Source organism: Coregonus clupeaformis, chromosome 25 (assembly GCF_020615455.1).
Source record: "Coregonus clupeaformis isolate EN_2021a chromosome 25, ASM2061545v1, whole genome shotgun sequence".
NCBI lineage: Eukaryota > Metazoa > Chordata > Actinopteri > Salmoniformes > Salmonidae > Coregonus > Coregonus clupeaformis.
The window spans coordinates 26,354,025-26,498,203 of NC_059216.1; the positions used below are offsets into that span (position 1 = coordinate 26,354,025).

The 144,179-nt window shown below is 43.6% G+C and overlaps 3 protein-coding genes across 3 annotated transcripts in view; 1 reads left to right on the forward strand and 2 right to left on the reverse strand.

Annotated features, from left to right (window-relative positions):
- The first annotated feature begins 2,516 nt into the window (after positions 1-2,516).
- On the forward strand, positions 2,517-9,068 carry LOC121539469 (ovarian cancer G-protein coupled receptor 1). The gene is made up of 2 exons (XM_041847989.1): positions 2,517-2,916; positions 6,790-9,068. The coding sequence occupies exon 2, from the start codon at positions 7,250-7,252 to the stop codon at positions 8,342-8,344; it is 1,095 nt and encodes a 364-aa protein (XP_041703923.1). The 5' UTR covers positions 2,517-2,916; positions 6,790-7,249; the 3' UTR covers positions 8,345-9,068.
- Positions 9,069-36,443: 27,375 nt separating this feature from the next.
- On the reverse strand, positions 36,444-111,231 carry LOC121539470 (sodium/potassium/calcium exchanger 4). The gene is made up of 17 exons (XM_041847990.2): positions 110,459-111,231; positions 101,549-101,662; positions 58,111-58,187; positions 57,234-57,308; positions 56,991-57,075; positions 56,384-56,487; positions 49,186-49,260; positions 48,300-48,325; positions 48,134-48,187; positions 47,855-47,946; positions 45,707-45,876; positions 40,750-40,906; positions 40,400-40,566; positions 39,992-40,106; positions 39,737-39,849; positions 39,507-39,572; positions 36,444-39,381 (listed from the first exon to the last, which is right to left on the reverse strand). Exons 1-17 carry the CDS (start codon positions 110,619-110,621, stop codon positions 39,229-39,231), a joined length of 1,806 nt encoding a protein of 601 aa, XP_041703924.1. The 5' UTR covers positions 110,622-111,231; the 3' UTR covers positions 36,444-39,228.
- Positions 111,232-141,544: 30,313 nt separating this feature from the next.
- Positions 141,545-144,179, reverse strand: part of LOC121539472 (cysteine-rich motor neuron 1 protein) — a 118,224-nt gene continuing 115,589 nt past the window's right edge. Inside the window, exon 17 of the mRNA XM_041847991.2 lies at positions 141,545-143,311. Coding sequence (XP_041703925.2) covers positions 143,126-143,311 — 186 coding nt within the window. The 3' untranslated portion in view covers positions 141,545-143,125. The remainder of the gene's footprint in view (positions 143,312-144,179) is intronic.

Here is a 144,179-nt window from a genome sequence, read left to right on the forward strand (position 1 = left end):
GGGGGGGGGGTTTCTCACCTGAATGTGTTTGTTGTGAAGTTAACAGTGTGTGTTTCACTTTAAGGGTGGTGTCGTTTGAATTGTGCACAACCCCTCATTCATTCAAAAAGTATTGATGTGTTTTCTGTATTAGTAAAAAGTCAGTGGATACAATTCTAATTAGACTCCTGTATTAGGTGGATGACTAGTCTGTCTATTACAGTGTAATATAGTGCATCAGATCTGTATATAGAGCATGAATATTGACCATCCATATTTGGCACTTTTCTCTTTTAACTCAAATCTCCCTTCCACCTGTTCTCTTCAGATTGATCAAAGGTTGGCATTCCCAAGAGAAATATCAGCTGTTTGCGTTGGATCCCACACGTGCGCACACACACACTTATGCACAATACGTGTGCCATCACCAATCACCATGTGTACAGGTGTCTAAGGTCTTGTCAAACTGGTGCACAGTTCCTGTGTGTTATGTACAGTAGGTTAGAGATTTGATTTTGATAATCATGACCAAACACTACAAAAAAATGACGAGTTCTAAAAGACAGAACTACCAACGTGCAAAGATACTGAAATGAAAATATTGCAAATGTTTTCATAGCTTAATGTAGATACATAGACCTTTTTCTGTCCGAAAACGTTTAAAATAAAGATTTGTAAAATGAAGTTTCTCCTGCCTGTCTTTGTAGGTCTACACTACTTATACAAAAGTATGTGGACACCCCTTCAAATTAGTGGATTTGGCTATTTCAGCCACACCCGTTGCTGACAGGTGTATAAAATAGAGCAAACAGCCATGCAATCTCCATAGACAAACATTGACAGTAGAATGGCCTTACTGAAGAGCTCAGTGACTTTCAACGTGGCACCGTCATAGGATGCCACCTTTCCAACAAGTCAGTTCGTCAAATTTCTGCCCTGCTAGAGCTGTCCCGGTCAACTGTAAGTGCTGTTACTGTGAAGTGGAAACGTCTAGGAGCAACAGCGGCTCAGCCACGAAGTGATAGGCCACACAAGCTCACAGAACGGGACCGCCATGTGCTGAAGCACGTAGCGCGTAAAAATCGTTGGTCCTCGGTTGCAACACTCACTACAGAGTTCCAAACTGCCTATGGAAGCAACATCAGCACAATAACTGTTAGTCAGGAGCTTCATTAAATGGGTTTCCATGGCCTAGCAGCTGTACACAAGCCTAAGATCATCATGCGCAATGCCAATCGTCGGCTGGAGTGGTGTAAAGCTCGCCGCCATTGGACTCTGGAGCAGTGGAAACGCGTTCTCTGGAGTGATGAATCACGCTTCACCATCTGGCTGTCCGGACGATTCTGGGTTTGGCGGATGCCAGGAGAACGCTACCTGCCTGAATGCATAGTGCCAACTGTAAAGTTTGGTGGAGGAGGAATAATGGTCTGGGGCTGTTTTTCATGGTTCGGCCTAGGACCCTTAGTTCTAGTGAAGGGAAATCTTAACACTACAGCATACAGTGACATTCTAGACTATTCTGTGCTTCCACCTTTGTGGCAACAGTTTGGGGAAGGACCTTTCCTGTTTCAGCATGACAATGCCCCCGTACACAAAGCGAGGTCCATACAGAAATGGTTTGTCGAGATCAGTGTGGAGAACTTGACTGGCCTGCACAGAGCCCTGACCTCAACCCCATCTAACACCTTTGGGATGAATTGGAATGCCGATGGCGAGCCAGGCCTAATCACCCAACATCAGTGCACGACCTCACTAATGCTCTTGTGGCTAAATGGAAGCAAGTCCCCGCAGCAATGTTCCAACATCTAGTGCAAAGCCTTGCCAGAAGAGTGGAGGCTGTTATAGCTGCAAAGGTGGGGGGGCCAACTCTATATTAATGCCCATGATTTTGGAATGAGATGTTCTTCGAGCAGGTGTCCACATGCTTTTGGTCATGTAGTGTATTTCTGTTACTGTGTGACTATGGTTTGACCATTGTCAAGGTAATATGTCACCATCAGGTTGTTAAGAGATGTCCGTGTCATGTCATTGTATTATGGGCAATTACACTTTTTCACTTTAAAATGTATGCCAAGCAAAAACCATTGATTTGCAAAGTTTATCAAACCACACACTATATGCAGACTGTTCTGTACTGTACTGTACTACGCTCTACTGCAAAACCTAAATATAAATGTTGATATTAGTTCAACATTGTGTTTTGATGCATTTCTAATACCTTTAAATACTTTTTCTAATAGATGTTTTTTAAGACCCCTTTTCCATCTGTGTGCCCAGAAACCAAAGCCTTTGCTTATTCCTAATATTTAGGATGGAAAATGGTTGAAAAACGTATCTGTGCCTTCATTTCCCCAAAATATACTCTTCGCTTTCATTTGACACCAAATGTGATATACTCCTATAAACTTGGTGCTCATGGGACCTTTTACATGAAAATGACCTTATCCTTTAACCACTGCTGAATAAGAGCTAGACCCACCCACACCATGCAACTGACACAAGTTTAAATATTACCAGAGGGTCGGTTCCAACATGAATCGCATGAATAGACACATAGAAGGCTATGAGTGTAGCTTACTGGAAGGAGGGCAGGAAATTATTTGCATGATGATAGATAGATTATATAGTTCAAGAAGATATCCTGACCAAATAAGACACTAGCAAAACCAGCATTCTTATCGTGAAAGTGGGGTTTTGGCTCATGTTTCTCAGAATCTGTTGTTCTGTGGCACTGAGCCTTATAAAAAGCCCTTATCACCGTGTCCGCCCGCCTCTAACGCCAGATGTGAAAAGTGTCTCTCGTTATACAGCACCCTTATTTTCGGATTGGTCAATAACAAAGCGCTTGGTTCTTCAAGGCATAGAGTTACTGCAGAGAAACCTATCGACTCTCACCATCAAAGAGCGCGCGCCACTTTTTCAAGGGGAGTGGATAAGGTAAAATCATATATTTTAGTATATCGTTAATTATTGGCGTTTGTGGCTTAATTAGTCTACTGTATAGTGTAATATAGTCTGTTTTAATTGCGGCACTGCCAATGTATTTCGAGTTTTTTAATAATGTATAGGCGAAGCCTTGGTGGATCTAATTGGTCTTTTAAAGTTTTTTTTAAAATGCGCTATTATATTTTTTCAATGCTCTTATTTATCTTTGGAAATAATTCCTAAATGCTGTGCTATTTGCAATTGTACAATAGGCTTTCCTGTGTTTGGTGTCTGAGGGAAGTAGTCTAGATTGTGTTTTTATATAGCCTGAATTTGTATGTATCCTATTTTAGCACCTTCTAATACAATTATCCTATTAAACATCTTTACAGTAGCTTACCGAAGGGAAGCCAGGATGCTGTGGTGTGGACCGTAGGTTAGCCAGTGGACAAAGTTCTCCTTGGAGACCAATGCGATTAACAAAATAAACCTAGGCTACTATCCTCGTTGGGGACATTATTCTGAAGTATGACAATTTTATTCTGGGTGGTATAAGGCTACACTTTATTCTGCATCATTGTCCAATTTTGGAGTATGCATCAAATTCTGCTCAACTGGTGGTGGAATAAGTATTCTATGAGAGTTTAGGACAAGAGTACTAAGTAGGTTAGGAAGTCAAACTAAGAGGAAAATAAAATGTGCCAATGCATTCTTCTTGTTGTGCCCCAGTCACTTGGAGCAATGCCCTCCGGTGACCACAGTTGGGTGCCACAGAGCTGCCAGTCTTCATCTCCGGTGGCATTGGTCTATGAATGATTGGTCTATGAATGAATAGCTTAGCTGGCATTGAGCTATGAACTGATTCAGACTTTGTCTCCTACACACACAATCACCAAATGACTCTTTAGAAAGGAAAGTAGAGAGTGCTGAAATTAACCAGACATGAAGAGGATCTCAATACTCATGGGCAACTCACAGTAGTGCTTTTGTAACAGACTTAAGAATGTACCGTAAACTCACTCCACAGCTAGCTTGAAATGTCACTGATCGAGCTATCCTATTAGTACATTTTGGATAACTCAAACGGTTGGTACGTTGTCAAGGAGGGTGGTCACGTGTGCTAGCTAAGCAGAGGTCCTGGGTTCAAGCGTCTGTATGCGCCAAATCAGGAGGAAGCGGTACTCTCTAAGCAAGCAACGTGCCCGCATTTACAGTGGTGCCATGACCCAGATCTACAGTTGCACTCAGCTCAACACTGGGGTCGCTGTTATGTAAGTTTGAGGGATGAATGTAGTACATGGGGATGTGTGAAACTTACTCCTCAGCCTGAATTGTCCTCACTTGCTCCAGCGAATAGCTAGCTTTTCGCGAGGCGCAGACTGGTAAGAAGCTTTAGGAGAGTGGTCACTTGTGCTAGCAAGGCAGAGGACCTGGGTTCGAGCTTCGGTGTGAGAAGAATAAGGAGGAAATCAAATCAAATTGTATTTGCCACATGCGCTGAATACAACAGGTGTAGACCTTACAGTGAAATGCTTACTTACAAGCCCTTAAGCAACTATGCAGTTTTTAAGAAAAAAAAAAAAAAAGTGGTACTTGCTAAGCAAGCAGCATGACATCCTTTAAACTTTCAGTAAGACATTAGCTCAAGGGCGGATTGCTGCTGATTGTGCTGTAATGTTTGTATTCTGCTGATTATTGTTCAGTCTTTATTGGTCCGGCACTGGTGGAGAAAGTTAGGATATGCACCTACAGACTCCTCTTTATGATCATAATGTCAGCCACATCCTGCAGAAAGGACAGGGAATTTGATCTAATATATTAATACTAGAAATCATCTTAATACAATATCGATCAGTAGCTAATGTCCTCGTAAACCAATTTATGATTTGGTACTGTACTTTTGCCCAATGGATCACACAACAAAGGACTAATGTGAGTGTACATTTATAATGAGGATGTGGTTGTTATAATGACCAACTTGCTGCCTGGTACACCTGTTGCTCTCTCTGCTTCTCCTCCATGGCTCTGTAATTGCCCCTGATGGGATACATAAAGCTGTATTTAATTGAACTGAATAGAACCAGAGAAGGATATAAGCCTGTGGAACACGCATGGGCCATGTTCCAATATCCACACTAGCATACCACTTAAAATTAGAATGCATTCCCAATACAGTACATTGTTTCTTTCAAGTGGTATGCTGGTGTGGGTATTGGAACATAGCTAAATATAAGCTCTCTACACTGTTTTTGGTTCCGGGTAGAACCCTTTTGGGTTCCATGTAGAACCATTTCCACAGATTGCTCTACATGGAACCCAAAAGGGTTCTACCTGGAACCAAAAAGGATTATCCTATAGGGACAGCAAAATCACCCTTTTGGAACACTTTTTTCGAAGAGTGTATAGTCTTGCGTGTGATAATACAGAATGACCACATGTTGATGCTTTACCCGATTTCTCATGGTTTGTGTATGAAATTACCCATACTCAAAAATGTATGCACGCATGACTGTAAGTCGCTTTGGATAAAAGCGTCTGCTAAATGGCATATTATTATTATTATTATTATTATTATTATTATTATAAATTGGACCCCATAGGACTTTGGTCAAAAGGATTGCACTATAGAAGGAATAATGGACTATATAGGAAATATGGTACCTTACATTGGGAATAAGGTGCTATTTCAGACACTCACATAATTACGTGTCAGACCTCTTGATTAGACTGAATTAGCCCAGATGGAGAGAAGCTAGCAGATTCGTTATTACAGGCTTGTCTTTATTGGAAAGGGGTGTTCATTACATGCTAAGGGTCCACTGGGAATTACAGGCCTTGTTGTGAGATGCATGGGCCTGCCTGTAAACAACATCATCAGCCTCAGCCTGAGCACCTCTAGGAGTTGGCTGTTCCTCGACTACAGAGATCTGCTGTATGAAATAGGGTACACAGGTTAAACAAATATTTGTTGTGTTCAGCACAGCGTAGTTAAGCATTTTGCAACCAAATGTGTGTTCTAAATGGTTTCACTCTGCTTCCAAACGTTTCCTGCTTACTGAACACGCCCGTGGCTACACATCAGTTTCAGTGGTGATGGTTTATGGCTTTGTGTTGATCCAAATCTCCATCTGCACATGGGCGTATTTTCACAGGTTATATGAGGACGAAAGTTAGCGCAGAGTAACTCTGATGGACATTTTCATTTTGGAATAATATCACAGCGTAGGAAGGACCTGACGCTAATGATGCATTTTAATATTTCATCACTTCATTCTTGGCTAATAATGTTGATTTGAGACGAGAGCTCCTTGTTCCTCAGCAGCACATGTTACTACTCCAGGCATGAGTACAGTACATCTTGGCCATCGGGAGGGAACTTTATCAAATGTTGGTAATGTGACATACAGTGTCCTGTTTCCATAGTCACCATGCTGTCCTCCCTCTGTGTTGACTATCTTGTATTTCTGATATACAGCCACAGTAGTTCCAATTTAGTTTGCCAAGGTTAAATGCATAGGGCTGTTGGCAGGCTCACTAATCACCTAGTAGCAAGGCCTTGCCAATCAATACATGTAGTCCAGGCCAGCTAGTAGAGGATCATTTCACATAGAACAGCAAAAGCTCTAGGGAAATCACACCAGCTAGTGTGTGTAATTCATCATACCTGAACAGAGCCCTGTATTTTAATCATGCTCACACACTGAATATTTTTAGTGTTGTTACTAGTGTAATTATACCATTACTACACAGGCATAATATAAGTTGTTTTCATTAAGTTTGTCATTCATGTGTTAATGTTTTACAAAAAAGCAGATTGCTTCCATGAGAAGCGCTAGAGTCGTGACTAGGTCTAAGTTATGTTGAGATCTTCTCTCTGTCCTGCAGGCCTGTTGTGGGAGGGCTAGTCTGAGATAAAGTGTGGCAAACTGTTCCCTGTACTCTCCTCGGTCCTCCTGAGGTCACTCACAGCAGCACAGGAGAATCACTCTAATTGGAGGTCTGGAGTTAAGTAAAGCTTGCCAATAGTTGCAACTGTAACAGGATACTGGTATGCTATTTTAGAATGTGAGTAGCTATCTCTATTTCCAGTTGAGTTAAGATTGTCACAGTCTGCTGCTAATGCCTTGTTCTTAGTCCAAGCATTATTATATTACTCTATCAAAGGACTCTTATTTTATGACAAAACATAAATGTATTTCCTTACCTCATGTGACATTTTGTTGTTTCTTCTTCTTCCAGAGCTGAATGAGTGGAATGACCAGGACTGTCGTTGTTTTGAGTCAACCTCGCTGTGCTGGGCCCCACAGCCTGGTAGTGTGTGGGTGCTAACAGAGAGGAACATGGCATGTGGACCATGTCTACCATGACAGTCAACATGTCTGAGGCTGAGCCAGACTACATTAACTGCACCATCAGCCATGAGATCCACCAGTACCTGTTCTCTGTGGCCTACATCCTGGTTCTTTTGATCGGCGTGCCCACCAACGCCTACTCCCTCTACCACGCCTGGCTGCAGCTGAGAGCCAAGAACGAGCTGGGGGTCTACCTGCTCAACCTGACCGTGTCAGACCTCCTCTACCTGGCCTCACTGCCTCTCTGGCTGCAGTACATCTTCCAGGGAGATGACTGGAGTCAAACGGAGTGGCTGTGCCAGCTGTGTGGCTTCCTGCTCTATGAAAACATCTATGTTAGTATCGGATTCTTATGTTGTATATCTATAGACCGTTACCTGGCTGTAGTGTACCCGTTCCGCTTCACAGCGTTCCGAAGCATGCGGGCAGCCACGTTGGCCAGCGCCTTCATATGGCTGAAAGAGATTGCTGTGGGTGTTGTCTTCTTCAGACACAAGGAGGTAAGCAGGGACGGCACCAACCAATCGGTGTGCTTTGAGCACTACCCCATGCAGCCGTGGGAGTACCCCATCAACTACTACCGTTTCGCCGTTGGCTTCCTGTTCCCACTAGGTATCCTGTCCGTGTCGTATCTCCGCGTCCTGCGGGCGGTCAGAAAAAGCGTAGGCACGCAAAGCACCCAGAAAACCCGCATCAAGAACCTGGTGACCAGCACCATCGTCATCTTCCTGGTGTGTTTCTCTCCATACCACGTGTTCCTGCTGGTGCGTACCATCTTAGAAAGAGACTGCCCATTCATAATCAATATCTTCAACTACTACCACATCTCCCTGCTGCTCACCAGCTTCAACTGCGTGGCCGACCCAGCACTGTACTGCTTCATCAGTGAGAGGGCCCAGCAGGGGATCCAACAAGCCCAGGAGGCCTGTACCCAGGCCCTCTGCTGCTGCTGCCACAGGGGACAGCACAGCCCCATCACAGCCACGGGCACAGACTCCAAGGAGGTGGACACCTCCAACAAGAACAGAAAAGTATCTGTCACACTGCTGTCATCTAGTAGTAATATTAATAATACATGGGTTTTATAAAGCTTTTTTGAAGGACCTGAAGACACTTGAATAGTAGACTAGGAGCTAGGGGTCAGTTTGGATGAGAGGGAAAATACAAATACAGTGACAGGTCATTGGACATGAGACATTGGGCAATGATATGATTAGGGGCATTTCCATGTAAAAAGTCCCCATGAGCAGTAACATGTGAAGTTCATATGAGCACATAACCTTTGCTGTCAAGTGAAAGCTAAGAGTCTATATTTTTGAGAAATTAACGCATATAAACATTTTTCAACCATTTCCCATGCAGAAAATTAAGAATAAGCAAAGGCTTTGATTTCTGTTCAAACAGATGGAAAATGGGTCTTATAAAACATCTAGCAGAAAAATAAATGCATCAAAAGACAATGTTGAAATAAAGACCCCTGCCAAGTAATACCAAGATTTATATTTAGTTTTGCAGAACTTATTTGGCTTCTGTAAGTTTAAGAAATATTGCCTAGTGTCTTTTCATTCTCTTACCAGAAACATATCTTTAAGATATTTTCTAATTTCTCTCTCTCATGAGGAGGGAGGATAATGAAAGTTCACATAAGGAACAATTAAAGGTAGACCTACCAAATAGTTAGTGTTTTTACTGATAACTATTTGGTTTATGATTTAAAACGCGTCAAATCGGTAACAGAATGACTGCAACTGAATTGGCTGCAATGGGAGTTCATAGTAGTCACAAACCAGGTGGGTCACCTGCTACGGTCCTCCCTTCCACTGGCATACTGTTATGTTCAGCTCATAACTGTTTTCTTTCTCTTTCTGTTGTGTGGTCAAAGCAAGAGTGTGAAAACAGTCTGGACAACCCCTCCCTCTCTGTCTCTCTTCTCTCTCTCCAGTTGATGTTACTTATCCTGGTACTTATTGACACCTACCCATGAGCCCTCTCTATTTCCATTTACTGTAACCAGCCCTCTCACCCACTGAGCACCGACTGAGACCGGGTGGACGTGGAAAAGTAGTTTAAATTTGGTCAGTCCAAATCTAAACCAATCATAGATGTCTGTTTCACAAGTTTGGACAGCACAGAACAGTAGAGGACACTAGAGTAGAGTACAGTATAATTTGCTTGATGTACTGTACTTTACTGAATTCTACTGTACTGACCTTTACTGTACTGAACTATACTCTACTGTACTGTACTTTGGTGTCCAAACTTGTGAAACAAAGACGGCTATGATTGGTACAGATTTGCTCCGCACCGGACCAACCAAATTTGGTCTTGTTTGGGTCCGGAGCTCATTAGAATAATAGCCAGTGTGTAGAATAATACCCAAACATGCAAAGAAGGATATTACATGTTTCTACCTTTGTGTACCTATTCAGGATACATCACCATGAACATAATGACATTCATAATTATGCATTACTGTATAGTACAGATCAGGTGACCCATGATGTCATTCTGATATCATCATTCTGTTACAGGGTGTTAATCCACTTCACTTACTGTAGTTCAATAACCAAAATATATTTTTTTCAAACTCAAGGTGTCATATCATAGCTGACACCAATTCTTTCTGCAGACATCTTTGAATCTTAATTCGGAGTAGACGTCTACCAGTGTTTTTGGAAAACGTGGTAACAAAAAACTGAGGGAGATTTTGTCATTCTGTTACCAAACTTTACATCTGCACTGTTCTTTGAGTAAATGTGTTTTTGTAAAATATTCAGTGGAAATTGTTTAAAGTAGTCCTTGTGCATAGAGCTGTATGGTTTGTTGAACTTTGCAATCAATGGTTTTTGTTTGGCAATCTGAGTCTCATCGTCATTCTGTTAGTGGCCTTGCCCTTATGACATAGTAAAAGTGTTATAACAGTGTTATAATTAAGCTATAACATATGAATATGATGCTTTTGTTTTTAAATTAATGTTTTATACTTGCTTTAACACGTGCAGGAGACATGCACACGTGATGCTGCCTTGTGTATAAGCCTGAGTTGAAAACAATCTTGCATACCAAGTTCTTTCTGCAACATTGTCATGTTTTTATCTTTCATCACATTATGTAATATTCATTCTGTGTTTTTGTTTTTGGGAGTGACTCTGAATTCAAACGACCTATCAGCACAGGTCCGACATATCAACATAGCCTCTTGACCTAACTTATCTCTATTTCCTGTAGCCTCTTGACCTAACTTATCTCTATTTCCTGTGTTTGTTTGTTTTTAAGTATACTGAACAGAAATATACAGTAAACGCAACATGTAAAGTGTTGGTTCCATGTTTCATGACCTGAAATAAAAGATCCCAGAAATTTTCCATATGCACAAAAAGCTTATTTCTCTTAAATTGTATGCACAAATTTGTTTACATCCCTGTAAGTGAGCATTTCTCCTTTGCCAAGATAATCATCCACCTGACAGGTGTGGCATATCAAGAAGCTGATTAAACAGCATGATCATTACACAGGTGCACCTTGTGCTGGAGACAATAGAAGGCCACTCTAAAATGTGCAGTTTTGTCACACAACACAATGCCACAGATGTCTCAAGTTTTGAGGGGCCGTGCAATTGGCATGCTGACTGCAGGAATGTCAACCAGAGCTGTTGCCAGAGAATGTAATGTTAATTTCTCTACCAACATCGTTTTAGAGAATTTGACTGTACTTCCAACCGGCCTCACAACTGCAGAACAGGTGTAACCACGCCAGCCAGTGCTCGGCGTCCTCACCAGGGTCTTGACCTGACTGCAGTTTGGCATCGTAACCGACTTCACACTGGAGAAGTGTGCTCTTCACGGATGAATCCCAGTTTTAACTGTACCGGGCAGATGGCAGACAGCGTGTATGGCGTTGTGTGGGTGAGTGGTTTGCTGATGTCAACGTTGTGAACAGAGTGCCCCATGGTGGCGGTGGGGTTATGGTATGGGCAGGCATAAGCTACGGACAACGAACATAATTGCATTTTATGAGATCCTGAATCCCGTTGTCGTGCCATTCATCTGCCGCCATCACCTCATGTTTCAGCATGACAATGCACGGCCCCATGTCGCAAGGATCTGTACACAATTCCTGGAAACTGAAAATGTCCCAGTTCTTCCATGGACTGCATACTCACCACACGTCACCGATTTGAGCATGTTTGGGATGCTCTGGGTCAACGTGTACGACAGCGTGTTCCACATACTGACTGGTTTTCTGATCCACACCCCAACCTTTTTTTAAATGTATCTGTGACCAACAGATGAATATGTGTATTCCCAGTCATTTAAAATGAGAGATTAGGGCCTATTGAATTTATTTAAATTGACTGATTTCCATATATATAATGTAACTCAGTAAAATCTTTGAAATTGTTGCATGTTGCGTTTATATTTATGTTCAGTGTACAAGTAGTAATTATCTTAGGTCCTCTGGGATTCTTGCTGCTCAATATCAGTGAATTGCTCCCAGTTTCAGGGGTACATAAAGGATTCCTCAACTCAGATTCATAACTGACGGTGTGTGGACAGCATAGACATACTGTACATACATACAGCATTGGATGAGAGCCTTAAGGGAAGGAGAAGCACAGAGTCAAGCTTATAGCACCACAGAGGTCTTGACTTACTTGACTTCTGTGTAGAGCGTAGGTTGTTCACAATGTTCTCTACCGCACTCTCTTTCCCAGGGGTCTGCCCTGCCTCTCTTAAGGATGTCTTAGTTGGAACTGCCCCATGATGCCCCCATCCCTTTTCCCGTTCCCATGTCTTCCCAGGCTTTGTCCTGGCCACACAGCCTGAGTATTTCCAGGTTAAACGACCCACATGGGGACTAACGTAGCTGACCTTTCACACTCTGCACAGATTATTTTCTGCTGCATTAAGGATGGACTGGTTGTTCTAAGGGGTCAAACAGTTAGACATTCAGAGCTCATAAATCATAGAACATATTTCAAAGCAGAACAAGAAGCCAGGGGTGAATAACTTCACACAGAAGGAGCCTGTGTAACAATATTGTTGAGTCTTATATAGCATTTCACAGGGGCTCAAAAGTAATATTTGTTTACATATTGTATATGTATGCATGACAGTTTAACCACATTATGAAAATATGAACATATATCTGTAGAGCAGATTTATGTGTAAAATATGTTTTCAAGTACTGTAACCAATTCATGGGTTTAATGTTCTCTTCTCTTGGTGAATTCTTGCTGTTTGAGAGATTTGCTTTGTGACCATGCAGTCATGCCTGACGTTAGCAGTGACACACTTCAGTGATACAGGAAATGCCTTATCGCTGCGTAGGAGTGTTGCTGTTACATGACTTTTGTTCTTCTTCTGCTGAAGTTATGACCCCTTGCTGTTTCCTTTCGTATCAGTTTGGTCTAATTGGAAATGTTGTCTTCACATCTGTCTCATATATCCGGCAATACCTCTGTCAACCTGGCAGCTAGTGGTTGACTCAACAAGTACTATTAGTTATATTGTGAATTCCACAAATATGGAGACCCCCTTGGTTTTCAAATCACGTTGAGGGCTTGGGCTTGATATCAAAGATGGACCTTCTTGATGTCTGGGTGCATGATACGAGCCCTGATATTCTGGTTCTAATGGAGACCTGGATCAAGGGTTCGATCATGCATAAGGACATTATGTGTGATAGACTGAAAGGGGGGGGGAGTGGTGGCTATATATGTGCGTCACGCCCTGACTCTGGGGACTCGTATTTGTTGAGTCAGGGTGTGTATTTTCTGTGTAGTATGTTCTATGTTGCATTTTCTATGTTTAGATCTAGATCGTGTAGATCTATGTTGGCCGGTGTGGTTCCCAATCAGAGGCAGCTGTAGCTCGTTGTCTCTGATTGGGGACCATACTTAGGTAGCCTATTGGCACTAGTGGGTTGTGGGATCTTGTTCCGTGTGAGGTGTGTTGTTTGTCTACCTTGGACTTCACGTTTCGTTTCATTTGTTGTTTTGTCGTGGTGTTTATTCAGTATAAATAAACATGTATGCATATCACGCTGCGCCTTGGTCCATCCCGTCTGTAAACGATCGTGACAATGTGAAATCGACTCGTGGCATCATGTTCTATAAGTGTCACTATCCCCCAAAAGTTTGTTTGGTTATAGATGTGGCTTTATGCCAAAATACACATTTGTTTTTAGCGGATGCTGTTGATACAATTTCTGAATATGTAAAACCTGTTCTGTCATTTGAGTTAGTTATTTTATGAGCTTTTAACCTGGATTGGTTTAACCCGGCCTCTGATCATTTGATGAATATTTGTCTTCACTTTAACCTGACTCAACTAATCTCCAAACCTACACAGATTGTTAGAAACCCATCAAACTCTTCACTGATTGACCTAATTTTGACACACAGCCCCCACAAGTACTTATTGGGTGGTGTCTTTGCTAATGACATCAGTGATCACTGTCCTATTGCATGTATTAGAGATACCAAACAGAAAAACATTGATCCTCGTATAATTATGAAGATAATTCTTCATTTTTTATCCCCAGGCATTTATCCATGATATGTATTGGTCTGAGATTTCCTCTATCAGCTGCATGCCGGACCCTGAATTGGCTTTAGAACTTTTCACATATTTTTATATCTCTGAAAGCCCCCTTTAAACGCATTTGAGTTAAAAACAGAACAAATCCTTGGTTCTCTGTAGAACTTTCAGATGAGAAATCAGGCCTGGTCCAAGGCTATAAAAACTGACTCTGTAACCGATTGACAGCGTTTCAGGCAATTGGGAAATGGATAATAAAGAAAGCTAAATCAAGCTACTTTCTTTCTCAGACTCTGCTGGTGATCCTTCTAAATTTGGGTAAACAGTTAATGGACTGAAGTGTGGAAATTCCTCTCCTTCCCTGCCTAAGCAAGTTGTGTCAGAATCTAGCATCATTACTGAGAAAAATTAGATAAGTGATGCTATTAATTAGTTTTTTTTTAATTAGCTCTTCCCCCTCCCAGGCTCCAGTGGGCTCATTGGAAGATCAGTCAATTTCTAAAGAATCTTTGTTTTCATTTCAACAACTTTCTACATGTGATGTGCTTGATGCCTTGCTTAAGATTGATGTAAAAAAAAAAATCCACCACGGCTGATTTGCTTGATCTTTTCTTGCTGCAGCTTTCTGCTCCCCTGATTGAGGAGTCATTGACACATATTTTTAATCTGACGATTATCTTGGGTGCTATCTCCAGGGTTTGGAAGGTGGCCCATGTGCTCCCTCAACCTTGGTGTTAAATGATGCGGTAAAGGTTATGGATAGGAGGAAGTGCTGACCTGTTTATTGACTTATCAAAGGCTTTCTATACTGTTGAGCACTCTTTATTGATTCAAAGATTGTCTGAAATCGGTATGGGCTAGATGTCATGTAATTGGTTAGAAAATGACTTGACACAATGGTTTTTTCTGATGGTGTTAAGTCAGGTTACCTTGATATTTACGAAAGGTGACCCACAGGGATCGATTTGGGCCCTGTACTTTTACTGTCTATATAATTTTTTGGTCAATCTGTAAATAAAATGTAACAAACACCTGTATGCAGATTACTCTGTGTATGCTATTGCCCCCATGGCTCTTCCGGAGCTACAATCTTCGTTCATTGCTTTGCAGAAAGCCTTTGTTGAACTGAAATTGGTACTTAATGCAGGTAAAACCAAGTATATGTTATTCTCCAAATCACGTAAAAATGTATCTGATGATTTATGCATATGTACATTGGATGATGCCCTCATTGATCGTGTCCCCTCTTATAAATATCTACGCATCTGGATTGACGAAAAGCTATCTTTCAAAAAGCATGTTGATGAGTTAGTTAAGAAATGTAGAATGAAAATTGGCTTCTTTAATAGGAATAGGTCATGCCTTTCATTAAATAACAGAAAACAAATCATTGAGTCGACATTCATACCGGTTATAGAATATGGAGATATTGTCTAAATGAATGCAGCTGCCAAGTCAACAATCAACTCCTTTGTTTTCTGACGTTGAGGGAGAGGTTGTTGTCATGACACCACAATGCCAGTTCACTAACCTCCTCCCTATAGGCTGACTTGTCGTTGTTGGTTATCAGGCCTACAATCGTGGTGTCGTCAGCAAACTTGATGGAGTTGATGTCTTGCAATGTCACACAGTCGTGGGTGAACAGGGAGTACTGAGGACACACCCCTGTGTTGAGTCAGTGTGGAGGCGGTGTTGTTGCCAATCCTCAGCCTGTGGTCTGCCTGTCACAAAGTCCAGGATCCAGTTGCAGAGAGTGGTGTCTAGACTCAGGGCTCTGAGCTTGGTGTCGAGCTTGGAGGGAACAATAGTGTTGATTGCTGAACTGTAGTCAATGAACAGCATTCTCACACAGGTGTTCCTCTTGTCCAGATGTGGTACTGCCGTGTGAATAGCGATGAAAATGGTATCTTCCATGGATCTGTTGGAGCGGTAGGCAAATTGGAGTGGGTCCAGTGTACCTGGCATGCTGGCCTTGATGTGGGCAATGACCAGAATCTCGAAGCACTTCATGATGACGGAGGTGAGCACAACGGGGCGATAGTAATTTGGTCATGACACGTTGTTTTTCTTGGGCACTGGGACGATGGTGGTCTCTTTAAAGCAGGTGGGGAGTACAGCCTGGGACAGGTAAAAGATTTCAGAGAAGATGCCCGCTAGCTGGTCAGCACACACTCTAAGGACACGGCCAGGGAGGCCATCTGGGCCGGCGGCTTTGTGAGTATTTATTATTTTGAGAGTTTTCCTTACGTCAGGCTTGGAGAGCGAAAGCACCTGGTGGCCGATAAGTTCAGGACACATCACTGCATTCTGTATCAGAAAGTAGGCTTGCACTCTTTGAAGTCTTGTAGATTGATGCATTGCACTCTTTGTTTATAAAGCCCTCCTGCATAAACTTCCACCGTACCTTACTTCATTGTTAATTTATAGACGTACGAGATACCAGACCCTGTCTCAGAGATGGCTAACTCTGGAGATCCCTTCGATCTCCACTGAGTTGGGTTGATCTGCTTTTAGTTTTTATGGAAGTACTTAAGTAGTACTTTAAAGTATATTTACTTAAGTAGTTTTTGGGGATATCTGTACATTACTATTTTTATTTTTGACAACTTTTACTTTTACTCCATTACATTCCTAAAGAAAATGTACAATAGGTGTCTTTACTCATGCTGAACAAATTTGCCTCAAGGACCCATAAGGTCCGTCAGGATAGATTGTCCTCTATCTTGGACATTTTGGAAAACCACCAATAACACTACATTCAGTATGTAGGCCCATGGTACATCTCTTAACCAAGTTTGAGAAAAGCTAAGGGATTGGTTAAGAGATGGCTGATAGTGATAAAGCAGGAAATTAGATTTTACGTGTCCATTTAAATCCTTTGTAAATCCACTTCACAATGGCCTAACAGCTTGAAACTTTTTAGGGTCATTGAAGACATTACCATGATGAACCATGTTTGGCATTGACGTCTTAAAAAATAAGGAAACTATTAACAATTAACTTTTGACTATGTAACGCTAATGCTTAAAATAATCATAACATCTTGTCATGGACTGAAAGTCTGATTCACTCCAAATTTGGTCTTTGTCAATAGTCCCTAAAGAGTTTGAGAAAATAGCGTTGATGCAGTCAAAGATGCATAATAGCACAAACGTTAATATGCTAAAAATAACTTCAGAAATCTTCTTCTCATGAACCATAGGACCAAATGACACCAAATTTGGAATGTAGGCCCATCGTTTGTATTAACTTAGCTAAGGGATTGATCAAAAGATGACAAATAAAAAATCTGATTTTACATGTCTATTTAAACCACTGTAAATCCACTCTGATCTTGTGTCCTTTGTCATCCTGTGAACCCTGTTCATTGCTGCTTGCAGCTGTATTTTATGATTGTGTTTTGCTTTTCATGTATTATGTATTATAACATGTATTTTAATGTGTGTATGGATGTGGCGTTAATGTGTATTTTGATGTGTATTGTTGTGCTAAACTGGACTCATCTGGAAAAGGGACCTTGGTCTCAGCATTGACTCCCTGTCAAAATAAAGGGGAAAGAAATGTGTCATGATGGTTGATGTATGGAGTTGCGTGGATTCCTCTGTAGAGCTTGTTCTCTGGAAGAGAGGGCTTTCCTGTAATTGTCAAGATTTTATGCTTTTATTTTTTTATCTTATTCAGATCTAGGGTTGCAAAAGGAGGGTATATTACTGGAAACTTTATAAGTTTACCAGTAAACTACCCAACTTTTATTTTGCAAGGATTTAAGACATCTAGTGGACCTCAGATTTTTACAGGTGTCTGTAATTATCTCTGGTCCTCTGTGTGGCCTTATTACATGTAAATATATTAAATAATAAAAAACATATCAAATGACTAAGCTTTAAACACAAACCATCAACTTAGTGAATACCAGTTGTGAAAAACATAAATAGTTGGAGTTAATTGAAAATAATGCCATTTTGGGGCTGGAGAATACAGTGCCTTGCAAAAGTGTCCATTCCCCTTGGCGTTTTTCCTATTTTGTCGCATTACAACCTGTAATTTAAATTGATTTTTATTTGGATTTAATGTAATGGACATACACAAAATAGTCCAAATTGGTGAAGTGAAATGAAAAAAATAACTTGTTTCAAAAAATTCTAGAAAATAAGTAACGGAAAAGTGGTGCATGCATATGTATTCACCCCCTTTGCTATGAAGCCCCTAAATAAGATCTGGTGCAACCAATTACCTTCAGTAGTCACATTATTTGTTAAATAAAGTCCACCTGTGTGCAATCTAAGTGTCACATGATCTCAGTATATATACACCTGTTCTGAAAGGCCCCAGAGTCTGCAACACCACTAAGCAAGGGGCACCACCAAGCAAGTGGCACCATGAAGACCAAGGAGCTCTCCAAACAGGTCAGGGACAAAGTTGTGGAGAAGTACAGATCAGGGTTGGGTTATAAACAAATATCAGAAACTTTGAACATCCCACGGAGCACCATTAAATCCATTATTAAAAAATGGAAAGAATATGGCACCGCAACAAACCTGTCAAGAGAGGACCGCCAACCAACACTCAAGGACCAGGCAAGGAGGGCATTAATCAGAGAGGCAACAAAGAGACCAAATATAACCCTGAAGGAGCTGCAAAGCTCCACAGCAGAGATTGGAGTATCTGTCCATAGGACCACTTTAAGCCGTACACTCCACAGAGCTGGGCTTTACGGAAGAGTGGCCAGAAAAAAGCCATTGCTTAAAGAAAAAAATAAGCAAACACATTTGGTGTTCACCAAAAGGCATGTGGGAGACTCCCCAAACATATGGGAGAAGGTACTCTGTTCAGATGAGACTAAAATTGATATTTTTGGCCATCAAGGAAAACGCTATGTCTGGCGCAAACCCAACACCTCTCATAACCCTGAGAACACCATCCCCACAGTGAAGCATGGTGGTGGCAGCATCATGCTGTGGGGATGTTTTTCATCGGCAGGGACTGGGAAACTGGTCAGAATTGAAGGAATGATGGATGGCGCTAAATACAGGGAAATTCTTGAGGGAAACCTGTTTGTCTTCCAGAGATTTGAGACTGGGACAGAGGTTCACCTTCCAGCAGGACAATGACCCTAAGCATACTGCTAAAGCAACACAAGTAGTTTAAGGGGAAACATTTAAATGTCTTGAAATCGCCTAGTCAAAGCCCAGACCTCAATCCAATTGAGAATCTGTGGTATGACTTAAAGATTGCTGTACACCAGCGGAACCCATCCAACTTGAAGGAGCTGGAGCAGTTTTGCCTTGAAGAATGGGCAAAAATCCCAGTGGCTAGATGTGCCAAGCTTATAGAGACATACCCCAAGAGACTTGCAGCTGTAATTGCTGCAAAAGGTGGCTCTACAAAGTATTGACTTTGGGGGGGTGAATAGTTATGCATGCTCAAGTTTTCTGTTTTTTTGTCTTATTTCTGTTTGTTTCACAATAAAAAAATATTTTGGATCTTCAAAGTGGTAGGCATGTTGTGTAAATCAAATGATACAAACCCCCAAAAACTCCATTTTAATTCCAGGTTGTAAGGCATCAAAATTGGAAAAATGCCAAGGGGGGTGAATACTTTCGCAAGCCACTGTAGCTAAGGAAGACTGATAAAAGGTTACCAAGGCAGCGTTTCTGGTGTGAAACACATATACACATTAACACACACACACATACCCCTTTCTGTTTCTTAGCTGGAAGTAGAGTGGAAGTGGCAGTAGCAGAGCTCAGTTTGCAGCGTGCCACAAAGGCAGTTAACTGTCTTCTGATCTATGTGTCTGCTCTGTGTGTGTGTGTGTGTCCCTGTGTGTTTGTCTGCCAATTGTGCGTGACTGATTCTTTATTTGGTCCTACTAACTGAAGATGAGACATAAAAAATGTCATTTGGGAGTTGTTAAGATTGGGAGAATTTGATTCGCTTTTCAAATGTAAGAAAACATATTGAGTCTGGTTTTTGCTCTAACCCTCCCCCTCACTTCGCACCACACTTCAGTCTGTGGTTAGTTAGTAACTGAATCTACCAGAAGACTGATGCACTCTGACCTTAAGTCTCAATATTTCCATAATACACATAAACACGAAACAATTTTACCTAAGAAGAACATCAAAACTTTTCATATCGAGCAATTAGTGATTGGGATATTAAATGTCTATCACAAACTAAAACCAGTTTTTATCTTGTTCTATTCCAGTGCCTTGTTTATTCTAGACGAGATCACAGAGCTACATAACTTGATTTATGGCATTTTTGATATCAGGCTTTAGCTTGTAATCAATCATGGGATAGTGATGGTTTATAATCTATTACATTTATAATAAACACACATGCGGGACGAAAGTTGAGAGCAATCAAATGCACAGCTGCAGCCAACTCCACCTACTCACAGCATGTAAATCAACCACATACCTCACTTCTTGGTTTGATCCAAACATGACAGTATACAGTGCATTCGGAAAGTATTCAGACCCCATCACCTTTTCCACATTTTGTTACGTTCCAGCCTTATTCTAAAATGGATTACATTTGTTTTTTCCCTCATCAATCTACACACAATACCCCATTATGACAAAGCAAAAATTTTTTTTTACAAAAACATCCTCTCAAGCTCTGTCAGGTTGGATAGGGAGCGTCGCTGCACAGCTGTTTTCAGGTGTCTCCAGAGACGTTCGATCGTGTTCAAGTCCTGACTATTCTCCCAGTCCCTGCCACTGGAAAAACATCCCCACACATGATGCTGCCACCACCATGCTTCACCGTAGGGATGGTGCCAGGTTTCCTCCAGATGTGACGCTTGGCATTCAGGCCAAAGAGTTCAATCTTGGTTTCATCAGACCAGAGAATCTTGTTTCTCATGGTCTGAGAGTCTTTAGGTGCCTTCTGGCAAACTCCAAGCGGACTGTCATGTGCCTTTTACTGAGATGTGGCTTACGTTTGGTCACTACCATAAAGGCCTGATTGGTGGAGTGCTGCAGAGTTGGTAGTCCTTCTGGAAGGTTCTCCCATCTCAACAGAGGAACTCTGGAGCTCTGTCAGAGTGACCATCGGGTTCTTGGTCACCTCCCTGACCAAGGCCCTTCTCCCCCGATTGCTCAGTTTGGCCGGGCGGCCAGCTCTAGGAATAGTCTTGGTGATTCCAAACTTCTTCCATTTAAGAATGTGTTCTTGGGGACCTTCAATGCTGCAGAAACGTTTTGGTGCCCTTCCCCATATCTGTGCCTCGACACAATCCTGTCTCGAAGCTCTACGGACAATTCCTTCGACCTCATGGCTTGGTTTTTGCTTTGACATGCACTGTCAACTGTGGGACCTAATTTAGACAGGTGTGTGCCTTTCCAATCAATTGGATTTACCACAGGTGGACTCCAATCAAGTTGTAGAAACATCTCAAGGATGATCAATGGAAACAGGATACACCTGAGCTCAATTTTTTCGAGTCTCATAGCAAAGGGTCTGAATACTTATGTAAATAAGGTATTTCTGTTTTATTTTGTCATTTTATTTTGTCAAAAATGTTTTCGCTTTGTCATTATGGGGTAGGGTAGTGTGTGTAAATTTATGAACACATAAAAAAAAATCAATTTTAGAATAAGGCTGTAATGTAACAAAATGTTGAAAAAGTGATGCAGTCTGAATACTTTCTAATTGCACTGTAAATAGAGCTCACAGAGATGTTTACAAGTCTTTGAGGTAGAGTCCAAGTCAAGTCTCAAGTCCCTTTTGCCAATAGCCTTCTGCCTGCTGTGACTTAGGTCTATAAACCTTGTAGATTATTTGAAGAGACTCCCTTGTTCATTAGTCCATACTTGTATGAAAGAAAGCACATCAGGCACTATTTAAATCAAAATACATTTCCTTTTCAAATGTAGACTGTTTACATTAATAAAAGTAATTGTACCGGATATGAAAAAAAGCAAACATAACATTTTAAAGTGCATGGTATTTTGTGGCAGACATTGTCTATATTTCACTTCATTCTGTCACACAAACAGAACATCTGTAGGTGACTGACACCTGTTCAATAACTGCACTACTAAAGTGTTTTATATATCAAACGTAATGAACTTTATCCCTAAAATATACTTACTGACCTGGACACTTAACAACAGAAATACAATTTCCTGTAACAAGTAGCAAATTACGTCCTGTGCCCTAAGACAGAGAACATTTCTGTTGCAGACAGGTTACTTTTTAGAAAGATCAAACAGATCAACGACCATTTCGAATCAAACTGTACCTTCTCCACTATGCAATCCGGTTTCCGAGCTGGTCATGAGTGCACCTCAGACACGCTCAAGGTCCTAAACGATGTTATAACCGCGATCGATAAAAGACAGTACTGTGCAGCCGTCTTCATCGACCTGGCCAAGGCTTTCGACTCTGTCAACCACCGCATTCTTATTGGCAGACTAAATAGCCTTGGTTTCTCTAATGACTGCCTCGCCTGGTTCACCAACTACTAATCAGATAGAGTTCAATGTGTCAAATCGGAGGGCCTGTTGTCTGGACCTATGGCAGTCTCTATGGGGGTGCCACAGGGTTCAATTCTCGGGCCGACTCTTTTCTCTGTGTATATCAATGATGTCGCTCTTGCTGCTGGTGATGCTCGGATCCACCTCTATGCGGACGACACCATTTTGTAAACATCTGGCCCTTCATTGGACACTGTGTTAACAAACCTCCAAACGAGCTTCAACGCCATACAACACTCCTTCCGTAGCCTCCAACTGCTCTTAAACACTAGTAAAACTAAATGCATGCTCTTCAACCGAACGCTGCTTGCACCCGCCCACCCGACTAGAATCACTACTCTCGGCGGGTCTGACCTAGAGTATGTGGACAACTACAAATACCTAGGTGTCTGGTTAGACTGTAAACTCTCCTTCCAGACTCACATTAAGCATCTCCAATCAAAAGTTAGATCTAGAATATGCTTCCTATTTCGCAACAAAGCCTCCTTCACTCATGCTGCCACACATGCCCTCGTAAAACTGACTATCCTACCGATCCTTGACTTCGGTGATGTCATTTACAAAATAGCCTCCAACACTCTACTCAGCAAATTGGATGTAGTCTATCACAGTGCCATCCGTTTTGTCACCAAAGCGCCATATACTACTCACCATTGTGACATGTACGCTCTTGTTGGCTGGCCCTCACTACATATTCGTTGCCAAACCCACTGGCTCCAGGTCATCTATAAATCACTGCTAGGCAAATCATCGCCTTATCTTAGCTCAATGGTCACCATAGCAACACCCACTCGTAGTCTGCGCTCCAGCAGGTATATCTCACTGGTCATCCCCAAAGCCAACACCTCCTTTGGCCGCCATTCCTTCCAGTTCTCTGCTGCCAATGACTGGAACGAACTGCAAAAATCTCTGAAGCTGGAAAACTCTTATCTCCCTCACTAAATTTAAGCATCAGTTGTCAGAGCAGCTTACTGATCACTGCACCAGCTTACTGATCACTGCCATTCTGAAATTAGTCCACCCAACTACCTCATCGCCATATTGTTATTTATTTAGCTAATTTGCACCCCAGTATCTCTATTTGCACATCATCTATCATTCCAGTGTTAATACGAAATTGTAACTATTTTGCACTATGGCCTATTTATTGCCTTACCTCCATAATTGACTACATTCGCACACACTGTATATATACTTTCTGTTGTATTTTTGACTTTATGTTTTGTTTTACCCCATATGTAACTCTGTGTTGTTTTTATCGCACTGCTTTGCTTTATCTTGGCCAGGTCGCAGTTGTAAATGAGAACTTGTTCTCAACTGGCTTACCTGGTTAAATAAAGGTGAAATAAAAAATAAAATCAAGTTTGTCAGCGTTCTTGCACTGAGCCTGGCATGATGAGGCCTCCATGACTAAACACTCTCTCCACTGGGGCACTGGTGGCAGGCACAGCCAACACTGTCATTGCTACCTGCTTGAGCCTTGGAAAGTATTTTGCATGGATTCTGCAAAAATCCAAGCAATCAACTTCATTTTCATCAGAAGATACTTCAATGTAGCGAATAATCTTTGCTCTGACAGATGACTTTATGTCTCCTTTCTTCTTGTTGCGGTAGCCAGAGAACAGTCTGGAGGTTTTGGCAGGTGGTTGTTCTTCTTCTTCTCCACTACTGCTCTCCGTAACAGTGACTTTCCGTGCCTCAGCCAAAACAAGGTCAGAAAAAAAAACATTATTATTTGAATGCAAATGACATAGAAAACGTTGCATGTTGCAATGCATTGTACCTACCAATCAGACTCTCCTTCAATTTAGCTTTATCGTCATGTGGTATGAGGACATCATGATCAAGCCAGAACAGGCAGAAAGATTGGTCCAGCAGTGCAGCCATTATGTATCCTTTGTCACCAAATTGAAGTTTTGTTGCCTGTTCATCCGAGTGCTCAATTCTGACATTCACAAAGACCCCCTGGAATCTGCGTTTGAGTGACTGCTGCAGTGCTTTTACAAGACTGACTAGGTGACGACTTGTGCTCAGTATACTTTGCAGATGATAGTTGAGTGACAGTACACAAGGAAGGGCTGCACTGAGAGTCACCACTTTCTCCCCCTGAGTAAGGTAGGTGGACTGGACAAAAGGGTCCAAAATGTCCACTAGCTCCAATAGCTGGCTCCATTCCCTTGGTGATAAGCAGAGCTCATTGGGCCTCAAAGAGAGTACTGATGCTTTGTTGATTCAGATTGGTGACTGCTTTAACAAGCCGGAGGATGGAATTCCATCTGGAAGACACAGCAGCAGGGATACTACGATTGGCTCCGAACTCAGCTTCAAATGCTTCTTTCAGACCACAGGTAGTATGTAGTAAGCTGCAAAGTTTAGTTACCTTAGCCATCACACTGTTTATGATTTTAGTTTCCTTTAGTCCATCTCTAATCACCAGTTGTAATGAATGAGCAAAGCACTGTAAGCGCTGTTGCCTGCAGTTGGTTTGGATAGCTTCAACATCAGCATTGTACTCTTCACCAAATTCTTCCCATAGGCTGGGGTTATCCACATCATCATCATTATCATCATCATGATCATTGCTTGCTTTGGGGAAACAAACTGTGAAGGCCTTTTTCATATTTTCAGCGTTATCACATATGATATCATCTAATTCATGTTTTATGCCAAAATTATCACATATTACTTCAAATGTATCACTGATTCTTTCCCCAGTGAGTGACCCTGTGAATCTATCACAGCTCAACAGAACTGACTCCAGTCTGGACGTTTTTTTCTCTTCCATGGCCATGTAATGGGCCGTTAATCCCATGAAGCCCCTCATGGTCCTGTCAGTCCATATATCTACAGTGACAGACACTATTCTGTCTTCTCTAGGGCACTTTTGATTGTAGCCTCTTTGTTCAGTGTTAAGTCATGCAGGCGCCTGGTCAACATGGGCCTACTTACTGGTCTATATTTGTCATCTACCACTGACATGAAATGCCTAAAGTGAGGGTTGTCCACTAAGGACATAGGAAGGTTGCAGGAAATGATTAGGTCTTGCAGGATAGCCTCTGTTATGGCCTTCTGCCTGGGGTGGCCCTGGCTGTACACATGGACACCTGTGGTGGTCAAGAATGAGTCAATGCTGCTCTGTCCTTCTGTCCCAGGGCTGGCCACCTTTGCTTTGCAGAATTCAGTGAACCTGCAGATGAACAACATGATGGATAGTTGTTGCTGACTTGAGATGGAAGTACAAGGACACAAACAAATATATATGGTCGATGGGATTTTTCAGCAGAAATGTTCAAGAAGTTGCATGCTTAGAACTCTCGTTTTATACTAAGTTACTTCCTAGGACCAGGCTACAACAGAAAGTATATTACATCTCAGAGTGATATGCATATCGCCGAGATGTAATTTAATAATCTCAGCTAGGCCTACTTGTTAGCAATCTGACAACCCACCTCTTCATCTTTCAAGAAATATTAGACAGTAATACATTCCAGTTAGCTAAAAGATGACACACAAGAAAGCTAGCTATATCAAGCTGGCATCTGCTAAACAGGCTATTATTAGTCTAACCACATTGTAATGTTTTTAGCTAGCTAGCCTAACTGACCTTCTGCGGTGAGTTTTCAAATGTCGGATGAAGTTAGATGTAGTTGCGCCAACATCTTTAATGTTAATTCCACAAGTTTTGCAAACAGCATTTCTTTTTTTGCCACTGGCATTATACTGCAGGTTCTTGTAACCAAATTTAATAACGAAAGCCTCACCACCTGATGACATTGTGGCTGATCACGATTGTTTAGCTGTAGTACTACAGTGACGTACAAATGACGCAGACGTTGTACAACGCTTTTCAGCCCTCTGTATTAAACTATTTTCTCTGTGTTACAATGCCGCCTGTTCCATGTTATCTGACAGAATGCACAACAAAAACTTAACCCAGTACTGGACTTGCATTGTTCACGAGTCTCTCATCTAGAGTCCAAGTCAAGTCTCAAGTCAATTGCTCACGAGTCTAAGTCAAGTCGCAAGTCATTTTCTTTGCGACTTAAGTGCGACTCGAGTCCGAGTCTCAGACTCAAGTTTCCATCTCTGAGAGCTCAAGCCTTAAAGAGCGACTGCCCCTAAAAAGCAACTTCTGGTTTTGAAAATGGCCTATGTGGCATCGATATGAGTCAGAAACATTTATTCTAATATCAAAATTGACTACAAAGTGTAAAAAGGATCATTTTGTTCAAAGTCAGTCTCGTCCAAAACTGTGATTTACGAGATGATAGGACAATATGGTATGTCACTGAATGAAGGGCACCGTAACAGTTTTCCATGAGTTGGGTTTATTTTAGTCCTGCTCACATGCCCACAGCTGGTTAGCACCCAAGTAATCATCAATTCGGAGCGAAGATGCACATGACCTGATCATAATGGCAATGTTCAATTTGGTTTGACATTCAATATCCCTATGGGGCTGGTTAGGGACCATCAGTAAATTACACAATGTACATGGGACAATTTTTTTAAAGGTCAATAGCTCAATTTCAATGACTTAACCTCAAACCAACTATAAATTGTAGAAATTCATATACAAATATTGAAAGCATTTAATGAGACAACTAAAAGATGTGCAACATAAAAACATTGTCCCATTTACATTGTAATTTGACGGTCCCTAACTATCCCCAGAGATAGGCTATCCAAAGTCAAACCAACTTTGCCACGATGGCACACCAGCCCGCTGAAGCTAGTTGGCTAAATAATTTGGCTAACTCTTCCCACCTGTGAACACACACACAAGAGACACCCGAAACCAACTCGCGTTTGAATTCAGTCATTCTTAATGAACCAAATCGAAAACAAGGCCAAATCAGGAAGTGCAGTCACCCTTTAAGGAAGACTGTCATTGTACTGTAATAGCATGACTTCAAGTTCCATGCAATCAGATTATTAATGATGAGTTGAACGTGAGGTTTTGTAGTGTAGTCGTTTTTTTGCTCCGGTGTGGTTCCCACCTGGTCACAGACCAAGAATAATTCCTGGTAGTAGGAGGGGGTAGTGAGGGGAAATGGGGGAGGAGGATGGGGTGGTGGTACGGAGGAAGTAAAGAGTATGGCAGCAGCATGGTGTTTTCACTAGTCTGCGTGGGTAGTGGTCTGGTGGGTGGGTGGTTGGTTGTAGGTATATTTGTAAGGTGTATTTTCTATTTCTCTGTAAGGTGTGTTCCCTGAGCCTTCTAATGAGGTCAGAGTGTGTGGGGTGCAAGGTCAGACCGTTCACCTCCATGCCCAGGGTTCCTGTCTTGAAGCTGCGGATGCCTTGTTGCACCAGGATGGACAGCATCTCCTCCTCCTGCGGCAAGGCAAGCAGAGGGGGACACAGGTTTATCTACGGCAGTTTGTTTTCCAAATCTGTCCTCTGGACCCCCAACTATTCCACATATTTGTTGAATTCCAACACTACCACACCTGATTTAACTAGTCAAATATTCAACAAGCACTTGATGAATTGAATCGGATTTATTGGGGTTGGAATTTAACAAATATGTGTAATGACTGGGGATCCGGACGAAACACTTCTTGTCTTACTGCAACCTGCTTATGTTTAACCATCACATAGAAACTTTCTAAGTACCGTATTACAGAATCTGTACTGTAAAGAAATTGTAGAGCGGTGTTGTGGTCCGGGAATTTCAAAAATAGGAACAGCCTGAATGCTAGTTGTGAGTTATGGATCTGTGTGTCAAGTGCTGTATACATTAACACTGAACTGTTTCTTAACCTATCGAAAACAATCTGTTTTTTATTTAAAATGTTGACTTGCAAAGTATATGCTCTTTAGCTACATGTCACAAGCTATGCTGGCCCCAATCCAGGCCTCCTCCCTCTATAGCTAGCCATGGGGCGGCAAGTAGCTTAGTGGTTAAGAGCGTTGTGCCGGTAACCGAAAGGTGAGCCGACTAGGTGAAAAATCTGTCTGTGCCCTTGAGCAAGGCACTTAACCCTAATTGCTCCTGTAAGTCGCTCTGGATAAGAGCGTCTGCTAAAAATGACACAAAAAAATGTTAATGACACACTGGCTTAGTTGGGGTTCTGAAGTGGTCTGGGAGTTCACCACGCATACAAAAATGCCCAGAATGCAGCGGCCGGCCTTTTCTCTAGGGACTCTGTCTGCACCTCCCTATAGTGTCCTGTCTTACTGTAACAGTGGAGGGCTTCAGCTCTGGCCCCATGCCTAAGATCTCCATGTGGTGAAGCATAGACATACACATAGAACTAGTGTAGTCTAGGGCTGGGGCCTGGACATTCTTACCTTGGCTACATTCCTGGCCCAGTTCAACTGATGGTCACAACGTTTGTGTCAAATATATTGTACATCAGTTGTACAAGTTGTGTGTGAACTAGGCCTTATCTTGGCTACAGATGGCAGACTGGCAGCCTAGGTCTGGTGCTGGTCCTGGGTAGGTTGGTGAGGCTGGCCCAGGCCTTTGTGGAGGTACCTACTGCTAGTGGATGGGACTGAGACTGAGGATGTACAGAGCACAGGCCACACTGTAGCCTCCCCAATTAGACACTTCTACAACACAGAGAGAGATGTCTTTCTGTTATGAAAAGCGCTATTCAGGTTAAATTATTAAGTGTCATGCGTAATAAATTAATTGGAACTCTCACTCGAGCTGTGTGTATGGAGGACAGGGTGTCAGGACAGCGGCTATGTGGGGTCACAGATAGGGTCAGGGGTCACATAGAGGGTGAAACAGAGGAGAGGACACAACGCATGCATGGAAACTACTTCTGCTCTGGCCTCATTTAATCATGGTGAGAGGATGTTGAGGTGAAAGAGAGCGTGTCTGACTCTCTGCTTCAGTGAGCAACACACTTCCTGGCTATATGGAATGCAGTTAATACACAACCCTTGTGTCAAACCTGAGACAACCATCCTTCTGCCTGCAGTTATATGCCTTGGCCTGTAGAGGGCACTGGAGAATGTGAGAACTCTAATCTGCTCATAAGAAATCTAAACGCAGTATCTAATAATATAATATAGTAATCATGTAAGAATGGATCGCTAAGGGCGACTTAACATGTAAATAAATTATTAAGTGAATACATTAATTCCCAACCTGCAGTGAAGGCGAAGTCCGCAGCCATGTCACAGGCTCAGGCTCCCATTGGGCATGTGTTCCCTCACTGCCTCCTTCAACTTGCCCATGCCCACCTCGTTCCCTCCATCTCCTATCCCTGTTTACACACACACTAATTGAAGTCTGTAATGAGACATGCATATTATTGTAAAGATCTGTGTGCATAGTTGGTGGACCTGTCAGTACCTGAATACCGAACTCCATAGTATTTGTACCAACCTGTGGTGCTGATGCCTGGGATGGTGCAGGCTGTTGTAAACAGGTCATATAGGGTCCACCAGGTGCTTGATGTTCACTCCTCTCATGAAGTAGTTCCCATTAGACACTTGCCACTGCGTTCTATTGCCACCAAGTGGTCAAACCTGAGCATAAATGACAAAAGACTAAATTGACCCACATGAATAGGATAGCTGAGAGGTTGGTTGATATGGGTTTGGGTGTTAAGAATGCGTGCATGTGTTGAAAGCAGAGGTCACCACCTGAGCTTTTTAGGGTCTCCGTCATCACACAGGAAGTGCAGTGCTGAGTCTGGGCTATTGCCTTGGTAACTGAGCAGTGGTACGGCTGTCTTTATCATTCCTTGATTTTAGAGGTCAACCAGACATACAGGGATCAATAGACAGTCTTATTTATTTATATAATATATATATATATACTACCAGTCAACACTTTGGACACACCTACTCATTCAAGGGTTTGTCTTTATTTTTACTATTTTCTACATTGTAGAATAATAGTGAAGACATCAAAACTATGAAATAACACACATGGAATCATGATGGAACCAAAAAAGTGTTAAATAAATCAAAATATATTTTATATTTGAGATTCTTCAAATAGCCACCCTTTCATTGCTTCCAGAGTCAGTTTCGAACTCAGTAGTGAGTGTTGCAAGCAAGGACAGACAATTTATACGTGCTACAGTACTCGCCGGTCCCGTTCTGTGAGCTTGTGTGGCCTACCATTTCACGGCTGAGCCGTTGTTGCTCCTAGTCATTTCCACTTCACAATAACAGCACTTGCAGTTGACCGGGGCAGCTCTAGCAGGGCAGAAATTTGACGAACTGACTTGTTGGAAAGGTGGCATCTTATGACGGTGCCACGTTGAAAGTCTCTGATCTCTTCAGTAAGGCCATTCTACTGCCAATGTTTGTCTATGGAGATTGCATGGCTGTTTGCTCGATGATTTTATACACCTGTTAGCAACGGATGTGGCTGAAATAGCCAAATCCACTAAGAAGGGGTGTCCACATACTTTTGTGTGTGTGTGTATATATATATATATATATAGTACCAGTCAAAAGTTTGGACTCAACTGATTGGCTCAAACACATTAAGAAGGCACAGCTGTTAATTGAAATGCATTCCAGGTGACTACCTCATGAAGCTGGTTGAGAGAATGCCCAAGAGTGTGCAAAGCTGTCATCAAGGCAAAGGGTGGCTACTTTGAAGAATCTCAAATATAAAATATATATTTTGATTTAACACTTTTTTGGTTACTACGTGATTCCATATGTGTTATTTCATAGTTTTGATGTCTTCACTATTATTCTACAATGTAGAAAATAGTAAAAAATAAAGAAAAACCCTTGAATGAGTAGGTGTGTCAACTTTTGTCTGGTACTGTATGTAAATTAAATATTTCTGTATTTCATTTTCAACAAATTTGCAAAGATTTCTGAAAACATGTTTTCACTTTGTTATTATGGGGTATTGTGTGTAGATGGGTGAGGAAAAAAACATATATATTTAATCAATTTTGAATTCAGGCAGGAACACAACAAAATGTGGAATTAGTCAAGGGGTATAAATACTTTCTGAAGGCACTGTACGTGCAAAGAGGGAGGAATATGCATCCTCTTTAACATCATGAATGTAACCTATGCATATTCATGATTTCATAGGCTACAGAGGAGCAATGAACTGCCATTCACATTACAGCCTCAAAAACAACTTCTGTTTACTATAACGAAGAATGTTAGCACATGACAACAAAACATATTATGATAGGCTTCTCGTCTAAATATGATATATTCACAAGCTACCGTGCCAGTGTTTACCTTTTTACATGTGTGATTACATTCCACTGTGCGTGGTGAAAGGAATGGGAAAGTGCAAAGCAAACTGATTCCGATAGAAACCTCTCTGAATGCATAATGCCTGAGGAGGAATGTTTTTAATAGTAGATGATGGATATTCCCATAAGGGAATTTAAAGAAAATAACCCTTTTGTTCTTGCAAACAGCAATACTTCTACACGGTTAGTGCACTGACCAATGATGTACAGTGGGGAAAAAAAGTATTTAGTCAGCCACCAATTGTGCAAGTTCTCCCACTTAAAAAGATGAGAGAGGCCTGTAATTTTCATCATAGGTACACGTCAACTATGACAGACAAAATGAGAAAAAAAAATCCAGAAAATCACATTGTAGGATTTTTAATGAATTTATTTGCAAATTATGGTGGAAAATAAGTATTTGGTCAATAACAAAAGTTTCTCAATACTTTGTTATATACCCTTTGTTGGCAATGACACAGGTCAAACGTTTTCTGTAAGTCTTCACAAGGTTTTCACACACTGTTGCTGGTATTTTGGCCCATTCCTCCATGCAGATCTCCTCTAGAGCAGTGATGTTTTGGGGCTGTCGCTGGGCAACACAGACTTTCAACTCCCTCCAAAGATTTTCTATGGGGTTGAGATCAGGAGACTGGCTAGGCCACTCCAGGACCTTGAAATGCTTCTTACGAAGCCACTCCTTCATTGCCCGGGTGGTGTGTTTGGGATCATTGTCATGCTGAAAGACCCAGCCACGTTTCATCTTCAATGCCCTTGCTGATGGAAGGAGGTTTTCACTCAAAATCTCACGATACATGGCCCCATTCATTCGTTCCTTTACGGATCAGTCGTCCTGGTCCCTTTGCAGAAAAACAGCCCCAAAGCATGATGTTTCCACCCCCATGCTTCACAGTAGGTATGGTGTTCTTTGGATGCAACTCAGCATTCTTTGTCCTCCAAACACGACGAGTTGAGTTTTTACCAAAAAGTTATATTTTGGTTTCATCTGACCATATGACATTCTCCCAATCCTCTTCTGGATCATCCAAATGCACTCTAGCAAACTTCAGACAGGCCTGGACATTTACTGGCTTAAGCAGGCGGACACGTCTTGCACTGCAGGATTTGAGTCCCTGGCGCGTAGTGTGTTACTGATGGTAGGCTTTGTTACTTTGGTCCCAGCTCTCTGCAGGTCATTCACTAGGTCCCCCCATGTGGTTCTGGGATTTTTGCTCACCGTTCTTGTGATCATTTTGACCCCTACGGGGTGAGATCTTGCGTGGAGCCCCAGATCGAGGGAGATTATCAGTGGTCTTGTATGTCTTCCATTTCCTAATAATTGCTCCCACAGTTGATTTCTTCAAACCAAGCTGCTTACCTATTGCAGATTCAGTCTTCCCAGCCTGGTGCAGGTCTACAATTTTGTTTCTGGTGTCCTTTGTCAGCTCTTTGGTCTTGGCCATAGTGGAGTTTGGAGTGTGACTGTTTGAGGTTGTGCACAGGTGTCTTTTATACTGATAACAAGTTCAAACAGATGCCATTAATACAGGTAACGAGTGGAGGACAGAGGAGCCTCTTAAAGAAGAAGTTACAGGTCTGTGAGAGCCAGAAATCTTGCTTGTTTGTAGGTGACCAAATACTTATTTTCCACCATAATTTGCAAATAAATTCATAAAAAATCCTACAATGTGATTTTCTGGATTTTTTTTTCTCAATTTGTCTTTCATAGTTGACGTGTACCTATGATGAAAATTACAGGCCTCTCTCATCTTTTTAAGTGGGAGAACTTGCACAAATAGTGGCTGACTAAATACTTTTTTGCCCCACTGTATACAGTTGCAGTCGGAAGTTTACATACACCTTAGCCAAACACATTTAAACTCAGTTTTTCACAATTCCTGACATTTAATCCTAGTAAAAATTCCCTGTCTTACGTCAGTTAGGATCACCACTTTATTTTTAGAATGTGAAATGTCAGAATAATAGTAGAGAGAATGATTTATTTCAGCTTTTATTTATTTCATCACATTCCCAGTGGGTCAGAAGTTTACATACACTCAATTAGTATTTGGTAGCATTGCCTTTAAATTGTTTAACTTGGGTCAAACGTTTCTTATAGCCTTCTACAAGCCACAATAAGTTGGGTGAATTTTGGCCCATTCCTCCTGACAGAGCTGGTGTAACTGAGTCAGGTTTGTAGGCCTCCTTGCTCGCACACGCTTTTTCAGTTCTGCCCACAAATGTTCTATAGGATTGAGGTCATGGATTGGTGATGGCCACTCCAATACCTTGACTTTGTTGTCCTTAAGCCATTTTGCCACAACTTTGGAAGTATGCTTGGGGTCATTGTCCATTTGGAAAACCCATTTGCGACCAAGCTTTAACTTCCTGACTGATGTCTTGAGATGTTGCTTCAATATATCCATATAATTTTCCTTCCTCATGATGCCATCTATTTTGTGAAGTGCACCAGTCCCTGCTGCAGCAAAGCACCCCCACAGCATGATGCTGCCACCCCGTGCTTCACGGTTGGGATGGTGTTCTTCGGCTTGCAAGGTACCCCCTTTTTCCTCCAAACATAACGATGGTCATTATGGCCAAACAGTTATATTTTTGTTTCATCAGACCAGAGGACATTTCTCCAAAAAGTACGATCTTTGTCCCCATGTGCAGTTGCAAACCGTAGTTCTTCCCTGCTGAGCGGCCTTTCAGGTTATGTCGATATAGGATTTGTTTTACTGTGGATATCGATACTTTTGTACCTTTTTCCTCCAGCATCTTCACAAGGTCCTTTGCTGTTGTTCTGTGATTGATTTGCACTTTTCGCACCAAAGTACGTTCATCTCTAGGAGACAGAACGTGTCTCCTTCCTGAGCAGTATGACAGCTGCGTGGTCCCATGGTGTTTATACTTGCGTACTATTGTTTGTACAGATGAACGTGGTACCTTCAGGTGTTTGGAAATATCTCCCAAGGATGAACCAGACTTGTGGAGGTCTACAATTTTTTTCTGAGGTCTTGCTGATTTCTTTTGATTTTCCTATGATGTCAAACAAAGAGGCACTGAGTTTGAAGGTAGGCCTTGAAATACATCCACAGTACACTTCCAATTGACTCAAATTCTGTCAATTAGCTTATCAGAAGCTTCTAAAGCCATGACAACATTTTCTGGAATTTTCCAAGCTGTTTAAAGGCACAGTCAACTTAGTGTATGTAAACTTCTGACCCACTGGAATTGTGATACAGTGAATTATAAGTGAAAGAATCTGTCTGTAAACAATTGTTGGAAAGATTACTTGTGTCATGCACAAAATAGATGTCCTATCCGACTTGCCAAAACTATAGTTCGTTAACAAGACATTTGTGGAGTGGTTGAAAAACGAGTTTTAATGACTCCAGCCTAAGTGTATGTAAACTTCCGACTTCAACTGTATATACCCTGGATTGTTGATGCTATGTATTGGCTAATGAGAGGCTTTGAAGCCACCGGTCGGCCATATTGGCACTCCTCAGAAGACGCAGTCCACCATAGGAATGAACGGAATTCTACAGTATTTCAAAAGGACATGTATTTAGGTATGTGTTTGTTGTATTGGGGATAGTAACATTAGTACTTTAAGAAAAAAATATATATATATTATTTGTATGTTTGGCTCACATTATTTAATTGAAAGTAATGCATAAAGTAGACATTCATTTATTTTTTACAATGGTTTGGGAGTGCAAAGATGGAGGCATGGTGGCTTCAAAACAGTGCCCCATAAGTCATCTAGTGTACATATAAATCATTGTCACTTACCATGGGTGTGTTTCTATTTGGGTTTTCTTCTTGAGAGAATATAGACAATACTGGATCAGAAATCTCACCACAGATTTTCTAAACCATCTTTGATCTCACTGTGGAGCCAATTCCATAACAATACAACTCATTCCAGCCATCAACCATAAAATAAGTATGCATTACGGGATCAAAGAAAGCAAATTAGAGAGAACCGTAGGCATTTATGAACAGTATTATTTAATGTGTCCTCCATATGATTCTTTATATAATCATGATTCATATAACAATATACAGAATTATTTTAAAATCTTTTGATGATTATTGCTTTACAGTAAAATGCATTGGTTGGATACATCTATTTATAGCAAGACAAATACATTCAAGTTACACACCAATGTCTTAAATTGAAGTTGTTTTCTTAATAACTCTATACCAAAAGGTCTTTATCAATTTGGATGAATGACCTTACGACCCTTCGCTCACAGTGAACCAGGTCACATTTACTCAAAAGAGGTTGTACGTAATTGTGTATGTAACAACAGAAACAAACTAGTGTGTGTGTGTGTGAGTGCAATGAACAAGTGAATGTGTGTGTGTGTTGTGTTCATGTATGCCATACAGTGCAGTCAAGTTTATGGTGACTTCCACTCAAGATCTCTTTGACAAAGGTAAACAACAACAGTGGGTATCTAGTGAGATATGACACTGTATGTATACAGAGCTATAATACACATCAGTATAGTGGAGTACAGTGTTTACTGACAACATGGATATGACCCTATAGGAGAGCCTCATCCCCACCTAGTGACAATACATTTTTAAACTGAAAGATATCTACTATTCCATTAATTTCAAAATGTATTGTTAAAATTACAAAATACACATCCCTTAGTTAATATGTAATAACAACTCAAACCCATGGCAAAAAAATGATATTTCCATGACATGAGCAGAATAACGTTTTAGGAATGGAATAAATCAAGTGAGATTTTAAAAGTGAAAGATATGGCCACTTTCTCCAAGAACACTTTTCAAAATGTCCTTGGAGTTCAGAAGAGTTGCACAATACAAATACAGGTGTAGCGCTCCCAGCATGACGCTTGCAACGCCAGGATAGTGGGTCCGATTCCCGGGACCACCCATATGTAAAATGTATGCATGCATGACAGTAAGTCGCTTTGGATAAAAGCATCTGCTAAATAGGATATATTATTATATATTACATAACACACCAAGGTCGAGTTCATTAGGCACCAAACAGAAGAAATTGACTGAAACAGGGAGCGGATTACCTGTTGTTGTTGTCGTCGAATAAGAAATGATCATTTTAGTTTCTATTGCAAAATGTTTTCCGTTGTGTGCTCTAATGAACATGACCCAGACCAGTACCAGAGAGCCTGCCCTTTGTTCATTTACCATGCAACTAAGATATAGGTGACATCATAAATCAGACCTTAATAAACAGAAGTGAACAGACCTCTGGATTTCAACAACATTCATCTGGCTTTAGTTCAATACTGACTTTACCCTCCCGTCAGATCAGATCATCACTTATCATTTGTCTTTGCACTAGCTACTACCACTGTGTGTGTGTGTGTGTGTGTGTGTATGCATGTGTGTAAGCGGGTGTGAGCATGGGAGTAAACATTTGACAAGTGCATGTGTGTGTGTGCATAAGTGTTTGCTTGTACTTGTATACTATCAATGCTTTCAGCAGCTTCAATAAAACTATTTTTAATGCATAATATATTGTACCATCCTTACCTGGTCCTCTTTTTATTGAGATTGCATACATGTGTTTACATTATATATACCCCACACTGCATCCAATGTCTGCTTTTCAACACAGAAAACAGTAACAACACTTTTCAACACCACCAATACCCAACACACTCACGACTGACACCGATACAGACTCCACCCTCTGTTCCCACAGCGACCCCTGAACTGGGTCATGTTCATTAGGCACCAAACAGGAGAAAACTGACTGAAACAGAGAGCAACTACTTAGACTTGTCCAATAAGAAATGTTCCTTTTCGTTGAAATTTTTTTCTCCATTGTGTGCCCTGATGAACACGACCCATAACGAGGTCAAGAAGTCAGTCAAATGGGCAGCGGGCGGCTCGACTCGTAGTTGCCAGTATTTGGAGGTCGACAGATGGACGAACAGGGTGATGATCTTACCTCATCCTGCTAAGCTTCTGCTCTGGGGGAGAAATAAATAAACACTGCCTCGTGTCCCATCATGCATTTAGAGAAGACATAATCACAGAGAGAGAGTGCCAGGAGGAGGCGAAGGAGGAGGAGAAGGATGATTTGGGGCAGGGTAGGAGGGAGAGAAGGAAGCAGTTTAAAATATCTACGCAGGAACTGCATCTCACCTTGCCCGACTGGCAGAAGAAAAGAAGCACTGGAATCACAACGAGAGGACCTCAGCTTGTGCATGACGGCTCACATTTACATAAACGCACACAACATAAATAAGTGCCATTATGCAGCACAGATCCACATCCCCATCCATGGTCCCGGTCGTGGTCGTATCTTTCTTGGTTTGTGATGCGTGTCACAATAATACTCACTCCCATAGCAACCACAGCCAGTGGCATAGGGATCCACTCTGTTTAGACCACTGGGGGGCAGCAGCAGCAGCTCTTCAGCCCTCTGAGAGACAGACTGGAGCACAGGGGTGAGAGGGAACTGAACAGAGTACAAGCATTGGCCTTGTTAGGAGCTGAAGATATCAAACACACAATTAAAAAATCTCAACATGACTCAGGCGGACGAGCCTGGCTCTGGCACCTCCAACTTACAGTTTGCCAAAAAAAATCCATGCTTTTCCTCAGCCAAAGGGCCCAAGTCCTGTTCACTGTACACTTGAGCTATCTGTAAAATCATCATCCACCAAGCACCAAGGGGGACACAGTCTCCCAAGACGTGTTCTCCTCTCCACAGTGGTGCTGAATACTAATAGACACTCCCCTCCCTTCCTAGCAATCTCTCACCTACTTTCACTCACACTCAAATACGGGACACGGCATATCATAGTCTTGTCTTGGTCAGCAGTGTCTTGCAGTTGGAGTGTGTCCAGAAACAGAAAAAGCACAGGTTCTCCCCTGGACTCTCCTCCACTTGCCAGAGAGAGAGAGAGGACTTGGCACATGCTGCCTCCCTCCCTTTCTCTTCTTATTGCACCACACAAAGGAAGAACTAGAATGTTGAACCGTAAAAATATAATATATTATATGTCATATATATACTCTACTTCTTTTCACACGCAACATCTAAAGTGCAATATGTTCATGAAATGTATGTTTGTTTTCCTTCCAAAGAAAGACGATCATAGAATAAATCAAAATAACAATAAATGAAGAATTCATAAATGTACAGAGAGGGCAGCTTGGGTCCTTTTCTTTAGTAGGGATGGATGCCAGTGAGCTGCCTGACCAAAAAAACCTCTCCCAGACCGGATGAGATACAAACAGAGGAGGAAGGTAGTGTCATGGGTTATGTTGTGGAGACTAGGAGGGTTTCAGCCAGGTGGGTTCTGTTTAGCGGTGAGCTGTGTTTCTCTCCATCTAACGGTGAGTTGGGCTCTGGAGGGAAAGACAGAGTAGCCATCCGTTCCTCTGGGTTAGTAAGGAGAATCCATTTGGTTCTGTTGGTATCGCCTCCTCTAATTGACAGCACAAAGGCATGTGTAGGTAGTGTTGTTTGGGGGACTGAGGATATTGTGGATGAATGTAAGGATCTAGGGAACTTTACATTATGGCTAGATAGTGAAGGAATGTAAAAGGGGTATAGTAAGGACAGACAGTTACGTCTGGAATGGAAAAAGGGTGTGTAAAAGAATTGTATGTGGGACTGTAAAATTATATAAATTATTGAGTTAGTTAGTGATTTTGTTTAGATCCAGATGGCTATGTGAGTCTATAATTCAGCAGGGACTTCTGTTCCGGTCCGGTGGTGTAGGCCGTCCTACAGCTGCTCCAGACACATGGGCAGATTGACGAAGGTGAAGACGTTGTACTCGATCATGATGGAGAAACACAGGAATATGACGTACATCACCAGCACGTACACACCCAGCTTCAGGTCCAACTTCCAATGATTCACATGGATCCCCAGAACCTGCAGTGCACAGAGGGAGAGAGGAAATAGTGTAAGAGACAGAGATCATGGGAGAGAGAGACACAGAGAGAGAGAGCGAGAGAGAAAGTGCAAAGTTCAAAATGGAGAAACGTCATTTAACTCACTGTCAGAAACACAGAACCCAAAAGCAGCACCACAGAGTAGACCAGCCCTCTGCTGTTGATCATCACCTAGAGAGAGAGAGAGAGAGAGAGAGAGAGAGAGAGAGAGAGAGAGAGAGAGAGAGAGAGAGAGAGAGAGAGAGAGAGAGAGAGGGAGGGAGATAAATAATCTGAGATCTAGATCGAGATCAAGAGGCATGAGGGAAAACAGTTCCTGGATGCACTTCCTTTACCTCAGAGCCATAGTCCACAGCCATGGTCTGTATCGCCCATGGTAGCCCCAGTCCCACCAAGATATCAAAGACATTACTACCAATGGTGTTGGAGACCGCCATATCCCCAAGACCTAGAGAGAGATCGATATGGAAAATCCTGTACAGACCATACAGTATACTGTACACTGGTACTGTTCTCAGAAATGTGAGAGAGAGAGAAAGAAATAAAGAAAGAAAGAAAGAAAGAAAGAAAGGGGGAAAATAGTGCTGAACCTTGACGAGCAACAATGAGGCTGGCGATACAGTCGGGGACACTGGTGCCAGCTGCCAGAAAGGTGATGCCCATAATCACATCAGGGATGCCCAGAGTGTAGCCAATTATGGTGACCTGCACACACAGACACACATTTAACAGATTAGACAGAAATCTTCCAAATAGCATGCAAAACGAACAGCACCGTGGTTCGTGGCCTATCCAGCACAGTGTCAAAGCTTGCTAACGACTAGAGGAGAGAGCTTCCCTACCCGATTGGTTATCGTGGAGTCTCGTCACTGATCATTTCTATAAAGTTGGGACTTTTCAACTCTGGTTGCAAAAACAATCAAATTGCTCAATGTTTCTTTGCTTCTCCCAGAAAACGAGAGTGACATGTAAGCTCGAAAGAATCTCCAACATCTCACCATCCAGACCATGAAGTAGGAGAAGACAGCGATCCACACGGTGGAGAGGAAGAAGGAGAGCATGAAGAAGCGTTCCCAGCGAGGCTTGGCACAGTTTGGCACAGTGAAGTAGAGTAGCAGCAGGATGGGCCAGGAGATCAGCCACTTCACTTTCTCCATGCAGCCCCCTGGTGGAGGGAACAAGAAACAGCAGCTCATGTTCATTACAACCAATGAAGTACACTAAGGGGGTGAGCGTTCAGTTTGAGTAGTGGGTGAAAGTGTGTGAAAGCAGCTTATTGGTGTACCAGCCAATGTAATTGAAGTTATTACACACATACATGCATGCAGGCACGCACACACACACCCACCAGGGATGGTGAAGGGTGAATTCAGGGCTTCTCCCTCCTCTTCCTCAGCAGTCTTGTCCTCTGGTACGGTGCCGTTCTCCAAGGTCTCAGGTTTACCATCAGTGATCACCATGGTTTCGTTGTCCACACCATTTGACGCCTGCACCAGCCTCTGTTGCTGCTCACACACACACACACACACACACACACACACACACACACACACACACACACACACACACACACACACACACACACACACACACACACACACACACACACACACTCAGTGGTAGTAGCAACATCACACACCTGATTTAGTGGCCCACATGCTATTTCATGGGCTATTTATAGTATGTTTCTCTTCTCCGAGCAATGACTTTATGAACTAGTAAAGTTTTATGAATATCCCCCAGGATATTTTGACCAATAGAGACACATACAGTGATCATATAATGTGCCAAGTATGATTGAAGCATGCAGGCCGCCTATCAAAACTTAAGTGGGCTAATTATCACTCTAAACTGTACACCAACATCGGACACCCCCTAACTTCGGACACTCTCTAGCGGTTGGAGGACAAAATCACCTCGAGTTCAACATTTAAATGGACTGGAAAATAACGGTAAGTTTTGCGACTAAAGACACCCTTCTAGCTAGCTGACCACCGATTTTCAGTGCAATTTATGTAAGTTAAGTTAGGTTTTGAGAGTTTTCAGAAAAGTTATATACATACACATTTTGTGGGACACGCTGCATATTGTAAAATTCGACTGCGCGACAGACCACACCTCATTTAATGTCCAACTTTTTACCTCTGAAATATAGCAAACAGATTTTCTAATGTTGCTAGCTTAGTTGCTAAATGTTGATAGAACTGCTAAGTAAGCAAAAAGGAAATAAATTGTAAGCATTAGATAATACATATCACAAAAACAGCTGAATGTTGTCAAGCTTTACCTTTGACCTTTGACGGGGGTGTTTTACACAATCTGCAAAAACTAATTTTGAACTTTGAACCATTAACTTTTTGACACCTATCACTGTTGGCTATGTTTAATCTTACAACAGCTACATATAGGCAGTATTTAGTCAAATGTTACAATGTATGCATCAATATTAAACTAATTGGGACACTAATTTTAATTACAGATAACATCAAACAAAAAACGTGGGTACACTTTCAGTTATTGTGAAAACTTTCATCATCACCTTTCAATGCCTTAGCTTTGAAATGTACATGTTTATACATATTCAGATTGAGTTAGCTTTCTAAAATGTGTATAGTATGCCAAGTTATTTAGCTACAGTGGGGAGAACAAGTATTTGATACACTGCCGATTTTGCAGGTTTTCCTACTTACAAAGCATTTAGAGGTCCTCTGTAGCTCAGCTGGTAGAGCATGGCGCTTGTAACGCCAAGGTAGTGGGTTCGATCCCCGGGACCACCCATACACAAAAAATAAATGTATGCACGCATGACTGTAAGTCGCTTTGGATAAAAGCGTCTGCTAAATGGCATATTATTATTATTTATCATAGGTACACTTCAACTGTGAGAGACGGAATCTAAAACAAAAATCCAGAAAATCACATTGTATGATTTTTAAGTAATTAATTTGCATTTTATTGCATGACATAAGTATTTGAAACATCAGAAAAGCAGAACTTAATATTTGGTACAGAAACCTTTGTTTGCAATTACAGAGATCATAAGTTTCCTGTAGGTCTTGACCAGGTTTGCACACACTGCAGCAGGGACTTTGGCCCACTCCTCCATACAGCCCTTCTCCAGATCCTTCAGGTTTCGGGGCTGTCGCTGGGCAATACGGACTTTCAGCTCCCTCCAAAGATTTTCTATTGGGTTCAGGTCTGGAGACTGGCTGGGCCACTCCAGGATCTTGAGATGCTTCTTACGGAGCCACTCCTTAGTTGCCCTGGCTGTGTGTTTCGAGTCGTTGTCATGCTGGAAGACCCAGCCACGACCCATCTTCAATGCTCTTACTGAGGGAAGGAGGTTGTTGGCCAAGATCTCGCGATACATGGCCCCATCCATCCTCCCCTCAATACGGTGCAGTCGTCCTGTCCCCTTTGCGTCACCCCATTTATCATCTACCCCAAGTGTTTCCCCGGTGGCCACTACACACTGGGAGGCCCCCCCGAAGCCTTGTATGGACGGTCAACAGTGGCTACATTGACGGGGACCTGTTCAGGAAGTGGTTTCAACACTTCATTAAGCATGCAGTGAAGGAGCGCCCTCTCCTTCTCCTCTTCGATGGGCACAAGAGCCGCATGGACCCGGAGGTGCTCGCGGCGGCACTAAGGGAAGGGGTTATACTTCTTTGTCGTCCACCACACTGCACCCGTGTCCTGCAGCCGCTAGACGTGGCATACTTTGGCCCTTTAAAGGCTGAGTTCTCCAATGTAGCTGACCACTCCTACATGGCAAACAAATCAGAATTTGCCAGAGTATTCCGCTACCCGTACCAGTGCTGCAAGGACATGCGCTATGTGGTGGAAGGGTTTAAGAAGTGTGGCCTCTTCCCTTTTGACCCTTCAGCCATTGAAGGGTTCCCGTTTAATGCCGTCTCGGTCCCTACCGGGTCCCACCACCGCCTCTACTGGAACCAGCAGCACTGTGCCATCCATCAGCACCTCCTCCCCAGTGATCACAGGAGGACCCTCAGCCCCTGCTCCAGTCCCAGCCCTAGCTCTAGAAGAGCACCCCCTAATAGAGTGGGGGCTGATAGCAAAGGACCTGGGGCACATCCTTACTGTCCTGAAGTATCAGCCAGACCGATACAGAAGACGCCCTGTGGTTGCCACATGCCTCACCGGGGAGGAATACACGCGCCAGTGACAGGAGATGGGTGAGAAGGAGAGGGCCGAGGCAGAGGAGAAAGAGCGTTGGGCAGCCCTAAGAACACAGAGGGCACAGGAGAGGGCTGCCATGGATGAGACCATCGACGCCATCGCCTCTGCTGGACCTCCTGCTGGAACCACTCCTGACAGCTGCATCACCACTGCCAGTGCCTCCCAGTGTGCAACACCTGTAGGAGCCGCTGGAGTCCCCAGCTGCAGAAGAAGGCCACATGCCTACTCTCCCAGCCACACCATCGTTGGCCCCTCAACCCCACCATTACAAACACCAGCTCCTCCACGCCATCGTCAGCGGTTTTGTCCACCACCACCACGATGCACACCACCCCCCCTGTCTGTCACCACCAACACGGCCTCCTCTGGACCAACTGCCTCCTCCGTCTCCCCTGGTCACACCACCATAGCAGCCTCTTCTGGTGTCCCTGCCCCCTGCAATTTGAATACAGCCACCTCCACCGGTAAACACATGTTAAATTACGAAAAAATGACTTATCTGTTTTATAAAACAGCAATGTAAAAAAATAATCTCTCTTTACATATCTACAGTCCATAGCACCAGCCCTCAAGTCATCTCCACCTCCTCCAAAACTTCTGCAGCTTCCTCCAGAGGTATTGATGTAAAAAAGTTGAAAAGGGTTTTCATGAAACATGCTCTGTCTAACACTACTTTTTCTCAAACTGCAGCACAGAAAAGGAAGAGAAAAGCTCCACCGGTCACGTCTGTCACGCCACCCATGGCACCACTCTCAGGTACTTCATAATCTGTTTTTCTCTCTCTCAGTTGTATCAATTACTATTGTTGTTGAAGAACTTCTACATTTTGCAAAACCATGTTAATCAATTTGATTATTATTTAATTTTTTATGAAAGAAGACACCACCTCGCTGCGGGGAGCATGATCCGCCTGCAAGCTCCCCTCAGGAGTGTAGATCCAAGGTGCCATGGGTGTGCTGTGACCTCTGCCAGCACTGGTTTCACTGCAGGTGTGTGCAGTGGGATCCAGAGGTAGCGGTGGAGCTGGATTTTTATTGTGATTTTTGTGACAATATAGGGATGGAGGTCGAGATTTAATTGTTTGTTTTGTTTGTGTTCATATTAAATTATTTATTTGTACAGAAAAATACATGTCTAAAATATAATTAATATTTATTCAACCCATCTTGTGTATTTCTTCCTTTACTTTCCAAGTGCATCTCTGCAACACAAACTCCAACAGTGTTTTCATTGTTTATGTCAACGCACATTACTGAAATTAAAGTTTTATTTGATGTAAATTATACTCATTTATATTTTAGTATTCAACTGTTATCTACTTTCTCAAAACATAAGATTAATCTGTAAAACAAATTATGAGACATTATTTGGTTACAACACTGAATATGTTGGTGAATAACCATTTTTTAAGAGTCCACAGGAGGGGGCACCGGGCTACGCAATAAAAAGTTGACAGGCAAGTCATAATTTTTTACCGGAAGGCTAGCCAACTAGTCAACTATTTAGTAAACACTTTGAATACGAGGTTGGTGTCTCTTTTTTTAGCTAAATTAAATGGATATATCTTGTAATTGATACAAATAGTAAGGTGGCCAATAACTGGGGACCGTATGCCGATAATACGGGACGTATTTTTTTGCTATCCCAAAAAGCTGATAATAGTAGTATTTCCACTGAAATGTCAAACATGCTAATTGCTAACCCATTAGCTAACATTTTTACGACACCAATAATCACAAAACTTTGATGGCTTGATCACAAGATAACACTGTTGAAGGTAATATATTTCTTAAACGCTGTTGAATATGCCGATAATACGGGGTTCCACGCTAGCTTTCTACAATAGCAAATCGTCTTACACTGTAGTTTCTCTCTAATCTCTGATTGGCCAAACTTTCTACACTTCTAAGTAAATCACTTTAACTGAGCTCCTCTCCAATCGGCCTGGCTTCTATACAATGTAAGAAGTCAACCCCATGGGAAACTTTAACCCCTTCTTTAACAACTACATGTTTGGGTCCTGTGTCAAACCTCCTCAGCCTGACCCGCCTGACTGACCCTGTACCCTCTGACCCCTAACCCTTGACCCCAGTGACCTCTCCCACCTCATTGATGATGAGGCGGCTGGCCATGCGGAGGCGTGTCTTGGGGCCAAAATGGTTGGTGATCATGATGCGCAGGCCGGCGTCGGGGAAACTGTAGTTAGGAGGGCTGGAGTTGATAATCTCATCCACCATCACCACAGATCCACGACTGTACATCTTAGTGGGCTTCACTGGAGACACAGAGATGGTGAGACAGCATAGACAGATGCATAAAGTAACTTTAGACTAACTGTACACACCAACCACCAGAAGAAGAAGAAGAAGAAGAAGAAGAAGAAGAAGAAGAAGAAGGAGAAGCAGCAGCAGAAGAAAAATAAGCATTACAGAACCACAAAGGTAGGTACCCACATTGACATGGATGGCCAGACACACCTGCCTAATACACCCACATGCCAGACCAGCAAACTCTATCTCTCTCTCTCATGCACACCCACACACGAAAACACACGAACGCACGCATGCGCATACACACACACACTCACATACCAGCCGAAGGATACAGTATGTCAGGAGGTGCAATTAAAGTGGTTGTGTGACAGCAGCAGAGTGAGCCCCACTGGGCCCAATTCAAGGCCCATTTTTACATTTACATTTACATAATTTAGCAGATGCTCTTATCCAGAGCGACTTACAAATTGGTGCATTCAACTTATGATAGCCAGTGGGACAACCAGCTTTATTTTTTAAAAATGTTATGGGGGGTGGGTGAAGAAGGATTACTTTATTCTATTCCAGGTATTCCTTAAAGAGGTAGGGTTTCAAGTGTCTCCGGAAGGTGGTCAGTGACTCCGCTGTCCTGGCGTCGTGCGGGAGCTTGTTCCACCATTGGGGTGCCCCATGAAGGCCCCATGAAGACGCTGTCAGATGGGATCATCAGCCACCGGAGTGACACACACTAAAACCTTCAGTGTGTGCGTGTGTGTGACAAACAATAAAACCTCACAAATCACCACCCCCAAGGTGCAGGGGAGTGAGCCAACTGCCAGGACAGATTTTATTTCGATATATACACACACACTCATACAGACACAAGCACACACAGGTACACACACACATCATACATACAGGTACACACACATCATACATACAGGTACACAGACATCATACACACAGGTACATACACAGGTACACACACATCATACACACAGGTACACACACAGGTACACACACACATCATACACACAGGTACACACACAGGTACACACACAGGTACACACACATCATACACACAGGCACGCAGACATACACATTCCTGCACAGCCACACACCAACACCAACACACACACCATTACACATGCATGTACATCAGTGGAGGCTGGTGGGAGGAGCTATAGGAGGACGAGCTCATTGTAATGGCTGGAATGGAATAAATGGAATGGTATCAAACACATCACAGATATGGAAACCACATGTTTGACTCTGTTCCATTGATTCCATTCCAGCCATTACAATGAGCTCCTATAGCTCCTCCCACCATCCTCCACTGATGTACATGTTGTGACTCTGAAATAATGGACTGTACTTGACACAGCAGAAGAGGGTGAGACATGGAACTGTATAGCACACCACATCACTACACAGCATGGCAATACATGTCACAGCTCACAGACCAGGTCACAGCAGGCAGGTAGGTTTAGTAAGGCTAAACAGACAGGCTTCGTTACAGTAGCGACAGGGCTGCCACACGGCAGCACAAGTTTAGTTTGCGTCTACTAGACCATACAGGAGAGGAGAACTCTGAAAGATAGCACAGCCTCTATCACTGAGAGAAGATCAGAGTCACTCGGAGAAAGACACAAAGTCTAAAATAGAGTAATAGAGAAGATATGTATGTAACTCTGTTTGAAGGATCAGAGCTAAGGGTTTACAAAGAGGAACGAACAACATCAAGCCAAAGCGAGGAGATGGTGGAAAGGACTTTTGACAATGTTAAACCAGATTGGAAGAGCCGAGAGTAGAAGCTAAGATTAGCTTCTAGGTTTGCCAGGACAGCCAGATACAGTAGAGTAGTTGTTGTGCTAGAAGGCCAGTCAGAGTGCCAGAGGGTTGGCTGAGAGGTGACCATAAAGCCTGTCTGGTTACCCTTACCTGGAGAAAGTAACGGCTTGGACGGATCATCCCATATGTAACTGTCATAACAAGCATTACCATCCTCCAGCTCGCTGCTGATCACTGTGTTACCATTGGCCAAGCTCTTGTCCTCCTTCCCTGTGAAATAGTTCTGGATGCTGGTGTTAAATCTGATGCGAGAAAAGAGAAAAGGTTTTACATCTTCAGTTGAGAGTTTATACACAGTACAGTATACTCAACTTATATTATATACTATATGTGGATTTTACTATTTGTAGCGTGTGCTCGTGTGTGTGTGTGTGTATGTGTGTGTTTGTGTCTTTGAGGCGGGAAGGAACAGGTCCCAGTGGAACTCACTTCATGATCAGAATGTACCCAAAGTACATCACTACTAGCACTAAGCTCTCCCACCTGCAGAGACAGACAGAGTAGAGTCAGAATGTCTGCAGGCGCATACACATACACAAGCACACGCACAAACCTCCTGCTGAGACACAAGGGAAACACACATCAGGGTACTCACCACACTATCTTCTCATCGTAAATGACCTTGGAAAATGAAAGAGGGAAAAGATACTTACATTAAAGTTCATACTTTCAAGGGGAAGGAGCATCAACTTTACTTTTCTTATAAAGAAACTAAACTCTAACTTAGAAACACTTGAATGTTGCGATGCATAAAGGGTGCAGTTACTGTCACAGACTGATGGCTATGAAAAAGTAGCACAGTCAAAGAACGGTTCCTATACTGTTTACATTAAAAGTGCTGTCTAGAGTTTCTAAAGTCTCTGTCTCTGTGAGATCTCCAGTCTCTCTCAACATCTCTCTCTCTCTCTCTCTCTCTCAACATCTCTCTCTCTCTCTCTCTCTCTCTCTCTCTCTCTCTCTCTCTCTCTCTCTCTCTCTCTCTCTCTCTACTCCCTTCTTTCGCAGAGCAGAGGAATGGTCTGTCTATCGGCCCGCTGGGTCTCTGTCTCTCTATGAGCCCAGTGGGCTAGACAGTAAATGAAGGTTAAAAAGCCACTAGGGGCTCTCAGTCTGAATGGCCTCATTATGTAAAGTATGATAGTGTGAAAAGGTATGCAGTTTATTCTACAGTACAATACAGGGGTCGTATTTATCAAGTGTCTCAGAATAGGAGTTCTGATGTAGGATGTTTTGCCTTTTAGATCACAATGAATAGGATTACATGGACATATGGGACCTGATTCTTGATCAGCACTCCTAAACTGAGATGCTTGATACATATATCCCCAGTTCTTTCTATATTACAGAGAACCCCAGACACACACACAAGCAGCTGCCAGAACAATCTCCTCCCCACAACCCTCTATGAGCCCAGTGGCCTAGACAGTCTGAATGGCCTCATTATGTAAAGTAGACTAGAGATTAGATGATCAGCTACTCACTGCAATCAATGCCAACACAGACAGGGTGTAGTAGAGCGAGTCGCGGAACACTGCAAACTTAGTCAGATACACCACCTGGAGGAGAGAGAATAAGACAAAGGGAACAGAGAAGGAAAGAGAGTGAGAGAGAGCGAAAGAGAGGAGAGGAAAGACAGAATGAGACAAAAAGAAGAGAGATGGAGAAGAGAGGAGACAGAGAAAGAAAGAGCGAGAGAGAGGGAGAGATGGTGGTGACTGAGGAAGTGTGAAACTGAATCTGCATTCCTTTTGTGCATGTCCTTAGATTAAATACTAGGTCAACAAGTCATATTCACTGTATTCAACGGGCACATTCACTATGTCAAGTTGCTCCATGAACCATAGAGATAGACTTTTTTATTTCACCTTTATTTAACCAGGTAAGCCAGTTGAGAACAGGTTCTCATTTACAACTGCGACCTGGCCAAGATAAAGCAAAGTAGTGCAATAAAAACAACACAGAGTTACATATGGGGTAAAAAAAACATAAAGTCAGAAATACAACAGAAAATATATATACAGTGTGTGCAAATGTAGCAAGTTATGGAGGTAAGGCAATAAATAGGCTATAGTGCATAATAATTACAATAGTATTAACACTGGAATGCTAGATGTGCAAGAGATTATGTGCAAATAGAGATACTGGGGTGCAAAAGAGCAAAATAAATAACAATATAGGGATGAGGTAGTTGGGTGGGCTAATTTCAGATGGGCTGTGTACAGGTGCAGTGATCGGTAAGGTGCTCTGACAACTGATGCTTAAAGTTATTGAGGGAGATAAGAGTCTCCAGCTTCAGAGATTTTTGCAATTCGTTCCAGTCATTGGCAGCAGAGAACTGGAAGGAATGGCGGCCAAAGGAGGTGTTGGCTTTGGGAATGACCAGTGAGATATACCTGCTGGAGCGCAGACTACGGGTGGGTGCTGCTATGGTGACCAATGAGCTAAGATAAGGTGGGGATTTGCCTAGCAGTGATTTATAGATGGCCTGGAGCCAGTGGGTTTGACTTGACGAACATGTAGTGAGGACCAGCCAACAAGAGCGTACAGGTCACAGTGGTGGGTAGTGTATGGGGCTTTGGAGACAAAACGGATGGCACTGTGATAGACTACATCCAATTTGCTGAGTAGAGTGTTGGAGGCTATTTTGTAAATGACATCGCCGAAGTCAAGGATCGGTAGGATAGTCAGTTTTACGAGGGCATGTTTGGCAGCATGAGTGAAGGAGGCTTTGTTGCGAAATAGGAAGCCGATTCTAGATTTAACTTTGGATTGGAGATTCTTTATGTGAGTCTGGAAGTTGAGTTTACAGTCTAACCAGACACCTAGATATTTGTAGTTGTCCACATACTCTAGGTCAGACCCGTCGAGAGTGGTGATTCTAGTCGGGTGGGCGGGTGCTAGCAGCGTTCGATTGAAAAGCATGCATTTAGTTTTACTAGTGTTTAAGAGCAGTTGAAGGCTACTGAAGGATTGTTGTATGGCATTGAAGCTCGTTTGGAGGTTTGTTAACACAGTGTCCAATGAAGGGCCAGATGTATACAAAATGGTGTCGTCTGCGTAGAGGTGGATCTGAGAGTCACCAGCAGCAAGAGCGACATCATTGATATACACGGAGAAAAGTGTCGGCCCAAGAATTGAACCCTGTGGCACCCCCATAGAGACTGCCATAGGTCCAGACAACAGGCCCTCCGATTTGACACACTGAACTCTATCTGAGAAGTAGTTGGTGAACCAGGCGAGGCAGTCATTTGAGAAACCAAGGCTATTTAGTCTGCCAATAAGAATGCGGTGGTTGACAGAGTCGAAAGCCTTGGCCAGGTCGATGAAGACGGCTGCACAGTACTGTCTATTATCAATCGCGGTTATAATATCGTTTAGGACCTTGAGCGTGGCTGAAGTGCACCCGTGACCAGCTCGGAAACCGGATTGCATAGCGGAGAAGGTACGGTGGTATTCGAAATGGTCGATGATCTGTTTGTTAACTTGGCTTTCGAATACTTTCGAAAGGCAGGGCAGGATGGATATAGGTCTGTAGCAGTTTGGATCTAGAGTGTCACCCCCTTTGAAGAGGGGGATGACCGCGGCAGCTTTCCAATCTCTGGGGATCTCAGACGTTATGAAAGAGAGGTTGAACAGACTAGTAATAGGGGTTGCGACAATTTCGGCGGCTAGTTTTAGAAAGAAAGGGTCCTCTTGGCCATTGACTATCCTCTTGGCCATTGTGGTCAGATCACATGAGTCATGTGCTATGTTATTGTAACCTTGTAACCTTGATGTTGACATAATATCAACCTTGCTGTGATATGTGACTCGTTTCAGGAAACTAGGCTTATGTCGCGCGTCACTACTTCACAGGAGAGGCATTTGAACTTCGTTTTTTTGGTAGAAATGCCTTCTGGAACATGTGAACATTCATGTGCCTTAATAACAAACGTATATGCCATCTGTAAATACGAATGACATTGTTAAATTACGAGCTGTTTTAGCCACGGAAAAAGACAGGAACCTTCCCGCTGGCTGAGATAATGGATGGGCTGGACATGCCGAGAGATGAGATCGGATTGGTCTGCCATGTAGCAGGCTTCTGTCTATTATATGAGCTGCTCAGTATGTGTAGTTAATCCTTTCTAACGCGTCTTTTTTTAAAGATATCACAAAGAATTGCAAAAGTGTTGATAATGCTCTCCACTTTCTGGAGGACTGAGTTTTGAAATCAGTGGAATGCCCAATGGAAGCAGAGTATAAAAGCTAAGGAGATGGAGAACATTCAGGCGTTTGATTGCAAATATGCGGAGGGAGTCGAAAAGAGAACTCACAGAAGGCTGTTGTATAAAACACCTATCTCCAGATTACATCTTAAAACTAAGGGCAACCATGGCATCCGTGACTGAGAGGGAGAAGCATTCATCAATGTATATGGGTAAGAGAGTCTAGCTAGCTACATTTTTAGATATTATATGTTTCTAATTTTGTCAGAAAGTCATTTTCATTGCAAGTTAAAGCGTACTGTTAGCTAGCTAACGTTAGCTGGCTGGCTGGCTGGCTAGCTAACATTACATGTATGATCTGTGTAGTAATATTATTCGTATCTCAAAGCCATTTACATTGCTAGTTAAAGCCTAATGTTAGCTAGCTAGCTAAAATTGAACCTAGTTGGTTAGCTTTAGCTGCCTGTAGATTAATGCAGGGTAGTAACGTTATGAATTGGGATTATGGTTCATTGTTTAGCTAGCTAGCTAGCTACATGTCTAAACAAAAGACTCCACTGCAAGTAACCATTTCACTGTACCGTTTACACCTTCTGTATCCTGTGCATGTGACAAATAAACGTAGATATTATTTGATACAGTGTGTGTTTATCAGCGACGGTAATGTGAAGAATAATATGACCTGCACCAAAGTCAAATTAGGATATAATGTTAGGCCGACGAGACAGTGTCCAAGTTCTAAAATTCTCCGGTAGAATGCCCTGCTTTTATTTCGTCACACTCACAACCGTAGGCTATTTTCTGTAATTAGCTTGCCATTAACTTGTAAATAATGATCTTGTTGTGAGTTTATTTTAATGAATACAAATTATCCAAAGTGAAGACGTTGTCAGCTATATGATATGGTCATTATTTGAACTGGCTAGCCAGCTAATTTAACGTTAGCTAGCTAGCTAAAAAGCTAGAAACGAACAGAAACATTGTTTAGAAAGTTGCTTTTAGTTGCCTGGTTTGCTAGATTGACATATACCAAATTAATTTTTAAACGGATGGGTTTATAGGTGTTCAAATACACCTGTTATGCTATTTTGGACCACCAGGCTGCTGATGTCATGCAGCCTGTCATTTTTGTGTTTAATACTTTTTTATAACGACAACGACAAGTTTAATGTCGGACAACAATAGAATGTTCATGATGTCACTGCGACAACTGTATACATACATGTCAATAGACGTAGTATAAACCTGCCTTTAGTCTTGAAATCTTTGGTTGTTTAGTACACTACCGTATTCACTCTGTTTAGCACATGGCCTCACATGTGAATCCTTAAAGAGTTGGGTGGGGCTAAGGCTTAAGAGGGTGTGAACGATGCTGAATGGGTGTAGACAAAAAACATGTGATTTAATAAAGGGTTATTAGCACTATAGAGGCTGAAAGGTTAAGAAAAACATAGGTACTGTCCAAGTCAAGGACACCTTGTTACAATAGCTACTGTAATATCTATGCACGTATGGGTGGTCCCTGGAATCAAAGCCACTTCTTTCTAATTGATTGTGTGTTTTACACATGAATTTTGTGTTTTACACATGCTCTATCAACTGCTCTTACCAACTGCTCTACCAAATGAGCTACAGAGGACCACAATAGTACGGTAGTGAGATGACTAAGGGTGGCGCAAGGTCACAGAACTTATGTCAACCCAGCTGGTTCCATTAAAGTTAACAAGTAATACAAACTACTGAAGCAAAACCCATTAGTATTCTCCTTTAGAAAAAAAATGCACAAGTTAAAAACCTTCAGCAGCTACAAAACAAAGCAATGTTCAATAACGGAACTCAGTGCTCTCATTGTTTCTGGGTTGTCACTATTTATCACAGCCACAAAGCCATAATTATGGTAAAACCCTGCCTATTTCTACAAACTACACTGCTAACCTTATGTCTAACCCTAACCTTAAACGCAGTGTAGCACTTACCTCTCAATGCCAGAAACCCATATAATAGTAACTTAGAGCACCCCAAGAAAACATTCACAAATGACAAACTCTTAAATAAATTGTTATAATATTATAATGTTGTTCTGAAAGTTGGGTTTGTGGTTTTCTCCAAATCAGCTTTAACTTCAGAAAAAATCCCACAACGCCCCGCGGTCAGCGTCACACGATGAATGCAAAACTTTGTAAAAATTGGAATACATTTGTGAGAATTAGGCAGGTGAATGGGGTGTCTACTTGTCAATCTTCGAGGCACATTTCATTCCTGAGAACTTCCACGGCTATCAACAATGGAAGGAATGCTGGGGGCTGCGCATTGGCTAATTCGGCCATTCTGTGGCTCTGGGGGATTTTTTTATACAGCCTGCCGACTGCGGGCAAACTAAAATGAGACGCTTCGGCCATGGATTTGATCGCTGATCTGGTGGCATTTTGGAGAAGCCCCAGAGCCATGCTTTCTTTGGAGGGATGGATTGTGAATTTTGCTAAAGTTTATTTGATGATTTTAGGATAATGTTGCCACAGTTGTTTCTTGTAAAAGACGCAGATGTTAACGTTAGCTTGCTAGAGCTAGCTATACTCTTCCTCCGTTTCTGAATGAATTTGTGGCTATTTCTTTCTAGCTAGCAAAATAGGTGAGCTAGATTTGGCATATGTCGATAACATAGCTAAGTTTGTCACTGGTATGGGCTAATAAATATCCTAAACCTAGCCAGCTAGACGACAAGCTAAAACCGTGGAGAGGGAGGAGAGAATTCACATTATGATTCATCTGCTGCTGGCTTGCTAATGTTCACTCAAATACGTATTTCCACATGTAATTGATGAAATATGTTCTGAATATTGTAGAAAAATCCCCACAGCCGTTTTCCATACTAAAAAGTGAACTGCCACTTACAGCTTACCATGTACAGTAGGCTACACACAATATGTTCCTCCACAGTGTGAGTCATAGAAATTACAATCTTGCTCTCCGGCAGTCTCCGTGGTTTTTATATGCAGGGAGCATAAATGATACAATTGTAAACTAACAAAACCCATGTATATTAGTTAATATACAGCGCCAAACTACATAAATACATGTTAGAGTCCATTATCTGCTACCTGGAGTTTGAATTAAGACCAAAAGGCTCTTTTTTAAAATGAATTTTGGCAATATAGCCAATTTCGACTTTGTGATTGTGGTAACTAGTGACAACTAGTGACAACTAGTGACAACTAGTGACAGGACTGTGCTCGCTTGTCCTGTCAAAAGCAGTTGAGAGTCTTTAAGGCTGCAGGCAGCACTTTAAACACAACCAGACCAGTATGGCTTTTTGCTCTGTAGCAGTTATCAGACAAAACACAGTTTAAAAACATGATGACATAATCCTGTCAGTTTAAGTTGTTTTTGGCAACCAATAAAAGATAATGGGGGCATCTGCCTGGTACACAAAAGGAAGCAAAACTAAATGTGTGTAATACAGTAGGCAGGTCGTTCCACGAAAAGAGTGCCTTTTGCGTCCCTTTGATATTTTAAGTAGAAATTGTGCACCAATATTGAATTTTAAAAGCCTGTTATAATAAATGAAGTGCCCTTTAATATAGACCACATGGATAATTCAATAAATCTTTAATCTTAAAAATATAAATATATATATGAATAAAGGCTTGCTAAAAAGGATTTTAACCCACTTAATCCCCAAATTTCTTCAAGTTTCACCATTATTGCAAAGCCCTAGTTATGTTGTTGCTTTGACAAAGTCATTTCTGAAGATTATAATTGACTTTTTGTGATTAGTGATTCATTTACGTCTGAACTGAACTCTCGTTTCAATATTCCTTTAAAAAAATTTTTTTTCAAAAGAAACATTGAACATCTAATAGTCAAATCATAGTGTAAAAGCAGGTGAGCTGGTTCTACTCTTTTTGGCCACTGTTTTGTGGAAGAAAACTGAGTGGGTCGAGCATAACACGTCAACACTGTTACCCATAAATACAAAGGGTAGAAATGTTTTAACACAAAACATAAATTGTGAAGCTTGCGTTCAATTGCCCCTCCCTTCTGCACACAACAAGCTTCCATTCCACCTATCACAAGGGGGATTTATGGCTGATTTAAGAAGAAATCATCAAACCTGTTACTGTCAACCTTGTTACCTTATTTGGCACTTAACAGGCACTAACTATAGTAATTTTTTTATTTAACCTCTTGAGATGGGAAAACATGTTTTTTTTAATGAAGTTGAACATGTGCTCTTTATGACAGAGTGTTACAATTAGGTGAAATGGTGGAACGACCCAGGCCTGTATACATCTAATACTGAATGTGTTATTTGGGGCATAAAATAGCATGTGTTGTAGCATGTGAGTGTAATTTGTGATTGACACAATGGTCCCCTTCTGGCAGTGTGCAACAATACAGACTGAGGCACATGGGGGTCACGCTCACGCACACGCACACACACACACACACACACACACACACACACACACACCTGTCCAGCGAAGATTCCGCACACACCGATGATGCATAGAATGTTGAACACTGCTGAGCCCACTATGGTTCCAACACCCACGTCTCCATGAGTGATGAACACACCTTCAGGAGAGAAGGAGAAAGAGAGTGAGGGGGAGGACAGAGCGAGAGCAAGAGAGAGAAAGGGGGGAGGGGAGCGAGAGCGAGAGCGAGAGAGAGAAAGGGGGGAGGTGAGAGAGTGAGAGAGAGAGAGACAGACAGAGAGACAGAAAGAAAGAAAGAAAGAAAGAAAGAAAGAAAGAAAGAAAGAAAGAAAGAAAGAAAGAAAGAAAGAAAGAAAGAAAGAAAGAAAGAAAGAAAGAAAGAAAGAAAGAAAGAAAGAAAGAAAGAAAAAGGGAAAGAGAGAGGGAAGGAGAGATTAAGAGAGAGTGGGAAAGAGAGAGGCAGTTATCATCCCAATATGATCGCCTCAACATTGATCTGAAACCTATATACCAATGTAGTGCATTGAACATACAGTCTACATACTACTGACTGTATTTCACCTGCTTGTATGTGAGAATGTTTGCACTTGTACAGTATATACTGTAAGTGTGTTAGTGTGAGAGAGTATAAGCCAATCTCACCTATAATTGAGGCGAACAGCTCTGGTGCTGAGCTGCCAGCAGCCATGAAAGTAGCTCCTGCCACGTCTTCACTCAGGTCCAGTTTCTGACAGACACACAGAGGGAGGAAGCACAATCTCACACTGAAGCCTCATGCATCAAACATCAAAACACAAACACATCACATCAACACGTCAATAACGTGGGGAGAGGAAGGAGTTTTATGACCTAGAGGAGGTTGTTATTGGACCCCAATTCACCCACCTCACAGATCTTCTCCAACGACATCACAAAGTAGTCATCGCAGACGATGGCCAAGGCCAGAAACATGTAGAGGGCCTGAGAAAGACAGAGAGAGAGTGATAGAGAGCGAGCGAGGAGAGAGAGCGAGCGAGAGAGAGATAGGGTGTCGAAAAAAAGAGAGACAGAGAGAGAGAGACAGGGGGGTAGAAAAGTGAGAGAGAGAGAGAGTGAGAGAAAGCGAGAGAGAGGTAGAAGAAGAAAAGAGAGAGAGAGAGATGAGAGAGAGAGTAGAGAGAGGGTTAAAGAGGATATAGTGCTGTGCAAAATGAACACTCTACTATACAACAACACTGAGTTAGAATAGACGCAATTATATCAGCCTCACTGTACACACATCCTGCTATCCTCTATCCTGCCCTCACAAAGTAGTCTTTCACCCCAAAGAAAGAGGAGAGTCAACTGAGGCTGCATGTTTGATGTGCCTTTTGTTGTGTAAGGCTGTGATGACCTGCCCAGGGGGCGCTGAGGCTGGGTACAAACCAAACCTTGTTGTTCACAGCACAGCCCAGGACATCACATAACAGGAAGATAACATATCACAAACAATGACACAGAGTATTTATAATTGTCATAAAACTGTCAATCACAGAGCCACACCACTTATCCCAGATGAAGACGTCAGGACTGAAGATAACATACTGCCTAGTAGTGCCTACGGACCAGTACATCACAGCAGGGTCATCGTTTGTCCAAAAATGTCTGCACGGACGAACACACATGTAAGCTAGAAACATGCACGCATATATGCAAGCATGCACATACACACACAGTCAACAACACAGGCCTGATTTACTGAACCACATGGTGTTTAGCACACACACACACATCCATCTCCTACCGCAAATATATGCAGCAGGACAGCTCCTCTGGTGCGCTGGTAGGTGGTGAAGACATCCTCAGGGAACTCATTGATGGCTGAAAGAAAGCATAGACATCTCCAAAGTCATGGGTTGGTCTTACAACAACACAAACAGCAAAACACTAACTATAGAGTTCTAATAAATAACTTGGGCCTAAAATGGCTCTGAAAAAACAACAACAAGCATTCAACATAATGTAAAAACAAATGTAGGGCTATTTTGTCAGCAACAGTTCTGTACCAGGCATTTTGCCACTTTAGAGTTATCCAAATATATTTGTGCCTTGATCACACTCAATGTCCTGCCTCAAAGAGCGAGATGAGTCTGAAAGTCCTGCCTCTTCGAATCACACATTAGGAATGTGACCAAAATAGCTTTTTACCACCTGAGGAACATTGCCAAGGTGCGGCCATTTCTCTCTCAGGCTGATACAGAGAGACTCATCCATGCTTTTATTACAAGCAGGCTTGACTACTGTAATGCTCTCTTGTCTGGTCTACCCAAGAAATCCATTGGTCAACTGCAAAACATACAGAATTTTGCAGCAAGGGTACTGACCAAGACCAGACAGAGAGAACACATTACACCGGTTTTAAGTGTCTGCACTGGCTGCCTATGCGTTTTAGAATTAATTTAAAGATTATTCTATTGGTTTTTAAATCAATCCACGTTTATGCACCCCAAAACATGTCAGACATGCTTTTTAGTTATGTACTGTGGCTTGCGAAAGTATTCACCCCATTGGCATTTTTCCTATTTTGTTGCCTTACAACCTGGAATTAAAATGGATTTTTGGGGGGTTTGTATCATTTGATTTACACAACATGCCTACCACTTTGAAGATGCAAAATATTTTTGTGTGTGTAACAAACAAGAAATAAGAAAAAAATAACAGAAAACTTGAGCATGCATAACTATTCACCCCCCCCAAAGTCAATACTTTGTAGAGCCACCTTGTGCAGCAATTACAGCTGCAAGTCTCTTGGGGTATGTCTCTATAAGCTTGGCACATCTAGCCACTGGGATTCTTTCCCATTCTTCAAGGCAAAACTGCTCCAGCTCCTTCAAGTTGGATGGGTTCCGCTGGTGTACAGCAATCTTTAATTAACCCTCCCGTTGTCCTAGGGTCAAAATGACCCGCCACTGTGTTGAACCAACTTTATTTAATTTTTATATTTTGGGGATCATTTGTGAGAAGGAGGCAGTGAGACTTTAAAGAAAGTATCACTGCCTCCTTCTCACAAATGATCAAAAAAATATAAAAATTAAATAAAGTTGGTTCAACACAGTGGCGGGTCATTTTGACCCTAGGACAACGGGAGGGTTAAGTCATACCACAGATTCTCAATTGGATTGAGGTCTGGGCTTTGACTAGGCCATTCCAAGACATTTAAATGTTTCTCCTTAAACCACTCAAGTGTTGCTTTAGCAGTATGCTTAGGGTCATTGTCCTGCTGGAAGGTGAACCTCCGTCACAGTCTCAAATCTCTGGAAGACTGAAACACGTTTCCCTCAAGAATTTCCCTGTATTTAGAGCCATCCATCATTCCTTTAATTCTGACCAGTTTCCCAGTCCCAGCCGATGAGGGTGTTCTCGGGGTGATGAGAGGTGTTGGGTTTGCGCCAGACATAGCGTTTTCCTTAATGGCCAAAAAGCTCAATTTTAGTCTCATCTGACCAGAGTACCTTCTTCCATATGTTTGCGGAGTCTCCCACATGCCTTTTGCCGAACACCAAACGTGTTAGCTTATTTTATTCTTTAAGCAATGGCTTTTTTCTGGCCACTCTTCCGAAAAGCCCAGCTCTGTGGAGTGTACGGCTTAAAGTGGTCCTATGGACAGATACTCCAATCTCCGCTGTGGAGCTTTGCAGCTCCTTCAGGGTTATCTTTGGTCTCTTTGTTGCCTCTCTGATTAATGCCCTCCTTGCCTGGTCCGTGAGTTTTGGTTGGCGGCCCTCTCTTGGCAGGTTTGTTGTGGTGCCATATTCTTTAAATTTTTTAATAATGGATTTAATGGTGCTCCGTGGGATGTTCAAAGTTTCAGATATTTTTTTATAACCCAACCCTGATCTGTACTTCTCCACAACTTTGTCCCTGACCTGTTTGGAGAGCTCCTTGGTCTTCATGGTGCCACTTGCTTGGTGGTGCCCCTTGCTTAGTGGTGTTGCAGACTCTGGGGCCTTTCAGAACAGGTGTATATATACTGAGATCATGTGATAGATCATGTGACACTTAGATTGCACACAGGTGGACTTTATTTAACTAATTATGTGACTTCTGAAGGTAATTGGTTGCACCAGATCTTATTTAGGGGCTTCATAGCAAAGGGGGTGAATACATATGCACGCACCCCTTTTCCGTTATTTATTTTATAGCATTTTTTTAAACAAGTTATTTTTTAAATTTTACTTCACCAATTTTGACTATTTTGTGTATGTCCATTACATGAAATCAAAATAAGAATCCATTTAAATTACAGGTTGTAATGCAACAAAATAGGAAAAACGCCAAGGGGGCTGAATACTTTTGCAAGGCACTGTAACCAGTAGGTCCCGAAGGTCCTCTGGCACTAGCCTTTTAACTATCCCAAAGCCTAGGACCAAGAGGCATGGAGAGGCAGCCTTTAGTTATATGCCCCCAGCCTCTGGAATAGCCTGCCAGAGAACCTGAGGGGCGGCCGAAACTGTGGACATATTTAAAAGGGATCTTAAAACACACCTTTTTAGCTCTGCTTTTCCTTAGGGTGATTTTTATTCTTTAAGTTTTTATTGTTATTCTTTAGTTTTCTATCCTCTGATGTTTGTTGTGTAGTAAATATTTTACGTATGTTTATTTTCCTGTGAAGTGCTTTGCATTGCATCCATGTCTGAAATGTGTTATATAAATAAAGCTTGATTGGATTTGATTTGACAGGTTGAATTTGAGTCTTAACCTGCATCAAAGAGTTTCGGTGAGTCTCAGTGCTTTGCCCCCAGAGAAGACTGGAATAGCATGTGAGTCCTGCCTCTAGAAGCCTTGGTGATTATTAACCATGCCTCTAAAGCTAGCTGGGTGAGTCTGACTCCTGTCTCTAATGATAGCTTGGTAAGTCTGACTCCTGCCTCTAGAGCTGTATGAGTGAGTCTGACTCCTGCCTCTAGAGCTGTGTGAGTGAGTCTGACTCCTGCCTCTAGAGCTGTGTGGGTGAATCTCTGTCCTGCCTCTAGAGCTATGTGTGTGAGTCTCAGTCCTGCCTCTAGAGCTGTGTGAGTGTCTGACTCCTGCCTCTAGAGCTGTGGGGGTGAGTCTGACTTCTTCCTGTAGCCATGCTACACCACAGGGTGATCTCCCTCAGGAGCGGTGCTGGGTTAGGCTCTGTTACCCAAACGGCCCATCTGTTCCTGGATCAGATCAGTGGCCTCCTCGGCCCCCAGTCTCTAGAGACACAGAGACACAGCGAGGTTCATGTGTCATTACATTCTGTCACCTCTCTCTCTCTCTCTCTCTCTCTCTCTCTCTCTCTCTCTCTCTCTCTCTCTCTCTCTCTCTCTCTCTCTCTCATAGTAAGTACATTTTTCCTTAATGAAGAAGTTATCAGCAAAGTCAGTGCTAGTAGGATAAGACAAGTGTGAGTATTAGTGCTAACAAGGCAAGGGTGTTTGTATTTTTCCTTCTCTTTCTCTCTCTCTCTCCCTCTCCACATCATCCATAACAGGCATCTCTCTCTGGAGGTTGGACAGAAGCCCACTAGACTCAAGATGCCCACAAGGGATACAGAAGGGAGACATACAGTATGTGTGTACTCCAACTCCAATCAAACCACACACTCAAAGTACAAATACACAGATAATGGACAGACCTCTTCCTCAAATCAATCTAGGCTGATCAAAATAGTAGCAAATTAGTATATCTGTAATTATCAAGTCATAGATAACACTTCAAATCGAATGCTGAAATTCAAAATATTATACTGTACTGACTGAAAATACAGTATAAAAGAATTAAAGAGCAAACTGGTTCACTCAATAAGGGCATGAATTACAATATATTAATTGTTCGTTCTTGACAAATATACATTATTAGCAACAGTACAGTAGTATACTCTAGCATCAGATTCCATTGCAGCCATCGCGGCAGCAATAGCAGTAGCAGCCTCCCTCCCAGAGGCATATCAAAGGGTGGGGACACTGTAGCCTTGATCAGATTTCCAGCAGGCCCTCGGCAGCCGATACCTTCCCCCACTCTCCCCCACCCTCCCCGATAACAGAGGACAGGCCTCAAGGTCACCTCCTGGGAAGGGAGAGGAAGGGAAGAGAAGAAGGGATGAGAGGAAGGGAAGGAGAGGGGAGGGGAGAGCATCTATGTGAGCTAGAAGCTAGCTACAGTACAGCGTAGCATCATCAGCAGCCCGCTGCTCCAGTCCACATAGCGCTCACACAGCATTTCACTGTCACACCACTAGCACTGTCTGCTAGCCTCACAGTGATTCAACCTGACAACCTATGCCATTTGGAGTCTGCTTTTTGATAGAGTGTGTTCAGAATTGTTATATAAGCTAGAGAGAGTGTAGCAGTTTGGTTTTCCCATAACAACAAAAGCATAACTAAACAGATTCAGGTTGATAAATGTATTGAGCGTAGATAGTAAATTAAGCGTTTATATAATAGCCTAATGCTTTGAGATTTGTCTTGGTTTTTAAACCCAAACATATTTGGTTAACAAATTGCTAATCAATACACACACCTAAAGCTAGCCCCTAGAAATACCACAGATCAATCTGTCTTGGGTCCACTGCTGTGTCAAATCTGACTAGACATGAAACGTTCCATAGGAAGAACACATCCTTACAACCTTGTGGTTGCTAGCATGGGTTTGAATCCGGCCATTACTCTTTCAGCACACTGTCCTACATTTCCTCTCTACCTCTTTCTGTCCTAGCCAACAAAGAAAGAATATGTAAGGAGTGGGACTGCCCCAACAACAACAACAACCCTGTGGCCGATCAAGGACCAGGATGGACCAGGGTCAGCCAAATGTTTGTGGAGTGTCATGGATGTTTCTTCCCCTTCTAGATTATGCCTCTCTGTAGAAGCGCCTCTGCCTATACATAGACTACACTCTGCGTGTAGGGCCCTGCAGCCACTAGGGGGCCCCAACCAAAATATTCAGTCGGGGTCTCAACTTACTGTTGAGAGTTAGAAAAGTAGAATACACAAGGTGCAATTTTGAAATTTGGTAAAGCATCAGCATTATATGTGCGTGGCTGCATGGGGGGGCACCCGCGCAGGAGGATTCTGGTCTCCGACCGGCGGCTAGATGCCCTGCAGTGGTATACAAAGTCGGGGTCGCAAACCCTACTGGGGTCGCGGTGATATTGCAGTGGGGTCCAAAATGTTGAATAAATTAAAAATACAATAAAACATTTTGAATACAGATTATTGTATGGGACAATATACACACGTTTTTGAGGAAGATAATAAAAAAAGTTTAAAAAATTCAAAAGTCAATATATTTATTGGTTTCTTTTCATTTTGATAAGAAATGAAAATGCAATGAATTTAAGGTTATTTGTTGATGTAAAAATCGAAATCAAGGTTGACGTTTATTGTCATGAATCTTGCTCTGGAGGCAGAAATGTGTGATTTCCGCTAGATGTGCCAGCTGCAAAATCTAAATAGGCTATATTGTAAAAATTAATGAAAACCCAAAAAACTTTTGGGTCTTAATTTAAGGTTAGGGTTAGGCATTAGGGTTAGCAGTGTGGTTAAGGTTTGCGTTATGGCAGGTAGCCTAGCAGTTAAGAGCGTTGGGCCAGTTACTGAAAGGTCGCTGGTTCAAACCCTGAGCAAATCTGTCAATGTGCTCTTGAGCAAGGCACTTAACCCTAATTGCTCCTGTAAGTCGCTCTGGATAAGAGCGTCTGCAAAATGACTAAAATGTTCAAAATCTGATTTTATGACTTTGCGACTGTGCCAGCTAGGGACCTGTAAAAAAGCAGGTGCAGGTGGTTCGTTTAATAAAACAATGAACATGGAACGATACAAAACAGGAGTAGCGTCTGGACATGAAACACATCATCAATACTGCCTGGGGAATTAACTTAAGGGAGTGACAGATATAGGGGAAGTAATCAGTGAAGTGATGGAGTCCAGGTGAGTCTCATGATGAGGCGCGTAATGATGGTTGTCATAGCCAGTGATTAGTAAACCGGCGACGTCGAGCGCCGGAGAGGGGGAGGGGGAGTCGATGTGACAGTACAACCCTCCACCGACGCGTGGCTCCAGCCGCAGGACGACGGCCCCGAGGGCGAGGAGCGGGCCGGTCGGCAAAGGTGTAAATCACGGATGATGTTGGGATCCAGAATGTCCTCCACTGGAACCCAACACCGCTCCTCTGGACCGTACCCCTCCCAGTCCACCAGGTACTGGAGCTGACCCCCACGACGTCGGGAGTCCAGTAGGGATCTGATGGCATAGGCGGGACCTCCCTCGACGTCCAGGGGGGGTGGAGGGATGTCGTGGGAACAGCCTCAGCCAGGGGACCAGGAACCACCGGCTTGAGAAGGGAGACATGAAAGGAAGGTGAGATACGGTAGTCACTGGGGAGCTGTAATCTATGACCCTCCAGAGAATCTTGAACGACCCCACAAACCGGTGCCTCAGCTTCTTGCAGGGCAGGCGGAGTGGTAGGTTCCTGGTAGAGAGCCAGACACGATCACCAGGATAGAACACAGAGTCTCACTGTGGTGGCGGTCCGCCTGCTCCTTCTGACGGTGGACAGCGCGCTGGAGTCTCATGTGGTTATCGCTCCACACTTCATCTGCGCGCCTGAACCACTCATTCACCGCAGGAGCTTCGGTCTGGCCCGGGGTCCACGGAGTCAGGGCCGGCTGATAACCCAGAATACACTGGAAGGGAGTCAGCCCGGTGGAGGAGTGACGTAACGAATTCTGGGCGTACTCCACCCATGGAAGGAATCGGGCCCACTCCCCCAGCCGGTCCTGGCAGTGACTCCTCAGGAACCTCCCCAGCTCCTGGTTCATCCTCTCCACCTGCCCATTAGACTGAGGCCTATACCCGGAAGTGAGGCTGACCGTGACCCCGAGCTTCTCCATGAAGGCTCTCCATACCCGTGATGTGAATTGGGGCCACGGTCGGAGACGATGTCGTCTGGAAGGTCATAATGTCAGAAGACCTGCTGGAAAGTGCCTCAGTGACCTGGAGAGCAGTAGGGAGACCAGAGAGAGGGATGAAACTACAGGATTTGGAGAATCTATGCACAACCACCAAAATGGTGGTGAAACCATCAGAGGGGAGATCAGTGACAAAATCAATGGATAGATGAGACCAGGGACGCTGAGGCATGGGAAGGGGAAGGAGTTTCCCTGCTGGAGCGTGCCAGGGGGATTTAGTTTGAGGATATACGGAACAGGAGTTGACGTAGCGAATAACGTCCTGCGCCAAGGCAGGCCACCAATACTTCTCGGAGATGGATTGAGTAGTACGAGTAATACCTGGTTGTCCAGCGACAACAGCTGAGTGTGCCCAGGTCAGCAGCCGATCCCTTATCCCTGTGGGAACGTAGATACGCTCTGGAGGACAGGTAGTGGGTGCGGGTTCCCTCTCCAGAGCCTGGCGAATGTCCACATCTACGTCCCAGACCACAGGGGCTACGACTCAAGAAGAAGGAACTATGGGTGCATTCAGTCCTCTGTAATCAATACACGGGCGTAATCCTCTATCCTTCTTAGCCACAAAGAAGAAGCCTGCAGATGCAGGAGAGGTGGACGTGCGGATGAAACCTTGTTGGAGCGCCTCATGGATGTACTCCTCCATGGCCTTGGTCTCAGCCACCGACAGAGGGTAGATGCGTCTGCGCGCGGGCGCAGAGCCTGCAACCAGGTCAATGGCACAGTCCCAGGGGCGATGAGGAGGGAGACAGGTGGCACAGGTTTTGGAAAATACTTCCCGCAGGTCCTGGTATACCTCCGGGATGTTGGGCTGAAGGGCAACCACAGGACTCTCAACCGACGTGGAACCACAGGGGACGGGAAAGCAGGTCTTCCGGCATTCGGGTGCCCAGTCCGTGATTTTCATCCTCGGCCATGTGATGGTGGGGTTATGGCGTTGGAGCCATGGGAGGCCAAGGATGATCTTGTGAGCTGGTGCACTAGTGATGAAGAAGGGAATGTTTTCCTGATGGATGTGGTGTGGTGATGTGTGTGATGGTCCTGGATCCTAGTAGCCGATTATCAAGGGCTTGAACCGGAAACGGAGAGGAGAGCAGGTATGAGGTTATAATATTTAATAATATTTCACATAATAATATTAAGATGTGTGTGTTTGCGTGTGCCACATGAGGTGCATTGGAAGAATTCTAAATCCATTGTGAAAGGCTATGGAGTTTTCTTTGCAAACTATTCAGATTAAATGTGTCCATATATTGGTATTTTAGTGCCACCTATTGGTTGTAACAGTGGATGCTACACCGGTCTATAGCTGAGCTGAGTTGAGTAGTGTGTCATTTTGTCGGATTATATGAAATATGCAGCCATCGTAGGCTATCGCTTGTGTATCTTGGCTACATTGGTATTTATATTTGGTGAAAATTGTTTGTCAATTTCGGTTAATAGCCTAAATCACTCTGGTTGGTGAAGCTATCTCTTCTGGCGCCTGAGAAGATGGCTGCCGTTTTAAAGCCCTCTAACCAATTGTACTATTATGTGTGTTTTTCCGCGTTATTTGTAATTTATTTTGTACATAATGTTTCTGCCATTGTCTCTTATAACCAAAAAGAGCTTCTGGATATCAGGACAGCGATTACTCACCTCGTATTGGATGAATAATTTTTCTTCAATGAGGCGGCCGCGAAGGATATCCTACAGACACCCGACAAGGCCCAAATCCCCGTCATTCGCATGAGGAAGAGACGGAGATATCGTGGACGTAGGTCGGGGTGCCTTGTAAGGATCCGATGGCAAGCGAGTAAACTGCCGCTCCCATTAATCCTATTAGCCAATCTTCATCAATAAGTGCATCGATGATGTCGTCCCCACAGTGACCGTACGTACATACCCCAACCAGAAGCCATGGATTACAGGAAACATCCACACTGAGCTAAAGGGTAGAGCTGCCGCTTTCAAGGAGCGGAACTCTAACCCGGACGCTTATAAGAAATCCCGCTATGCCCTCCGACGAACCATCAAACAGGCAAAGAGTCAATACAGGACTAAGATTGAATCGTACTACACCGGCTCTGACGCTTGTCGGATGTGGCAGGGCTTGAAAACTATTACAGACTACAAAGGGAAGCACAGCCGCAAGCTTCCCAGTGACACAAGCCTACCAGACGAGCTAAACCACTTCTATGCTCGCTTCGAGGCAAGCAACACTGAAGCATGCATGAGAGCACCAGCTGTTCCGGATGACTATGTGATCACGCTCTCCATAGCCGATGTGAGTAAGACTTTTAAGCAGGTCAACATTCACAAGGCCGCAGGGCCAGACGGATTACCAGGACGTGTACTCCGAGCATGTGCTGACCAACTGGCAAGTGTCTTCACTGACATTTTCAACATGTCCCTGACTGAGTCTGTAATACCAACATGTTTCAAGCAGACCACCATAGTCCCCGTGCCCAAGGACACTAAGATAACCTGCCTAAATGACTACCGACCCGTAGCACTGACGTCTGTAGCCATGAAGTGCTTCGAAAGCCTGGTCATGGCTCACATCAACACCATTATCCCAGAAACCCTAGACCCACTCCAATTTGCATACCGCCCCAACAGATCCACAGATGATGCAATCTCTATTGCACTCCACACTGCCCTTTCCCACCTGGACAAGAGGAACACCTACGTGAGAATGCTATTCATTGACTACAGCTCAGCATTCAACACCATAGTGCCCTCAAAGCTCATCACTAAGCTAAGGATCCTGGGACTAAACACCTTCCTCTGCAACTGGATCCTGGACTTCCTGACGGGCCGCCCCCAGGTGGTAAGGGTAGGTAACAACACATCTGCCACACTGATCCTCAACACGGGGGCCCCTCAGGGGTGCGTGCTCAGTCCCCTCCTGTACTCCCTGTTCACCCATGACTGCATGACCAGGCACGACTCCAACACCATCATTAAGTTTGCCGACGACACAACAGTGGTAGGCCTGATCACCGACAACGATGAGACAGCCTATAGGGAGGAGGTCAGAGACCTGGCCGTGTGGTGCCAGGATAACAACCTCTCCCTCAACGTGACCAAGACAAAGGAGATGATTGTGGACTACAGGAAAAAAAAGAGGACTGAGCACGCCCCCATTCTCATCGACGGGGCTGTAGTGGAACAGGTTGAGAGCTTCAAGTTCCTTGGTGTCCACATCACCAACAAACTATCATGGTCCAAACACACCAAGACAGTCGTGAAGAGGGCACGACAAAGCCTATTCCCCCTCAGGAGACTGAAAAGATTCGGCATGGGTCCTCAGATCCTAAAAAAATTATACAGCTGCACCATCGAGAGCATCCTGACTGGTTGCATCACCGCCTGGTATGGCAACTGCTTGGCCTCCGACCGCAAGGCACTACAGAGGGTAGTGCGTACGGCCCAGTACATCACTGGGGCCAAGCTTCCTGCCATCCAGGACCTCTATACCAGGCGGTGTCAGAGGAATGCCCTCAAAATTGTCAAAGACTCCAGCCACCCTAGTCATAGACTGTTCTCTCTGCTACCGCACGGCAAGCGGTACCGGAGTGCCAAGTCTAGGTCCAAAAGACTTCTCAACAGCTTCTACCCCCAAGCCATAAGACTCCTGAACAGCTAATCATGGCTACCCAGACTATTTGCACTGCCCACCCACCCCATCTTTTTACGCTGCTGCTACTCTGTTAATTATTTATGCATAGTCACTTTAACTCTACCCACATGTACATATTACTTCAACTACCTCAACTAGCCGGTGCCCCCGCACATTGACTCTGCACCGGTACCCCCCTGTATATATAGCCTCCCTACTGTTATTTTATTTTACTTCTGCTCTTTTTTTTCTCAACACTTTTTTGTTTTATTTTACTTTTTTATTAAAAATAAATGCACTGTTGGTTAAGGGCTGTAAGTAAGCATTTCACTGTAATGTCTGCACCTGTTGTATTCGGCGCATGTGGCCAATAAAATTTGATTTGATTTGATCTGTTGTATGGTGACCTTGGGCTTCATCAAGGTTTATTTGTGAGTAAATCTGGCTTTGATAATAGCCTGTGCCTACCCAGCCACTGACCTAGCCGCATGTCACTGGCCCTGACCTCCAGGGGGCCCCCACTGATTTTGTTAGTCACTCTTACTCATATATCATATGAACATGGCATTTGTCATGGCAAAATGTGTAGAATTGCAGGAAATTAGCTTTAAAACTGCAAAGGTTTCTCACCACCCCATGGCAAAATGTGTAGAATGGTAGGAAATTAGCTTTTAAAACTGCAACATTTTCTCTTCACACCACTGCCAAGAGGGGGCGGTATTAACATGTTTTGCACGTGATCTTGCTTAAAGCCCCAAAAGGCTAGAGTCCTTCTCTGCTGCACTCCCCTTACCCGGATCCTCCAGGATGCTCCTGCCTCCTTCTGACAGGTGCTCCATTAAAAGAAACCCAACCAGCAGTGATCAATAATTGAAAACAACACCATTACTCTCTCTGCAGTAGACAACAGCCAGACAGCGCATTCAGCTAGTTAGTGTCTTACAACAACAAATGTAAAAATACAAACATGCAATCCAGAAATTAAGTTAGGACACAGTCGTGTGTGTGTGTGTGTGTGTGTGTGTGTGTGTGTGTGTGTGTGTGTGTGTGTGTGTGTGTGTGCCTATCTGTGTGTGTGCATGTGTAAATGCTTGTTTGTGCACATGTGCATGTACAGTCACCTCCAAAATTATAGGCACCCTTGATAAAGATTAGCAAAAAAGACTGTATAAAATAAATAAGACCATTGCACCCGGTTCCAATCCAAGTGCCAATGCCGTTTAGCAAACTCCAAGCATTTACATTTTTTGGTTGCTCTCAATAAAGGCTTTTTTATAGCAACACTTCCAAATAACCTTTTGGCATGGAGGTGGTGTCTAATTATAGATATGGAGACTTGGTGTTCCCAAGATGTGACCAAGTTCTGTAATTCTCCAAATGTGGCCCTTGGACTTTTCTTGGCCTCCCAAACCACCTTACTCACTGTAGGTGGCGACAAAATACACTTGCATCCTTTACCTGGCAAGTTTGTCACTGTTCCAGTGGTTTTAACCCCCTAAGGGGACAGATCTAGAGCGGTGTTTGTCAGACTATAACACATCCTGAAAATCGGTCTTCTCACAAAAGCATCTGTAGCATGGAAAGATGAGACTCTCACGAACACGATGGTGTTCTCTGTTTTGCTCTACGACCCACACAAGCGTCTTGGGACTTGTCTGAAGTCGGTACCGCCGATCTGCAAACTTCTGTCTGTAGCGTCCGAACAGTTTGGGCTACACACTAAAATGAGGTGAGACTCTCACAAACACGTACATGTCAGTTGTTTTGCTCTAGGACGCCAACAGGCCTCACAAGACTAGTCTGAAGGTCCCCTGGTACCAGTTGAAAAAATTGGAGGTATATAAGGAGACTGTTTAGTGCCAAAAATAAGGGGTTAAACCTCTTCATTATTGCCCTAATAGTGGTAAGTGGTATATATATATTTTGTATAGCTACTTTATGTTTTTGCACAAATTGCCTGATTTATGAAGGTCAACAGACATTTGTCTCTTTTCGTTAGTGAGTTCTTTGCCTTTCCCAATGGTGATGAATGTTTGCCTAATTTTTACACCCCAGTGAAACAGGAAGCCATGGAAAGCCACAATACAGTTCCTTAAACTGAGAGGAAAAGTCTAATTGTAATGCAGATTTAACTTTGTTTGAGTGTGCCAATAATTTTGACACCTATTTTATTGAGAATTTTTGTATTACTCATCTTTATCAAGGGTGCCAATCATTTTGGAGGTTACCGTATGTGTGTGTCTCTGAGTGCTATGTGCTATGTGTGTGTGTATTTTTGTGTGTTTGGAAGATGAATAATCAGACATCAACTTCCCCCACTAGCCCTGGACATAATTCTTTTTTTATTTAAGCAAACAGCTGTCGCTAGCCACCAGCAGAGTCATGGAAATGACCCTGTGGGTAAAGTTGACTGTAGCTGAATTTCACTCTCATTTCTTTAACAAATAATTAGGCAGCTAGAGACTCAGAGAGAGAAAGAGAAAGAGAAAGAGAGAGTACAGAGGACTGAAGCCTGAGAGCAAGCAAGCATAATTACTGTACCAATTCAGCAAGCAAACCCCAAATTATGAGCGTATCAAATGATAATATCATGGCAGCACTGACCGTGTAATCATGAGTCAGTGAGCGACATCCAGTGAGCGACAGCCATGGCTGGCACACATGCACGCACATACAGCGGCTTGCGAAAGTATTCACCCCCCTTGGCATTTTTCCTATTTTGTTGCCTTACAACCTGGAATTAAAATGGAGGGTTTGTATCATTTGATTTACACAACATGCCTACCACTTTGAAGATGCATTTTTTTTAAATTGTGAAACAAAGAAGAAATAAGACAAAAAAACAGAAAACTTGAGCGTGCAAAGTCAATACTTTGTAGAGCCACCTTTTGCAGCAATTACAGCTGCAAGTCTCTTGGGGTATGTCTCTATAAGCTTGGCACATCTAGCCACTGGGATTTTTGCCCATTCTTCAGCTCCTTCAAGTTAGATGAGTCATACCACATATTCTCAATTGGATTGAGGTCTGGGCATTCCAAGACATTTAAATGTTTCACCTTAAACAACTTGAGTGATGCTTTAGCAGTATGCTTAGGGTCATTGTCCTGCTGGAAGGTGAACCTCCGTCCCAGTCTCACATCTCTGGAAGACTGAAACAGGTTTCCCTCAAGAATTTCCCTGTATTTAGCGCCATCCATAATTCCTTCAATTCTGACCAGTTTCCCAGTCCCTGCCAATGGTGTTCTCGGAGTGATGAGATGTGTTGGGTTTGCGCCAGACATAGTGTTTTCCTTGATGGCCAAAAAGCTCAATTCTAGTCTCATCTGACCAGAGTACCTTCTTCCATATGTTTGCGGAGTCTCCCACATGCATTTTGGCGAACACCAAACGTGTTTGCTTATTTTTTTCTTTAAGCAATGGCTTTTTTCTGACCACTCTTCCATAAAGTCCAGCTCTGTGGAGTGTACAGCTTAAAGTGGTGCTATGGACAGATACTCCAATCTCCGCTGTGGAGCTTTGCAGCTCCTTCAGGGTTATCTTTGGTCTCTTTGTTGCCTCCCTGATTAATGCCCTCCTTGCCTGGTCCGTGAGTTTTGGTTGGCGACCCTCTCTTGGCAGGTTTGTTGTGGTGCCATATTCTTTCCATTTTTTAATAATGGATTTAATGGTGCTCCGTGGGATGTTCAAAGTTTCAGATATTTTTTTATAACCCAACCCTGATCTGTACTTCTCCACAACTTTGTCCCTGACCTGTTTGGAGATTTCCTTGGTCTTTATAATGCCGCTTGCTCGGTGGTGCCCCTTGCTTAGTGGTGTTGCAGACTCTGGGGCCTTTCAGAACAGGTGTATATATACTGAGATCATGTGACAGCTCATGTGACACTTAGATTGCACACAGGTGGACTTTATTTAACTAATTATGTGACTTCTGAAGGTAATTGGTTGCACCAGATCTTATTTTGGGGCTTTATAGCAAAGGGTGTGAATATGTATGCACGCACCACTTTTCCGTTATTTATTTTTTAGAATTTTTTGAAACAAGTTATTTTTAAAGTTTTACTTCACCAATTTTGACTATTTTGTGTATGTCCATTACATGAAATCCAAATAAGAATCCATTTAAATTACAGGTTGGAATGCAACAAAACGCCAAGGGGATGAATAATTTTGCAAAGCACTGTACACGCATGCACACACATAATTATTTTGTTTGTTTTGGCAGGTGAAATCTACAATACAGCCTCATAGTCGCTGTTTAATTACATGTATGTTCCTTCGTTAGCCAAGCATGTGTAGAACCACAGAGGAAACTGATCATCTGTATCAAATTTAATTTTTCATTTAGCCTTTACAGTGGGGAAAAAAAGTATTTAGTCAGCCACCAATTGTGCAAGTTCTCCCACTTAAAAAGATGAGAGAGGCCTGCAATTTTCATCATAGGTACACGTCAACTATGACAGACAAATTGAGGGAAAAAAATCCAGAAAATCACATTGTAGGATTTTTAATGAATTTATTTGCAAATTATGGTGGAAAATAAGTATTTGGTCACCTACAAACAAGCAAGATTTCTGGCTCTCACAGACCTGTAACTTCTTCTTTAAGAGGCTCCTCTGTCCTCCACTCGTTACCTGTATTAATGTCACCTGTTTGAACTTGTTATCAGTATAAAAGACACCTGTCCACAACCTCAAACAGTCACACTCCAAACTCCACCATGGCCAAGACCAAAGAGCTGTCAAAGGACACCAGAAACAAAATTGTAGACCTGCACCAGGCTGGGAAGATTGAATCTGCAATAGGTAAGCAGCTTGGTTTGAAGAAATCAAGTGTGGGAGCAATTATTAGGAAATGGAAGACATACAAGACCACTGATAATCTCCCTCGATCTGGGGCTCCACGCAAGATCTCACCCCGTGGGGTCAAAATGATCACAAGAACGGTGAGCAAAAATCCCAGAACCACACGGGGGGACCTAGTGAATGACCTGCAGAGAGCTGGGACCAAAGTAACAAAGCCTACCATCAGTAACACACTACGCCGCCGGGGACTCAAATCCTGCAGTGCCAGACGTGTCCCCCTGCTTAAGCCAGTACATGTCCAGGCCCGTCTGAAGTTTGCTAGAGTGCATTTGGATGATCCAGAAGAGGATTGGGAGAATGTCATATGGTCAGATGAAACCAAAATAGAACTTTTTTGGTAAAAACTCAACTCGTCGTGTTTGGAGGACAAAGAATGCTGAGTTGCATCCAAAGAACACCATACCTACTGTGAAGCATGGGGGTGGAAACATCAGGCTTTGGGGCTGTTTTTCTGCAAAGGCACCAGGACGACTGATCCGTGTAAAGGAAAGAATGAATGGGGCCATGTATCGTGAGATTTTGAGTGAAAACCTCCTTCCATCAGCAAGGGCATTGAAGATGAAACGTGGCTGGGTCTTTCAGCATGACAATGATCCCAAACACACCGCCCGGGCAACGAAGGAGTGGCTTCGTAAGAAGCATTTCAAGGTCCTGGAGTGGCCTAGCCAGTCTCCAGATCTCAACCCCATAGATAATCTTTGGAGGGAGTTGAAAGTCTGTGTTGCCCAGCGACAGCCCCAAAACATCACTGCTCTAGAGGAGATCTGCATGGAGGAATGGGCCAAAATACCAGCAACAGTGTGTGAAAACCTTGTGAAGACTTACAGAAAACGTTTGACCTGTGTCATTGCCAACAAAGGGTATATAAAAAAAGTATTGAGAAACTTTTGTTATTGACCAAATACTTATTTTCCACCATAATTTGCAAATAAATTCATTAAAAATCCTACAATGTGATTTTCTGGAATTTCTTTTCTCATTTTGTCCGTCATAGTTGACGTGTACCTATGATGAAAATTACAGGCCTCTCTCATCTTTTTAAGTGGGAGAACTTGCACAATTGGTGGCTGACTAAATACTTTTTTCCCCCACTGTATTTAAACCAGGATAAAATCCCTATTTTTAGAGGGAGACCTGAATAAGATAAAAGAGCTTGCCAGCTTGTAGTCCTAAAAAACATTCCTATGGGGGAAATGAATAGGGGAAAGAATGGGGTTTTGGGACATACGCCAAAAAATAAGGTCTGAGGTTAACACAGGCTTCGGAAATCTTATAAGTTGCTTTCTATGAAATAATATCAGTCAGTTATCATGACCTTTATGCTTTAACATCTGCTAATCTGTGTACTTGAGTAATACACTTTTATTAGATTTTTTAAAATATTTTATTTTATGGAACTAAAACATTAGTTACAAAATGTTCATATCACTACGCCGACCATGCAAACTAATCTATGCTACACTAGCTAGAAAAAGTCCTTGAGTCTCAAATATCTTTGTATTTACATTTTACTCGTTGCTGTACATATTTTAGTCTCTTTGCTATTGTATTGTTGACATTTATCTTTATTGTTCAGTTAAAACTTTTTTTTATTATGATTATGATTATTTTGTATTTTTTTTAAAGGGGGTAGATAAGCTTTAATATTGCAGATAGATTGTAACTTCCATCAATGTAATTGTCTGCATCACTTCCAATCCCCCAGATGTTTTTTTTCTTCTCGCAAATATATATATATATATATATACATACACATACATTTACACATACATACATATACATACATATATATACATATCCTTCAAAAATATATATTTCCCTTTATTACTTTCCAACCCCACCACCCCTTCCCTAATTGGAGTAAATTAGTGAACAACAACGCTTAGGCCTCTACTTCCAGCTTATACATACTATATACATTTTATGGACACAGTCAATTTTACAATAATTCTATTTTGTTTGTTTTTACTCCTGAACTTCCTCTACCCTCAACCTCTCAGATCATTTTCATGATGTCCATCCGGTTTGCTTCTATATGCCATATCTTTCTAACTGTGCTCTTTCACAAAAGCTCTCAACCTATAACCTATAACTCAGATCACCCAGTAGTGCTATCTGCAAGGTTAGCTCCAGGTAAATATTGCAATCCTTCCACCATTCCTGGACCTGTGACCAAAAACAAGCTACAATTGGACAGTACCAAAACAAATGATCTAATGATTCTGTCTCTTCGCAGCAAAATCTGCAGAGCTGGGAAGATTATATCCCCCATATAAATAACATTATATTGGTAGCAAGAACTTTGTATAGTAATTTAAATTGAAAAATTATACGTTTTGAATCCGGCGTCGTTTTGCGTATCAGTTCATAAACACTATGCCATGGAATCGGTACGTCACAAAACTCTTCCAAACTATTTTGCAATCTATATGGGACGGCTGTCAATCCTTTGGTCCTTAAATGAAACTGGTATACTTTTTTATTTATCACCATTTTCTTTAACCAATTATGTTCTTTAACGCAGGGCCGACAGACAAGTTCCTTACTTTTTCCCTCTTCCACTTTCCTCTTCCATTTTTGCGTTAATGCTGCAATTATTTGCTTGAAAGTTTGGGTAGAGCAGACATTTCCATATGTTAGCTGCATGTGCGACATAACTCCACCAGTCCTACCTATGATATCATTTACGAAGATTATACCTTTTTTAAACATTCTTTCAAAAAATAATGGTTTTTTATATAGTGATATTTGGGAGATTATTTCCTTTTCAAATAACTGAAAGTGAGAGGTTGTAATCTGAATTAAGGGAAAAAGGCCATTCTTGAACATGGGGTGAGACAATTTTACTAATTTGCTAGAGAACCAGTTCGGATTTAAGTATAACTTTTGTATGACTGAAGCTTTTAGTGATAGGTCTAATGCTTTAATATTTAATAATTTCTGTCCTCCGAATTCATATTCATTATATAAATAGACCCGTTTAATTTTGTCTGGCTTGCCGTTCCAAATAAAATGAAATATTTATTTCTCATAGAATTTTAAAAACGGTTTGCTAGGCGTAGGCAAGACCATAAGAAAATAGGTCAACTGGGATAATACTAAAGAGTTAATCAGGGTGATTTTTCCACAAATAGACAGGTATTTACCTTTCCATGGTAGCAAGATCTTATCTATTTTTGCTAACTTTCTATTAAAATGTATTGGAGTGAGATCATTTATTGGTAAACTACATGGTAATGTGAAAATTGTATTTTTTAGTGATCCAATATGTAATATAGTACATTTATCATAATTTGGTTGTAATCCAGAGAGGTTAGAAAATGTATCTATATCCTCTATGAGGTTGTGGAGGGATTCAAGTTGTGGATTTAAAAGAAAACATGAATCATCAGCGTACAATGACACCTTTGTTTTTAAGCCCTGGATTTCTAATCCCTTGATATTATTGTTGGATCTGATTTTAATAGCTAACATTTCGATGGCCATAATAAATAGATATGCCGATAATGGACAACCTTGTTTAACTCCTCTTGACAGTTTAAAACTTTTGGAGAAATAGCCATTATTTACTATTTTACACCTAGGGTTACTATACATGATTTTAACAAATTTTTTAAGAGATTCTCCAAAATTGAAATGCTCCAGGCATTTATATATAAACTCCAGTCGTACTTTATCAAATGCCTTTTCAAAGTCTGCTATGAATTGTTAGTTATATTCCAATTGTAGGTTTTTGTAATTAACTTATAGTCTTTTCTAATAGGATTTTCTATTAGCTAACGACGTTAGCTAGCTAACGTTATAGATTTTACATTTACATTTTTAGTCATTTAGCAGACGCTCTTATCCAGAGCGACTTACTACCACAGTGAGTGCATACATTTTCATACTGGCCCCCCGTGCTAGCAAGCTTGCATTTTGGTCACACTTTATTTGGATAGTCCATCTGTAGATGCTCTACAGATGGTCATACTATCAACAAACTATCTGTTGATAAGCAACTGCTTGCTAAGGTTACAGTTAGGGTTAGGTTTAGAATAAGGGTTAGGGAAAGGGTTAAGGTTAGGGCTAGGGTAAGGGTTAAGGTTTGGGTTTTTAGCTAAACAAGTTAGTTAGCTTTCTGCTTACCAGCTCAAGGGATGGTATTTTGTTTTGCTCCAGGCTGCAACCATATCTCTTCAGCGGGAAGATGCTTGTTTTATCGGTTCCCGAATGATGTTGTCCATGAGGAGTCTTTGAGTCCGTCTGATAAGGTAAGCTATGTTAGTTAGGTTTGCTATCTAGCTAGCATGGCATCTCCCTGCTCTCCGTCCCCTTTACAACTAACCAAAGAATTTGGGGAAGCTAACGTTATAACTTACTAACTTACTGGTAGATCAACTAAGCCTGTCTCTGGCTGTCAATATCCCGTAGCGTTGGTTATGTCAAAGGCATGCGACCTGAGGTGTAGTTTTATTTTCTACATGTCAGAACATCGTTATCTTTTTACTTATTTTGATTACATAAATGCGTCAAAATTCACAAAAAGTGATGTTAACTAATGAAGATTATCTCATAGAACAAAATGTATAAGATCGCCTGTGTTTACCCCATTAGTTTCCCCATAGGCTTTGGCCAACAAGCCATGGCGGAGTTAGGCACGGTTAGTGCCTACAAAAAGACGCCATTACTATTGCTCTCTAAAGGGCTGCTACTACTGTGTGTATAGGCCTAGTGTATAGGCCTAGTAGGTAGGGTACAGTGGTAGATTTACAACCAAATGGCTTACAACCATTTCCTCCCTGTCCCCCTACTGTCATGTTTGTTGGTTTTGTTGTGTTCTTAAAAAATACCTATCTCTGTTAGCACTCCCTCATCTCCACTCGATAAGCTCAACATCCTAAAAAAAACTCCCTGACTGACTCTGCTAGGGCACCTGACTGCACTGCTTATGCAAGAAACTACTACTAATAACAATTTGTCTTGTTTCTCTCTTCCCCCCCCATCTATATTTTTCTTTCTTTCTTTCTCTCACTCACTCCCTCCCCCCTCTCCATTCCTCGCTCTCCCTCTAAATCCCAGTAATAATGACTAAATCCAGAGCGCTCTCTTCCTTAAGGAAGCTAGAGGTATTTCAAAGGCGTATTCTACTCTGTCTGAACACTACAAACACAAAGAGGAGAAGAAAGGAAAGTGGTGTTTATGATTCCTCTTTGAGCTACAGTGTCTCTCTGAAATAGCCAATACTAATGATAGAACCATATTTTACTACATACTTTCATTCTCAAGACCAAGGAAAACGCTTGTTTGGAATATCAAAGCCTGTTGAAATACATTACATTTATATGACTCCTGGTGCGTAATGATGGTTGAAATTCAAGCTGAATGATGTAAGTGATGCTGGTGCTTTATTGAAAGGGATGATGCTTGTTTTTGTATTGAGAATGCATCGTTATTATGTAACTGCTTTGTATTTTTTTAATGGCATAGTAAATCATTAATGAAAAGACATCTAATTATCTCAGATGAGAAGTTCATAATTAACTCAATTACATAATTGCTTGCGTTGTACCACGGATATGGCTTTGTGTCTTGAAGATAGCCTACAGCTACTAATGTGGAGATAGTGTACATTGTTGACAGTTTAAGAACACTAGCACTTTGCTTGGCTCTCCACCCTCCTTTCATATTGTTTGTGTTTATTGAAATTAAATGAAGGCAAGACAGATTGAGGGGATATCGGGTGTAGAGTGGGGTGGTGGGAATGGGACCAATCGCAGGCACACAGCACATTTAGCATTTTAACCAACAACCATGCAAAATCTCCTTTTGGCCCTACGCTCCAGACAGACCAGCTTTGAACAGTAGCACTGTGTACTTCTCAACACCACTCCAGAAGTGACATCACAGTGATAATTAATTACCAGTGTTATTTCTAACGGGGTCAGTGTCCATTACATTCACCTTTGAACTCACACACCAAGAACAGCCGGTAGGTACGTTATGGCACAGCTACTGTACTTTATTAGGTTTATTTGACATTTCATGTGCAGGCCCTTGGTCTTCTTTAACCACTCTAATCAAAACAACCAGAGATGATCTACTAAAAAACTGGCCATGGTAAAACCCATAGCCATATGTGACTAGTTTCAGGAAACTAGGCGTATGTCGCGCGTCACTACTTCACAGGAACGCCATTTGAACGTAAACTTTTTCTTTTTTTTATCAAAATGCTTTTTTTTGGCAGAAATGCCTTCTGGAACATGTGAACTTTCATGTGCCTTAATAACAAACTTGTATGCCATCTGTAAATACCAATACAATTGTTAAATTACGAGCCTAGTTTGTTTAGCCATGGAAAAAGACAGCAACCTTCCCGCTAGCCACGATTGGCTGAGATAATGAGTGGGCTGGACATGCCAAGAGATGAGTTCGGAATGGTCTACCATGTAGCTCGCTTCTGTCTATAGTATGAGCTGGTCAGTATGTGTAGGTAATCCTTTCTAACACAACTTTTTAAAAAATATATCACGTAGTAGAACTGCATAAGTGTTGCTCTCCACTTTCTGGAGGACCGGGTTTTGAAATCAGTGGAATTAGAGTATGATAGCCAAGGTGATGAAGAAAATTATGGCGTTTGATTGCAAATATTCAGACGGAGTCGAAAGGAGACCACACAGAAGGCTGTTGTATAAAACACCTGTCTCCGGATTACATCTTCATCATAAGGGCAACCATGGCATCCGTGACAGAGAGGGAGAAGCATCCATCCATGTATACGGGTAATAGAGTCTAGGTAGTTACATTTTCAGATATTACACGTTTCTAATTTTGTCAGAAAGTCGTTTTTCATTTCAAGTTAAAGTGTACTGTTAGCCAGCTAGCTAACGTTAGCTGGCTGGCTAGCTAGCTATCATTACGTGTATGATCTGTGTAGTAATATTATTCGTATCTCAGAGCCATTTGCATCGCTAGTTATAGCCTAATGTTAGCTAGCTAATATTGAACCTGGTTGGTTAGCTACATGCAGATTCATTCATTGTTTAATGTCTAAACAAAATACTCCACTATGCAAGTAACTATTTCAATAGAAAGTTTATGATGTCACTGCGACAACTGTCGATAGACGTAGCTGATAAATTCGTTCTGGCTATCTACTCCGATTTCAGAGCACTCTCGTCTGAGTGTGCCAGAGCGCAGAATAACTGACGAATTTACGAATGCTCCACACCATTGAACATGGCCGGTGTCAGCAAACGTTGGCAAAAAAACGTAAATAAATTGTTGCCAGCAGCACAGTTGTAGTCACCAATGCTCTGGATAACATAAAAACGGCTAGGGCGAGTAAAATGGTCAGAGTGATCTCATTTGTGTCTGGACGTAGCTAGCAAGCTAGCCAATGTTAGCCAGTTAGCTTGGGTGCTTGACTGCTGTTGTTAGGTTAGAACGCTCGGATCAACCCTACTTTTCGGCCAGAGCGTCCAGTGTGCGCTCTGAACGCTCCGAGAGCGAAGCGCTCTGAATTTACAAACGGCCAATCTGACAACGCTCTGAGTTTACAAACGCCTAGAGCACACTCTGGCACTCCAGAATAAATTTAAACCAGCCTTTAGTCTTGAAATCTTTGGTTGTTTAGTACAATCGTGGTCAAAAGTTTAGAGAATGACACAAATACTAATTTTCACAAAGTCTGCTGCCACAGCTTTGATGATGGCAATTTGCATATACTCCAGAATGTCATGAAGAGTGATCAGATGAATTGCAATTCATTGCAAAGTCCCTCTTTGCCATGAAAAATGAACTTAATCCATAAACATTTCCACTGCATTTCAGCCCTGCCACAAAAGGACCAGCTGACATCATGTCAGTGATTCTCTCGTTAACACAGGTGAGAGTGTTGACGAGGACAAGGCTGGAGATCACTCTGTCATGCTGATTGAGTTAGAATAGCAGACTGGAAGCTTTAAAAGGAGGGTGGTGCCCGAAATCATTGTTCTTCCTCTGTTAACCATGGTTACCTGCAAGAAAACACGTGCCTTCATCATTGCTTTGCACAAAAAGGGCTTCACAGGCAAGGATATTGCTGCTAGTAAGATTGCACCTAAATCAACCATTTATCGGATCATCAAGAACTTCAAGGAGAGAGGTTCAATTGTTGTGAAGAAGGCGTCAGGGCGCCCAAGAAAGTCAAGCAAGCGCCAGGACCGTCTCCTAAAGTTGATTCAGCTGCGGGATCAGTGTAGTTATTCCCTCCATAAGGCAATCAAACAGGCAAAACGTCAGTACGGAGTCAAAGTGGAGTCGCAATTCAGACACCAGACGTATGTGGCAGGGTCTACAGACAATCACGGATTACAAAGGGAAAACCAGCCACGTCGCGGACACCGACGTCTTGCTCCCAGACAAGCAAACCACCTTCATCGCCCGCTTTGAGGATAACACAGTGCCACCGACGCGGCCCGTTCCCAAGGACTGTGGGCTCTCGCTCTCCATGGCCGGTGTGAGTAAGACATTTAAGCGTGTTAACCTTCGCAAGGCTGCCGGCCCAGACGGCAGCCTAGCCGTGTCCTCAGAGCATGCGCAGACCAGCTGGCTGGAGTATTTACGGACAAATTCAATTTATCCCAATCTGATTTGAAGAGCGGCCTGAAGGGTGTTTAGCATCCCTAGTGGCTCTGCAAGCGCTGATAGGGTATTCTCTGCTGCTGGCCTGCTCTCCAGGCACCATTGCATGAGCCTGAAGCCACAGTGTCACGGTTTCGGCCGAGGCAGCTCCTCCTCCTTGTTCGGGCGGGTTTCGCCGGTCGTCGTCTCCGGAGTACTAGCTGCCACCGCTCCATGTTTCCTGTTTGATTAGTTTTGTCTGTTAGCCACACCTGTCTTGTGTTATGTCTCATTAAGCACCCTATTTAGTTTCCTTGTTGTTAGTGTAGTGTTGTGTGTAATTGTTTTGTGTCAGGTGTTTGTGCGTTACCCGTGTTTCGGCACGCCATTTGCTATTTAGCTTCCTCCTCGGTTGAGGAGAGTTTTGCGCCCTGTGTTGTGCGCTCGTGTTTTGACGCCTGTGTGCGTCTTTTGGCCTCTGGCTGTTTTTGGATTTATTTTGCACTCTCCAGTAAAGTCTTGTTGGACTGTCTCTCTGCTTCTGCGCCTGATTCCACACCACACCATTTCTAACATCGTGACAGAATTACACACCTGATATGGAATCAGCAGGAGCACACGTCGACAGCGTGGAGGAACGTCTCCTGGGACAAGAGCATCGCATCAATCGGATCGGGCACGCTTTGGAGGGCGTCATGGACACCCTTCGGCGATGGGAGACCAGCGGTGTTCCCACAGCCCCACCTGTCGCTCCTTCACCACCAGACAACCAGCCCACCCCTCTACCGGAACCCCGTGGTATTCGGCTCTCGCTCCCGAGGGCGTACGACGGCTCCGCTGCCGGGTGTCAGGGGTTCCTTTTGCAAGTGGAGCTCTACCTGGCCACCATACACCCGGCGCCCTCGGGATACGAGAGCGTTTCCGCCCTCATCTCCTGTCTCACCGGCAAGGCGTTGGAGTGGGCCAACGCCGAATGGAGGGGAATAGACTCCACCACAGTCACCTATGCGGAGTTCTCCCGCCGTTTCCGTGCGGTCTTTGACCATCCACCAGAGGGAAGAGCGGCGGGGGAACGTCTATTCCACCTCCGACAGGGGATGAGGAGCGTTCAAGAGTTTGCGCTGGAGTTCCGGACTCTAGCGGCTGATGCGGGGTGGAATGAGAAGGCCCTCATAGACCACTTTAGGTGTAGCCTTAGGGAGGACGTCCGCAGGGAGTTAGCTTGTAGGGACGCTACATTAACGTTCGACCAGCTTGTGGACATGGCTATTCGTCTGGACAACCTACTCACGACTCGCGGACGTCCCAGATGGGGGCCTCCCATTCCACCCTCCAGCGCCTCCGAGCAGAGTCCGATGGAGCTTGGAGGGGCTGGCGCTAGAGGGAGACGAGGTAGGAACCCGAGGGGGGCAGTCTCCTGCACCAGGTGTGGCCGCGGAGGGCACACCGCGGCTAGGTGCTGGGGAGGGTCCTCTGAGGAGGGAGATGGCAGGCCATACAGTGGGGAGTCCTCCCAGGTGAGTAGGCGCCCTACTTACCCAGAGCTTTCTGTCGTCCACTTTACATTACCTGTTTGTTTTCCACAGGTTGCACCTCGTTCCCAGCATAAGGCGCTAGTCGATTCAGGCGCAGCTGGGAATTTTATAGATCGTAAATTCTGTGTTAAGTTAGGGATTCCCCTCCTTCCAGTCGATAAGCCTTTCCCCGTACATGCCTTAGATAGTCGTCCGTTAGGATCTGGGTGGATTGGGGAGCTCACAGCGCCCCTTAGGATGATGACGCAGGGGGGTCATGAGGAGATGATTCAACTCTATCTGATTGACTCTCCTGCGTATCCGGTGGTACTGGGGCTTCCCTGGTTGACTACCCATGATCCTACTATTTCGTGGCGAGAGAAGGCTCTTAAAGGGTGGTCTGCTCAGTGTGAGGGGTTATGTCTGGGTGTTTCCGTAGGGGCGACCTCGGTGGAAAGTCCGAACCAGATGCCAGCACTGCACATTCCTCCTGAGTATGAGGATTTGGCACTCGTGTTTAGTAAGACCCGAGCGGCACGATTGCCACCTCATAGACAGGGGGATTGTGCGATAGACCTCCAGACAGGAGCCGCGCTTCCGCGGAGCCATGTGTATCCTTTGTCACAGGAGGAGAAAAGGGCAATGGAAACTTACATTGCCGAGTCTCTGAGACAGGGATACATACGGACCTCTACTTCTCCCGCGTCCTCGAGCTTCTTTTTTGTGAAGAAGAAGGATGGAGGTCTGCGTCCATGTATTGACTACCGCGGTCTCAATCAGGTGACTGTTAAATATAGTTATCCACTTCTGCTGATTGGGACTATGACGGAGTCATTACACGGGGCACGGTTCTTCACAAAATTGGACCTCAGGAGCGCATATAATTTGGTGCGCATTAGGGAGGGCGATGAGTGGAAGACAGCATTTAGTACTACCTCCGGCCATTACGAGTATCTCGTCATGCCATATGGGTTAATGAATGCTCCATCAGTCTTCCAATCGTTTGTAGATGAAATTTTCCGGGACATGCAGGCGCAGGGAGTGGTGGTGTACATCGATGATATTCTGGTGTACAGTCCTACTCGGGCCGAGCATGTAGCCCTGGTGCGCAGGGTATTGAGGAGACTGTTGGAGCATGACCTGTATGTCAAGGCTGAGAAATGTCTGTTCTTTCAGGAGTCAGTTTCCTTTTTGGGTTACCAGTTGTCTGCGTCAGGGGTGAGAATGGAGGTGGACCGAGTGTCCGCCCGTGCGTAATTGGCAAACCCCAACGACGGTTAAAGAGGTGCAGCGGTTTTTGGGTTTTGCGAATTACTACCGGAGGTTTATCCGGGGTTTTGGACAGGTGGCAGCTCCCATTACGTCTCTTCTGAAGGGGGGTCCGGTGCGCTTGCAGTGGTCGGCTGAGGCGGACAGGGCTTTTGGGAGACTGAAGGACCTGTTTACCTCGGCTCCGGTGTTGGCGCACCCGGATCCCACTTTACCTTTCCAAGTTGAGGTGGACGCGTCTGAGGCCGGTATTGGGGCCGTTCTATCTCAACGCTCGGGTACACCACCTAAGCTCCGCCCCTGTGCTTTTTATTCTAAGAAGCTCAGTCCGGCGGAGCGGAATTATGACGTAGGGGGACAGGGAGCTGTTAGCCGTAGTACAGGCCCTAAAGGTGTGGAGGCATTGGCTTGAGGGGGCTCAGCACCCTTTTCTCATTCTGACCGATCACCGTAACCTGGAATACATTCGGGCAGCTAGGAGACTGAATCCTCGCCAGGCTCGATGGACTATGTTTCTCGCCCGGTTTGTGTTTAAGATCACTTACATCCCTGGGTCCCAGAACGGGAAGGCAGATGCTCTGTCCCGCCGGTATGACGCGGAGGAGAGGTGCGTGGAGTCCATTCCCCATACTACCGGAGTCTTGTCTGGTGGCACCGGTGGTGTGGGAGGTCGATGCGGAGATCGAGCGGGCGTGCACGTGCCGACCCTAGTCCTCCACAGTGTCCGGTGGGTCGGACGTACGTCCCGCTCGAGGTCCGGGGATCGGTTGATTTATTGGGCTCACACGTCTCCCTCCTCTGGACATCCGGGTATTGGTCGGACAGTGCACTGCCTTAGTACGAAGTACTGGTGGCCAAAGTTAGCCAGGGATGTGAGGGTTTATGTCTCCTCCTGCTCAGTGTGTGCCCAGTGTAAGGCACCCAGACACTTGCCCAGGGGGTAAATTACAGCCCCTGCCCGTTCCACGACGACCCTGGTCTCACCTATCGGTGGATTTTGTTACCGATCTTCCCTCCTCACAGGGGAATACCACCATCCTGGTCGTTGTGGATCGGTTCTCTAAGGCCTGTCGTCTCCTTCCCATGCCGGGTCTTCCTACTGCCCTACAGACCGCTGAGGCTCTATTCACTCACGTCTTCCGGCATTACGGGGTACCCGAGGATATAGTGTCCGATCGAGGCCCCCAGTTTACCTCCAGAGTCTGGAGAGCATTTATGGAACGTTTGGGGGTCTCGGTGAGCCTTACCTCGGGTTACCACCCGGAAAGCAATGGGCAGGTCGAAAGAGTCAACCAGGATGTGGGTAGGTTTCTGAGGTCATATTGTCAGGGCCGGCCGGAGGAGTGGGCGAGATATGTGCCCTGGGCCGAGATGGCACAGAACTCTCTCCGCCACTCCTCCACTAGGCTAACCCCTTTTCAGTGTGTATTAGGGTACCAGCCGGTTCTGGCACCGTGGCATGAGAGCCAGATCGAGGCCCCCGCTGTGGATGAGTGGGTACGGCGCTCGGAGGAGACGTGGAACGCTGCTCACGTCCATCTGCAGCGTGCCATACGTCGACAAAGACGAGCGCCGACCCTACACCGCAGTGAGGGGCCAGTGTACGCACCTGGAGATCGAGTCTGGCTCTCAACCAGAAACCTACCCCTCCGCCTGCCCTGCCGGAAGCTGGGTCGGCGGTTTGTGGGGCCTTTTAAAGTCCTGAGGAGATTGAATGAGGTGTGTTACAGGTTAGAACTACCTATTGATTACAAGAATATTAACCCCTCATTCCATGTGTCTCTCCTCAGGCCGGTGGTAGCTGGTCCACTCCAGGACTTCGAGATTGAGGAGACTCCTCCGCCCCCGTTGGAGATCGAGGGGGGCTCCGGTGTACACTGTTCGGACCATCCTGGATTCGAGACGCCGGATGGGGGGTCTCCAATATCTCGTGGAGTGGGAGGGGTACGGTCCGGAGGAGCGGTGCTGGGTGCCGAGGAGGGACATTCTGGATCCGTCCCTGATGACCGAATTCCATCGTGGTCATCCTACGCGCCCTGCTCCGCGTCCTCCTGGGCGTCCCCGAGGCCGGAGGCGGCGCGCGGCTGGAGCCGCGCGTCAAGGGGGGGGGGTACTGTCACGGTTTCGGCCGAGGCAGCTCCTCCTCCCTGTTCGGGCGGGTTTCGCCGGTCGTCGTCTCCGGAGTACTAGCTGCCACCGCTCCATGTTTCCTGTTTGATTAGTTTTGTCTGTTAGCCACACCTGTCTTGTGTTATGTCTCATTAAGCACCCTATTTAGTTTCCTTGTTGTTAGTGTAGTGTTGTGTGTAATTGTTTTGTGTCAGGTGTTTGTGCGTTACCCGTGTTTCGGCACGCCATTTGCTATTTAGCTTCCTCCTCGGTTGAGGAGAGTTTTGCGCCCTGTGTTGTGCGCTCGTGTTTTGACGCCTGTGTGCGTCTTTTGGCCTCTGGCTGTTTTTGGATTTATTTTGCACTCTCCAGTAAAGTCTTGTTGGACTGTCTCTCTGCTTCTGCGCCTGATTCCACACCACACCATTTCTAACATCGTGACACACAGACTCTGGCCAAACTCAAGTTTCTAAAAATGAATTCAAAGGCACTGTAGATGGAGCCTAATATGGCATAGCCTATATGTGCAATTTATAGACTATAATTATTTAATACAACAAAATGTTGTTTGAATGCTGAGCGCTTAATGTCCCTGCCAGCCTTGTGTCGCACTCGCAAATGCTTCACAATTTATTTATTTGTAGGCTATAGCCTTGAAAAAATTTAAATAAAATAGCCTAAATCATTCATTTTTGTTCTCTCTTAGGCTACCTGTCTGGCTCCTGACCTATTTAGAGTGTTTATATGCTGTTTAATACGACATGTAGCCTATTTGAAATGATGAGCGTTTCTTACAGTCACCTTTTCCTGTCACCTTGTTTATCAAAATACTTTTAAATCAAATCATATGGTTTGGTTTCAATACTTCAAAACCAAATGGTAAGTCCAGGTAGTCACAAAAATAGATGGGTGTTGGTTAAATTGTGATTTTAATGAATGGAGTGAATTTGGATTTCCGACCGCTCAACTCCACTCACGTACTCTTCTCAATCCACTGCATCCGCCAATGGTGGCCTTCCTCATCTGCAGTGGAAGGTAGCCGAGCTACAGAAGTGTTTGTCAGACCATGAGGCATCCCGAAAATCAGTCTTTCCGAACGGTGTAGCCTACAAACTAATATGACTCTATGGAAAGATGAGACTCTCACAAACACGATGGTGTTCTCCGTTTTGCTCTACGACCCCCGCAAGCGTCACGGGACTCGTCTGAAGTCGGTACCGCCGATCTGCCAACTTCTGTCTGTAGCGTCCGAACAGTTTGGGCAACACACTCATATGACTGCTCTATGGAAAGGTGAGATTCTCTCGAACACCTACATGTCGGTTGTTTTAATAGGACACCCACAAGCCTCACCAGACTCGTCTGAAGGTAGCCCGGTACCAGTTTAAAAAATGAATGAAAGTATACACTGAGTGTACAAAACATTAGGAACATCTTCCTAATATTGAGTTGCACCCCCTTTTGCCTTCAAACAGCTTCAATTCAATGTGGCATGGAGTCTACAAGGTGTCAAAAGCATTCCACAGGGTCAAGTTGGCTGGATGTCCTTTGGGTGGTGGACCATTCTTGATACACACGGGAAACTGTTGAGCGTGAAAAACCCAGCAGCGTTGCAGTTCTTGACACAAACCGGTGCGCCTGGCACCTACTACCATACCCCGTTCAAAGACCCTTAAATCTTTTGTCTTGCCCATTAATTGAATCTTTTGTCTTGCCTATTAACCCTCTGAATGGCACACATACACAATCCCAATTGTCTCAAGGCTTAAAAATCCTTCTTTAACCTGTCTCCTCCCCTTCATCTACACTGATTGAAGTGGCTTTAACAAGTGGCATCAATGGATTCAGTGGATTTACCTGGTCAGTCTATGACAGTGGTTCCCAACTTTTTTCAGTTACTGTACCACCAAGTACATTTAGCTCTGGCCAGAGTACCCTCTCATGTGCATTTTACAAGTAAACTTATGCTCTGCTGTTTCCTGAAATCCACAATCACCTCCTTCGTTTTGTTGACGTTGAGGTAGAGGTTATTTTTCTGGCACCACTCCGCCAGGGCCCTCACCTCCTCCCTGTAGGCTGTCTCGTCATTGTTGGTAATCAGGCCTACTACTTTTTTTAATGGGCTAATAACAATAAGGCCAAATCAATGTTTAACCCATAAGAGTCTAAGCCCTGTCTAAGCCGGGGGAGGAGGGTTCTACTAAGCTTTATGGAATTGTTTTAAGAAGGTCATACCAAGGATCATTTTGCTATTTGATTTTGAATTTTAAGACCCCTTGAAGTATAACAAAAAAAATACAAAAAAAATATTTGATGAAAATGTATTTTTGGCCTTACTGCTATTAGCCCATTCAAATGCATTGAATAACATATTCACTACATGGAACAACAAATAGTCCCAAAAATGAAGTTTGTTCTGAAGTGTTTGTCCTATATCTGAGAGATATAAGAAAGATTACTTTATCCTATCCCAGGTATTCCTTAAAGTATTCCTTAAAGTAATATTCCATATTATGGCAAGAACAGCTCAAATAAGCAAAGAGAAACATTTTACATTTTACATTTACATTTTAGTCATTTAGCAGACACTCTTATCCAGAGCGACTTACAGTTAGTGAATACATTTTTTTTTTATACTGGCCCCCCGTGGGAATCGAACCCACAACCCTGGCGTTGCAAACGCCATGCTCTATCAACTGAGCTACATCCCTGCCGGCCATTCCCTCCCCTACCCTGGACGACGCTGGGCCAATTGTGCGCTGCCCATGAGTCTCCCGGTCGCGGCCGGCTGCGACAGAGCCTGGATTCGAACCAGCATGTTAAATGTGCAACCAGAGGGAAAAAAACTCTAGACCACCTTTACTCCACACACAGAGACGCATACAAAGCTCTCCCTCGCCCTCCATTTGGCAAATCTGACCATAACTCTATCCTCCTGATTCCTGCTTATAAGCAAAAACGGAAGCAGGAAGCACCAGTGATTCGGTTAATAAAAAAGTGGTCAGATGACGCAGATGCTAAGCTACAGGACTGTTTTGCTAGCACAGACTGGAACATGTTCGGGATTCTTCAGACAGCATTGAGGAGTACACCACATCAGTCACTGGCTTCATCAATAAGTGCATCGATGATGTCGTCCCCCACAGTGACCGTACGTACATACCCCAACCAGAAGCCATGGATTACAGGAAACATCCGCACTGAGCTAAAGGGTAGAGCTGCCGCTTTCAAGGAACGGGACTCTAACCCGGACGCTTATAAGAAATCCCGCTATGACCTCCGATGAACCATCAAACAGGCAAAGAGTCAATACAGGTCTAAGATTGAATCATACTACACTGGCTCTGACGCTCGTCGGATGTGGCAGGGCTTGAAAACTATTACAGACTACAAAGGGAAGCACAGCCGCGAGCTGCCCAGTGACACAAGCCTACCAGACGAGCTAAACCACTTCTATGCTCGCTCGAGGCAAGCAACACTGAAGCATGCATGAGAGCACCAGCTGTTCCGGATGACTATGTGATCACGCTCTCCGTAGCCGATGTGAGTAAGACTTTTAAGCAGGTCAACATTCACAAGGCCGCAGGGCCAGACGGATTACCAGGACGTGTACTCCGAGCATGTGCTGACCAACTGGCAAGTGTCTTCACTGACATTTTCAACATGTCCCTGACTGAGTCTGTAATACCAACATGTTTCAAGCAGACCACCATAGTCCCCGTGCCCAAGAACTCTAAGATAACCTGCCTAAATGACTACCGACCCGTAGCACTGACGTCTGTAGCCATGAAGTGCTTTGAAAGACTGGTCATGGCTCACATCAACAGCATAATCCCAGAAACCCTAGACCCACTCCAATTTGCATACCGCCCCAACAGATCCACAGATGATGCAATCTCTATCGCACTCCACACTGCCCTTTCCCACCTGGACAAGAGGAACACCTACGTGAGAATGCTATTCATTGACTACAGCTCAGCATTCAACACCATAGTGCCCTCTAAGCTCATCACTAAGCTAAGGATCCTGGGACTAAACACCTCCCTCTGCAACTGGATCCTGGACTTCCTGACGGGCCGCCCCCAGGTGGTAAGGGTAGGTAACAACACATCTGCCACACTGATCCTCAACACGGGGGCCCCTCAGGGGTGCGTGCTCAGTCCCCTCCTGTACTCTCTGTTCACCCATGACTGCATGGCCAGGCACGACTCCAACACCATCATTAAGTTTGCCGACGACACAACAGTGGTAGGCCTGATCACCGATAACGATGAGACAGCCTATAGGGAGGAGGTCAGAGATCTGGCCGTGTGGTGCCAGGACAACAACCTCTCCCTCAACGTGACCAAGACAAAGGAGATGATTGTGGACTACAGGAAAAAAAAGAGGACTGAGCACGCCCCCATTCTCATCGACGGGGCTGTAGTGGAACAGGTTGAGAGCTTCAAGTTCCTTGGTGTCCACATCACCAACGAACTATCATGGTCCAAACACACCAAGACAGTCGTGAAGAGGGCACGACAAAGCCTATTCCCCCTCAGGAGACTAAAAAGATTTGGCATGGGTCCTCAGATCCTCAAAAAATTCTACAGCTGCACCATCGAGAGCATCCTGACTGGTTGCATCACCGCCTGGTATTTTTATTTTATTTATTTTTTTATTTCACCTTTATTTAACCAGGTAAACCAGTTGAGAACAGGTTCTCATTTACAACTGCGACCTGGCCAAGATAAAGCAAAGCAGTGCAATAAAAACAACACAGAGTTACATATGGGGTAAAAAAAACATAAAGTCAAAAATACAACAGAAAATATATATACAGTGTGTGCAAATGTAGCAAGTTATGGAGGTAAGGCAATAAATAGGCTATAGTGCAGAATAATTACAATAGTATTAACACTGGAATGCTAGATGTGCAAGAGATTATGTGCAAATAGAGATACTGGGGTGCAAAAGAGCAAAATAAATAACAATATAGGGATGAGGTAGTTGGGTGGGCTAATTTCAGATGGGCTGTGTACAGGTGCAATGATCGGTAAGGTGCTCTGACAACTGATGCTTAAAGTTATTGAGGGAGATAAGAGTCTCCAGCTTCAGAGATTTTTGCAATTCGTTCCAGTCATTGGCAGCAGAGAACTGGAAGGAATGGCGGCCAAAGGAGGTGTTGGCTTTGGGAATGACCAGTGAGATATACCTGCTGGAGCGCAGACTACGGGTGGGTGCTGCTATGGTGACCAATGAGCTAAGATAAGGCGGGGATTTGCCTAGCAGTGATTTATAGATGGCCTGGAGCCAGTGGGTTTGACCAACGAACATGTAGTGAGGGCCAGCCAACAAGAGCGTACAGGTCACAGTGGTGGGTAGTGTATGGGGCTTTGGAGACAAAACGGATGGCACTGTGATAGACTACATCCAATTTGCTGAGCAGAGTGTTGGAGGCTATTTTGTAAATGACATCGCCGAAGTCAAGGATCGGTAGGATAGTCAGTTTTACGAGGGCATGTTTGGCAGCATGAGTGAAGGAGGCTTTGTTGCGAAATAGGAAGCCGATTCTAGATTTAACTTTGGATTGGAGATTCTTTATGTGAGTCTGGAAGTTGAGTTTACAGTCTAACCAGACACCTAGGTATTTGTAGTTGTCCACATACTCTAGGTCAGACCCGTCGAGAGTGGTGATTCTAGTCGGGTGGGGCGGGTGCCAACAGCGTTCGATTGAAAAGCATGCATTTAGTTTTACTAGTGTTTAAGAGCAATTGGAGGCTACTGAAGGATTGTTGTATGGCATTGAAGCTCGTTTGGAGGTTTGTTAACACAGTGTCCAATGAAGGGCCAGATGTATACAAAATGGTGTCGTCTGCGTAGAGGTGGATCTGAGAGTCACCAGCAGCAAGAGCGACATCATTGATATACACGGAGAAAAGTGTCGGACCAAGAATTGAACCCTGTGGCACCCCCCCATAGAGACTGCCATAGGTCCAGACAACAGGCCCTCCGATTTGACACACTGAACTCTATCTGAGAAGTAGTTGGTGAACCAGGCGAGGCAGTCATTTGAGAAACCAAGGCTATTTAGTCTGCCAATAAGAATGCGGTGGTTGACAGAGTCGAAAGCCTTGGCCAGGTCGATGAAGACGGCTGCACAGTACTGTCTATTATCAATCGCGGTTATAATATCATTTATGACCTTGAGCGTGGCTGAAGTGCACCCGTGACCAGCTCGGAAACCGGATTGCATAGCGGAGAAGGTACGGTGGTATTCGAAATGGTCGGTGATCTGTTTGTTAACTTGGCTTTCAAATACTTTCGAAAGGCAGGGCAGGATGGATATAGGTCTGTAGCAGTTTGGATCTAGAGTGTCACCCCCTTTGAAGAGGGGGATGACCGCGGCAGCTTTCCAATCTCTGGGGATCTCAGACGTTATGAAAGAGAGGTTGAACAGACTAGTAATAGGGGTAGCGACAATTTGCGGCTAGTTTTAGAAAGAAAGGGTCCAGATTGTCTAGCCCAGCTGATTTGTAGGGGTCCAGATTTTGCAGCGCTTTCAAAACATCAGCTGTCTGAATTTTTGTGAAGGAGAAGCGGGGGGGCATGGGCAAGTTGCAGCAGAGGGTGCAGAGTTGGTGGCCGGGTTAGTGGTAGCCAGATGGAAAGCATGGCCAGCTGTAGCAAAATGCTTGTTGAAATTCTCGATTATTGTAGATTTATCGGTGGTGATAGTGTTTCCTAGCCTCAGTGCAGTGGGCAGCTGGGAGGAAGTGCTCTTATTCTCCATGGACTTTACAGTGTCCCAAAACTTTTTGGAGTTAGTGCTACAGGATGCAAATTTCTGTTTGAAAAAGTTAGCCTTTGCTTTCCTGACTGCTTGTGTATATTGGTTCCTAACTTCCCTGAAAAGTTGCATATCGCGGGGGCTATTTGATGCTAATGGCAACTGCTTGGCCTCTGACCGCAAGGCACTACAGAGGGTAGTGCGTACGGCCCAATACATCACTGGGGCAAAGCTTCCTGCCATCCAGGACCTCTATACCAGGCGGTGTCAGAGGAAGGCCCTCAAAATTGTCAAAGACTCCAGCCACCCTAGTCATAGACTGTTCTCTCTGCTACCGCACGGCAAGCGGTACCGGAGTGCCAAGTCTAAGTCCAAAAGACTTCTCAACAGCTTCTACCCCCAAGCCATAAGACTCCTGAACAGCTAATCATGGCTACCCGGACTATTTGCACTGCCCCCCCCACCCCATCCTTTTACGATGCTGCTACTCTGTTAAGTATTTATGCATAGTCACTTTAACTCTACCCACATGTACATATTACCTCAACTACCTCAACTAGCCGGTGCCCCCGCACATTGACTCTGCAACGGTACCCCCCTGTATATATAGCCTCCCTACTGTCACTTTATTTTACTTCTGCTCTTTTTTTCTCAACACTTTTTTTGTTGTTGTTTTATTCTTACTTTTTTTGTTTAATATAAATGCACTGTTGGTTAAGGGCTGTAAGTAAGCATTTCACTGTAATGTCTGCACCTGTTGTATTCGGCGCATGTGACCAATAAAATTTGATTTGATTTGATTTGATTTGATCTCTAGTGGCACAGCACTGTGCCACTAGAGATCCTGGTTCGAATCCAGGCTCTGTCGCAGCCGGCCGCGACCGGGAGACTCATGGGCGGAGCACAAACGACAGTCCATTACTTTAAGACAAGACATGAAGTTCAGTCAATACGGAACATTTCAAGATCTTTGAACGTTTCTTCAAGTGCAGTCGCAAAAACCATCAAGCGCTATGATGAAACTGGCTCTCATGAGGACCGCAACAGAAAAGGAAGACCCAGAGTTACCTCTGCTGCAGAGCATAAGTTCATTAGAGTTACCAGCCTCAGAAATTGCAGCCCAAATAAATGCTTCACAGAGTTCAAGTAACAGACACATTTCAACATCAACTGTTCAGAGGAGACTGTGTGAATCAGGCCTTCATGGTCGATTGTTGCAAAGAAACCACTACTAAAGGACACCAATAAGAAGAAGATACTTGCTTGGGCCAAGAAACACGAGCAATGGACATTAGACCGGTGGAAATGTGTCCTTTGGTCTGGAGTCCAAATTGGAGATTCTTGGTTCCAACCGCCGTGTCTTTGTGAGACGCAGTGTGGGTGAACGGATGATCTCCGCATGTGAATTTCCCACTGTAAAGCATGGAGGAGGAAGTGTTATGGTGTGGGGGTGCATTGCTGGTGATACTGTCTGTGATTTATTTAGAATTCAAGGCACACTTAACCAGCATGGCTACCACAGCATTCTGCAGCGATACGCCATCCCATCTGGTTTGCGCTTAGTGGGACTATCATTTGTTTTTCAACAGGACAATGACCCAACACACCTCCAGGCTGTTAAAGGGCTATTTTACCAAGAAGGAGAGTGATGGAGTGCTGCATCAGATGACCTGGCCTCCACAATCCCCGACCTCAAACAAATTGAGATGGTTTGGGATGAGTCAGACCGCAGAGTGAAGGAAAAGTAGCCAACAAGTGCTCAGCATATGTGGGAATTCCTTCAAGACTGTTGGAAAAGCATTCCAAGTGATGCTGGTTGAGAGAACGGCAAGAGTGTGCAAAGCTGTCATCAAGGCAAATGGTGCCAGGCGCACCGGTTTCAAATATATTTTGATTTGTTTAACACTTTTTTGGTTACTACATGATTGTGATGTGTTATTTCATAGTTTCGATGTCTGCACTATTATTCTACAATGTATAAAATAGTAAAATAAAGAAAAACCCTTGAATGAGTAGGTGTTCTAAAACTTTTGACCAATAGTGTATATATATTTTTTGCATGTATTTAACCCCTTATTTTTGGCACTAAACAGTCTCTATATATACTTCCATTCATTTTTTTCAACTGGTACCGGGGAACCTTCAGATGAGTCTTTTGAGGCCTGTGGGCGTCCTAGAGCGAAACCTTGCAAAGAAGGGCACCTATTGGTAGATGGGTAAAAAAAAGCAGACACTGAATATCCCTTTGAGCATGGAGAAATTATCAATTACGCTTTGAATGGTGTATCAATACACCCAGTCACTACAAACATACAGGCGTCCTTCCTAACACAGTTGCCGGAGAGGAAGGAAACTGCTCAGGGATTTCATCCTGAGGCCAATGGTGATTTTAAAACAATTATAGTGTTTAATGGCTGTGAGAGGAGAAAACTGAGGATGGATCAACAACACTGTAGTTACTCCACAATACTAACCTAAATGACAAAGTGAAAAGAAGGAAGCCTGTACAGAATACAAATATTTCAAAACATGCATCCTGTTTACAGTAAGGCACTAAAGTAATACTGCAAAAAATTTGTCAAAGAAATGAACTTTTTGACCCGAATACAAAGAGTTATGTTTGGGGCAAATCCAACACAACACAGCACTGAGTACCACTCTTCATATTTTCAAGCATGGTGGTGGCTGCATCATGTTATGGTTATGCTTGTCATCGGCAAGGACTAGGGAGTTATTTAGGATAAAAATAAATGGAATAGATCTAAGCACCGGCAAAATCATAGAGGAAAACCTGGTTCAGTCTGCTTTTCTGGGAGCCAAATCCACCTTTCAGCAGGACAGTAACCTATAACACAAGGCCAAATACACACTGAAGTTGCTTACCAAGACGACATTGAATGTTCCTGAGTGGCTTAGTTACAGTTTTAAATTAAATCGGCTTGAAAATATATGGCAAGACTTGAAAATAGCTGTCTAGCAATGAACAACCAACTTGACAGAGCTTGACGAAATGTAATAAGAATCATGGGCACATATTTTACAATCTAGGTAGAGACCAAAAATGCTCACAGTTGTAATTGCTGCCAAAGGTGATTCTAACATGTATTGACTCAGGGGGTTGAATACTTATCTAATCAAGATATATTAGTGTTTTATGTTTTAGAAAAATATTTTAAAAATCGTATACTTTTTCTTCCACTTTGACATTACAGAGTGTTGTGTGTGGATCATTGACAAAAAAGGGCAATTAAATAAATATGAATCCCACTTTGTAACATAACAAAATGTGCAAAAGTCAAAGGGTGTGAATATTTTCTGAAGGCACTGTAGGTATTCCTCTTGTCCAGAAGGGATAGGGCAGTGTGCAGTGCGATGGCAATTGCGTCTGTGGGTCTGTTGGGGTGGTACGCAAATTGTAGTGGGTCTAGGGTGTCAGGTAAGGTGGAGGTGGTATGATCCTTAACTAAACTCTCAAAGCACTTCATGATGACAGAAGTGAGTGATACGAGGTGATAGTCATTTAGTTCAGTTACCTTTGCTTTCTTGTATACAGGAATAATGGTGGGCATTTTAAAGCAAGTGGGGACAACAAACTGGGATAGTGAGAGATTGAATATGTCCGTAAACACTCAAGCCAGCTGGTCTGCACATGCTCTGAGGACGCGGCTAGGTATGCCGTCTGGGCTGGCAGCCTTGCGAGGGTCAACACGCTTAAATGTCTTACTCACGTCGGCCACGGAGAACAAGAGCTCACTGTCCGCGACGTGGCTGGTTTTCCCTTTATAATCCGTGATTGTCTAGAGTCCCTGCCACATACACTACCGGTTTGGACACACCTACTCATTCAAGGGTTTTTCTTTATTTTTACTATTTTCTACATTGTAGAATAATAGTGAAGACATCAAAACTATGAAATAACACATATGGAATCATGTAGTAACCAAAAACGTGATGACAGCTTTGCACACTCTTGGCATTCTCTCAACCAGTTTCATGAGGTAGTCACCTGGAATGCATTTCAAATAACAGGTGTGCCTTCTTAAAAGTTAATTTGTGGAATTTGTCTTCACTATTATTCTACAGTGTAGAAAATAGTAAAAATAAAGAAAAACCTTTGAATGAGTAGGTGTGTCAAAACTTTTCACTTCTACTGTACATCTCGTGTCTGAGCCGTTGAATTGGGACTCCATTTTGTCTCTGTAGTGACGTTTTGCCTGTTTGATTGCCTTATGGCGGTCATAGCTGAACTGTTTGTACTCGTCCATGTTCCCAATCACCTTGCCGTAGTTAACTGCAGTGGTACACTCTTCCAGTTTTGTGCGAATGCCACCATCTATCCATGGTTTTTGGTTTGGATAAGTTCTAATCTTCACAGTGGGAACCACATCCTCTATGCACTTTATGATGAACTCAGTCACTGAGTCGGTGTATACGTCAATGTTATTCTCAGAAGCAACCCGGAACATATCCCAGTCTGCATGATCAAAACAATCTTGAAGCATAAATTCAGATTGGTCAGACCAACGTTGAACAGTCCTTACCACAGGTACTTCTTGTTTAAGTTTCTGCCTATAGGAATGGAGGAGCAGAATGGAGGCGTGATCTGATTTGCTGAAGGGGGGTTGGGAGAGGACCTTGTAGCCATCCCGGAAGGGAGAGTAGCAATGGTCAAGAATTCTTGATGAGCGAGTAGTGCAGGTGATATGTTGATTAAACTTTCGGTAGCGTTTTCCTCAGATTTGCTTTATTAAAGTCCCCAGCTACAATAAATGCGGCATCAGGATATGCTGTTTCCAGTTTGCACAAAGTCCAATGTAGTTCCTTGAGAGCAGTCACGGTTTCGGCTTGAGGGGGAATATACACGGCCGTGACGATAACCGATGACCGAAGAGAGTTCTTTATCTTATTTGGGTTTACAGTGTATGATAGAGTCTGTGATGCTTCCCCTCCTTCTGTTGATCCGAATCCATTATGAAAACCTAGGTATTGTAATTAACTATTTCCTAAGTGTGGCATTTGTATTACCTTAAGAAAATACATGGTTTAAGAAGATGTTTTCCTCAAAATTATTTATCTCTTTCATATCTACTTGAGTCATCACAGTATGTACAGTAGCCTACAGTAGTAGTAGAATAATGTATTGGACGGGCACCTTATCAGTCAAAACCCCTGAAAAACCAAAGAGGGATTTCACACACTTCTAACAGTCTCCAAACTAGCACTGTGATAGCTACAATGACCTCTAGTTGGCCTTCAGCTCAGTAGGCTGCCTTCAGCTCTCTCTCTCTATCTGTCTCTCCCTTCATCTTTCTCTCTCCCACATTCTCTCTCTCTCTCTCTCTCTCTCTCTCTCTCTCTCTCTCTCCTTCATCTTTCTCCCTCCCACACTCACTCACTATCTCTCTCTCTCTCTCTCTCGCTCTCTCTCTCTCTCTCTCTCTCTCTCTCTCTCTCTCTCTCTCTCTCTCTCTCCCCTTCATCTTTCTCCCTCCCACACTCACTATCCCCCTCTCTCTCTCTCTCTCTCTCTCTCTCTCTCTCTCTCTCTCTCTCTCTCTCTCTCCCTCCTGCCCTCATGTACAGTACACTACAGATCTCACCACCACACTGGCACATACCATTGACATACACATACACACCAGTCCATGTGTCACACACTCAGACTTGCTGAGAGCTATCAGTGGATAAGCTCTTTTCTGGGTCCTGACAAGGCCACACAGTGCACTGCTGATCCAGTCTGCCTAACAGGTGTGTGTGCGTGTGTGTGTGTGTGTGTGTGTGTGTGCGTCACTCTCACCAAGACTCTGTTTGTCAGCACTAAAGTCGAGAGGAGTTGGGGCCAACTAAGAGTGAGGCAAGGTTGAACCATGGGAGGGGGGCAAACTATGGAGAGAAGAGGGAAAGCTAGGAGAGAGGGCACACTGTGACAGCAGTGCAAACTATGAGACATGCAAACTACTGCAGTATGAGGCATGCTGAATGTAACTGCTTCATCAACTGAACTGGCCAGATGTGTTTTACTCTATTCTGAATCCATCCACTATTTACAGTGAGTTCAGTCAGCACAGTGAGTTCATTCAGCAGTCAGTGGTTAGGTGCTCTGCCTTGATGTTTGCAATTCCTCTACTGTACAACCATATATATGCCCCGCTGTTCAAAACACAAAGGATGACAATGTGTATGTCAACAGGCTAGGCAGTGTGAACAGATGTGAGCAGCTAAAATACAACTTGCTTATTCTGTTAATGATGACTGGAAGGATTAAGAAGCATGTTATCCCATTTGAACTTCAGCCTTTCAAATAAACAGAGTATTCCAATGTCTGTGTTGTCTGTGGGTTTCTGGGTCCTCTAAGGTTTGTGTTTGTCCCTGCTAGTCAGTCAGTCGATACTGTACAGCAGCTCACCACTGTGACATAGTGTAAAAATAGCACATCCTCTTCTATTAATAGACAGCACATCCAAGGGGACTATCAGCACCATTCTGGGGGTTGTACTGATGCTGAAGGTTGTGTATAGAATCAATATCAACACATAAGTGTGTCAACAACAAAAAACTATGATAAGTCAATACCCCCCCCCCACAATTTATTTTTCTTCTTATAACATCAGTAGTATACTCTTCATTGCAAATGGGAACGAGGAGAACAGCTCCAATAGGGGAAAGATTGAGAGAAAAAATATAGTAACAATAAAGCAATACATTTTAAAAATAGATGTATTTAAGCTTTATTTAAGATTTCATGATGCCACAGTCAGTGCTGCCATGATATTATCATTTGTTATGCTCATCATTTTGGAATTGCATGCTGAATTGGTACAGTAATTATGCTTGCTTGCTGTCAGGTTTCAGTTCTCTGCGCTCTCTCTTTTTTGCTCTCTCTCACTCTCTCTCTCTCTCTCTCTCTCTCTCGCCCACATAGTGGAGCTTCACAGTTCCTTCCTGTGCCTCCAACACCAACTCATCTCATTCGTCATCCAGCTGGAGACTGCACCCACCCACCTGGACGCCAAGGTTGCCCTCATTTGCAAATCTCATCTGCACCACAATTACTGTAGGAAAAACTGCTGCTCTTATAAAGAACAAGTAGAATAACTAGAGAGCTAGTGGTGGTAGATATAGTGAAACATCTAAGGCAACCAATCCCTTCCCATCTCACCCCAGCTGTTCTGTCTCTGACTGACTCAGAGCATGTGTAGGCTGTAGGAGGCATGTAGGCCATGCCATTGTATAACACACTGTGAAGAGCTTTCCTATTAAGTCTTCCCAAGCTGCAGGAGCTGGCTGGCTGTGCTGGCTGTACAGGTTAAGGGAAAAGTGCTGCACATAGCTCTGTGCAGGTACTGTATAAGGGGTTCAACATGGCTCTAGGCCTGATTAGGGTACACTACTACACTAATGTGCAGGTTTAGGGTGGAGGGTTAGGTTACAGGTTTAAGGGACAGGTTATAGGGTACACTACCTACCTAGCTCTGTGCAGGTTTAAGGTAGGGTTAGGGTACAGGTTTAGGGTACATGTTTAGGATTCACTACCTACCTGGCTCTGTGCAGTTCTTATCCAGTGTGTCATTGTCTCCGTCCACGGCCATCAGCCTGCGTCCCAGACGGTCTGTTGTGTCAGCCAGCCCCTGCTCCAGGACCAGACCATGTCCTAGGTTAGAGTTAGAAAAGAGTTAGAAACATGTATTTAAGTGTCACACCACAATGATACAATAATACAAAATACTGATATTTTTTTAACCACATTGTGGACTACTCAATTGAGTTTTAAGGCGCTAAAAACAATAATGGTCAAACATGGTACAGGCATCATCTACACTGAGTATACCAAACATAATCTACACTGAGTATTCCCCCCCCCCCAGAACAGCCTCAATTAATAATAATTTATTATTTTCATCAGACCATTAACATTTTCATTTTGGTTGGACAGCTGACAAAAAAGATAATCCTAATTTAGTTGTATAACCCACAGAAAAGCAAGGCATGAACTTCAGTTTCAATGGAACTATCTTTACAAAACATACATACACGTTTAACTAGGGGACTGTTTGTGATTCGTCTCAATAGCAAGAGGGGCCACTCCTAGGGCTGTTGCGGTGACTGTTTACCGCCACACCAGCAGTCACTCCACATCAAAATTCAGCACCACATGAGAGTGGACGGCGACCGTCTCAGGTGCAGCCACTCTCCACTGGGAGAATCCCTGGAAATGAATCTAGGAAGGTCTAACCAGGAAGTCAGAAGCCTGGAATGTATTTAGGACTAACCAACGCTATAAGAGTGGCAGTCTATAATATTTATTTTATTGTGGTTTATCAAACCTGTCAACATGTAAATAGACGGATGTCACTGTTTGACTGAATATAACGGGACTCATTTGTAAGTAAAACAACAATCCTGATTACAACAGACAAGACAGTGCTATCTCCAGCCCTAACAGTTGCTTGTCTGTGGTGACGTACAGTTGAAGTCGGAAGTTTACATACACTTAGGTTGGAGTCATTAAAACTCATGTTTCAACCACTCCACAAATGTCTTGTTAACAAACTATAGTTTTGGCAAGTCGGTTAGGACATCTACTTTGTGTATGACACAAGTAATTTTTCCAACAATTGTTTACAGACAGATTATTTCACTTATAATTCACTGTATCACAATTCCAGTGGGTCAGAAGTTTACATACACTAAGTTGACTGTGCCTTTAAACAGCTTGGAAAATTCCAGAAAATGATGTCATGGCTTTAGAAGCTTCTGATAGGCTAATTGACAACATTTGAGTCAATTGGAGGTGTACCTATGGATGTATTTCAAGGCCTACCTTCAAACTCAGTGCCTTTTTGCTTGACATCATAGGAAAATCAAAAGAAATCAGCCAAGACCTCAGAAAAATAATTGTAGACCTCCACAAGTCTGGTTCATCCTTGGGAGCAATTTCTAAACGCCTGAAGGTACCACGTTCATCTGTACCAACAATAGTACGCAAGTATAAACACCATGGGACCACACAGCCGTCATACCGCTCAGGAAGGAGACGTGTTCTGTCTCCTAGAGATGAACGTACTTTGGTGCGAAACGTGCAAATCAATCCCAGAACAACAGCAAAGGACCTTTTTTTTTTTTTTTTTTTTTTTTCACCTTTATTTAACCAGGTAAGCCAGTTGAGAACAGGTTCTCATTTACAACTGCGACCTGGCCAAGATAAAGCAAAGTAGTGCAATAAAAACAACAGAGTTACATATGGGGTAAAAAAAAAACATAAAGTCAGAAATACAACAGAAAATATATATACAGTGTGTGCAAATGTAGCAAGTTATGGAGGTAAGGCAATAAATAGGCTATAGTGCAGAATAATTACAATAGTATTAACACTGGAATGCTAGATGTGCAAGAGATTATGTGCAAATAGAGATACTGGGGTGCAAAAGAGCAAAATAAATAACAATATAGGGATGAGGTAGTTGGGTGGGCTAATTTCGGATGGGCTGTGTACAGGTGCAGTGATCGGTAAGGTGCTCTGACAACTGATGCTTAAAGTTATTGAGGGAGATAAGAGTCTCCAGCTTCAGAGATTTTTGCAATTCGTTCCAGTCATTGGCAGCAGAGAACTGGAAGGAATGGCGGCCAAAGGAGGTGTTGGCTTTGGGAATGACCAGTGAGATATACCTGCTGGAGCGCAGACTACGGGTGGGTGCTGCTATGGTGACCAATGAGCTAAGATAAGGCGGGGATTTACCTAGCAGTGATTTATAGATGGCCTGGAGCCAGTGGGTTTGACGACGAACACGTAGTGAGGACCAGCCAACAAGAGCGTACAGGTCACAGTGGTGGGTAGTGTATGGGGCTTTGGAGACAAAACGGATGGCACTGTGATAGACTACATCCAATTTGCTGAGTAGAGTGTTGGGGGCTATTTTGTAAATTACATCGCCGAAGTCAAGGATCGGTAGGATAGTCAGTTTTACGAGGGCATGTTTGGCAGCATGAGTGAAGGAGGCTTTATTGCGAAATAGGAAGCCGATTCTAGATTTAACTTTGGATTGGAGATTCTTTATGTGAGTCTGGAAGTTGAGTTTACAGTCTAACCAGACACCTAGGTATTTGTAGTTGTCCACATACTCTAGGTCAGACCCGTCGAGAGTGGTGATTCTAGTCGGGTGACCTTGTGAAGATGCTGGAGGAAACAGGTACAAAAGTATCTATATCCACAGTAAAACGAGTCCTATATAGACATAACCTGAAAGGCCGCTCAGCAAGGAAGAAGCCACTGCTCCAAAACCGCCATAAAAAAGCCAGACTACGGTTTGCAACTGCACATGGGGACAAAGATCGTACCTTTTGGACAAATGTCCTCTGGTCTGATGAAACAAAAATAGAACTGTTTGGCCATAATGACCATCGTTATGTTTGGAGGAAAAAGGGGGAAGCTTGCAAGCCGAAGAACACCATCCCAACCGTGAAGCACTGGGGTGGCAGCATCATGCTGTGGGGGTGCTTTGCTGCAGGAGGGACTGGTGCACTTCACAAAATAGATGGCATCATGAGGAAGGAAAATGATGTGGATATATTGAAGCAACATCTCAAGACATCAGTCAGGAAGTTAAAGCTTGGTCGCAAATGGGTCTTCCAAATGGACAACGACCCCAAGCATACTTCCAAAGTTGTGGCAAAATGGCTTAAGGACAACAAAGTAAAGGTATTGGAGTGGCCATCACAAAGCCCTGACCTCAATCCTATAGAAGATTTGTGGGCAGAACTGAAAAAACGTGTGTGAGCAAGGAGGCCTACAAACCTGACTCAGTTACACCAGCTCTGTCAGGAGGAATGGGCCAAAATTCACCCAACTTATTGTGGGACGCTTGTGGAAGGCTACCCAAAACGTTTGACCCAAGATAAACAATTTAAAGGCAATGCTACCAAATACTAATTTAGTGTATGTAAACTTCTGACCCACTGGGAATGTGATGAAATAATTAAAAGCTGAAATAAATCATTCTCTCTACTATTATTCTGACATTTCACATTCTTAAAATAAAGTGGTGATCCTAACTGACCTAAAACAGGGAATTTTTACTAGGATTAAATGTCAGGAATTGTGAAAAACTGAGTTTAAGGTGGTGTATGGCTAAGGTGTATGTAAACTTCCGACTTCAACTGTATTTTACATTATTTTACGTATGATATCATGTTTGTTATAATCCCTTAAACTCCTTGTTATTCTAATACAATTAGTGACACGTTTTATCCAAACAGATAATGTTCAAATTGATAATTTACTGTTCTTTAGTGCAATTTTCACAAGTATATGGTGAATTTTCACAATGCTTCGCACAAAACTCTAAACAGATAATCAAAAAGGCAGTTGTTTCAAAACTCTAAACACATTTTCAATTGACAAAGTACAACACACACAGTCATAAAGTCCCTTTTTCAACACACTTAATCAGTTTCATCTAGAAATACATGTTTCACATTGCAATATTCACATTACTTTTGATATGATTGTCTTCTCATTTGTTCAAATACGTTTTACTATTACTCAATCAGACTGCTCTTAATTGATAATAACTTAACCGTTTGGTAAACCTATAGATTTTAAACTGGTTTGTCTACTACAGATTTTGAGAACTAGGCCCTAATTCATGAAAATGTATGTTTGTAAAGTTTAAACATTTAAAGTATATGATGATGACTATTTAGATTTAACTTCACAGTAAATTTGAAAAAATCAGATATTGACAAGATCAGATATGTACTGTATGTAACAAATGCATCCTCTATACAGTTAACATGTATCCAAAATGAAGTTCCTTTTTGATGGGGGGGTTCACACTGCTTTACTAAAATTGCATTGGCCAATGCAGTACTGTAATACATGCCATATATGTAGCAGACACTTTTATCCAAAGTGACAACAGTGTATCCATCCATTTTGGTATGTGACCCCAGTGGGAATCAAACCCACAACTCTGGTGCTGATTGTGCCATGGTCTTACTAACTGAGCCACACAGGACCACTACAATACAATACTGTAAAATACAATACATGATTACAATACAGGTGGAAGGTGTATGATTTCCTTCACCATGAGCATGCCACCCTCCTTCAGGCCATGAATGAGGCATGCAATGACATCAATCCAGACCTACAGTTCAAGTCGGAAGTTTACATACAGCTTAGCCAAATACATTTACACTCAGTTTTTCACAATTCCTGACATTTAATCCTAGTAACAACTCCCTGTCTTAGATCAGTTAGGATCACCACTTTATTTTAAGAATGTGAAATGTCAGAATAATAGTAGAAAGAATGATTTATTTCAGCTTTTATTTCTTTCACCACATTCCCAGTGGGTCAGAAGTTTACATACCCTCAATTAGTATTTGGTAGCATTGCCTTTAAATTGTTTATCTTGGGTCAAACTTTTCGGGTAGCCTTCCACAAGCTTCCCACAATAAGTTGGGTGAATTTTGGCCCATTCCTCCTGACAGAGCTGGTGTAACTGAGTCAGGTTTGTTGGCCTCCTTGCTCGCACACGCTTTTTCAGTTCTGCCCACAAATTTTCTATAGGATTGATGTCAGGGCTTTGGTGATGGCCACTCCAATACCTTGACTTTGTTGTCCTTAAGCCATTTTGCCACAACTTTGGAAGTATGCTTGCGATCATTGTCCATTTGGAAGACCCATTTGCGACCAAGCTTTAACTTCCTGACTGATGTCTTGAGATGTTGCTTCAATATATCCACATCATTTTCCTTCCTCATGATGCCATCTATTTTGTGAAGTGCACCAGTCCCTCCTGCAGCAAAGCACCCCCACAGCATGATGCTGCCACCCCCGTGCTTCACGGTTGGGATGGTGTTCTTCGGCTTGCAAGCTGACCCCTTTTTCCTCCAAACATAATGATGGTCATTATGGCCAAACAGTTATGTTTTTGTTTCATCAGACCAGAGGACATTTCTCCAAAAAGTTTGATCTTTGTCCCCTTGTGCAGTTGCAAACCGTACTCTGGCTTTTTTATGGCGGTTTTGGAGCAGTGGCTTCTTCCTTGCTGAACGGCCTTTCAGGTTATGTCGATTTAGGACTCGTTTTACTGTGGATATAGATACTTTTGTACCTGTTTCCTCCAGCATCTTCACAAGGTCCTTTGCTGTTGTTCTGGGATTGATTTGCACTTTTTGCACCAAAGTACGTTCATCTCTAGGAGACAGAACACGTCTCCTTCCTGAGCGGTATGACGGCTGCGTGGTCCCATGGTGTTTATACTTGCGTACTATTGTTTGTACAGATGAACGTGGTACCTTCAGGCGTTTGGAAATTGCTCTCAAGGATGAACCAGACTTGTGGAGGTCTACAATTTTTTTTCTGAGGTCTTGGCTGATTTATTTTGATTTTCCCTTGATGTGAAGCAAAGAGGCACTGAGTTTGAAGGTAGGCCTTGAAATACATCCACAGGTACACCTCCAATTGACTCAAATGATGTCAATTAGCCTATCAGAAGCTTTTAAAGCCATGACATCATTTTCTGGAATTTTCCAAGCTGTTTAAAGGCACAGTCAACCTAGTGTATGTAAACTTCTGACCCACTGGAATTGTGATACAGTGAATTATAAGTGAAATAATCTGTCTGTAAACAATTGTTGGAAAAATTACTTGTGTCATGCACAAAGTAGATGTCCTAACTGACTTGCCAAAACTATAGTTTGTTAACAAGAAATTTGTGGAGTGGTTGAACAAAACGAGTTTTACTGACTCCAACCTAAGTGTATGTAAACTTCCAACTTCAACTGTATGTCAGGCTTGAATTCACCATTCCAAAAGGTTTTTCCCCAGGTGCATGAACAATGAAGAAATTTACTGCGATGTCAATGAGAACCTATGGTCAAATGCTCAAGACAGGCTTGATGCAAACTAGTGCCTGCTAAACGTTATGTTTCTTTAATTCATTGAATTTGTTTCATTGGATTACAGTACACCTATGTTGTAATGATATCTGGTAAATACATACATTTTTTTGCATCAATGATTGTGAAAGATGTCTTCAATGATTACACCTTTGATCACACATGGGATAGAAATGATGGAAATTAGATTTTCTATAAATGTTGTTGAGTATTGTAAGGTTATTGACTAATGTGAAAACAGTGTAATGTACTGTAATTTACAGTACTGTAACATATTACATTCAAACGACAATTTTGAAACATGTATCTCGCATTTTTTGCTATTTGATTAACTGGTTGTTAAAATAACTAAATTGGGAAGATATCATTCTGTTGTGTTTTGATGGTTAAATCAATGTTCTCATGGTATTTCACAGTAAACGTATATTTTTGATCAATGTTTGTGTAGTGAAAGATGTCTCCAAACAAAACAAATGCACAATAAAAGGTTTTGAATATCAGACTTGCTGCATTAGAAGTGTTACCAGTTTGGAGTTTTGTACTAAGAGTTTTGAAAATTCACCAAAGCAATTGAAAAAAAGCGGTATGTTCAAACAGGGACAACAGACTACATAGGCGTCTTTTTATAAACCGGTCTTATGATACAGCGAGCTGAGCCCTAAGGCAAGTGGGTAAAGTGAAATGGTAGCCTAGGGGAGAATTTACAAAACAGCCCTGTGTGTGAGTGTGAGTGTGAGTGTGTGTGTGAGTGTGTGTGTGTGTGTGTGTGTGTGTGTGTGTGTGTGTGTGTGTGTGTGTGTGTGTGTGTGTGTGTGTGTGTGTGTGTGTGTGTGTGTGTGTGTGGGCGTGCGTGGGTGTGTGCGTATGTGTGTGTGTGGGCGTGCGTGGGTGTGTGCGTATGTGTGTGTGGAGAAAGTTTCAGAGATTAACATATTTCAGGAGTCAGGAGTCCAGTGTATGTGTGGTTCATTAAAGCTCCACATACCAGTTGTGAACTAGTCTGGTCTGGAGAAGTGAGGGATAATTAATATCAAAGGCAAGCCAGCATCAAACATGAACAGTTTCAGAAACACATGCCCTCTAAAATTATTGTGCCGTCTGGAGTTGCCAGTTGCCAGTTTACAAGTGATTCCTCCATATTAGTGGTAGAAAACTATTTATTTGGCTTGTCCTGTAATAAGTTGCTGATTCAAACCCCAGTCTTGATTGTTCCCCTCTCTCCCTATCTCCCTATCTTTCTATTGTTTACATCATTTTGTAACATTGATGTAACAACTTCATCAAGGATCAAGATCAACAGAGTAACACTTTGACAATTGAGTGACCTCTCCTGAAATAATAATTCAAGGACTGGTCATAGTTCATATAGAATATTTTGTGTCCTGGTGCATAAATGTATAGATTTAGGTTTTATGGGTTATTTTTGTTCAGCTCTTACACATAATTTATGGCACAAAAGGGCCAAATACAGGAAAATATACAGTATGTTGAATCATGTTCTGTACAAAAAATTACAGGTTTTGTGATATTGACCGTATGCTGTTGTTCTCTATCTCTTCAGTCCTCAGAGAGAGATGTAGTACAGTTCAATTAATACAGCGGGGTCATATTCTGGGTGTATTGGTTGAAACCGACGTGGTTCTCGACAAACCCACGCAGCGGGCGCGCAACACTTCCCACTTCCCGCGCCCCCCAATAACTCCCCTGGGCCACCGCGACAGAGACAGCAACATGTCCAAGAAAATCAATAGGTGACGAAAACAAACATGTCTTAAAGAAGGGGATATTTGGTGTAAATCATGACTGATTGAGAATGACCTGTGACTCACATTATATTCTAGAACCTATAGCGTACGTTTTGCAAAGGCCTATACTGCGGCACATTACCGTAAGCTTCATGCACGAACATACTGAACACACACACACACACACACACACACACACACACACACACACACACACACACACACACACACACACACACATCCATACATACATACCCTGCGATTACCTATCCACGTGAGCCAGTCAGGCCAAATATAGGCTATAGCCTATATGTCCCCTATTTGGCAGCCTATATCTGAGTTTCCCAGATGTAGGTGGAATAAACAAATTCTACAAACGGAATAGAAGTGTGCTGCCTGCCTGCCTGGCCAGTTGAAATCCTGAGCGCTGTAATCCCGTTCCGCTGTAGCCTAAATCTATTTTTATTTTTATTGAATGAAAGAAAACACGAATGCCACAAATACAAATCTCCATCCCGAACCATGGGTATTATTACAACGTCCCACTATGCCGAGTTTCTAGTGGATTGATCAGAGGCAGGCAAGCAGACCTTCACATACATAATTCATACAAGCAGTGTCATATATTTATTAGTTACGAGATATTAATTGTACACCAATGTAGTGAATACCAAATGTGAGCAATCACAACATTGAATTCCTTTTTAGTTCCACATAGTCCCGTAATTATAAATGCGTTCCTCCCGGCCAACCCTGGGATGCCTCGGCTCTCCCTCTCTTATCATAGTCTTACTCACCTGTTTTTGTGAGCAGGGCGGACATGCACCACGTCAAACATAGAATACTGCAGATAAAACAGACTTGAACAAAAAGCATCTGTCTCCTCTTGCGAACTTTGAAGATTTTAGCTATGGCGCTCTTTTTCGACATGGTGCAGTTCTGCTCCGGTGGCGACTCCATGGCTGTACAGTATGCGGGGACAGCGGACAACGGGCTCGTCCTTGTCCCTCTCCCTGCAGATAGTGACCCACTCAGCACCGTGCCGTATATTGTTCGGACCGCAGGAATCGCCCGACTATCGTTTCACACAGCGAAGGGTCGGGATGCCGTCCCTATTTCAAATGACCGAAGGGCAGATCCTCGACAGAGGCAGCAGAGCGAATAGCTCGCATGTGTTTATGAAAGCCGCTCGTGAGAATTGTGTCCTGGCGAGAATGTTGTTGTAGTTTAATCAAATTAAATTAGGCTACACAATCTGCCATGTTCCATTATTATAGGATATAGGCAGGCTAAAGGCTAAATGTTTATTATCAAAATACCACTATTTGTCAAGTAGCCTAAACCTCTGTGCCAGTTGGCGTCTTCAAAAGCCACCGACAGCACCTTTATATGTGTCCAGTGTCACAATAAGGTAGAATTAGTGGCGTTGAAAAGAGGCCATTCTCCGATATTGTTCCATCCGCTTGATACTGTCTCCTCCCAAAAATACTCCGGGCGAAAACATTTTCTGCTAAAACATTAGCTAACCCCACACTTTCATCCCATCACAGAGCGCAGTCCCCCACATGCAACCGCAACTTCTACATGTGAGTGATGCTTGACACGTGACACACAGCAGCGAACGACCTCTCTCCGCCATGGTACCACTATGCTGGCTGCCTGCCTGTACAATACATGCAGAAAGTATTCAGACCGCTTCCCCTTTACCACATTTTGTTACGTTACAGCCTTATTCTAAAATGGATAAAATAAAAATAAATCTCTAGTCAATCTACACACAATACCCAATAATGACAAAGCGAAACAGGTTTTTATAAATTTTTGCAAATCTATAAAAAATAAAAAACTGAAATACCTTATATACATACAGGAGGGAAAAAAGTATTTGATCCCCTGCTGATTTTGTACGTTTGCCCACTGACAAAGAAATGATCAGTCTATAATTTTAATGGTAGGTTTATTTGAACAGTGAGAGACAGAATAACAACAAAAAAATCCAGAAAAACGCATGTCAAAAATGTTATAAATTGATTTGCATTTTAATGAGGGAAATAAGTATTTGACCCCCTCTCAATCAGAAAGATTTCTGGCTCCCAGGTGTCTTTTATACAGTTAACGAGCTGAGATTAGGAGCACACTCTTAAAGGGAGTGCTCCTAATCTCAGCTTGTTACCTGTATAAAAGACACCTGTCCACAGAAGCAATCAATCAATCAGATTCCAAACTCTCCACCATGGCCAAGACCAAAGAGCTCTCCAAGGATGTCAGGGACAAGATTGTAGACCTACACAAGGCTGGAATGGGCTACAAGACCATCGCCAAGCAGCTTGGTGAGAAGGTGACAACAGTTGGTGTGATTATTCGCCAATGGAAGAAACACAAAATAACTGTCAATCTCCCTCGGCCTGGGGCTCCATGCAAGATCTCACCACGTGGAGTTGCAATGATCATGAGAACGGTGAGGAATCAGCCCAGAACTACACGGGAGGATCTTGTCAATGATCTCAAGGCAGGAGTGGCTTCGGGACAAGTCTCTGAACGTCCTTGAGTGGCCCATCCAGAGCCCGGACTTGAACCCGATCGAACATCTCTGGAGCATCATGCTGTGGGGATGTTTTTCAGTGGCAGGGACTGGGAGACTAGTCAGGATCGAGGGAAAGATGAACGGAGCAAAGTACAGAGAGATCTTTGATGAAAACCTGCTCCAGAGCGCTCAGGACCTCAGACTGGGGCGAAGGTTAACTTTCCAGCAGGACAACGACCCTAAGCACATAGCCAAGACAACGCAGGAGTGGCTTCTGGACAAGTCTCTGAATGTCCTTGAGTGGCTCAGCCAGAGCCCAGACTTGAACCCGATCGAACATCTCTGGAGAGATCTGAAAATAGCTGTGCAGCAACGCTCCCCATCCAACCTGACAGAGCTTGAGAGGATCTGCAGAGAATAATGGGAGAAACTCCCCAAATACAGGTGTACCAAGCTTGTAGTGTCATACCCAAGAAGTCTGAAATCTGTAATCGCTGCCAAAGGTGCTTCAACAGAGTACTGAGTAAAGGGTCTGAATATTTATGTAAATGTAATATTTCAGTTTTTAATTTTAATAAATTAGCAAAACAATTCTAAAAACCTGTTTTTGCTTTATCATTATGAGGTATTGTGTGTCGATTGATGAGGGGGAAAAAACAATTTAATAAATGTTAGAATAAGTCTGTAACGTAACAAAATGTGGAAAAAGTCAAGGGGTCTGAATACTTTCCGAATGCACTATATCTACTAGCCTACTCTATCCATCCATCCTACCTGGCGCGGAACATAATTGCAGAGAGACTCGTAAATTAGTAGGCCGACAAATTAGTAGGCCGACATGCAAATTAATACGCCGACATTCATTCATGTACAATGAATCACTTGTGTATTTCCTAGTGTTACAGTGGGGAAAAAAAGTATTTAGTCAGCCACCAATTGTGCAAGTTCTCCCACTTAAAAAGATGAGAGAGGCCTAATAATTTTCATCATAGGTACACGTCAACTATGACGGACAAAATGAGAAAAAAAAATCCAGAAAATCACATTGTAGGATTTTTTATGAATTTATTTGCAAATGATGGTGGAAAATAAGTATTTGGTCAATAACAAAAGTTTCTCAATACTTTGTTATATACCCTTTGTTGGCAATGACACAGGTCAAACGTTTTCTGTAAGTCTTCACAAGGTTTTCACACACTGTTGCTGGTATTTTGACCCATTCCTCCATGCAGATCTCCTCTAGAGCAGTGATGTTTTGGGGCTGTCGCTGGGCAACACGGACTTTCAACTCCCTCCAAAGATTTTCTATGGGGTTGAGATCTGGAGACTGGCTAGGCCACTCCAGGACCTTGAAATGCTTCTTACGAAGCCACTCCTTCGTTGCCCGGGCGGTGTGTTTGGGATCATTGTCATGCTGAAAGACCCAGCCACATTTCATCTTCAATGCCCTTGCTGATGGAAGGAGGTTTTCACTCAAAATCTCACGATACATGGCCCCATTCATTCTTTCCTTTACACGGATCAGTCGTCCTGGTCCCTTTGCAGAAAAACAGCCCCAAAGCATGATGTTTCCACCCCCCATGCTTCACAGTAGGTATGGTGTTCTTTGGATGCAACTCAGCATTCTTTGTCCTCCAAACACGACGAGTTGAGTTTTTACCAAAAAGTTCTATTTTGGTTTCATCTGACCATTTGACATTCTCCCAATCCTCTTCTGGATCATCCAAATGCACTCTAGCAAACTTCAGACAGGCCTGGACATGTACTGGCTTAAGCAGGGGGACACGTCTGGCACTGCAGGATTTGAGTCCCTGGCGGCGTAGTGTGTTACTGATGGTAGCTTTGTTACTTTGGTCCCAGCTCTCTGCAGGTCATTCACTAGGTCCCCCCGTGTGGTTCTGGGATTTTTGCTCACCATTCTTGTGATCATTTTGACCCCACGGGGGGATCGAGGGAGATTATCAGTGGTCTTGTATGTCTTCCATTTCCTAATAATTGCTCCCACAGTTGATTTCTTCAAACCAAGCTGCTTACCTATTGCAGATTCAGTCTTCCCAGCCTGGTGCAGGTCTACAATTTTGTTTCTGGTGTCCTTTGACAGCTCTTTGGTCTTGGCCATAGTGGAGTTTGGAGTGTGACTGTTTGAGGTTGTGGACAGGTGTCTTTTATACTGATAACAAGTTCAAACAGGTGCCATTAATACAGGTAACGAGTGGAGGACAGAGGAGCCTCTTAAAGAAGAAGTTACAGGTCTGTGAGAGACAGAAATCTTGCTTGTTTGTAGGTGACCAAATACTTATTTTCCACCATAATTTGCAAATAAATTCATTAAAAATCCTACAATGTGATTTTCTGTTTTTTTTTTCTCAATTTGTCTGTCATAGATGACGTGTACCTATGATGAAAATTACAGGCCTCTCTCATCTTTTTAAGTGGGAGAACTTGCACAATTGGTGGCTGACTAAATTCTTTTTTTCCCCACTGTATATCGTAATTCAGTCACATTATTATGGGCTATTGTAACATGGGTTAAGCAACTTTTTCCTTTTTTTGTTACAATTGCAAATATTTGATCAACATCATATGATTACAGAAATTATTTACACTTTACATTATTTGTGTTCCTCAGTAAAACTTTACAGTATCCTGTAACAAAATGTGTAAATCAATAACCATAGTTAGTCTGGACAGAAGAAACCCTAACAATGGGTACTAAATCAAATACTTGATACACTGTAGGCTACATAATAAAGACACTAACAGTAGGCTACACGATAATAACAAAACTCTGTTACTGTGGTCTAAATGTAATTATGGCGGCATTATCTCTTGCTTATCAAGAGTACTATCATCCCAAATGCCTTACCTAAATGCATCTCACCTACATCAAAGGTTACCCTTGTTATAAAGATATTACAAAGAAATTTCAATTCTTTCAGGATATGTCTTAACTCCCCAAGCACCCCAGCAAGCATTCTACTATGCATCCTTTATAAGTAATTTATTCTCAGCAAGTGTTATTGTTGTAGGTCATGATTAAAGAGGCTTATTGTGTCGTCTATGTTCTGTGAAGGAGTGGGCTGCTAATGAGGCAAATTAGTGTTCTAAAACGGTAATATAGGCCAATATTACACTTAGCAGACACATAAAATACAGTGAGCAAATCATTTTAAGTATATGTAAGAGATCCCCATGGGACTTGAACCCACAACCTTGGCGTCACTCTTATACCAACTGAGCCACATAGACTGGCGCAGTAGGGTGGGTGGGTTCTCCACTGCCAGCCAGTGTTGCTACTGCCAGACTATAGAAACACAAAGAAGTGTGTTTCTCTCTCTCTCTCTCGCTCTCTCTGAGAGGCACATGTGCGTACCAATAGGACTCATGGGGTGTGAGTAGATCTGTTTTGTACCGAAATAACTGTGGTTATATGTAGAAACAAGACAACAAAGTTGAAATCAAGCCACTAAATTTGATAAATCAACATAACCCCAAGCAACTGGGAGAGTGTGAGTGACACGATAGAGGCTATCGTGTCAGACAGGCACAAGCAAGACATGCGCATGAACGAACAAGACAACAAAATTGCAAACTTTAGAAGAGGAAATAGACCAGCAAGAAAACAGAATGAGACATAATAACATGAGAATATTGTCCTTACCAGAAGACGAGGAAAAATAAGACCTTTCCAGATAGCGGTCAAACTGACATCAGAGGAACTTGACGTGGATTTATCACCAGAGGATCTGGAACAATGCCATTGGATCAGAGTGAAACAGAAGTTCGCTAAATCCCCACGCATAGTAATCTTCAAATTATAGAACTATTAGACCACAGTCAACATTCTGAAGGTACAAGGGGGAAAGGAGATCAAAATTCAAGGCCAGACCATTTGAATCATCCAGGACCTGCCTGCTAAACTGAGAAAGAAACATAAGGAATACTTGCCAATCAGACATTCACTGGAGGAAAATGGGATCAAATCTCAACTCCGCTTCCCGGCAGTGCTGTGGGTTTAGAAGGGAACGCAAAGGATGGAATTCACAAGCGCCGATGAAGCCTTAATCAAGCTGCAAGAAACCTTTCCAGTAGGCTACATACAGTGATACCTTATCGTAAGTTGTGACAATATTATTTTCCCCTCCCCACAATACAATCTATATTCTACTTTCCCCAAGTAACTGTTCTTCTCTATGAAGTAACCATAGAAGTAGCCAATGCCAACGGGCTACATGGACACTTATAAGACAATTCAAAGGGAGAAATATAGCATATGTCAATAACGATTCTATGGATGGGTATGTGTGTGAGAGTGTGTATGTGTGCCTGTGGGGGTGGGTGTGGGGGTGGGTGTGTGTGTATATGAATGGATGTGTGAGGGAGGGTAATAATGAATATGTGTAGGAGGGCGGGAGACAATGGGTGTGTGGATGCATAGGGTATTTGTTGCATGTGAATGAATGCAAATGGACGAGCAAGTCGATGTACTGTATGGATGGTGTAAATGAGTCTGAGAAGAGGGGAGTGTGGGAAAAGAGGGGAGGTTGGGACAAGCTGGGAGGGCATCAGACACTTCCCTGAAGTATGTGTGGTGCCTCCACTCATCTCACTTCGGTCTTTCGGTGGATCCACTCTCCCAAAGTAGAGCTCCACCAGCCACTACACTTTAATTTAATTCACAATGTATTACAAACTGACCGCAGAATTTAAATGGCAGTCTTTCTCAAATGTATTTACAATGACATAATCCACAGACTTTTGGTACATTAGGAGAGGAATTGGAGCTTAAAATAACTAAAAAGGCATAGCACCTCAAAGTACAAAGAAGTACTTGCATTATGTTGTTTGTGTGTTCTCTGTTAAATGTTTGCTCAGCCTACATGTTCACACGTTTTATATATGTAATGTATACAATAACTATGTTTTCATACTATGACTTCCATATCCATGGGATGTCCACCGCCCTATGACATGTCTGCTAAAATGTTTTATCTGGTTATTCAATGAAAGACGGAACAGACAAAGTTAACTTTGATTCTATGCAAGTAAAGGCTAACAAAATCCAATTTATTACATGGAATGTGCACAGGCTTCGTGATGGCAAAAAAAGCAAAAGGTTCTTGAACATTTAAAGAGATTGTCAGCAGATGTGGTTTTCCTGCAAGAGTTACATTTAAAAAAAGGAGAAACTGAATATTTAAAGAGGAGCTGGGTTGGAGAAGATTATGCTGCCACCTACTGTAGTAACAGCAGAGGTGTAGTCATCCTGATAAATGTCCCATATATCCAAGCACAAAGACCAAGAAGGAAGTTTTCAAATTTCAAATTGTACCTTACATGGTGAAACATTCACATTGCTTTCATTGTATATACCCCAGGGGCAAATCTGATGTTTTAGATATAATTCAAGCTATATTAGATCAAACACAGACAGGAACTATTATTTTAGCAGTCGACCTAAATCACACATTCAGCAAGTTAGACAGACATAGCAATAAAAAAGGCAAATTCAAAGAGTTTCCAGAGAGGCTGAAAAATGTAATCTCTACAAATATTTTGCAGTGCACCTGGAGATTACTATTCCATATACAAAATACTACTCCTTTTTTCTCAAAGTAAGAAAAGCTATTCAAGAATTGACAACATTTTTATTTCCCAAAATGCACTCAACAATAGACTGGGTTCTAAAATCCATGATGTAGGAATTTCGGATCATTATTCCGTATCATGATTAATTACACCAACAGAAAATACACTTAGCGACAGAATATGGAGGATGAACAGAGCGAATCTTCAAGACCCAAAATGTATTAAATACGTAAACGAAAAAATAAATACTTTTACCATTACAAATGTAGACATAGAAGGACAGCGAAAAGCTGACCCCTGACATAATTTGGAATGCTTTTAAGGCGTACATTAGGGGAATTATAATCTCATACTCTGAGTTTAAATTAAATAAAAATAAATCATTATCTTAGAAAAAGGTAAAGAACAAAATATAATTTCTGAAATTAAGCAGGAATATGATATTTTACTTTTGAAGAGAGCCTACATTTACAGGTTAAACTCAAATAAAGCATACTATTATTATCACAAAATGAATACACGTCAAACTAGTTATAATTATAAAAGATAAGGGTACAAATGCTTTAATTAGAAACAACATTTTTCAAGCAGACCACCATAGTCCCTGTGCCCAAGAAACACTAAGATAACCTGCCTAAATGACTACCGCCTTGTAGCACTCACGTCGGTAGCCATGAAGTGCTTTGAAAGGCTGGTCATGGCTCACATCAACACCATCATCCCGGAAACCCTAGACCCACTCCAATTCGCATATCGCCCCAACAGATCCAGAGATGACGCAATCTCAATCGCACTCCAACCTGCCCTTTCCCACCTGGACAAAAGGAACACCAATGTGAGAATGCTGTTCATTGACTACAGCTCAGCGTTCAACCCCATAGTGCCCACAAAGCTCATCACTAAGCTAAGTACCCTGGGACTAAACACCTCCCTCTGCAACTGGATTCCTGACGGGCCGCCCGCAGGGGGTAAGGGTAGGCAACAACACATCTGTCACGCTGATCCTCAACACCGGGGCCCATCAGGGGTACGTGCTTAGTCCCCTCCTGTACTCCTTGTTCACCCACGACTGCGTGGCCAAGCACGACTCCAACACCATCATTAAGTACGCCGTGGCCCCCTCGATGTCCATAGGAGGCAGAGGGACCTCCCGCACCTCAGACTCCTGGAGCGGACCAGCCACCACCGGCCTGAGGAGAGACACATGAAACGAGGGGTTAATACGGTAATCATGGGGGAGCAATAACCTATAGGTAACCTCGTTGATTCTCCTCAGGACTTTGAACAGCCCCACAAATCGCGGGCTCAGCTTCTGGCAGGGCAGGCGGAGGGGCAGATTCCGGGTCGAGAGCCAGACCCGATTACCCGGTACGAAGACCGGGGCCTCACTGCTGGGGCGGTCAGTGTTGGCCTTCTGACAACGAACGGCGCGTTGGAGGTGGACATGGGCAGCGTCCCACGTCTCCTCCGCACACCGAAACCAGTCATCCACCGCAGGAGCCTCGGTCTGGCTCTGGTGCCATGGTGCCAGAACCGGTTGGTAACATAAAACACGTTGGAATGGCGTTAGGTTAGTGGAGGAGTGACGGAGAGAGTTCTGGGCATATTCGGCCAATGGCAAGAACACCGACCACTCCTGGCAGTAGGACCGCAGGAACCTACCCACATCCTGATTTACCCGTTCCACCTGCCCATTAGACTCGGGGTGGAAACCAGAGGTCAGGCTGACCGAGACCCCCAGACGTTCCATGAATGCCTTCCAGACCTTGGATGTGAACTGGGGACCCCGGTCAGACACTATATCCTCTGGTACCCCGTAGTGCCGGAAGACGTGGGTAAACAGGGCCTCCGCAGTTTGCAGGGCCATGGGGAGACCGGGCAGAGGAAGGAGGCGGCAGGCCTTGGAAAAGCGGTCCACAACGACCAGGATGGTGGTGTTACCTTGGGAGAGGGGAAGATCGGTAAGGAAATCAACACTCAGGTGAGACCGTGGTCGTTGTGGAACTGGTAAAGGTTGTAATTTACCCGCTGGGAGGTGCCTAGGTGCCTTACTCTGGGCGCACACCGAGCAGGAGGAGACATACACCCTCATGTCCTTAGCCAAGGTAGGCCACCAGTACTTTCCGGTCAGGCAGCGCACTGTACGACCGATTCCTGGGTGACCTGAGGAGGGTGACGTGTGTGCCCAGTAGATCAGACGGTCACTGAAAAGGGCAGGCACGTACTGCAGCCCAGCTGGACACTGAGGTGGAGATGGCTCTGTGCGTAACGCCTGCTCTATATCTGCGTCCATCGCCCATACTACCGGCGCCACAATGTAGAAGGCCAGGAGTATGGGGGTGTTGTCTCTGGGCCTCTCCTCTGTGTCATACAGCCGTGACAATGCGTCTAACTTCACGTTCTTCGTACCCAGGATGTATGATAGTGTGAAATCAAACCGGGTGAAGAATAGGGCCCACCTGGCCTGGCGAGAATTCAGCCTCCTCGCTGCATGGATGTACTCCAGGTGATGGTGGTCCGTCCAGACGAGGAGAGGTGTTTCGCCCCAACGAGCCAATGCCTCCACACGGTCAGGGCTCGGACAACAGCCAACAGCTCCCGATCACCAACGTCGTAGTTCTGCTCTGCCGGGCTGAGCTTCTTAGAGAAGAAGGCACAGGGGCGGCGCTTGGGTGGTGTACCCGAGTGTTGAGATAGGACAGCACCTATCACTACCTCGGAAACATCCACCTCCACTACGAACGGTAGTGATGGATCGGGGAAGGCCAGTACTGGGGCTGAGGTGAACAGACCCCTCAGTTTACTGAAGGCCCTGTCAGCCTCAGCAGACCAGCGGAGCCGGGACGGCCCACCCTTCAACAGAGATGTAATGGGAGCTGCGACCTTGCCAAAGCCCTGGATAAACCTCAGATAGTAGTTAGCGAAACCAATAAAGCGCTGCACCTCCTTAACCGTGGTTGGAGTTGGCCAATTACGCACGGCTGAAATGCGATCTCCCTCCATCTCCACACCTGAGGTGGTAATGCGGTATCCGAGGAAGGAGACGGACTGCTGGAAAAACAGAAACTTTTCTGCCTTGGCATAAAGGTCATTTTCCAACAGTCGGGCCAGCACTTTGCGAACCAGGGACACATGCTCGGCGCGCATAGTGGAATACACCAGAATGTCATCGATGTAGACCATACACCGCGACCAAGCATGTCCGGAAACACCTCCTTCACAAAGGACTGGAAGACGGAAGGAGCATTCATCAAACCGTAGGGCATCACCAGGTATTCATAATGCCCCGTGGTTGTGCTGAATGCTGTCTTCCACTCATTCCCCTCTCGGACACGTACCAGGTTGTACGCCCCATGCATTGACTCGATCACTGAAGGAATGAGGGGGAGAGGATAACTAAATCGTATCGTCTCCTTGTTCAGTGATCGATAATCAATACAAGGGCGCAGACCGCCGTCTTTCTTCTTCACAAATAAGAAACTTGAGGAGGCGGGTGAAGTGGAGGGACGTATAAACCCCTGGCGCAGGGACTCAGTGACATATGTTTCCATAGCCTCCATTTCAGCCTGTGACAGGGGATACACATGACTCCTGGGAGGCACAGCGTCTACCCAGAGGTTTATCACGCAATTCCCCACCCGATGAGGTGGTAACTTGGTCGTCTGCGTTTTGAAAAACGCGTTCGCCAAATCGAGGTATTCAGGGGGAATGCGCACGGTGGAGGTACTGTCTGGACATTCCACTGTGGTTGCACCAACGGGACACCTACCCTGACACTCTCGCGACCACCCGGTGAGAACCCTCTGCGGCCATGAGAATCTGGGGTTGTGGAGTGCTAACCAAGGGATACCTAGAACCACAGGGAAAGCAGGAGACTCAATAAAAAACGTTACTTGCTCGCAATGAGTCTTGTGGGTAACCATGATGATTGGTGCTGTAACTTCCCTAACAAACCCGGACCCTAATGGTCGACTGTCAAGTGCTCTGATGGTGAGTGGAATGGATAGGGGAACCAATGAAATGCCTAGACTGTGTGAGAATGCCCTGTCCATAAAGTTCCCAGCTGCGCCTGAATCGACTAGCGCCTTACACTGGGGAACTACAATGTGATCAGGAAAGTGGATGGGTAGGGTACAGTGCGCAGCAGAGGGCTCTGAACAAGTGTGGGTGTTCGATACCTGGGGTGATGCGAGAGTGCCCTGCCTGCCGCCTCCAGACCCAAAAGAACACTGACGACATCATGCGATGTAATGTCCCTTCGTGCCACCAGAGTGACACTGGCGCTGTCGTCCTCCACTCAGCTTGTGATCCGAGTCGGCTGGGGTTGGAACGGGCAGACCCCCTCCAGGACGTCCTCTGGCCGCCAGCAGGTTGTCCAAACGGATGGCCATGTCCACCAGTTGTGTGAAGTACAACAAGGTGTCCCAGCAGGCTAGCTCCCTTCGGACGTCCTCCCGCAGATGGCACCGGAAGTGGTCGATAAGGGCCCACTCGTTCCACCCGGACCCAGCTGCTAGAGTCCGAAAATCCAAGCGAAGTCCTGCGCAGTCCTCGTCTCCTGCCTCAGGTGGACCAGCCGCTCGCCCTCCTCTCAACCTTCGGGCAGGTGATCGAAGACAGCCCGAAAGAGGCGAGTGAACTCCCCGTAGTTGTCCAACGCGGCTCCTCCTTCGTTCCAGACCACGTTGGCCCACTACATGTCTTTCCCCGAGAGGCAGGAGACGAGGGCGGACACCTTCTCCCGCTCCGATGGGGCCTGGCTGATGCTGGAGAAGTAGAGCTTCAGTTGGAGGAGGAATCCCTGGCAGAGAGCAGCTGTCCCGTCGAACTCCCGTGGTCGGGATATATGGATCCCTCTGGGTGCTGGGGTGTGGGTGGCTTGATCCGGTTGCACAGCTGGACTCGACAGATCGGGTCTTCTCCTCTCCAGGCGTTGGACGACCTGGAGAACCCAATCCATCGCTTCTCCCAAGCTGGCTAGCGTTGTTGAATGCTCCTGGACCCGCGCCACGACTCCAGGCATGCGCTCCTCTCCTGCTGACTCCATAGCGGGTGGGTGATTCTGTGATGCGTGATTTGAAGTAAGGCGCAGGAAGGTAAATCACAGTATACAGAGTTTATTCCGTAATCCAGTGTAACCAGTACAGTGCGCAAAACAGGTGCACTGGAACAAACATGCACACGGGGAAAATACCCCGGAAATACAAAATACTGAGCTCAACCGAGCTAATAATCCTCACAATGAACAATCACCCACAAGGACAAGCGGGCAGAGGGAACACTTAAACACGTACTAATGAGGGGAATATGAACCAGGTGTGTGTAATTGACAAGAAAAGACAAATGGAATGATGAGATATGGAGCGGCAGTGGCTAGAAGGCCGGTGACGACGAACGCCGAAGCCTGCCCGAACAAGGAGGGGAGGCAGCTTCGGAGGAAGTTGTGACATTCACGGTAAGTGTCACGGATGCCGCCGAGGCTGCTCCTCCTCCTTGCTCGGGCAGGCTTCGGTGTTCGTCGCCCCCGGAGTACTAGCTACTGCCGCTCGATGTTTCGATGTTTGTCTTGTATTGTCTAGTTGGTACACCTGTTTCGTATTCTGTATTGATTATGTACCATATAAGTTCCCTTGTTTTATGTTTGCCTTTGTGTGTTATTGTCCGCGTCTCTTGTATGTATGTTCGGCATTGACCATCTTGTTTATTACGCACTCCGCGTACATTTCTCCTCTTGTGTTTGGGAGGCTTTTGTTTTGTGCGTATTTTACTTTGGAAAGTAAAGTAGTCGTTACTGATCCTCTGTGTCCTGCGCCTGACTTCACCGCCGCATACACCTCAGCATTGACAGAATAACACACCACCCATGGAGTCAGCAGGAGCAGCGGCGGTGACCGAGTCACTGGAGGATCGGGTCAGCAGCCAGGACGCCATGATCCATAGACTCGGCTCCGTCATGCAAGACGTGATGGACACCCTGCGCCGATGGGAAAGAGGAGGCTTGCCCACACCTCCTCCTACATTACCACCACCATCGGCCAGCCCCATCGTACCATCTCCGGAGTCCAGTGGGATTCGGCTCTCGCTCCCGAGGGCATATGATGGCACCACAGCCGGGTGTCAGGGTTTCCTACTTCAAGTGGAACTCTACCTGGCAACCATACACCCGGCGCCCTCGGGATACGAGAGCGTTTCCGCCCTCATCTCCTGTCTATCTGGCAAGGCTTTGGAGTGGGCCAATGCCGAATGGAGGGGAATAGACGCCGCCACCATCAGCTACGCGGAGTTCTCCGGCCGCTTCAGGGCTGTTTTCGATCATCCCCCAGAGGGTAAAGCGGCGGGGGAGCGTCTGTTCCACCTCCGACAGGGGAAGAGGAGCGCACAAGAGTTCGCCCTGGACTTCCGGACTCTAACGGCGGATGCAGGGTGGAATGAGAGGGCCCTCATCGACCACTATCGGTGCAGCCTGCGAGAGGACGTTCGACGAGAGTTGGCCTGCAGGGACACCAATCTAAACTTCGATCAGTTGGTGGACATGTCGATCCGTCTGGATACCCTGCTGGCTACCCGCGGACGTCCGGAGTTGGGGCCGTCCATTCCATCCCCCAGCACCTCCGAGCCAAGCCCTATGGAGCTCGGGGGTGCTGGCGCTAGAGAGAGGAGGAGAGAGATCCGGAGGGAGGCCGTCCTCTGCACCAACTGTGGCCGTAGAGGACACACTGCGGTTCGGTGCTGGGGAGGGTCTCCAAGGGATCGAGGCAACAGGTCACGCACTGGGGAGTCATTCCAGGTGAGTAGGCGCCCAACTCACCCAGAGCTCTCTGTTGTTCACCTGTGTATACAAGTAGTATTTCCCCAGGTTGCATCTCATTCCCAGCATAAGGCGCTAGTCGATTCAGGCGCAGCTGGGAATTTTATTGATCGTAATTTTTGTGTTAAATTAGGGATTCCCCTCCTACCAGTAGATGTGCCCTTTCCTATTCATGCCCTAGATAGCCGTCCGTTGGGATCTGGGTTGATTAGGGAGGTCACAGCGCCACTAAAGATGAGGACGCAGGGGGGTCATGAGGAGATCATTCAGTTGTATCTGATCGACTCTCCTGCGTATCCCGTGGTGCTGGGACTTCCTTGGTTAATCTCCCATGACCCCACCATATCGTGGCAACAGAGGGCTCTCAAGGAGTGGTCTGACCAGTGTGTCGGGCGGTGTCTAGGTGTTTCCGTAGGGGCGACCATGGTGGAGAGTCCGAACCAAGTGCCCGCACTGCACATTAATCCTAAGTATGATGATTTGGCACTCGTGTTCAGTAAGACGAGGGCGACGCGATTGCCACCTCATAGACAGGGGGATTGTGCGATAGACCTCCAGGCAGGTGCTGCACTTCCGCGTAGTCATGTGTATCCTCTGTCTCAAGAGGAGACGGCGGCTATGGAGACATACATAGCCGAGTCTCTGAGACAGGGATACATACGGCCCTCCACTTCTCCTGCGTCCTCAAGTTTCTTTTTTGTGAAGAAGAAGGATGGAGGGTTGCGCCCGTGTATTGATTACCGTAGTCTCAATCAGATCACTGTTAAATACAGTTATCCTCTCCCTCTGATCCCTCCCTAATGATGCGCATTAGGGAGGGAGATGAATGGAAGACAGCATTTAGTACCACCTCGGGTCACTATGAGTATCTCGTCATGCCATACGGGTTAATGAATGCTCCTTCAGTCTTCCAATCCTTTGTGGACGAGATCTTCCGGGATTTGCATGGGCAGGGTGTAGTGGTGTATATTGACGACATTCTAGTTTACTCTTTTACACGAGCCGAGCATGTAGCCCTGGTGCGTCGAGTGTTGGGTAGGCTGTTGGAGCATGACTTGTATGTCAAGGCAGAGAATTGTCTGTTTTTCCAGGAGTCCATCTCCTTCCTGGGCCATCGGTTGTCCGCGTCAGGGGTGGAGATGGAGATTGACCGCATTTCAGCCGTGCGTAATTGGCAGACTCCAACCACGATTAAGGAGGTGCAGCGGTTTTTGGGTTTTGCCAATTACTACCGGAGGTTTATCCGGGGTTTTGGACAGGTAGCAGCTCCCATCACCTCCCTGCTGAAGGGGTGCCCGGTGCGTTTGCAGTGGTCGGCTGAGGCGGACAGGGCGTTTGGACAACTGAAGGACCTGTTCACCTCGGTTCCGGTGCTGGCACATCCGGACCCCGCTTTAGCGTTCCAGGTGGAGGTGGACGCGTCAGAGGCCGGTATTGGGGCTGTACTGTCTCAACGCTCAGGCACGCCTCCTAAACTCCGGCCCTGCGCTTTTTACTCATACGTCACCCTCCTCTGGACTTCCTGGTATTGGCCGGACAGTGCACTGCCTTAGTGAAAAGTACTGGTGGCCAACATTGGCTAAGGACGTGAGGGTTTATGTCTCCTCCTGCTCGGTGTGCGCTCAGTGTAAGGCGCCTAGACACCTGCCCAGGGGGAAGTTACAACCCCTACCTGTTCCACAACGGCCGTGGTCTCACCTATCGGTAAACTTTGTCACGGACCTTCCCCCTTCCCAGGGGAATACCACTATTCTGGTCGTTGTGGATCGGTTCTCTAAGGCCTGTCGCCTCATCCCAATGCCGGGTCTCCCTACTGCCCTACAGACTGCTGAGGATTTGTTTACCCACGTCTTCCGGCACTACGGGGTACCCGAGGATATAGTGTCTGATCGGGGTCCCCAATTCACCTCTAGAGTCTGGAGGGCGTTCATGGAACACTTGGGGGTCTCGGTTAGCCTTACCTCGGGTTTCCACCCTGAGAGTAATGGGCAGGTGGAGAGAGTGAACCAGGATGTGGGTAGGTTTCTGAGATCTTATTGCCAGGACCGGCAGGAGGAGTGGTCGGGGTATATCCCCTGGGCAGAGATCACCCAGAACTCCCTTCGCCATTCCTCTACGAATCTGACCCCTTTCCAGTGTGTGTTGGGGTATCAGCCGGTTCTGGCACCATGGCATCAGAGCCAGATCGAGGCTCCTGCAGTGGATGAGTGGTTTCGGCGCTCGGAGGAGACATGGAACGCTGCGCATGTACATCTGCAGCGGGCTATCCGTAGGCAGAAGGCGAGCGCCGATCTCCACCGCAGTGAGGGTCCTGTGTACGCACCTGGAGATCGAGTCTGGCTCTCGACTCGAAACCTGCCCCTTCGCCTGCCCTGCCGGAAGCTGGGTCGGCGGTTTGTGGGGCCATTTAAAGTCCTGAGGAGATTGAACAAGGTATGTTACAGGTTACAACTGCCTAATGATTATCACATTAACCCCTCGTTCCATGTGTCTCTCCTCAGGCCGGTGGTAGCTGGTCCACTCCAGGACAATGAGATACGGGAGACTCCTCCGCCCCCACTGGACATCGAGGGGGCTCCGGCGTACTCAGTCAGGTCCATTGTGGATTCGAGACGTCGGATGGGGGGTCTGCAGTATCTCGTGGAGTGGGAGGGGTACGGTCCGGAGGAACGGTGCTGGGTGCCTAGGAGGGACATTTTAGATTCCTCCCTGCTCCGCGTCCTCCTGGCCATCCCCGAGGCCGGGGTCAAGGGGGGGTACTGTCACGGATGCCGCCGAGGCTGCTCCTCCTCCTTGCTCGGGCAGGCTTCGGCGTTCGTCGTCCCCGGAGTACTAGCTACTGCCGCTCGATGTTTCGATGTTTGTCTTGTATTGTCTAGTTGGTACACCTGTTTCGTATTCTGTATTGATTATGTACCATATAAGTTCCCTTGTTTTATGTTTGCCTTTTTGTGTTATTGTCCGCGTCTCTTGAATGTATGTTCGGCATTGACCATCTTTTTTATTACGCACTCCGCGTACATTTCTCCTCTTGTGTTTGGGAGGCTTTTGTTTTGTGCGTATTTTACTTTGGAAAGTAAAGTAGTCGTTACTGAGCCTCTGTGTCCTGCGCCTGACTTCACCGCCGCATACACCTCAGCATTGACAGTAAGGTCTACACCTGTTGTATTCGGCACATGTGACAAATAACATTTGATTTGATTTGAACAACGCTATTAATAACACTAAAAATAGAAATCACCCAAATCGCTTGGAGAAAAGTATGGATGGCTTTCCCATATAATTTTATTTGACATTCTTGGAGAAGGTAGCACCCCTATTTACTCAAATGACAACACACATGTCACTCAATTCAGTACTTTTGCGTTCCATGTATCAAACCGTTTTCAGTTATATTAAGTTTAATAAATTGCGACAATAAAATAATAACAAAACTCATAAGCAACAGAATGGCAAAAGTCTTACCAGACTTGATACATATTAATTAAAAATAGACACAAACAAATACAAGAACATGTTTCAGTATAATACAATATGCAAAAAAACTAGATGTAGATTTATCAATAATGGTTGTTGATGCTGAAAAGGCTTTCGACCGTCTTGAATGTCTTTTTCTATTCAAAACTTTGGAAGCCCTCAACTTTCCAGCTGAAATAATACATTTCATAAAAATATTATATAAATATCCTAAAGCAAAAATATACACAAATAATCTGATGAAATTGCTTTAGAAAGGTGCACGAGACAGGGATGTCCTCGCTCCCCCCTCCTATTTGTGCTGGCAATTGAACTGCTCAAAGAAATCATTACACAGGACCCAAACATAACAGGTATCAATCAGTATGGGTAAACAAGAATATAAACTAAACTTATTTGCCGATGATCTCTTGATATAACTGACTAATATTGAAAACTCAATACCAAAGTCAACATTCTGAAGGTACAAGTTGGAAAGGATATCAAAATTATTAAGACAGTGGATGAATCAAATGCATTACTATCTAAATATTGAAAAAATTTGGTCTACTGAGCGAAACAAAATAGTACCATTTCAAGCCATATGGCATAAAGTATTTCAAGCACTGGAGACATCCAAAGGATGAGAAATGAGAGAACAATTTATTGTGAGACGTGCAGGATGGGTGTGGATACGGTGGGAACATGTGGGTCAGAGCAAGTGTATGTACAGTACCAGTCAAAAGTTTGGACACACCTACTCATTCAAGGGTTTTTCTTTATTTTTACTATTTTTACATTGTAGAATAATAGTGAAGACATCAAAACTACGAAATAACACATATGGAATCATGTAGTAACCAAAAAAGTGTTCAATAAATCAAAATATATTTTATATTTGAGATTGTTCAAATAGCCACACTTTACCTTTATGACAGCTTTGCACACTATTGGCATTCTCTCAACTAGCTTCACCTGGAATGCTTTTCCAACAGTTTTGAAGGAGTTCCCACATATGCTGAGCACTTGTTGGCTGCTTTTCCTTCACTCCGCCGTCCGACTCATCCCAAACCATCTCAATTGGGTTAAGGTCGGGGGATTGTGGAGCTAGGGCTTTGTCTGGCCCATGCCTGATCTGGACTCGGATGACTGGTCTCCTGATTGTATTCACCACTGATTATTTCAACTGAATAAAATGCCACCACTGGCACTGTTATTATAAAACAGATAGAATCAGTCAGTGTGTTGTGTTAAATGTCTGCATAACCCTCCAAACCCTGTGGTTCATTCAGGTCCTCCTACCCCAGCAGAGTATCATTATTTGTAGGTTCTAAACTGGTTTACTGGTTGAGGAAACATCATATAAGCAGATAGATTACAACTAACTGGTCTCTGTTACTACCAGCCCATTAAAACTAGAGGGGCACAGGCCCCCTCCATTTACTTCATCTGTAGCTTACACTGAACATATAGAATGTAGCCCTTTCCTGCAGTTAAATGACCAAATCACCCTCTAGTGGCCTCATGGGTGGAATGTTATTCGTATTTTTCATAACTTCATAATTAATAAATGTTATAAAATAAAATACAATCCGGTGTTTCTATGTCAAAAGGTTTTGTTACATTTCAGTCTTCTGTGATGTTTATAAAGTGTAATATTGGGATGCAAACTCAAAATGGAATACATTTCAACTCTATATCTGACATGGTACAAGTGTCTTCTTTTTTGTAAGCCCATAACCATGAGGTGTATACTTTTGTTTCAAAGTAGATTCCCTTGGTTTCGATTACGCTGTAGGGAGCAATGGAGTGGGAGCAAAAAATATAACCATCCACCTCTTTTGTCCTGTCCAGCTCATTTAGCTATCTGTGAGGCAAGGATAATGTGTTTAATATATTCCTCTTATCTAAAGACAAGATGTCAAGAAGGATAAGAGTTAAGAAAAGGTCAGGATACATCCTTAGAAGGACATTGCCACAAGATAAGGAGAATGATATGATACAGTATTCTCTCTATCAAACACATTTACCACTGTTGGTTATCTGAAAGATTACATGAGTAGCTACACACTGTACAAACAACCACAGTGAAATGGTTCGATTAGACTTCAGATTTGGTTTTGGTCCTTGGAGCTACATCTGACTGAACCTGCATTGTAGTATTTCAATCAAACATGATCATATATAAATGTTTTCCCATTGTCAAAAATAAATTACTGAATGGTTATTTCAGGTTCTGTAAAATAATCAGATTCATGCTACTCTTCTCAAGGTAGATGCTTTTAAAATAAGACATGGCACTACATAATCAGACATAGCAGTGGGCAGTTACTGTATAGTTGTGTAAAGAGAAACACTGCCTAAACATTTCTACGGCAGGTTAGGTTGAATCTGACCTTTTAGGCTTGATGTTGAAGAGTCTAACAGGCTTGACAGGCAGCCTGATCACACACCATACAGTGTACAATACTCTCTGTGTCACCTCCATGCCTATGTGACCAATCGGTCAGACAGTCCAATGCTTTCCAGGGACCAGCATTAAAGGTGCGATCTGCAATATTTACTATGGTTCATTGGTCATTTCAATTAAAGCGATCATGTTGACCTCTCTGTCAGCCCCTGTAACCACAGTTCCATCTATGAATTTGAGAGTGAGTACATTTTCTCCAATCCCCGTCCCTACGCTTGATGTTTTTTTGCTGAAGAAAGATTCTACAAATGCAGGATTGTGGCTTTAAAGGGGACTTCAAACAACCGTTGGCTACGCTGCTGGTCACACTGCCATGCATGTAGAATGTGATGAGATGCATTTCTAATTAGGATTTGCCACCTCTGTATGGCTGCGGTCTAAAGGTAAGTAGGTTATCCTATGCCCTCCCTTGTCCCCTTCATCATGCCTAGTTATATGTGTCATACGATGTGTCAATGAACCAAAGTCAATGTCATATGGAGGGGACAGTCAGGGACACAACATGACATGACACCAAGCGGTAGAAGAGGAAGTCTCACAGACATCACATAGGTGTTAGCACATGGCACTGGCAGTTATATTGCACTATTGTTGGTCAAGAGTCAGAGATCAGAGAGTCATAGACTATGTCCCAAATGGCAGCCTATCCCCTACATGCACTACTTTTGACCAGGGCCCATAGGGTCCATTTAGGACGCAGCATGGAGACTTGGTGGTTGGAAGGGATTTATTATTCTTTAGACGGTAGCTAGCAGCACAGTGGCTGGTGGTTTTCAAGCTGACTGAGGGTGATTGGCAGATTGAATACCCTTGGGCACTGATTGACTCCCAACCTTAATTCCGCATCATCATCATCATATGTCACAGCCATGGTCACATGACAGGCTCATAAATTATTAGGGTTCAAATGTTATTATAAAGACAAGAAGGGACTAGCTACAAAACCCCTGTCAAAAATATCTGATGATGGCATTTAATGCAATTTTGAGATTCAATGCAAATTTCCATTCCTTGAAAAAAGTTATACATTGTTAGCTATCTATAACATCTTTATAAGCCTCTTATGAAGCAAAACAGTAGAAGCTAGGCAGGAGTGTTTTCCACCTTGCCCCAGTGGACCTTTGGAATGCCTTTCTTCCCTCACGTGGACCCAAGGTATGGCAGCAGCTCAGGATAAGACCTGCACAGTGTGGTCATGTGAATAGCTTCAGTTCTCCATGTGTGTGAGAGTGTATGAGAGTGGGCGAGGGGAGTGGGTAACTTCTGCGTGAGTAACAACGTGGTATGTCAGCTGACGAGGATTTGGGGGAAGGAGGCACCAGTCAGAGCTTTAGCTGAGGGCTTCACCAGAATCAACACTGTATGATGCTGTGGAGATTAATTAACATTTTGTGTGTGTGTATGTGTGTGTATATGTGTGTGTGTAAAGTGTGTATAGTATGTGTGTGGTGGTTTATAATTATGTCAGTTAGCACTTCCAGCTAATCCATGACTAGCACTGTAAAACTGCTTAACGTGATTTCAAAGAACCTTCTCTTGAACTCAATCCATTGACCGCTTGGACTGATCCTTGACCACAGTCACTGAAAATCACAAGATACGACTTCCAAGAATCTCTCTCCGCAAAGGTCAAAGAATCCTAGAATCGTTCATTTACAGATATTATCATCATCAGAAAGAACAACACTTGTTGAGTGCATACTGGAGGGAGAGCATTGCTGGCACACACACAGACACACACGCGCGCACGCACACACACACACACACAATATTCACTGCCAGACTGAGCTGCTTGTTACATTAACATAGGGCAGGGTTCCCCAACTGGCGGCCCAATTTTGTGTAGAATTTTCGTTGGTAGACATAAAAAACTGTAAAAACACCAGCAAATCAGCTCCAAGTAATATTTTATTTAAGAAATATTTTCCCAAGTATTCCCACACACAACAAAGAGACACGTGATCATATACAAATGTAGCAAGGTTTGAAATTATTATGTTTTAGTCAAACATTATATCTGTTTGGGCTTCTTGTGGTCAATTTGCGGTCTACAAATTATTTGTAATTATGTTCCGACCCCCGACCATCCGCTCAAGAAAAAATCAGCCCACGGCTGAATCTAGTTTATGATCCCTGACATAGGGGCTTCTGTGACAGAGTCAGCAATAGGGACAAAGTAAGAGGATTAGTTGATGGACATTTCTGGCATGCCTGGTCAATTATGAAAATGGTAAAAAAGGTAGCACTGCCATGCTCTGTCACAGACACCCCGCCCCCTCCACTCTCTCCCTCTTTCTCCCTTACTCACACGTATGCAGACATATATATATATATATATATATATACACACACAGGCACATGCACAGATGTGCACACACAGTGAATATACACTGAAAATATTGGGCATTTTTGCAGAGAAGATTGTAGCTGTTTTTTGTAGTGGATTATCCAAACATTCAAATATAATAATAATAATACAATTATGCAACAACAAAAACCATTCTGTCATGACTGGCTGCTATACTCCACTTGGCAACACTTGATAATCTACTTATACAATATCATCATCACTGAATGGATGTGACTGAGGTCATGAATTAGTCTTACTATCAACAGCATAATCAGTCAAATATGGCATATGTGAACATGTATTTAGTAAACAGATCATGAATGATATAAGTCAAACTAATCCTACAGGGATAACTGCAGACATGTATTATGTGAATGTAGTGCAGAAGATGCAGGAACTGGAAAGGGGTTAACAGCATAATTTGACGTGCCATTGTGGTTTTCTAAAAGATCTCTGTCTCCTCCCTGTGGCTTGTACTGGTAATTTGTGCATGTGCTGCAAAGTACCAGATAATGTGACAGTAATTGAACCCTGTTGTCCAGTCCCTATTCACCCACCACCAGACATACTGACATTGACTTTGGTCCATTACTGAGAAGTTACATCACCACTTACTGTAAAAAATGATTGATGGAATCTAATTTATTCACTCAGTGTTATTTTCAGTTGTAGCAGCTAAGAAACAATTCATATGAAGAGGAAAGTCTGCATGCAGTAACAAGGTCATTATAGCTACCCAATTTACTTTTCTGCTTGTAAAGTGTCTTGAACTGCTGTATGAAAAGTACTTAATATATAAATAAAGGCTTATGTGTTGTACTTTGACCAGGCAGATCCATAAATTAAATTAACAGACAGAAGAGAGATGACACGTAATGGAGCCGGAGAAGATGGCTGCCGTTTTACAGCCCTCTAACCAATTGTACTATTATGTGTGTTTTTTCGCGTTATTTGTAATTTATTCTGTACATAATGTTTCTGCCACCGTCTCTTATGACCAAAAAGAGCTTCTGGATATCAGGACAGCGATTACTCACCTCGTATTGGACTAAGATTTTTTCTTCAACGAGTCGGACGCGAAGGATATCCTACAGACACCCGACAAGGCCCAAATCCCCGTCATTCGCATGAGAAAGAGACGGATATATCGTGGATGAAGGTCGGGGTGCCTTGTAAGGATCTGACTCCAGCGAGTAAACTGCCTCTTCCATCAATCCTATTAGCCAATGTTCAATCACTTGAAAACAAATTGGACGACCTACGATTACGATTATCCTACCAACGGGACATTAAAAACTGTAATATCTTATGTTTCACCGAGTCGTGGCTGAACGACGACATGGACAACATACAGCTGACGGGATATACGCTACATCGGCAGGATAGAACGGCTGTTTCCGGTAAGACAAGGGGTGGCGGTCTGTGTATATTTGCAAACAACAGCTGGTGCACAAAATCCAATACTAAGGAAGTCTCTAGGTTTTGCTCGCCTGAGGTAGAGTATCTCATGATAAGCTGTAGACCACACTATTTACCAAGATACTTTTCATCTATATTTTTCGTAGCTGTCTATCTACCACCACAAACCGATGCTGGCATTAAGACTGCACTCAATGAGCTGTATAAGGCCATAAGTAAACAGGAAAACGCTCATCCAGATGCAGCGCTCCTAGTGGCCGGGACTTTAATGCAGGGAAACTTAAATCCGTTCTACCTCATTTCTACCAGCATGTTAAATGTGCAACCAGAGGAAAAAAAACTCTAGACCACCTTTACTCCACACACAGAGACGCATACAAAGCTCTCCCTCGCCCTCCATTTGGCAAATCTGACCATAACTCTATCCTCCTGATTCCTGCTTATAAGCAAAAACTAAAGCAGGAAGCACCAGTGACTCAGTTAATAAAAAAGTGGTCAGATGACTCAGATGCTAAGCTACAGGACTGTTTTGCTAGCACAGACCGGAACATGTTCTGGGATTCTTCAGATAGCATTGAGGAGTACACCACATCAGACACTGGCTTCATCAATAAGTGCATCGATGACATCGTCCCCACAGTGACCGTACGTACATACCCCAACCAGAAGCCATGGATTACTGGCAACATCCGCACTGAGCTAAAGGGTAGAGCTGCCGCTTTCAAGGAGCGGGACTCTAACCCAGACGCTTATAAGAATTCCCGCTATGCCCTCCGACGAACCATCAAACAGGCAAAGAGTCAATACCGGATTAAGATTGAATCATACTACACCGGCTCTGATGCTCGTCGGATGTGGCAGGGCTTGAAAACTATTACAGACTACAAAGGGAAGCACAGCCACGAGCTGCCCAGTGACACAAGCCTACCAGACGAGCTAAATCACTTCTATGCTCGCTTCGAGGCAAGCAACACTGAAGCATGCATGAGAGCACCAGCTGTTCCGGATGACTATGTGATCACGCTCTCCGTAGCCGATGTGAGTAAGACTTTTAAGCAGGTCAACATTCACAAGGCCGCAGGGCCAGACGGATTACCAGGACGTGTACTCCGAGCATGTGCTGACCAACTGGCAAGTGTCTTCACTGACATTTTCAACATGCCCCTGACTGAGTCTGTAATACCAACATGTTTCAAGCAGACCACCATAGTCCCTGTGCCCAAGGACACTAAGATAACCTGCCTAAATGACTACGGACCCGTAGCACTCATGTCTGTAGCCATGAAGTGCTTTGAAAGGCTGGTCATGGCTCACATCAACACCATTATCCCAGAAACCCTAGACCCACTCCAATTTGCATACCGCCCCAACAGATCCACAGATGATGCAATCTCTATTGCACTCCACACTGCCCTTTCCCACCTGGACAAGAGGAACACCTACGTGAGAATGCTATTCATTGACTACAGCTCAGCGTTCAACACCATAGTGCCCTCAAAGCTCAACAATAAGCTAAGGATCCTGGGATTAAACACCTCCCTCTGCAACTGGATTCTGGACTTCCTGACGGGCCGCCCCCAGGTGGTAAGGGTAGGTAACACATCTGCCACGCTGATCCTCAACACGGGGGCCCCTCAGGGGTGCGTGCTCAGTCCCCTCCTGTACTCCCTGTTCACCCATGACTGCATGGCCAGGCACGACTCCAACACCATCATTACGTTTGCTAACGACACAACAGTGGTAGGCCTGATCACCGACAACGGTGATCAGGCCTACCTATAGGGAGGAGGTCAGAGACCTGGCCGTGTGGTGCCAGGATAACAACCTCTCCCTCAACGTGATCAAGACAAAGGAGATGATTGTGGACTACAGGAAAAAAAAGAGGACTGAGCACGCCCCCATTCTCATCGACGGGGCTGTAGTGGAACATGTTGAGAGCGTCAAGTTCCTTGGTGTCCACATCACCAATGAACTATCATGGTCCAAACACACCAAGACAGTCGTGAAGAGGGCACGACAAAGCCTATTCCCCCTCAGGAGACTGAAAAGATTTGGCATGTTCTACAGCTGCACCATCGAGAACATCCTGACTGGTTGCATCACCGCCTGGTATGGCAACTGCTCGGCCTCCGACCGCAAGGCACTGCAGAGGGTATTGCGTATGGCCCAGTACATCACTGGGGCCAAGCTTCCTGCCATCCAGGACCTCTATACCAGGCGGTGTCAGAGGAAGGCCCTCAAAATTGTCAAAGACTCCAGCCACCCTAGTCATAGACTGTTCTCTCTGCTACCGCACGGCAAGCAGTACCAGAGTGCCAAGTCTACAGTGAGGGAAAAAAGTATTTGATCCCCTGCTGATTTTGTACGTTTGCCCACTGACAAAGACATGATCAGTCTATAATTTTAATGGTAGGTTTATTTGAACAGTGAGAGACAGAATAACAACAAAAAAAGCCTGAAAAACGCATGCCAAAAATGTTATAAATTTATTTGCATTTTAATGAGGGAAATAAGTATTTGACCCCTCTGCAAAATATGACTTAGTACTTGGTGGCAAAACCCTTGTTGGCAATCACAGAGGTCAGACGTTTCTTGTAGTTGGCCACCAGGTTTGCACACATCTCAGGAGGGATTTTGTCCCACTCCTCTTTGCAGATCTTCTCCAAGTCATTAAGGTTTCAAGCCTGACGTTTGGCAACTCGAAACTTCAGCTCCCTCCACAGATTTTCTATGGGATTAAGGTCTGGAGACTGGCTAGGCCACTCCAGAACCTTAATGTGCTTCTTCTTGAGCCACTCCTTTGTTGCCTTGGCCGTGTGTTTTGGGTCATTTACATGCTGGAATACCCATCCACGACCCATTTTCAATGCCCTGGCTGAGGGAAGGAGGTTCTCACCCTAGATTTGATGGTACATGGCCCCGTCCATCGTCCCTTTGATGCGGTGAAGTTGTCCTGTCCCCTTAGCAGAAAAACACCCCCAAAGCATAATGTTTCCACCTCCATGTTTGACGGTGGGGATGGTGTTCTTGGGGTCATAGGCAGCATTCCTCCTCCTCCAAACACGGCGAGTTGAGTTGATGCCAAAGAGCTTGATTTTGGTCTCATCTGACCACAACACTTTCACCCAGTTCTCCTCTGAATCATTCAGATGTTCATTGGCAAACTTCAGACGGGCCTGTATATGTGCTTTCTTGAGCAGGGGGACCTTGCGGGCGCTGCAGGATTTCAGTCCTTCACAGCGTAGTGTGTTACCAATTGTTTTCTTGGTGACTATGGTCCCAGCTGCCTTGAGATCATTGACAAGATCCTCCCGTGTAGTTCTGGGCTGATTCCTCACCGTTCTCATGATCATTGCAACTCCACGAGGTGAGATCTTGCATGGAGCCCCAGGCCGAGGGAGATTGACAGGTCTTTTGTGTTTCTTCCATTTGCTTTGTGTAGGTCTACAATCTTGTCCCTGACATCCTTGGAGAGCTCTTTGGTCTTGGCCATGGTGGAGAGTTTGGAATCTGATTGATTGATTGCTTCTGTGGACAGGTGTCTTTTATACAGGTAACAAACTGAGATTAGGAGCACTCCCTTCAAGAGTGTGCTCCTAATCTCAGCTCGTTACCTGTATAAAAGACACATGGGAGCCAGAAATCTTTCTGATTGAGAGGGGGTCAAATACTTATTTCCCTCATTAAAATGCAAATCAATTTATAACATTTTTGACATGCATTTTTCTGGATTTTGTTGTTGTTATTCTGTCTCTCACTGTTCAAATAAACCTAACATTAAAATTATAGACTGATCATTTCTTTGTCAGTGGGCAAACGTACAAAATCAGCAGGGGATCAAATACTTTTTTCCATCACTGTAGGTCCAAAAGGCTTCTCAACAGCTTCTACCCCCAAGCCATAAGACTCCCGAACAGCTAATCATGGCTACCTGGACTATTTGCATTGTCCACCCCACCCCCACCCTATCCCCCTCTTTTACGCTGCTGCTACTCTGTCTATTATTTATTTATAGTCACTTTAATAACTCTACCTACATCTACATATTACCTCAATTACCTCGACTAACTGGTGCCCCCGCACATTGACTCGGTACCGGTACCCCCTGTATATAGCCTCCCTACTGTTATTTTACTGCTGCTCGTTAGTTATTTGTTTTTATTCTTAAAAAATAAAAAATGCATTGTTGGTTAAGAGCTTGTAAGTAAGCATTTCACTGTAATGTCTACACCTGTTGTATTCGGCGCTTGTGGCAAATAAAATTTGATTTGATTTGACGTAGAAAAATTATATAAAAAATAAATGCCACTTAGCGGACACTTCTATCCAAAGCGACTTACAGAACAGTGAGTGCATACATTTGTAGTATGTGTATGTGATCCCTGCGGGAGTTGAACCCTCAACCTTGCGCTACTCTTACTTACTGAGCCATTCAGGGCCAGGTATCACTTAGCAGACAACTGAAAGTGGGTCACACATTATTTATCTGCCTTATGTGTCTGATAAAAGGTTTTGGTACTATAGCATTCAGCCCATTTACTGAGTCAGTGCTCGCTATATGGGTTGACCTATAGGTGTCTTTTCAAAGTGCTGTATTTGGAATCATGCTTTTGTACCTCTTGAAAACATTTATTTGATTGAATCTATCCTCTAGTCTTCATCTGAACACACAGTGATTTCTGCCTCAAGCAGAAAATAAGAGAAATGCGCAGCTTTTCGACATTTTCTGTTTGAGGCAGAAATCACTGTGGGTTCAGAGGAGATGGACAGGTTGGGGTCAAATTCCCAGAGAGGTAAGAATGACAACACCAGTACTATTAATACTAATAATGATTGTACTGAACAGCCACACGTCTGTTTTCAAATTATTTATTGTGCTGCAAAGAAACAAACAAAAACAATACAAGAACTTGCAAAATAATCTGCTGTGCTACGGGAAATTCAGAGTCAAATCTTCATCTATCCTCTTTATGAATCTTGTTTTTGCAATATCATCATTATCAATATCAACATATTTTTATTTTTACATAAGCATGAAACAACAGTAATATACAGCCTATAAAGGGGATTGGTAGTTGTGTCAATTAAAGGAGTAAAGGGAAAGAATGGGGACAAAGAGATATCACTCCCATCTCAAAGGCCTATCTTTATTGGAACAGAGGAACAGGCTCATCAGGTCGTCAGGCTTTTGTGCTTGGACAAGGCAGATCTAGCCTGATCCCAGATCTGTTCGTGTTGTTTAGCTAGCCAACTCCTATGGTCGTTGTCACACTGCGTGACAGTCAAAGTGCATGACAATGTCCAAAGGAGTTGGCAAGACAGCACAAACAGATCTGGGATCAGGCTAAGGCAGGTCCATATGTGACCAACAACCCTGATTAAAGATGGGGAAGCTTGTGATCCTCCAACTTCTCCACCTGCCTAAAGTACAACCTTATTTAAACGCTCTCTGAGACCAACACAACACCAAAACAGTTTCACAATTTCAGCTGCATTATCATTTAAGCTCATATTATGTTCATGTTCAATTACCTTGCTCATTAATAAATTATTTCGGTCATTTAACACAATAAATTAAATCATTTTTTTTCTCTTTCTTTCCAACCATGTTTTTTGTGTGTTTATTTTTGTTTTGGCAAGTGATACTCAAGTATTTACAACAATACTTGGAGGATGCACTGAAAAATACAAAGATTTCACCCTGTAAGACCCATTGTGAATAAGATGCATATTCTGTAGCAGCACTTTACTCAACCATAGGAGTTGTAGTGCCACATCCTGCAACCTACAGCCAAGTCATATAAGAACTCAGCCAGTCAATGTGATGCGAGTATAATAGAACTTATGGTCCTTAATCAAATCTATTATTCATCACTTCAACGATCTCAACTTATGTGGATTTAAGTCGGGTTTGAATAATGTGGTTTGTGTCCAGATGATAGACCTGCATATAATGGTCGGAGAATCAAACCAATCAACTGTTCTTTGAAACATACAGTACCTGTTGGTTATACAGTAGATTTGATGTTTTTCCTATGTTTGGAGAAAACATAGAACAAGAGCAAGCTTCAGCTGCAATTACTTTTTTGAAAGTTAAATATTTCTCCCTCTCGCTCTTGTCAGAAATCAGCGGCGCAACTTTAGTTTTAGAGGTGGGGGGGACATCTTTATTTAAAAAATAATAATAATTCAGTCGGATAAACACTCCAAACAGCCTAACCGACCGCTCGGAGGCGTCCGCATAGTCCTAAAGCACACTGTTGCCTTGTTTTGTATCACATTCCAATGATAAAACTTGGGGGGGACAAAAATGCGATCTCCCCAGTGAAAGTTGCACCCCTGTCAGAAATACTGACCTATAAACAGAAATGCAGTGCCTGTATACAGTAACTGTGATTTGGCTCTGTAGGATTATAACTAGTCTCTTGTTTTTACAGTTCTACATTAAACAACAAGTATGCAGCGTTTTAAGTTGTGGTTTTGTAGATCAAATATTCAGAAGCAATTGGAACCTAATCGTAACACTGGATCTCACAGGGCTCAGAAAAAAACTAAGGGCAACTCTTTCAATGAAAATAGGTTATTTTCTATATAAAAGTGCCCAGATGTATGATTCTACTTACATTTATGTCAGACAGATTAAGATACACCCAAGTCAAACTATCACAAGTCGACTACTACCCCTCCCTTCCTCCATCCTTCCATCCCACCCTCTCTCCCAGAGCTTATGTCCACCCACTTTCCAGTAGTTCTGACATCCAAAGCGAATGAAAGAGAAGAATAAAAGATTGAGAGAGCCTGGTACTGCTCAGCCCAGAACTCACTTGTCATTATATGGTTGGCATTTTGGACATTGCTTCATTCAGGGAAGCAGATTGACACAAATAGATAGGGAACTCACAGACCAATCAAACAAAGCCCTCATGGACATACAATGGGTTTTTTGAAAAAGAAAATGAAACTGACATCAAATAAATGAGAAAAAAAAGATTGGTGTTCGCCTTTTTTCTGTCCTGTCTCTATCACTCCTCTTTCTGACCTTTTTCAAACAAGCAAGGCAAATGGAATGCTTGTTCTCATCATGTTTTCCATTATTAGATCACATCTCTTTTCTCAATCATAAATACATTCAATAGGAAATTAATGAAGAAATGTACATGTGAAGAAAACAAATATTGTATGTATGCATGTGTGTTAACACACGTACATACATGCATACACAACATACATACACACATACATATATAGTCACACAATATTTCATGTCTTTTTCAGTAATATGTACATAAGTGTTCCTATAATGTTTTAAACCAATTTATGCAAAGAATAAAAGAACACAAAGGTGCTTGGGTAATATTCCGTGATGCAACAGCCTCCAGAAGAGGAGACTGTTAGTCTCACAGCCAGTAAAACAAAACAAAAGGAGGAGAAAAATATCAAAGAGCTACTTTACCGTAGCTCGTCATCAGAGACCCCAAGAGAAAATACATTTGAATATATTCTTTGATACTACATTTCCTTGTATTCTCAGTGTTTCCTAAAGGAGCTAAAGAGTATCTCTATGTATGTGTGACTCAGTGGAAAACGGGACTTACAGAAACAAAGTAGCACTTGTAAAGCATATGCTGAAGTCCTCAAGAAATACACTAGCTTAATTCTGCCTTTATCAACCTGAACCCCTTTATTCTTTATCCAAATAAAAGACACCATTGTTTGGAGTGTGTGAAAGTGAGAGTAAACCTCCCCTTTGATGTTAAATACATTTTGCCAAAAGATGATGTAGATTTGAAAGTGACAAGGAAAATAAGAAAATCTAACAAAAAGAAACATATTACAAATCCAAACGACAGACCAGGGAGAACAACAGCCTGGTGATGGAGTGAGTGACGCTTCTTCTTCTTTCTTTCCACTTCCTTTCCAACAGGTGACGTTCCACAGGAAAAGAAAAGACAACAAGGCAATTTTGATGTTTTCAAAGGAGGAATAGTCCAGCTTGAACAGACCTGAGAGAGGTGCTCAGTTGAGTTCTGTCTGTGACGGGGTCTACAGTATCTGACCTCTCTTTCTTTTTCTTGTTCTCTCTCTTTCGTCTGAGCGCCACATAAAGTCCGGCAGTCGTCAGTCCGTCCTGCCATGGTTTAGCTCAGCTCAGACAGGCCATAAAGTTCCTCTAGTCTCTCTCTCACAGGGTGTGTTTTTTATGTTACAGACAGTCAGAGGAGCTTTGGTTCTAAAAGTTCAGTGTTCAACAGAAAACACTAGCTTGGATTATTCGGTTTATCTCTTCAAAGGCCTTTTTCAAGGAAGCAGGAATGCAGGAAAAATACCATAGCTTGAAAAATACCCAGTTTGTCCTAATCCCAAAGATGTATATCTAACTTTACACACACACACACCAACACACACACACATGCGCATGCCTCCACCACACACACCAAACACACTTGTAACACTCACTCGCAGTATAATAATAATCTAAGGAAAGTCTAGATTCTGGTTCTCCCATTGTGTTAGCTATAGTTTCAAATCATCATAATCCTATTCTATTTTGTTTGGTTTGTTTTTCATCTTCAGGAGATTGTCAATTGTCTGTCTGTTCTTTTTTTGTTTGGAGTGATCTTTGCTAGTTTGATATGTCAGTTCTTTTTTTGTTTGGAGTGATCTTTGCTAGTTTGCTAGTTATTTTCTCATCTTATAGGTTTGGTGACATTTGTCTGTCCGTCTGTGGTAAGTCATAGTTGTTGTGACGGTACTGTAGGTAAGGTGCTCTCTCATTCTCTCTCTCTCTGGTTTTGGCTGCTTGCTGACTGCTGAGTACAGGACGCGAGGCGATGCCAGTCTCTCTGTCTTACTGAGTCTGGTAGAAGTTGTCGGCCTGCAGGTTGTTGAAGTTGTTTTGTTTCTGCATACTGTAGTAACCGCTGTACCTAGAGTCAGGGTCGGCGATCCGGAGCATGCGTTGAGAACTGTCCACCTGCACCTTGGTACCTTTCTGGCAGCCCACATACACCAGCTGGTTGTTGAGGCAGGTGGGCTATAGAGGACACACACACACACATTTAGTTACCTCCAGAGATCACAATCTAGTTAGGCTCAGAGCCTTAGATATGGATATTATTTGTATATTCATATTATATTATATTATGAGCAGCATCTCCTGCTCATCATTACTATATAGCTAGGCAATGTAATATTTCTATGTAATAGTAATATTTTTTGACATTCAATTAGTTCTATATTCAAAAGTATAGATATTGATCAAGTATGCTTCCCCATAAGCTGCTGATATGATATTCTCTGGCGTTTTATACCGTCAACTATACTAGAACAACAGCACACAGCCTGCAGTAAAGTAGTACAGAAACCAACCAGGCATACTGTGCCTTCGGAAAGTATTCAGACCCCTTCCCTTTTTCCACATTTTGTTACGTTACAGCCTTATTCTAAAATGGATTAAATAAAAACATGTCCTCATCAATCTGCACACAATACCCCATAATGACAAAGCGAAAACAGGTTTTTAGAATTGTTTGCAAATTTATAAAAAATTAAAAACAGAAATACCTTATTTACATAAGTATTCAGACCCTTTGCTATGAGACTCGAAATTGAGCTCAGGTGCATCCTGTTTACATTGATCATCTTTGAGCTGTTTCTACAACTTGATTGGAGTCCACCTGTGGTAAATTCAATTGATTGGACATGATTTGGAAAGGCACACACCTGTCTATATAAGGTCCCACAGTTGACAGTGCATGTCAGAGCAAAAACCAAGCCATGAGGTCGAAGGAATTGTCCATAGAGCTCTGAGACAGAATTGTGTCAAGGCACAGATCTGGGGAAGGGTACCAACATTTATTACAGCATTGAAGGTCCCCAAGAACACAGTGGTCTCCATCATT

Excerpts from the sequence above, each read along its gene's own strand:
- LOC121539470 (XM_041847990.2), bottom strand. The coding sequence starts at position 110,621 with ATGGAGTCGCCACCGGAGCAGAACTGCACCATGTCGAAAAAGAGCGCC. Across the intron at positions 45,877-47,854 it reads CAGCAGCGAGCTGGAGGATG|TGAAGCCCACTAAGATGTAC; the intron begins GTAATGCTTGTT and ends CTGTGTCTCCAG. Across the intron at positions 39,573-39,736 it reads CTGTGGACTATGGCTCTGAG|GTGATGATCAACAGCAGAGG; the intron begins GTAAAGGAAGTG and ends CTCTCTCTCTAG.
- LOC121539469 (XM_041847989.1), top strand. The coding sequence starts at position 7,250 with ATGTGGACCATGTCTACCATGACAGTCAACATGTCTGAGGCTGAGCCA.